Below are 102914 nucleotides of genomic sequence, written 5' to 3'. Positions count from 1 at the left end.
GTGTCTTTTTTTAGATTTGATTCAACTAGCTTATTTTCCGCATTAATGTCATTCGCGTGCAAATGGGAATAGATACGAATGTATTCTGTATCATACTGATTGTATTATTGTATAGTCGAAATTTTTATTTTAAATATTATTAGCATTCGAAGCGGGGACGCTTTAATTATTTTTTTTATTGAAACTTTGTATTTTTGACCAACATTGTCATCATTATCATTGTCGTCGTCATCATTATAATCATCATCATCATCATGATCTCAAATTTCGGGGCCCTGGCCAGCATTAGCTTCGGGCTCCGAAATCCCTTGATCCGGCAAACTTGGAAACAGAGCGAAAAAGACGAGGGACCCTTGTCTTTGTCACGCTGTTTCCAAGTTTGCACCATGAGCCAACCAGCCCAACTTCACGCCTTGTTGCCCTTAATCCGGCCCTGGCTACCAGGTCGTTTCCCAGGTATTTCAATAACACGCATGTTTATTGAAGGTTGAGGAATCCCGTGCTCTCCATTACGCCCTCATGTCGATTTTTGTGTTGAACACCAAAGATTTACACCAAACAACTCCAAACCTGAGTAAAAAATTTAATAAAAAAAGAAACCAGCAAAGCAGGAAATTTACTTAAATTATACTAATTATGTCCTTGGTGTCTGCGAGCGCACATCGGGCGTCCCGGAGGTCTTTGGTCACACAGGAAGCTTCGGGTGCTACTTGCCCCGCGGGATACCGTCCAGCGACATTTAGCGGCTCAACGTAATGCTCGTCTTCACCCTCTCGCTCTGGGTGAGATTGGTGGGGGAGCGAGGGTTTCACGACGTACTAATCTTCCTCACATAAGTTTTCTTATTTGAATAGGATACGTATGTAACAAAATAATAAACTTAAAAAAAAAACATTCATTTGCATCCCGAGCCTATGTTTAAGTTGGAAGCGATCCCCAAACACACTTCTATTCTGGGATAGACGTCTAGACATATAGGTATAATTTAGCAATATCTCACAGTTCAAAACCTGTCCCACGACGTAAACATCGCACGAAAAATATTTGTATTTTTCTGAAATTTTGTGTAGTCTTTAAGGTCATCTGTAGCCTACGTTTTCCATCTAGACAAAAAAAAAAGTTGTTTTTAGGGAGTTCATTGTAACGCCTTCTGCCTTGAAATACATATCGACCAGGAAAACCGGCGGAACTTACACATTGCTGCTGCACCGTTTTCGAGTCGCCGAAGGGGTGCAACGCCAAGCGACCGGGTCGCTCGAGATCAGATCTCAGAATCACAACTCTCAACTCTGTTTCCCTCGCTTTTAATTCACGCCTTCTACTCCACGACCTGCCAAGCACAGCAGACAACGCAGCTGTGGTTCGCGTCTGGTAACCCACGGGGCGGAGTTTCTCGAGCGACAATTCAACCAATGCGCAAAAATTCCTCTCCGGAAAGTTATATGCGCACACAGATGAACACAGACAAATACCGGGCGCTTGCCCTGTATTTTACGGTTATACCGATAACTTCTTTTTGATAGCGTAATACGTTGCTATTTACGCAAGTATTTTCAGTTGAAAGCATCACCCTGACACTCAGGGTCGCGCCCAATATTTCTTGCACATTTAACCCAGTTAAGAAAATACGCCGCTTCCAGCCGTGTTAATTACGTGATGTATGACGTGTGGGTATTTATTATGACCCCTTTCAGCAACGTTTTTAAAAATAAAAACCTACACGACTGCAACTTTATCCAACTGGCGGACCCTCATTTTGCTTTATCACTCGACCCTGGCACGGAAAAGGGAGCACGTGTTTTTTGTTTTTTTTCTTTTTCGTTTTGAGCCCACGTTCGCGTTACTTGAATTATGTCAAGGAATTGTGTCATTTTAGTTCGATAGCGTGAGATCCTGGCAAAATCAAAACAATACAAAGCAAAACACAACTAACTTCCGTGAGCAAACATCTGCTAGGATTAACCTGTTACGCATTCGATGATCTCTCGTGTGATGAATTGCACCGTGTCGGTTACTAAATCAGACCTCAACTGTGGACTTGACTGCTTGTTTCGCCGTGGAACGGGTTTTTTGAGGTGAAAACGGCTTTGAGATTTCTTCACGCGCATCCCAGCCAGTTGACATGCAGCTATAATAAGTTTGACAGCCGTGTGAAAGCAATGTGTGAGTTCATCCGGTTTTAATTGTAAGATTACTTTTTTTTTGTGACATAACACATTGTGTCAAGATGAGTATGAAAATGTTGTCATATATGACATGACCTAAAAGCGTTTTATGTAAGTTTTCCTTCGCATTCCAAAGTATTTGGTAAGCCTAAACTGGATGTGCAGCACAAATTCTCGTGATTTTGTTAAGAAAACAAAACTCTGGAAAACGTTTATTTATTTATTTTTTTGCATCCAAGTACGCCACTTATTGTACATGCCATAAGCTTAAAAGCAACCCTGAAAGGGGAGGGTTAATTTTGTTACATATTTCCCTAACTTAGTCCGAAACCACGCTTCTTAGGTTTATTCCGCAATTTAATTGTTCAGCAATACATTTTTGAATAATTTTATGCAAAAGAAAGCTCTGCACGTCTGCACGAAAACTCATTCTGACGTAACGCAAATGGGGTAGCGATGGCGAATTCGTTTATGCTTTGCTTTTTTTCTATTACGGGTTCCTACGCATGCGCAATGCCTTTTCACTCGATGAAAGCGATATGTATGCCAAGCCTAAAAGCTTTTGGAAATGTGTACCGACAAGAAATGAAAGACGTTCACAAATCTCTGCAACGCGAAATTAGAGCGCATCTCTTGAGGAGGAGGAGGGGAGGGTACGGAGTACTGACAGAAGGGTATGCCCCTCCTCCCTCGTACCCTCCTCTCCTCCTCCGGCGTACCCTCCCATCCTCCGTCCCCTCACCCCTCCCCCTCCTCCTCCCACAGTTTCCCCGCTACATTTAGCTGAATAATTGACGCCACATGACCTCAACAATAATTCAGTTTCCCCGTAAATTAGCGGAGAAAATGACGTCACATGACTTGGTGTCCCGTCATCTATGAACAAATTCAGTTTTTCCGCTACATTTAGCGGGAAAACTGACGTGACGTGTCCTCAACACCGATTTTCTCCCCAAATTTACCGGGGAAATTTAGTTTCTTCGCTAGATTTCGTGAACAAATTCAGTTCCTACACTAGATTAAGCGGGAGAATTGACGTCACGTGACCTCAACACGAATTCAATTGCCCGAGTTCGGCGGGAAATTTTCCCGCTAAATCTTGAGGAGGAACTGACTTTACCCATTAAATCTAGCGGAGACAGTAAATTTGGCGGGGAATTTAATTGATGTTGAGGTCACGTGACTTTGATTTTCCCGCTACAGTTAGCGCGGCTACGCCAACGCCGACGCCGACGCCGCGAAACACGAAAACGGGCGCCTATGAGCTGCGCTTTAAAAAGAAGCGCAACAGTAGCGTGGTTCCAAAGCGAAGTTGCTCTGGTTATACATGTGATCCAAGTGAAATTGCCAACACGTTTTCTCAGCATTTCAAGTCATGTTTTTTATCGGCATGAGTCCGTGACGGTAAAAAGACGTGCCATGGAACAGCAGTTTTTTTTATTTTATTTTATGCTAATTGACGAACCAGAAATCAGAGAAAGCATTCGTGATATAAAATCAAAGCTGTCTGGAGGTGCAGATGGAATTCCCAGTTTTATTGTGAAAAGGTGCACTGAGCTGCTGACTGTTGGCTTATTTCACATGTTTTATTCATTTTTACATTTAGAAATATTTCCTTCTAGCTGGAAACGCTCTGTTGTTCTGATTCATAAGTTAGGAGATCCTAGCATTGTAAGCACCGATCACCCCGTTTCATTATAGTGCAGTTTTTCCAAAGTTTTTGCAGTGATAATGCACAGTTACAGCAATGCCCAGCACAGTCTGTACAGTAACTGTACATATAAAATGAACCATGAGCAACATGGATAGTTGAAGGGCAAATTGGTTGAAACCAATCTATGCAATTGGTTTAGATTATGCAGTGTCGTTGGATCGCGACCGGGAGCAAGTCGACGTAATATACTTTTATATGACGAAGGCATTCAACAAAGTTAATCACAATTCATTTCTGAGCAAATGAGATAGTTATATGGTTTGTGCATGACTTACTGCCATTGGTGCAAAAGTTATCTTTTATGCCGTATAAATTATGTTATTGTGTCAGTATCCGTCTCCGACTATTTTTATCGCCTTCTGGAGTACCTCAAGAAAGTAGCCAGGGTCCACTTTTATTTGTCTTAATTGTGAATGACATTGCACTTTGTACGAAAAATTCTGAAGTGCTCTTGTGTGCGGATGACATCAAAATGTTTCGACATGTACAAAGTCACTCCGATTGCGTGCTTCTTAAGGAAGACAAGTCTGAAATTTCAAAGCGCTGTTCAAAATATTATGCTTTGCTAAATGAACAAAAAAAAATAAAAAAGCGAACAAACAAACAATATCTCTAACTGGACAGTACAATTCACTTGTATTTCCTTACAAAATATGTAGCAGCGTTATCATCCAGATGTAAATCATTCGCTATCTTATAGTCATTTTTATTTCATAATTTAATTTTAATTATCATGTTTTAACTATCTGTAATGCCTCTTTTAGAAACCTTGGGGTGATATCTTGTTTAAAAGAAAATTTTCTTCGCATGTCTGTCTTCTGCGTTTATTTTGTTGCCTAGTGCGCACGAAGCAGGAGTATGCTTCTTTTGTAGGGAATTGCAATGATCTAATTGCATTATGCTCTATTGGGCATGTTAAAAAAACACTTCAAAGGCATAATTTACTACAAATATTTTGACCGCATTTTTTACTTAAAAAGACAACAACTTAGGTTGTGTATTTTGTTTGATAGAAGACGATTACGTGATTTTATGTTTTCACATAATGTTGTGAACGGTGCTGTTACTCGCCACTTTTGACGAGTCAACTGCACCCTTGCGGTCCCATCGAATTTAGCCCTTTATAGACCTTTGCAAAATTGCCTTCTGTGCGCTGCCATCTTTGTCTGCTGGGCTGTGGAAGGCCTTCTGTGCATACGCAGTTGCTCTGTTGTGCGACATATCAGACGCTGCGCATGCGTCCATAGCTCAGTGACGCAGCAATGTTTGCCCATGTGATAAGCAACGGAAAGGTCACCAACACGTCACCAATAGAAAGAACGCAAATTGAATTCAACAAGCTATATCAATCTGTTGTAGACATCTTTAGCCTTCTGAATATTTTTCGATATACGCTTGGGTTATTTATTTGTACGTCGTCATTGACTTGTTTTGTTGCCTGCATTTATTCTTGATGAAGTGCGGTGTACCACCATTTAGGCCCTGTGTCTTTTTTGGGCACCCTCAAAAAAAAAAAAGATTAATATTAATATGACCATATGTAAATTAATTGATTTATAAAACTTAAAAACAGGCGTATGCAATGCGTTCTCTTGTTTGTTTTGCAAGAACGAAAGCTAGAATTTTGAATTTTTAAAGTATAAAAATAGAAGTGGTCAGGGCATTTGAGCCGATAAATTCCTGTAAAACACAGTTGTAACTGAGATCGTCCCCCGAACGCATTCGCATAATGGTTGTATATCATGTCAATTTCAGACTTGATTCATATTTTTATTTGTCTTAACACCTTGTACACCTTGCTAGTATTTTTATTATATTTCTGATCGGAAACACTTTCCTTGAAAGATGTTGACGCGCTATGTGGTTTCTTGTGATCCTAATTATTTCTTATTACATTTTCAGTTTCTCTCGCAATGATTGCATTGGTGGCATGCCTCCTTTCCGCAGCATCTGCATCTCAGGCCAACATGCGTCCAAACATAATTTTTTTTATTCATCGATGATCTGGTTCGTGTCAAACGCGTTCACAGTGCAACTGTGGGCAAAGAAAATGACCTCTTGGGGACAAATCGCTTTGGAAATTCAAAAGTGATGTCTACTGTGTCAAGTAAATGTTACCTTCGAGCATACCTATTGCGATATTAGGAACTGATATCGACTGGGATCACTAGTAGTTTAGTAGCTGCGTTGAAAATGTATTGTGTTTGTTCATTTTCCCGTCTTCCATTCGCTCCCTGGGTTTACTATGGCAGTCTTGAAGGGTAACTCCGCTCCATACTTTCGATTATGGGATTATGACTGTTTGTAGCGCAGTCAGCGTCCCTGAATTACAGGGTGTAATTTTTTCTCGTTATCGTGCGTAGTTTTAAAGATATCTATGCCTTAAAGTTTTGTAGGGGCGCGGCCGACAAAACCGAAACTAGCCGCTCGAGGCCCTGGCAACACTGGAAATGAGCCGCTATGTGGACGTGACGTCAGGATCGTTCTCGTTCAACGAGTACGCAGGCCAAGCTGCACCTATCTCTGTTGCGCTAGCCGTCTAAAGAAAGCAGGTGAGCTGATTTTGTTTTAATACTGTATACGTGGTAGATATCCAGCGTATGTAGCAAGCGTTAGTGCGTATACCCAAAAGCTAGCGATTGAAAAACGAGTGAACTCGTTCGGTGCCGTACTCGGCGTTCAAGGCTTTCCAAAGCCCACTCGTCGAACAGCATTCACCCACACCTTCTCCGATTTCCGGTTCGTTGGAAATTTGTGAAAAAAGCACCTCCGGGTTCCGCAGCGGGTTGCTTGAGCAGCCCACAGTGCTAGAAGTTGTACTCGGCATCTTTCGAGGAAAAGCTGGGCAGTCTTGGGCGCCCCGAAGTTGCTCGCTAAAGCGAGTCTTGGAGTCCTCACAGGCAAAGAAAGAATAGGCTATACCGAAGCTACACGGGCTACAGATAAAAGCAGCGGCAAATCACGGCAATCACAAGCCGAAGTAGCGGTGGTATCGGCTCAAAGGAGCGCACTTTACACTGCTCGACCGCGCAACGGGTGCGCCCGTCAAGACCGGAGGAAGAAAGAGAGAACGATCCTGACGTCACGGCCCAACGTTGCTTTAGCGATCGGCAACCCGCTGGCCGCCCGTTAAGGAGCAGCGGCTCGCGGCGGGTCGCATTTTTATTATCGGCATTAGTTGAGAATGCGGCGTCCCTTTGACGTAATATTTTGGCTGGGGTCGTATTTTGTGTCACTACAGCGATACCAGTAATTTATTTCATTTTGAGTTTTGGCCGGAGTTGCCCTTCAAGCAAGCTCACCTGCATCTTGGTTTTGGTTTCATTAACAACTTCATATGGCAGTGCGCAACACTGAAACTTGCACAAATTATATCCATATGAAAGGTTTCACGTCTCATTTATTTATTTATTTCAAAACTCTCAAGGCTAATGGCATTGCAGAGGGGAGTGGAACGTACAAAAATAGAATTATACAAGCGTACACTAAAAGGAAAACCCAAAAAAAGACAAGGCATGGCGCTGTGCAACATATTGGTACCGCAATATATCGAAGATAGCCTACCTAAAGTCCAGAGCAAATTGGATGAAAATAAGGAGTGGACTAACTTTCGGTGTGCAATCAAGAAAAGTAAAAAGAAACGAGGCTATTTTAAGATTATGTGTCCCTGCCGAACTTGTTATCGCGGTGGGGGGTAATGAAGCAAATATGACTGCACTTCCCAGTCAGCAGTGTTTGTGTAAATCCCGCCATAGTTAACTATTCGCGACTCCAGCAAAACGGACGCCGCCAAGCGGGAAAACCGGGAACCAGTCTGTCCAGGTCGCTCCGCGCCCCGCCGCGTCTCTGATGGCTTTCGCGGACACGTGCTGTCGGCGCGGGGGCGAGCAATGTAATTTGACGAAGCTCCGAAAATTTCTTAAGTTTGCCTGAGTGTTCATTAGTGTGGTGAAGCCTCAGTAGATTGTTTCTTTCCATCATGTGTTTGAAAGCCCGTTTACTCCACAACACACGGTCGCGTGCTTTCAATTTTTTGGATAAGGAGGAATCACGGAAAAACGTTTTGATTTCTCGTCTTTCTCTAATCTTATTCAAAGTGACGACTGCTTGGTAACTGATAAGTGGTTTCTTTATAAAGATGTAGAACAGTGGACTGAGGTCGACAGACGAAGTGTTTCACTGGAGGGAACACCAATGTTGCAGCCAAGTGAATGGAAAGGTTCGATAGCTGCTTTCCTTGAGTTTGGTTGTGCTCGATTAGCTTCAAGTTAATTTAGCCACTAACGCCGGCCGGTGCGTTGGCTATTCATCTTGGCGGCTTTTCGCCGAAAAAGACCACATTGAAGGAGTTGGGCTAATTTCGCAATTACTTGATTCAGAAAACCTGCTCGCTGCATATGATTAATGAGGGAAATTATCTGCTTTCAAAAGGTGGGGGACGCGTCTCCCAAAGTTAGAAGCTGTCACGCCATTAGGATCTATCGCGCCTCCAATATTTATATTATAACCCCTGTCGAAGCCAGCAGCAATATACGTCTACATTGCTGAGGTTGACCGGCCACAAAAAATACTCATTTTATCCGTTCAGGATTCGAAGTCAAGTTAAATGCAGAGAGATCTGAGTGAATCTCCGATGAAGACTCTCCTCAGATTGTCCGCATTCGTCTCCGTTCTACCGGCTAGAATCATTTGGCTAAGTTTAAGTAGTACCTATCTGTCTGTCAAATATACTTTTATTCAGCAGTTCACCTAATAGTTAGTTAACTAAGCTCATATTTCAACCCGAAGAATATGCTCATATCGCTTTAGTGGGACCACAGTACGTAATATAATACATAATCCGCATATTCGTCAAAATGACTTCTCGATTGCTACTAAAACCTGAATTGAAATAAGAGTATCAGCTGCTTAGTGAAGCGCCAGCGAGTTGACATGCTCCTTGGCTCAAGAAGCGCTTAATTGATTAATTTTCGTAATTTTCCTGCAGCCTGTGTTCTTGACCGAGCACACGACTGGAGCTGTTTCTTGAAACGCGGACAGGCACAAAAGCTCAATTTCGCGGACAGAAAAGTCGCATGGTCGAGGCATGCGAGTTAGCTAAAAATTACATTTGGTGGAACAATTTTGTAGCCCTCGCCGCTTTCCTTAGCTGATCAAAACTGATTCGAGTCTATTACCGTTTCTCCGGAGCGCATAGTTTCGGTTTTGATCGAAATCTCCGAAACGAAAGTTTGACATGAAAAGAACAAAAAACACCGGCAAAACAAAACTATGCTCGGAAAGTTTATGCGCACCGGCTACACTTAACTGTCTCAGTTCAAATACCCATAAAATTGAGCATTCAACAAAAGAAAATTTGTTAAATTGAATGCGCCACCCATTCAGGCGGCGCGGCCGAGGCGACGCGACCTGGACTCAGCCGCCATGTTTGTTTGGTGGTGGCGCCCCCTATAGGTCGCTGGAGTCGCGAATACCCGATCTCACCTCAAGAAAAATGAAAGACGTTTACAACACCCTGTAACGCCGAATTAAAGCGCAGCTCTTGAGGAGGAGGAGGGGAGGGTATGCCTCTTCTCCTCCCTCGTCCTCCTTCCTGTTCCACCTGCCTCTTTCTCCTCTTCGTCCCGCCTCCTCCATCCTCCTCCCCCTTCTCCCCTTCCTCCCTCCTCCCTCCCACTCGGTGCGTTATGGCTACCATTATGGTGGCAGTCGCCGTCGGCGTAACCGTAACGCGTCGGCGAAACGCTTTCTCGTGACGTCTTGCCGTCGTCGTTGCCATCGCTGTAACGCTTTTTCGTGACGCGTCGTCGTCGCTATCGGCGTAACGCTTTTTCGTTTTTCGTGACGCGTCGGCCTCGCCATCGGCATAACGCTTTTTCGTGACGCGTCACGAAAAACCGTTACGCCGACGCTATACGCGACGCCGAGGTGTCACGAAACAGCGTTACGCCGACGCGCTACGCGACGCCGAGGCGTCACCAAAAAACTTTATGCCGAAGCGTTACGGTTACACCGACCGCGACGACGAAGGCGACGGCGACGCCGCTCAAGCCGGAAACGGGCGCCTAAGAACTGCGCTCTAAAATGCAAGTTTTGCGCATTGTTCATATGCGGCGCGAAGAATTTTATGAGATTTGCTTGTTGGAGAAAGCAGCAATGCTTTTAACGTTTGGAACGTGCACGTCTTGATAAAATCACATATATTTAATCTTAAATTCCCCACACATATCTTAATTATCCACATAAAGGAGGAAATTTGTCATGCTCCGTGAGGGTCATGACTAAGTTCCTCCATTTTTACTATGGTTTTTGAGGTGAAAAGGGAATAGACGCTTTTATGCCGAAGTCATCACTGATCCGAACACTATGATTACTAGGAGTGGGCTATCTTTCGGTGTTTAGATAAAATAGCAAGCGAAGCCAAAGTAGGAGTGAATTACCTTTTTGGGGGTCGGACATCTCTGGAAATTTAAGGTAGAAGGAGATATAAAGAAGTGATTTGGCTGGATTCTTGCGAGAGAAGTGGGAAAGCGGTTCCAGTCTAAGGAGGCTTTTGGGAATCACCGGCTGATGGAATGCGTTAGTATTGCATATTGGCATGCCTGCTTTATAAGACTAACCGAGACGCGATAAAACATAGAAGGGTAATGTTAAAATATGCGAACTGAGTGATTGATTATTATAAAAAATCTTATGAACGAGACACAACTTGCATTTAGTCGTGTTAAGATTCAATTGCCATAATTCGCACTAACGGGGAATATACCCAATATCGACCTAATGCTGGCAAACATCAAAGGCATCATTAATAGAGTCATGTATCGTTGATGTGGGCATCTACGTCCCCCCCTCCACCCCCCCCCCCCCGGCCGGCCCCCTGCTCTCCAACGAAAAAAAAAACAACAAAAAACCCATACTGTGTGTTGTTTACACTAACGACTCAAATATTCATGTATTTACCTAGTGTAATCTCCAATGTATCATCTTTCTAATGGGTTATCCAGACTAACGGGTTATATGTTTACGAGACCCTGACCGTACCCACCTCGCTGCCCCTCCGATGTCTCCACCGTACGCAGGGCTGGGACGACGTAAGCTTCCACGGGTCCCCCCAGATCCCGACGCCCAACATGGACGTCCTCGCCGCAGACGGCATCATCCTGAACAACTACTACGTCCAACCGGCCTGCACGCCTTCCAGGGCGGCGCTCATGACCGGACTCTACCCCATCCACACCGGTACACTAGAAAGCGCTGGCCGGGCAGATTCGTGCGTAGATTCAGCTATATCCTCGTGTTCCTACACTGGTGTCTCCACACGTAGTCTCGATGCAGTGTGGAGGCTTGCAATAGAAGTCATCGCACCCTGTCAGGATCGGGCGACTCTAAAGGAGCAGTTTTACTTCTGACACGCCATACAAAAGACGCGGAGTTTATCTGTGGATATAATGAGCAAATTATGCGAGGGCACCCATAGGGCATGTTCGAATTAAGCCGGTTTGCTTCACGCATGTGTAAAACGGCCATCAGATCGTTTTTGTTTGACCAGTATGACGTCATACGAGGAAGAAACAAGCTTCAGACATTGTCTGCAAAGTGCCTTTTGTATGATGTCCTGATCATTGTCTGTTTATATAATACCTGATAGGTTGTTGCCCTTTGTGTCGAAACTGTTTTTTTAGTCGGAGCCGAAGACATGCGCAAGGAGCGGGGGACAACATACGCGTATATCCTTCGCGTGTCACGCACTACAATCACGAGCAGAAAGTAATTGCTACGCAGGCTTTTGCGTCACTGCAAGCACTGGTCATACGCGATATTGCACTAAACCGGATTAGGACGAAACTATTCTTGGGAGTGACGAAACGCAGAGAAAATCGCAGCAGCCTCCCATTATGCGTCGGCTTTCGGAGAATATTTCGCTTGATTTTGTTCTCCGGACAAAATTGCAGCATTTTTTGTACAAAATAACTTCACCGAAGCTCGCCCAAATGTTTTGAACTCGCGAAGCATTACCCACAGCATCGTTGGGCGAAGATCTGTTTTTATATTTTATTATTAGGGAGTTGCACGATCAACACGGTAACTAACGTTTAAATCGGCGACCATCTTGATTTCTTCTTCGAGGGAAGCTTTAGAACCCTCGAGAGAAATCGTGGCTAGAATAGAACACTCACACGTAGTCGTCCATTCTATATCCAGATGTCAGGCGAGGCAGCTCGATAACTAGATTTGTATGTCGCCTTCTTCGTCTATGCACGAAACGATTTTGCCTCACCTAAGAGCAGATTTGTACGCAACGAGTTACAAGTAACTGATTACTTGTAATCATTTACATGTAATAGTAAATTTTTAACACTTCAATTATTTTTTGGCGGTAACGTTCGTTTTAATTAGATTATTATTGTTCTGTAATTAATTATCAGTAATCAATTATATGTTTTCGAAAGACCTAACATTTTTTAGTTTAGTTTTTTTACGTAAAACAATTTTATGTGTGCCCATGGGCAACTCGTCTATGTTGCAGTAACATTAGGCACTTTTTTGACCCATAAACAAGTAAAAAGAGTGCCTTGTTTCCTTTGTACGGGTTGCTACGATTCGTGTTTGCAGCGGCATAGATGACTGTGTTCTGCACCGACTTACCAAAACAAAGGTGCCCCCCCCCCCCTTTCCATCTGGAAAAGGCCCAGCAGCCATGACGCGGTTTATTTACTCTTCTCTCCCTCTCTCTCTACTTCTATGTTTATCTCTGTTACTGAAGGAAGTGGCGAATTATTTTAGCAATAGCTTATTTTGTCCTCAATGCGCCCGCGAAAGCGGTCACGGGCTGTATCTGGACGAGAACTTCGAACGACAACTGCAGTTCAAACTTAACAGGGAGTAAATGACAAAAAGAAACAAAATGCAACTACCTTGGACAAATGTATGCATTTCTGTTTTCGTAATAATATATATATATATATATATATATACAGGGTGCGGCCGTAAAAACTTTCACATTTGGCACGCCTAGCAAAAATCGAATTTCAAACATACATACCTGAAATTGGGCACACGAACGCCGTTTATTCCAAAGTTTTTTGCCTATTTTTTTCAAACGTCAACTCGGGAGTAGCGAATTATTAGAAAGATAACAAAAATGGCAGACGTGCATTTCCTATGGCGTATACCCGCCCGTTCGCCGTCTGCTATCTGGTTCGCGACGCCGCTCCCAGGTGGCGCACTGAACGCAAAAACGCGGGAAACGCCGCACGAAAGGCAGTTGTCGGGTGAGATAATCGGGATAAAAAGTGATTTGCACGAAATATATGAACGATTGTTGAAATTACCTGTTTCAAGTCAAGTTTTGAGAGATCGTCATGCAAGCAAGAAGACACCGTGATGCGACGAGATCATTTATTTACAGCCTGGAATAGCAAGTGGTGCTGCTACCGTTGCAGTCAAGTTCGTTTTGAGTTATCATTTCATTCTGATTTTACAGGGCCGCTCTAACACAAAGTAATTTTTTTTCATACAGCTTGGGTATAATTAACACACATGTCGCAAGATATATTTGTAAAAAAAAAGAAATCATATTAATTGGAGCAATATTTACGGCGCTGGTGTCATATCGGTTGGCCGGTAATAAAATGGCTGGTATTTGAGAGATATAGTCGTCTTTTTGCTGGTTTCCCATTGGTACCTCTATCAGCAGCCTCTACTTTGCTCTCCGCGTGCGGCAAGCAGCACGAGAGAAAGTAAGAGGGAAACTAATAGTTTAAGTTCCGTCAGAAAGTGGAAGTTGAGCGTTCATTCACCTCTTCTGTCACGGCGATTTGAAATAATGTCGATGCTGCAGCGGCCCTTTGAACGACTAGGGTTCGGCCGATTAGATGTGCCCGCCGTTTACAGACACGCAAAGCCGAAGTCGATCTTCGTACGCCAAGAAAGCACTTTCGCGCATCCCATCGCCGATCTCGAAGAACGCGCCCTCAATTTTTTCTTTCAGGTCTTCGATGCTGGGTATCCTCTTCTTGTAGAAAAATCATTTTATAAATCCCCATACGAAAAAGTTGCACATATTTAAATCGGGGGATCGTGGAGGCCAGTCCATATAATCTGATCCCCGACCCATCCACCGCCGAGGGAACGGGTTATTGAGCCATGCCCTCACACTCTTTGAGTAATGGGGAGCCGCACCTTCCTGCATGAATACGCACTTTTCTTTTATCATGTGGTACCTGTCAAGCTCAGGGAGAATTTCCGTTTTCAGCATCTTTAAGTAGGCATCTGCGTTAACGGTGCCATCGAAAAAAAGGGGCCCACTATGCCTTCACGCCAAATCCCACCCACACTGTCACCCTCGGTGAATGGAGATGCCGTTCGTCCACGGCATGAGGGTTATCACGAGCCCATATCCTGCTGTTCTAGCAGTTCACACGTCCATCTAGGTGAAAGTTTGCTTCGTCACTAAATAAAAGAAATTACAGGTTTTTTTCATAACAACTCTGCCTTGCAAAATTCTAAACGTCGGACGTTGTCGCCGTCGTTCAGGGCTTGAACAACTTGCATCTTGTACGGGCGCAAATTATTTTTCCGCAGAATCCGTCGTACGCTTTTTTCCGAAATTCTAAACAACCTGGCTGCTCGTCTTGTTGACAATTGCGGGTCGCCTCTCGAAGACAGCAAGCACTGCTTCAATGAGCTCCTCATTTTTCAGCAGGCTCTCACGTTCACTGACTGAATTCTTTTTTTTAAAGTCTTCTCCACTCACAAAACGATCCGCCCAAGTCAAAATAGTCGGGCGTGAAGGCGGGCGTTTATGAAATGCAGTGCGAAATTTTAGTTGTGCAGTGGCCAACGTTTCGCTTTTATCGTGTTTAGAGTTGTATTTCCGAAGGAATAAGTGCACCACAAAGGAGGCGTCAAGCTGTTGGTGGGTCACTGAAAATAAGAATAAACATAAACAAAGGTTTGTAAGCACTGTCGGTCACAACCATGAATCATTACTGTTTGGAAGGCCATCGATGTCCTAGGCAGGGAGGGATCGACCGCAACCATAAAGATGGTCGAGAACCCAGTCGAGGCTCCACCCAAGAGTAAGACCGAGTCAGCGCTTGTCGAAGATCAGCTACGTCTCAAGAACCTCCATGGGGAGTAGAGACCTCCGCCACTGAGATGACAACAGTTCAAGATTTCCCTTCGTACAGTCGGCCATATCATTCGCTCCTAACGTTTCTGCGCGTACTTGAAACGTTCCCGTTAGTGTGTTGAAGCGCATCTTCTAGTTTACTTTTATTTTATATTAAAAAAGAAACGGAAAAAACTTAGAACTACAATATGATTACAGTTTCGTGAATACTCGGCGAGGTTATCATTTCTGATTTCAAAATTGTTTCCGTGGGAAGTATTTTTCTTAACCACATGGGACCATTTGTTCCTACTTTCCACTTGGGGCCATTTCTTCCGGGACCATTTGTTTCCGGGGACATTTATCCCGGGGATATTAGGTTTTTAAAAGACGCTGTGTTGGCTACAAACATGATGTCAAAATTGTCGCCGGAAAAGCCTCAGGAAATTTCGAAGCTTGTTTACACCATACCTGTGTTTGCTTCGATTGCGTCCGCAGATATAGTTTGTATGACCAGTGTGAAACGACAGCCAAACAAGGAACAAACACACTTCAGACAGTGTCTGCGGATTGTGTTTTGGCTGATTCATCAGCAGTGTCACCTCGGCTCAGCTGGCTGCAACACATGCAGTCATTGTCCCCCCCCCCCCCCCCGCTTCTTTTAGAGCGCAGCTCTTAGGCGCCCGTTTCCGGCTTGAGCGGCGTCGGCGTCGGTGTCGCCGTCGGCGTAACCAAGTTCTTCCCAAGGTCACGTGACCCCCCAACGTCACGTTACCCCTCCCAAGGTCACCTCAAGGTCACGTGACCCCCAAGGTGACCCCCACGTGACCCCCAAGGTCACGTAACCCCCGAGGTCACGTGGCCCCCCTCCCCGAGGTCACGTGACCCCCCCTCCGCCCCGAGGTCACGTGACCCCTCCCTCAAGGTCAGGTGACCCCCCAGAGCATATTAAAGAATGAGGGGAGGAGGAGGAGGGGGTCTACCCTCCCCTCAGTACCCTTCCCTCCTCCTACTCAAGAGCTGCGCTCCGATTCGGCGTTACAGGGAGTTGTAAACGGCTTTCACTTTTTTTGCTTGAACGAATATTTAAACTGTGCCACTTTTCATCGCCCTCCTTGAACGAGAAAAATGAGGGAATTTAAGGGGGAACAGCTGTTACACCGTTGCGCTAAGCTAATTGGGTCGTTATAAAGCAGGCTAGATTCGAGGAGCAAGTGCTGTCATAATGTTCTGGTGGAAAGTTTGTCGTTTGTTATCTCGCAGGTAGGTTCATCCTTCATCGAGTACTCGAGTTGGGTTCCTCCAATTTTATTATTACTCAAGGGCACGATTACTGTCGCACATGCCTGCGATCTGCGCTCTGCGCTCTAAACTGCGCTCTAAAAATTGCGATTAAAAAAGAAATGCAATCGAAAAGCACATTTCGTTATATGTAATAAAAAAACGTGATATTTATAGTAATTTGCAGCTCAAGTAACGCTGGGTGTGGCTCAGCATGTTCACACTTCTTTCTTCGCAATCCGTTCTACGGTATTCGTATCGGTGAACGCCGCTGTCTTCCCGGTTGTGGAGCGACAATAATATGCACGGATCTTCGCCAATCCAAGTCCAGGTACTTTAAACTTGCAGTGCATATACTTGTGCTTCAAATACTGCCAACCATCTCTTCTTCCAGGCATGCAGCACAGGAGGTCACAATCATGCCCCAGCATTTCAAGAACCTCGAATACGAGACTCACATGATTGGCAAGGTGATCACTCAAGCTATACGAAAAGAAACTGAAGGAGAAAAGGAGATGAAAGCGTGTGGTGACGTCTAAACCCCGAGCTCTGATTGAGAGGATAGTGGGTATGCTCAAGAAATAACTGTCTTTGTCTCAACCCACGGTGTCTCTCCAACAACTTGAGCGAAAATGACAGTCGTCTGCTCTTCGTGCAGGGTCTAACAATTTAACGCCTACCGCCGAAAGTCAGCGTCTCGCGTTCGAACGTCAGACTCTGCGCGAGCAGCAGATGACATTCTTTTTCGCTATCATTGGAGAAAGACAGTGGCTAAAGACAAAAGCAGCTATCCCTTGCCTCTACCCACTACTCTCACAATCAGTGCTCAGCCCTCTGACCTAACCACACGCTCTCATCTCCTTCTCACCTTCAGTTTTTCTCCGCATACATATCTTTATATTTGTTCTTATAAGTTTCCACGTTGTATATACCTAGTTGTATTGTAGGTGTCCTTATACCTTCCGTTCCTCGTGACTCTACTATGAAAGCATTTGTTGTTTATACTTTTTTAAAGCTGTAGCTTTATAGGATGACAATGCAGTTAATTCAAAGGGGCAGACGAGCTGGACAAGAACGACAAAAATAATCCAAAGGAGGACAAATGACAAACTCAAATTTCCAGACACAGCTTATAGGCCCAACCGCGCTCAAGGTAATGTCCTCAAGGCCATGTCCCCATGGTCGCGTACTCGAGGCCAGGTAAGGGCCGTGGCTGAAGTGCGAGGTCCCGCAATCAGGGTGACGTAAGCGACGGTCGCGTAAGCTCGTAACAGTCCGTAGCTGAGGCTGACGTCACCCAACGTCCTTGACGTCGTTCTCGACGTCATCCCAGAAGTCGCCTTTGAGGTGGTTCTAATGGTCGTTCTCGACGTCATCTTTGACGTCGTCCTAGACGGTGTCTTAGAGTTCGTCCTAGACGGTGTCTTAGAGGTCGTCCTCCTAGACGCTAACCTGGACGTCCACCTCGACGTCGATCTTGAGGTCGTTCTTGAGGTAGTACTCAACGCCGCCCTCGACAAAGTCCTATAGGTCGTCGTCCACGTCGTTCTCGACGTCGTCCGCGACGAGGTCTGCGACGTCGTCCTTGACGTCGTCTTCGACGTGTGCATGGCATATTACAACCATTTCATCACCGTAGCACTTCCCTTCCTAACTGTTTTCACTAACTACGTTCCTGTAAAGCTACCATCTTTTTTCGCCCATACTTCGTAAATAACGAACGCGTGGCGCAAGTTCGTCCGCTTCTTTTGCAGAGGGTTGCAGTGACGTCAGAAAGAAGCCGGGCTCGGATTGGCTCTGATTGGCTCTGGTCGAAGAATAGTGGGTAGACCTCGAAGCCCTACCCACTATCCTTCAATCAGAGCCAATTAGAGCTCGGCGTCCTTTTGATGTCCATGGCCAAAAGTGCATCGTCACGACGCTCGTACGCTCGTCGTCTTTGCGGGTTTGCTCTCCCCGGCCAATACAATCACGCACATAGAAAAGCGTAGGATTGCGGCGAGTTAACTCTGCCTGACTGGTTTACTGAGCGACTGCAACAGCGCAAAATGGCGATGACGATGTGCTTTTGGTGCTGTCTGATTGGTTCTGTCGTAGCATGGCGCCGGTTGCGGTCGGACACGACAGTGAAACGCAGTTTATACCTTGTCTCATCCTACGATGGACTAAAAGCCAAAGCCACGGGCCGCCAGGTCCAATCACGTTCCACGCTACACTATGACATGCCTATCATTGATTAGGGGTGGACTAATAATGCTCCGAACCCAAAAAAAACGCTGCATCATTTCTATAGCTTCGACACTGTAAACAGCTTCTTTTTTGCGATGTAAAATTGTTGAGTCACTGAGTGCTATTTCGATTCGAACCACTGTCCACCGATTTCCATCAGTAATCCGAGACGCGGACACTGATACGTGCATCAAAGCGCAATACGCAATTTCTAAGTGGCTCGTGAATGGATGTGGCAGTCCGTAGCTTTTGCCTTTAGTCCATCGTAGGGTGAGACAAAGTATAGTCCGCTGATGGCGTTAAAATGTACGCATCACGACACTGTTAGCGGCGGTTTTCATCCATTTTAGAGCGCAGCTCTTAGGCGCCCGTTTCCGGCTTGAGCGGTGACGGCGACGGCGTAAGCGCGATTTGCTTTAGGAGACGTTTCCCATATTGACGTCACACGTGACGTCACGAAGGTCATTCGTGAAGGTCACGACTTTCGCAGGAAGGTCACGACCTTCACGTGACCTTCACGATTGACATCACGAGTGACGTCACGAGCAAGGGGGAGGGAGGGAAAGGAGGAGGGGGAGGAGGAGAGGAGATTGAGAGGAGGAGGAGGGAGGAGGAGAATGGAGGAGGGGATGAGCAGAGGGCAAAGAGGAGGAGGAGGGGCATACCCTCCTCTCCGTGCCCTCCTCTCCTCCTCAAAAGCTGCGCCCTAATTCGGCATTACAGGGAACTGTAAACGTCTTTCATATTTTTCTCTCGCCGCTAAAGGATTGGAATTAAAACTAGTATAGTGGCGGAAAGTGCTCAGGCGGCGTACGAGCGTAAGTGGTAAAGTTTAAAGTGGCTATATAATGATTTACGGCTGAGAAGAATGAATTTAGATTGGGTCTTTACATAAGAGCATTTCATTTAGTGGACCAAAAGAAGGAAGGTGGAATGTCAAAAGCCCCCTTTTTGGAAAAAAAAATTTGAAAACAAAGGGGCTATTTCATACCTCCTTTCCTTCGAAAACTCTCCGGCTTTTCATTGTGACAGAGCAACGCCACCTATATGAGAAAACCCTAGTGCTGTATTTTTCTGTACTGCTAAAGGTCACCATAGGCCAGAGGTTGGACGCGACTTCAGCCTCATCGTTTTGGCTAGAAGTCGTGCTCTCACTGACTGGACGCGATTCCTAGCGTAACGGTGACGCCATAGTGTGTCCTATCTCTGACCTACAATGGCCTTCTCTAGTGACGCAGGAAAGTTCAGCACTTAGGCTGAATTATCTAGGAGGTGTTGGATATATCCGCGGTATCCAAAGCACGTCATCCGGTCCCAAGGCACGTCACAAAAAACCCGGCCTCACTATATTCCGGTCACACCTATAGGTTAACAGTGGAGGGAGCTACGCGCTTGCCGGACCAATCAGCCACCTCCCTTTTATCACGTGACCCCATTCTCTGCGTGTGGGTATGCGCGAGGAACCGTGATTCCGTGGCAAAAGATATAAGTGGGGCTGGCTCAACGAGTAGGTAGCTTCCTCAGCACTAATCGGTAGGGGGGGGGGGGGGGGGGGGGGGTTATCAACTGTATTTCAATCTTTAGCGAAGGGCTATTTTTCTGGGGGCGAGTGGCGACGTACGGGTAAAGAAACGAGGGTCCGAGCAAGAAGGGAGGTCCTGCTTTCCCTCCTCTTGAACTGTTTGGTAACGTTGCATGATTTGTAAGTTGAGGAAGAAAGCTAAGAAGGAAAAAGTTGAATAATCTTTTCACGGCCTCTTCAATGCCCCCAAGTATACCCTTTCGAAGTAAATTAAAAAGAAAGCGCCGAGGTCATGTTTACGCTAGCAATGTCGGGCACTGTGCAAATAGATGACATGGTACTTGCGAATTGTTTGTCCAACGACGTATTTGCAATCTCGACATGGTATACAATACAAATTTAGGGTGGGGCAAGGGGATCCGATGCTGTAAAACAATCCGAAAAAATCGGCACCTACACATAGAAAGATCAAACTTTCAAAGAAAGCGCATTGAGCACGTAAATGTTTCCAAATAAATTTTAAAACGTAGTTCTTTTCTCCTGTAAACATAAGACCAACAAATTTGTCTAAGTCAGCGTCGGGCGCGTTTTCTGCACAAACGGTTCGCTGCACGATTTCCCGAGGGCATAATGTTCCATGGGCGGTTAGATTTTCAATGGCGGAGTTGAGGCCTGCGCGATCCAATAACTCCAAGAGGGAGCGCAGCACCATGGCTTGCCTTCCATCGTCACCGGAGAGGTGAGCCCAGTCTTTCAAGGTGGATGGCCAGTCAGTAGCCGGGGCGGCACCGACGGTGGCCACTGAACGTCCATGCAGTCCGACGCAGTGCCAGGGGGAATGTGGAAGTTCGGGTATGGAGTCCGGTTCGTTGACCTCGGGAATTGGGTAGGTGTTGGTTTTTGTTTTCGCAGCCCAATTCGAAGATATGCATCAAGGATGAGGATTCCGTTTAATCATCATCATCTCCCCCCCCCCCCCCCTTCACCGTTGACCATCATCTTTTCGGAAGTGGCCAATCTGGCCCGCACACTCTAATGTGTTTGTTCCCCTGGCTTTAACTAAAACTCACCCAACAAGTGTAGGATTCATTGACCAGCGCGAAAGGATGGAGTACTATATGATTAAACAAAATAAAGCGTGGATTACGGTAAAATTAAATGGCAATCGGAAGTTAAACATCGGCACAACCCATATATCGACGGCAAATGACACCCACAGTGAAACAAATCCTTCTATGACACTAAAAAGTATATTGGCTGAGTCTTTCAAAATGAACTGATGGTGGTTCTTGGCGATTTCAACTACTAGAAGAAACAGCAAAGTGACATGACTGAGGAAACTGCTCAAGAAACTCTACCTCGCAATATTCAATGTGGAACCTCAATGTAAAGGAAAAATTACATGGACTTGAAACAACCGACATTCAACAATCGACTATACTCTGATAAACAATGGGGCGCACGGAGGCAATATAGAGATAGACTCCACGCATATTGACGAGGAGGAAACAAACAGCTTTGCAAGCGGCTATAGCAGAAAACTACTGCAATTGAAAACAACCCAAAGACAGAAGAAAAAAGTGGAGGAAGTTGCAAAGGAAAACCACTGAAAACTACGAGCCTAATATTAAAGAAAAAAGATTTGTATGAAAACTAGAAAAAAGCGGGAAGAAAGCTGTAATGATGAACTAACTAATATAACAATAAATACGGCAACTGAAAAAAAAACAAAAAACATGAGCCATTTTACGTTGGGAAGGTGGATGACCAGCGAAGTTGTTTATTACAGGATACGGACCCGCCCCGGGGAGCCGGAGGAAACTAGACACGCGCGACGGGACCACCACCCCGGGAGAGCGGATGGAAAGGAAACAAGGCACGCAAGCGGAGGCTTGGAACGACGACAAAGAGAGGGCGGTGTGAGCATAAACGTGGCCGACGCGGGTCGCACAGCGGCAAATTTTTGAGAAACCTTGATTATCTACCTGAGTGTCTGGTCCTCTTGAAAATGGTGCTTATTCATAACTAATCTACCCAATAGGGAGTATTCACTGGCGGCCATAGCTGTGTGCGCGAATACTGAGCGCGTGCTGATGCCGAATTTCCAGAGTCCTTTTGCAACGTGCATTCCGCACCATCAACATTGCCGGACTTAGAAGCCTATTGATGTGAGCTCGTTATGAGCATGCGCTCTAAACAGCACCCACAAATATGGCGTCCAGTGAATACGCCCTATAGGCCCATTGCTAAATTACCGAAGCATCAAGGAGAATGCAGGGAACGGTGTTCGACGCGCCGCACGTGCCGGCGTTTCCAGCATTAACTGTTCTAAAGCAAAAACCTAAAACAAAAGGCGTCTTGCACGCGCGTTCGTCAACGCTTTATTTTGGTTATTTACTTCAGATTTTTATATGGGGAAGGCGTGCGCCTGCAGCGCCGGCGTCTGCACCAGGAACTGTTTTTTTTTAATCAAAGGCCATTTCGATCTGGATGAGCATCGTACCGGCGTGCGGTCGTGTATCACTACTGCGTGGTGCACGTTAAAGACCCCAGGCTAGCGGTTGTGCCGCACTGGCTAAATTGCTCATCTACAGCTGGGAGACTCGTCGCCCCTGTGAGGCAGACCAAGTTCTAGGCTGTATAAACACACACACAACCCAATTTTTTTTTTAATCAAAGGCCTAAAACAAACGGCATCTTGCAAGCGCGTACGTCAACGCTTTATTTTGGTTATTTACTTCAGATTTTGATATGGGGAAGGCGTGCGCCTGCAGCGCCGGCGTCTGCAGCAGGAACTGTTTTTTTTTAATCAAAGGCCATTTCGATCTGGATGAACATCGTACCGGCGTGCGGTCGTGTATCACTACTGCGTGGTGCACGTTAAAGACCCCAGGCTAGCGGTTGTGCCGCACTGGCTAAATTGCTCATCTACAGCTGGGAGACTCGTCGCCCCTGTGAGGCAGACCAAGTTCTAGGCTGTATAAACACACACACAACCCAATTTTTTTTTTAATCAAAGGCCTAAAACAAACGGCATCTTGCAAGCGCGTACGTCAACGCTTTATTTTGGTTATTTACTTCAGATTTTGATATGGGGAAGGCGTGCGCCTGCAGCGCCGGCGTCTGCAGCAGGAACTGTTTTTTTTTAATCAAAGGCCATTTCGATCTGGATGAGCATCGTACCGGCGTGCGGTCGTGTATCACTACTGCGTGGTGCACGTTAAAGACCCCAGGCTAGCGGTTGTGCCGCACTGGCTAAATTGCTCATCTACAGCTGGGAGACTCGTCGCCCCTGTGAGGCAGACCAAGTTCTAGGCTGTATAAACACACACACAACCCAATTTTTTTTTTAATCAAAGGCCTAAAACAAACGGCATCTTGCAAGCGCGTACGTCAACGCTTTATTTTGGTTATTTACTTCAGATTTTGATATGGGGAAGGCGTGCGCCTGCAGCGCCGGCGTCTGCAGCAGGAACTGTTTTTTTTTTAATCAAAGGCCATTTCGATCTGGATGAGCATCGTACCGGCGTGCAGTCGTGTATCACTACTGCGTGATGCACGTTAAAGACCCCAGGCTAGCGGTTGTGCCGCACTGGCTAAATTGCTCATCTACAGCTGGGAGACTCGTCGCCCCTGTGAGGCAGACCAAGTTCTAGGCTGTATAAACACACACACAACCCAATTTTTTTTTTAATCAAAGGCCTAAAACAAACGGCATCTTGCAAGCGCGTACGTCAACGCTTTATTTTGGTTATTTACTTCAGATTTTGATATGGGGAAGGCGTGCACCTGCAGCGCCGGCGTCTGCAGCAGGAACTGTTTTTTTTTTAATCAAAGGCCATTTCGATCTGGATGAGCATCGTACCGGCGTGCGGTCGTGTATCACTACTGCGTGGTGCACGTTAAAGACCCCAGGCTAGCGGTTGTGCCGCACTGGCTAAATTGCTCATCTACAGCTGGGAGACTCGTCGCCCCTGTGAGGCAGACCAAGTTCTAGGCTGTATAAACACACACACAACCCAATTTTTTTTTAATCAAAGGCCTAAAACAAACGGCATCTTGCAAGCGCGTACGTCAACGCTTTATTTTGGTTATTTACTTCAGATTTTGATATGGGGAAGGCGTGCGCCTGCAGCGCCGGCGTCTGCAGCAGGAACTGTTTTTTTTTAATCAAAGGCCATTTCGATCTGGATGAGCATCGTACCGGCGTGCGGTCGTGTATCACTACTGCGTGGTGCACGTTAAAGACCCCAGGCTAGCGGTTGTGCCGCACTGGCTAAATTGCTCATCTACAGCTGGGAGACTCGTCGCCCCTGTGAGGCAGACCAAGTTCTAGGCTGTATAAACACACACACAACCCAATTTTTTTTTTAATCAAAGGCCTAAAACAAACGGCATCTTGCAAGCGCGTGCGTCCACGCTTTATTTTGGTTATTTACTTCAGATTTTGATATGGGGAAGGCGTGCGCCTGCAGCGCCGGCGTCTGCAGCAGGAACTGTTTTTTTTTTAATCAAAGGCCATTTCGATCTGGATGAGCATCGTACCGGCGTGCAGTCGTGTATCACTACTGCGTGATGCACGTTAAAGACCCCAGGCTAGCGGTTGTGCCGCACTGGCTAAATTGCTCATCTACAGCTGGGAGACTCGTCGCCCCTGTGAGGCAGACCAAGTTCTAGGCTGTATAAACACACACACAACCCAATTTTTTTTTTAATCAAAGGCCTAAAACAAACGGCATCTTGCAAGCGCGTACGTCAACGCTTTATTTTGGTTATTTACTTCAGATTTTGATATGGGGAAGGCGTGCGCCTGCAGCGCCGGCGTCTGCAGCAGGAACTGTTTTTTTTTAATCAAAGGCCATTTCGATCTGGATGAGCATCGTACCGGCGTGCGGTCGTGTATCACTACTGCGTGGTGCACGTTAAAGACCCCAGGCTAGCGGTTGTGCCGCACTGGCTAAATTGCTCATCTACAGCTGGGAGACTCGTCGCCCCTGTGAGGCAGACCAAGTTCTAGGCTGTATAAACACACACACAACCCAATTTTTTTTTTAATCAAAGGCCTAAAACAAACGGCATCTTGCAAGCGCGTACGTCAACGCTTTATTTTGGTTATTTACTTCAGATTTTGATATGGGGAAGGCGTGCGCCTGCAGCGCCGGCGTCTGCAGCAGGAACTGTTTTTTTTTAATCAAAGGCCATTTCGATCTGGATGAGCATCGTACCGGCGTGCGGTCGTGTATCACTACTGCGTGGTGCACGTTAAAGACCCCAGGCTAGCGGTTGTGCCGCACTGGCTAAATTGCTCATCTACAGCTGGGAGACTCGTCGCCCCTGTGAGGCAGACCAAGTTCTAGGCTGTATAAACACACACACAACCCAATTTTTTTTTTAATCAAAGGCCTAAACCAAACGGCATCTTGCAAGCGCGTACGTCAACGCTTTATTTTGGTTATTTACTTCAGATTTTGATATGGGGAAGGCGTGCGCCTGCAGCGCCGGCGTCTGCAGCAGGAACTGTTTTTTTTTAATCAAAGGCCATTTCGATCTGGATGAGCATCGTACCGGCGTGCGGTCGTGTATCACTACTGCGTGGTGCACGTTAAAGACCCCAGGCTAGCGGTTGTGCCGCACTGGCTAAATTGCTCATCTACAGCTGGGAGACTCGTCGCCCCTGTGAGGCAGACCAAGTTCTAGGCTGTATAAACACACACACAACCCAATTTTTTTTTTAATCAAAGGCCTAAAACAAACGGCATCTTGCAAGCGCGTACGTCAACGCTTTATTTTGGTTATTTACTTCAGATTTTGATATGGGGAAGGCGTGCGCCTGCAGCGCCGGCGTCTGCAGCAGGAACTGTTTTTTTTTAATCAAAGGCCATTTCGATCTGGATGAGCATCGTACCGGCGTGCGGTCGTGTATCACTACTGCGTGATGCACGTTAAAGACCCCAGGCTAGCGGTTGTGCCGCACTGGCTAAATTGCTCATCTACAGCTGGGAGACTCGTCGCCCCTGTGAGGCAGACCAAGTTCTAGGCTGTATAAACACACACACAACCCAATTTTTTTTTTAATCAAAGGCCTAAAACAAACGGCATCTTGCAAGCGCGTACGTCAACGCTTTATTTTGGTTATTTACTTCAGATTTTGATATGGGGAAGGCGTGCGCCTGCAGCGCCGGCGTCTGCAGCAGGAACTGTTTTTTTTTAATCAAAGGCCATTTCGATCTGGATGAGCATCGTACCGGCGTGCGGTCGTGTATCACTACTGCGTGATGCACGTTAAAGACCCCAGGCTAGCGGTTGTGCCGCACTGGCTAAATTGCTCATCTACAGCTGGGAGACTCGTCGCCCCTGTGAGGCAGACCAAGTTCTAGGCTGTATAAACACACACACAACCCAATTTTTTTTTTAATCAAAGGCCTAAAACAAACGGCATCTTGCAAGCGCGTACGTCAACGCTTTATTTTGGTTATTTACTTCAGATTTTGATATGGGGAAGGCGTGCGCCTGCAGCGCCGGCGTCTGCAGCAGGAACTGTTTTTTTTTAATCAAAGGCCATTTCGATCTGGATGAGCATCGTACCGGCGTGCAGTCGTGTATCACTACTGCGTGATGCACGTTAAAGACCCCAGGCTTGCGGTTGTGCCGCACTGGCTAAATTGCTCATCTACAGCTGGGAGACTCGTCGCCCCTGCGAGGCAGACCAAGTTCTAGGCTGTATAAACACACACACAACCCAATTTTTTTTTAATCAAAGGCCTAAAACAAACGGCATCTTGCAAGCGCGTACGTCAACGCTTTATTTTGGTTATTTACTTCAGATTTTGATATGGGGAAGGCGTGCGCCTGCAGCGCCGGCGTCTGCAGCAGGAACTGTTTTTTTTTAATCAAAGGCCATTTCGATCTGGATGAGCATCGTACCGGCGTGCGGTCGTGTATCACTACTGCGTGGTGCACGTTAAAGACCCCAGGCTAGCGGTTGTGCCGCACTGGCTAAATTGCTCATCTACAGCTGGGAGACTCGTCGCCCCTGTGAGGCAGACCAAGTTCTAGGCTGTATAAACACACACACAACCCAATTAGTTTTTAATCAAAGGCCTAAAACAAACGGCATCTTGCAAGCGCGTACGTCAACGCTTTATTTTGGTTATTTACTTCAGATTTTGATATGGGGAAGGCGTGCGCCTGCAGCGCCGGCGTCTGCAGCAGGAACTGTTTTTTTTTAATCAAAGGCCATTTCGATCTGGATGAGCATCGTACCGGCGTGCAGTCGTGTATCACTACTGCGTGATGCACGTTAAAGACCCCAGGCTTGCGGTTGTGCCGCACTGGCTTAATTGCTCATCTACAGCTGGGAGACTCGTCGCCCCTGCGAGGCAGACCAAGTTCTAGGCTGTATAAACACACACACAACCCAATTTTTTTTTAATCAAAGGCCTAAAACAAACGGCATCTTGCAAGCGCGTACGTCAACGCTTTATTTTGGTTATTTACTTCAGATTTTGATATGGGGAAGGCGTGCGCCTGCAGCGCCGGCGTCTGCAGCAGGAACTGTTTTTTTTTAATCAAAGGCCATTTCGATCTGGATGAGCATCGTACCGGCGTGCAGTCGTGTATCACTACTGCGTGATGCACGTTAAAGACCCCAGGCTTGCGGTTGTGCCGCACTGGCTTAATTGCTCATCTACAGCTGGGAGACTCGTCGCCCCTGCGAGGCAGACCAAGTTCTAGGCTGTATAAACACACACACAACCCAATTTTTTTTTAATCAAAGGCCTAAAACAAACGGCATCTTGCAAGCGCGTACGTCAACGCTTTATTTTGGTTATTTACTTCAGATTTTGATATGGGGAAGGCGTGCGCCTGCAGCGCCGGCGTCTGCAGCAGGAACTGTTTTTTTTTAATCAAAGGCCATTTCGATCTGGATGAGCATCGTACCGGCGTGCGGTCGTGTATCACTACTGCGTGGTGCACGTTAAAGACCCCAGGCTAGCGGTTGTGCCGCACTGGCTAAATTGCTCATCTACAGCTGGGAGACTCGTCGCCCCTGTGAGGCAGACCAAGTTCTAGGCTGTATAAACACACACACAACCCAATTTTTTTTTTTAATCAAAGGCCTAAAACAAACGGCATCTTGCAAGCGCGTACGTCAACGCTTTATTTTGGTTATTTACTTCAGATTTTGATATGGGGAAGGCGTGCGCCTGCAGCGCCGGCGTCTGCAGCAGGAACTGTTTTTTTTTAATCAAAGGCCATTTCGATCTGGATGAGCATCGTACCGGCGTGCGGTCGTGTATCACTACTGCGTGGTGCACGTTAAAGACCCCAGGCTAGCGGTTGTGCCGCACTGGCTAAATTGCTCATCTACAGCTGGGAGACTCGTCGCCCCTGTGAGGCAGACCAAGTTCTAGGCTGTATAAACACACACACAACCCAATTTTTTTTTTAATCAAAGGCCTAAAACAAACGGCATCTTGCAAGCGCGTACGTCAACGCTTTATTTTGGTTATTTACTTCAGATTTTGATATGGGGAAGGCGTGCGCCTGCAGCGCCGGCGTCTGCAGCAGGAACTGTTTTTTTTTAATCAAAGGCCATTTCGATCTGGATGAGCATCGTACCGGCGTGCGGTCGTGTATCACTACTGCGTGGTGCACGTTAAAGACCCCAGGCTAGCGGTTGTGCCGCACTGGCTAAATTGCTCATCTACAGCTGGGAGACTCGTCGCCCCTGTGAGGCAGACCAAGTTCTAGGCTGTATAAACACACACACAACCCAATTTTTTTTTTAATCAAAGGCCTAAAACAAACGGCATCTTGCAAGCGCGTGCGTCCACGCTTTATTTTGGTTATTTACTTCAGATTTTGATATGGGGAAGGCGTGCGCCTGCAGCGCCGGCGTCTGCAGCAGGAACTGTTTTTTTTTTAATCAAAGGCCATTTCGATCTGGATGAGCATCGTACCGGCGTGCAGTCGTGTATCACTACTGCGTGATGCACGTTAAAGACCCCAGGCTAGCGGTTGTGCCGCACTGGCTAAATTGCTCATCTACAGCTGGGAGACTCGTCGCCCCTGTGAGGCAGACCAAGTTCTAGGCTGTATAAACACACACACAACCCAATTTTTTTTTTAATCAAAGGCCTAAAACAAACGGCATCTTGCAAGCGCGTACGTCAACGCTTTATTTTGGTTATTTACTTCAGATTTTGATATGGGGAAGGCGTGCGCCTGCAGCGCCGGCGTCTGCAGCAGGAACTGTTTTTTTTTAATCAAAGGCCATTTCGATCTGGATGAGCATCGTACCGGCGTGCGGTCGTGTATCACTACTGCGTGATGCACGTTAAAGACCCCAGGCTAGCGGTTGTGCCGCACTGGCTAAATTGCTCATCTACAGCTGGGAGACTCGTCGCCCCTGTGAGGCAGACCAAGTTCTAGGCTGTATAAACACACACACAACCCAATTTTTTTTTTAATCAAAGGCCTAAAACAAACGGCATCTTGCAAGCGCGTGCGTCCACGCTTTATTTTGGTTATTTACTTCAGATTTTGATATGGGGAAGGCGTGCGCCTGCAGCGCCGGCGTCTGCAGCAGGAACTGTTTTTTTTTTAATCAAAGGCCATTTCGATCTGGATGAGCATCGTACCGGCGTGCAGTCGTGTATCACTACTGCGTGATGCACGTTAAAGACCCCAGGCTAGCGGTTGTGCCGCACTGGCTAAATTGCTCATCTACAGCTGGGAGACTCGTCGCCCCTGTGAGGCAGACCAAGTTCTAGGCTGTATAAACACACACACAACCCAATTTTTTTTTTAATCAAAGGCCTAAAACAAACGGCATCTTGCAAGCGCGTACGTCAACGCTTTATTTTGGTTATTTACTTCAGATTTTGATATGGGGAAGGCGTGCGCCTGCAGCGCCGGCGTCTGCAGCAGGAACTGTTTTTTTTTAATCAAAGGCCATTTCGATCTGGATGAGCATCGTACCGGCGTGCGGTCGTGTATCACTACTGCGTGATGCACGTTAAAGACCCCAGGCTAGCGGTTGTGCCGCACTGGCTAAATTGCTCATCTACAGCTGGGAGACTCGTCGCCCCTGTGAGGCAGACCAAGTTCTAGGCTGTATAAACACACACACAACCCAATTTTTTTTTTAATCAAAGGCCTAAAACAAACGGCATCTTGCAAGCGCGTACGTCAACGCTTTATTTTGGTTATTTACTTCAGATTTTGATATGGGGAAGGCGTGCGCCTGCAGCGCCGGCGTCTGCAGCAGGAACTGTTTTTTTTTAATCAAAGGCCATTTCGATCTGGATGAGCATCGTACCGGCGTGCAGTCGTGTATCACTACTGCGTGATGCACGTTAAAGACCCCAGGCTTGCGGTTGTGCCGCACTGGCTAAATTGCTCATCTACAGCTGGGAGACTCGTCGCCCCTGCGAGGCAGACCAAGTTCTAGGCTGTATAAACACACACACAACCCAATTTTTTTTTAATCAAAGGCCTAAAACAAACGGCATCTTGCAAGCGCGTACGTCAACGCTTTATTTTGGTTATTTACTTCAGATTTTGATATGGGGAAGGCGTGCGCCTGCAGCGCCGGCGTCTGCAGCAGGAACTGTTTTTTTTTAATCAAAGGCCATTTCGATCTGGATGAGCATCGTACCGGCGTGCAGTCGTGTATCACTACTGCGTGATGCATGTTAAAGACCCCAGGCTTGCGGTTGTGCCGCACTGGCTAAATTGCTCATCTACAGCTGGGAGACTCGTCGCCCCTGCGAGGCAGACCAAGTTCTAGGCTGTATAAACACACACACAACCCAATTTTTTTTTTAATCAAAGGCCTAAAACAAACGGCATCTTGCAAGCGCGTACGTCAACGCTTTATTTTGGTTATTTACTTCAGATTTTGATATGGGGAAGGCGTGCGCCTGCAGCGCCGGCGTCTGCAGCAGGAACTGTTTTTTTTTAATCAAAGGCCATTTCGATCTGGATGAGCATCGTACCGGCGTGCGGTCGTGTATCACTACTGCGTGATGCACGTTAAAGACCCCAGGCTAGCGGTTGTGCCGCACTGGCTAAATTGCTCATCTACAGCTGGGAGACTCGTCGCCCCTGTGAGGCAGACCAAGTTCTAGGCTGTATAAACACACACACAACCCAATTTTTTTTTTAATCAAAGGCCTAAAACAAACGGCATCTTGCAAGCGCGTACGTCAACGCTTTATTTTGGTTATTTACTTCAGATTTTGATATGGGGAAGGCGTGCGCCTGCAGCGCCGGCGTCTGCAGCAGGAACTGTTTTTTTTTAATCAAAGGCCATTTCGATCTGGATGAGCATCGTACCGGCGTGCGGTCGTGTATCACTACTGCGTGATGCACGTTAAAGACCCCAGGCTAGCGGTTGTGCCGCACTGGCTAAATTGCTCATCTACAGCTGGGAGACTCGTCGCCCCTGTGAGGCAGACCAAGTTCTAGGCTGTATAAACACACACACAACCCAATTTTTTTTTTAATCAAAGGCCTAAAACAAACGGCATCTTGCAAGCGCGTACGTCAACGCTTTATTTTGGTTATTTACTTCAGATTTTGATATGGGGAAGGCGTGCGCCTGCAGCGCCGGCGTCTGCAGCAGGAACTGTTTTTTTTTAATCAAAGGCCATTTCGATCTGGATGAGCATCGTACCGGCGTGCAGTCGTGTATCACTACTGCGTGATGCACGTTAAAGACCCCAGGCTTGCGGTTGTGCCGCACTGGCTAAATTGCTCATCTACAGCTGGGAGACTCGTCGCCCCTGCGAGGCAGACCAAGTTCTAGGCTGTATAAACACACACACAACCCAATTTTTTTTTAATCAAAGGCCTAAAACAAACGGCATCTTGCAAGCGCGTACGTCAACGCTTTATTTTGGTTATTTACTTCAGATTTTGATATGGGGAAGGCGTGCGCCTGCAGCGCCGGCGTCTGCAGCAGGAACTGTTTTTTTTTAATCAAAGGCCATTTCGATCTGGATGAGCATCGTACCGGCGTGCGGTCGTGTATCACTACTGCGTGGTGCACGTTAAAGACCCCAGGCTAGCGGTTGTGCCGCACTGGCTAAATTGCTCATCTACAGCTGGGAGACTCGTCGCCCCTGTGAGGCAGACCAAGTTCTAGGCTGTATAAACACACACACAACCCAATTAGTTTTTAATCAAAGGCCTAAAACAAACGGCATCTTGCAAGCGCGTACGTCAACGCTTTATTTTGGTTATTTACTTCAGATTTTGATATGGGGAAGGCGTGCGCCTGCAGCGCCGGCGTCTGCAGCAGGAACTGTTTTTTTTTAATCAAAGGCCATTTCGATCTGGATGAGCATCGTACCGGCGTGCAGTCGTGTATCACTACTGCGTGATGCACGTTAAAGACCCCAGGCTTGCGGTTGTGCCGCACTGGCTTAATTGCTCATCTACAGCTGGGAGACTCGTCGCCCCTGCGAGGCAGACCAAGTTCTAGGCTGTATAAACACACACACAACCCAATTTTTTTTAATCAAAGGCCTAAAACAAACGGCATCTTGCAAGCGCGTACGTCAACGCTTTATTTTGGTTATTTACTTCAGATTTTGATATGGGGAAGGCGTGCGCCTGCAGCGCCGGCGTCTGCAGCAGGAACTGTTTTTTTTTAATCAAAGGCCATTTCGATCTGGATGAGCATCGTACCGGCGTGCAGTCGTGTATCACTACTGCGTGATGCACGTTAAAGACCCCAGGCTTGCGGTTGTGCCGCACTGGCTTAATTGCTCATCTACAGCTGGGAGACTCGTCGCCCCTGCGAGGCAGACCAAGTTCTAGGCTGTATAAACACACACACAACCCAATTTTTTTTTAATCAAAGGCCTAAAACAAACGGCATCTTGCAAGCGCGTACGTCAACGCTTTATTTTGGTTATTTACTTCAGATTTTGATATGGGGAAGGCGTGCGCCTGCAGCGCCGGCGTCTGCAGCAGGAACTGTTTTTTTTAATCAAAGGCCATTTCGATCTGGATGAGCATCGTACCGGCGTGCAGTCGTGTATCACTACTGCGTGATGCACGTTAAAGACCCCAGGCTTGCGGTTGTGCCGCACTGGCTTAATTGCTCATCTACAGCTGGGAGACTCGTCGCCCCTGCGAGGCAGACCAAGTTCTAGGCTGTATAAACACACACACAACCCAATTTTTTTTTAATCAAAGGCCTAAAACAAACGGCATCTTGCAAGCGCGTACGTCAACGCTTTATTTTGGTTATTTACTTCAGATTTTGATATGGGGAAGGCGTGCGCCTGCAGCGCCGGCGTCTGCAGCAGGAACTGTTTTTTTTTAATCAAAGGCCATTTCGATCTGGATGAGCATCGTACCGGCGTGCAGTCGTGTATCACTACTGCGTGATGCACGTTAAAGACCCCAGGCTTGCGGTTGTGCCGCACTGGCTTAATTGCTCATCTACAGCTGGGAGACTCGTCGCCCCTGCGAGGCAGACCAAGTTCTAGGCTGTATAAACACACACACAACCCAATTTTTTTTTAATCAAAGGCCTAAAACAAACGGCATCTTGCAAGCGCGTACGTCAACGCTTTATTTTGGTTATTTACTTCAGATTTTGATATGGGGAAGGCGTGCGCCTGCAGCGCCGGCGTCTGCAGCAGGAACTGTTTTTTTTAATCAAAGGCCATTTCGATCTGGATGAGCATCGTACCGGCGTGCAGTCGTGTATCACTACTGCGTGATGCACGTTAAAGACCCCAGGCTTGCGGTTGTGCCGCACTGGCTTAATTGCTCATCTACAGCTGGGAGACTCGTCGCCCCTGCGAGGCAGACCAAGTTCTAGGCTGTGTAAACACACACACAACCCAATTTTTTTTTAATCAAAGGCCTAAAACAAACGGCATCTTGCAAGCGCGTACGTCAACGCTTTATTTTGGTTATTTACTTCAGATTTTGATATGGGGAAGGCGTGCGCCTGCAGCGCCGGCGTCTGCAGCAGGAACTGTTTTTTTTTAATCAAAGGCCATTTCGATCTGGATGAGCATCGTACCGGCGTGCAGTCGTGTATCACTACTGCGTGATGCACGTTAAAGACCCCAGGCTTGCGGTTGTGCCGCACTGGCTTAATTGCTCATCTACAGCTGGGAGACTCGTCGCCCCTGCGAGGCAGACCAAGTTCTAGGCTGTATAAACACACACACAACCCAATTTTTTTTTAATCAAAGGCCTAAAACAAACGGCATCTTGCAAGCGCGTACGTCAACGCTTTATTTTGGTTATTTACTTCAGATTTTGATATGGGGAAGGCGTGCGCCTGCAGCGCCGGCGTCTGCAGCAGGAACTGTTTTTTTTAATCAAAGGCCATTTCGATCTGGATGAGCATCGTACCGGCGTGCGGTCGTGTATCACTACTGCGTGATGCACGTTAAAGACCCCAGGCTAGCGGTTGTGCCGCACTGGCTAAATTGCTCATCTACAGCTGGGAGACTCGTCGCCCCTGTGAGGCAGACCAAGTTCTAGGCTGTATAAACACACACACAACCCAATTTTTTTTTTAATCAAAGGCCTAAAACAAACGGCATCTTGCAAGCGCGTACGTCAACGCTTTATTTTGGTTATTTACTTCAGATTTTGATATGGGGAAGGCGTGCGCCTGCAGCGCCGGCGTCTGCAGCAGGAACTGTTTTTTTTTAATCAAAGGCCATTTCGATCTGGATGAGCATCGTACCGGCGTGCAGTCGTGTATCACTACTGCGTGATGCACGTTAAAGACCCCAGGCTTGCGGTTGTGCCGCACTGGCTAAATTGCTCATCTACAGCTGGGAGACTCGTCGCCCCTGCGAGGCAGACCAAGTTCTAGGCTGTATAAACACATACACAACCCAATTTTTTTTTAATCAAAGGCCTAAAACAAACGGCATCTTGCAAGCGCGTACGTCAACGCTTTATTTTGGTTATTTACTTCAGATTTTGATATGGGGAAGGCGTGCGCCTGCAGCGCCGGCGTCTGCAGCAGGAACTGTTTTTTTTTAATCAAAGGCCATTTCGATCTGGATGAGCATCGTACCGGCGTGCGGTCGTGTATCACTACTGCGTGATGCACGTTAAAGACCCCAGGCTAGCGGTTGTGCCGCACTGGCTAAATTGCTCATCTACAGCTGGGAGACTCGTCGCCCCTGTGAGGCAGACCAAGTTCTAGGCTGTATAAACACACACACAACCCAATTTTTTTTTTAATCAAAGGCCTAAAACAAACGGCATCTTGCAAGCGCGTGCGTCAACGCTTTATTTTGGTTATTTACTTCAGATTTTGATATGGGGAAGGCGTGCGCCTGCAGCGCCGGCGTCTGCAGCAGGAACTGTTTTTTTTTTAATCAAAGGCCATTTCGATCTGGATGAGCATCGTACCGGCGTGCAGTCGTGTATCACTACTGCGTGATGCACGTTAAAGACCCCAGGCTAGCGGTTGTGCCGCACTGGCTAAATTGCTCATCTACAGCTGGGAGACTCGTCGCCCCTGTGAGGCAGACCAAGTTCTAGGCTGTATAAACACACACACAACCCAATTTTTTTTTTTAATCAAAGGCCTAAAACAAACGGCATCTTGCAAGCGCGTACGTCAACGCTTTATTTTGGTTATTTACTTCAGATTTTGATATGGGGAAGGCGTGCGCCTGCAGCGCCGGCGTCTGCAGCAGGAACTGTTTTTTTTTAATCAAAGGCCATTTCGATCTGGATGAGCATCGTACCGGCGTGCAGTCGTGTATCACTACTGCGTGATGCACGTTAAAGACCCCAGGCTTGCGGTTGTGCCGCACTGGCTAAATTGCTCATCTACAGCTGGGAGACTCGTCGCCCCTGCGAGGCAGACCAAGTTCTAGGCTGTATAAACACACACACAACCCAATTTTTTTTTAATCAAAGGCCTAAAACAAACGGCATCTTGCAAGCGCGTACGTCAACGCTTTATTTTGGTTATTTACTTCAGATTTTGATATGGGGAAGGCGTGCGCCTGCAGCGCCGGCGTCTGCAGCAGGAACTGTTTTTTTTTAATCAAAGGCCATTTCGATCTGGATGAGCATCGTACCGGCGTGCAGTCGTGTATCACTACTGCGTGATGCACGTTAAAGACCCCAGGCTTGCGGTTGTGCCGCACTGGCTAAATTGCTCATCTACAGCTGGGAGACTCGTCGCCCCTGCGAGGCAGACCAAGTTCTAGGCTGTATAAACACACACACAACCCAATTTTTTTTTAATCAAAGGCCTAAAACAAACGGCATCTTGCAAGCGCGTACGTCAACGCTTTATTTTGGTTATTTACTTCAGATTTTGATATGGGGAAGGCGTGCGCCTGCAGCGCCGGCGTCTGCAGCAGGAACTGTTTTTTTTTAATCAAAGGCCATTTCGATCTGGATGAGCATCGTACCGGCGTGCGGTCGTGTATCACTACTGCGTGGTGCACGTTAAAGACCCCAGGCTAGCGGTTGTGCCGCACTGGCTTAATTGCTCATCTACAGCTGGGAGACTCGTCGCCCCTGCGAGGCAGACCAAGTTCTAGGCTGTATAAACACACACACAACCCAATTTTTTTTTAATCAAAGGCCTAAAACAAACGGCATCTTGCAAGCGCGTACGTCGACGCTTTATTTTGGTTATTTACTTCAGATTTTGATATGGGGAAGGCGTGCGCCTGCAGCGCCGGCGTCTGCAGCAGGAACTGTTTTTTTTAATCAAAGGCCATTTCGATCTGGATGAGCATCGTACCGGCGTGCGGTCGTGTATCACTACTGCGTGATGCACGTTAAAGACCCCAGGCTTGCGGTTGTGCCGCACTGGCTTAATTGCTCATCTACAGCTGGGAGACTCGTCGCCCCTGCGAGGCAGACCAAGTTCTAGGCTGTATAAACACACACACAACCCAATTTTTTTTTAATCAAAGGCCTAAAACAAACGGCATCTTGCAAGCGCGTACGTCAACGCTTTATTTTGGTTATTTACTTCAGATTTTGATATTGGGAAGGCGTGCGCCTGCAGCGCCGGCGTCTGCAGCAGGAACTGTTTTTTTTTAATCAAAGGCCATTTCGATCTGGATGAGCATCGTACCGGCGTGCAGTCGTGTATCACTACTGCGTGATGCACGTTAAAGACCCCAGGCTTGCGGTTGTGCCGCACTGGCTAAATTGCTCATCTACAGCTGGGAGACTCGTCGCCCCTGCGAGGCAGACCAAGTTCTAGGCTGTATAAACACACACACAACCCAATTTTTTTTTTAATCAAAGGCCTAAAACAAACGGCATCTTGCAAGCGCGTGCGTCAACGCTTTATTTTGGTTATTTACTTCAGATTTTGATATGAGGAAGGCGTGCGCCTGCAGCGCCGGCGTCTGCAGCAGGAACTGTTTTTTTTAATCAAAGGCCATTTCGATCTGGATGAGCATCGTACCGGCGTGCAGTCGTGTATCACTACTGCGTGATGCACGTTAAAGACCCCAGGCTTGCGGTTGTGCCGCACTGGCTTAATTGCTCATCTACAGCTGGGAGACTCGTCGCCCCTGCGAGGCAGACCAAGTTCTAGGCTGTATAAACACACACACAACCCAATTTTTTTTTAATCAAAGGCCTAAAACAAACGGCATCTTGCAAGCGCGTACGTCGACGCTTTATTTTGGTTATTTACTTCAGATTTTGATATGGGGAAGGCGTGCGCCTGCAGCGCCGGCGTCTGCAGCAGGAACTGTTTTTTTTTAATCAAAGGCCATTTCGATCTGGATGAGCATCGTACCGGCGTGCAGTCGTGTATCACTACTGCGTGATGCACGTTAAAGACCCCAGGCTTGCGGTTGTGCCGCACTGGCTAAATTGCTCATCTACAGCTGGGAGACTCGTCGCCCCTGCGAGGCAGACCAAGTTCTAGGCTGTATAAACACACACACAACCCAATTTTTTTTTTAATCAAAGGCCTAAAACAAACGGCATCTTGCAAGCGCGTGCGTCAACGCTTTATTTTGGTTATTTACTTCAGATTTTGATATGAGGAAGGCGTGCGCCTGCAGCGCCGGCGTCTGCAGCAGGAACTGTTTTTTTTTAATCAAAGGCCATTTCGATCTGGATGAGCATCGTACCGGCGTGCAGTCGTGTATCACTACTGCGTGATGCACGTTAAAGACCCCAGGCTTGCGGTTGTGCCGCACTGGCTTAATTGCTCATCTACAGCTGGTTGACTCGTCGCCCCTGCGAGGCAGACCAAGTTCTAGGCTGTATAAACACACACACAACCCAATTTTTTTTTAATCAAAGGCCTAAAACAAACGGCATCTTGCAAGCGCGTACGTCAACGCTTTATTTTGGTTATTTACTTCAGATTTTGATATGGGGAAGGCGTGCGCCTGCAGCGCCGGCGTCTGCAGCAGGAACTGTTTTTTTTTAATCAAAGGCCATTTCGATCTGGATGAGCATCGTACCGGCGTGCAGTCGTGTATCACTACTGCGTGATGCACGTTAAAGACCCCAGGCTTGCGGTTGTGCCGCACTGGCTTAATTGCTCATCTACAGCTGGGAGACTCGTCGCCCCTGCGAGGCAGACCAAGTTCTAGGCTGTATAAACACACACACAACCCAATTTTTTTTTAATCAAAGGCCTAAAACAAACGGCATCTTGCAAGCGCGTACGTCAACGCTTTATTTTGGTTATTTACTTCAGATTTTGATATGGGGAAGGCGTGCGCCTGCAGCGCCGGCGTCTGCAGCAGGAACTGTTTTTTTTAATCAAAGGCCATTTCGATCTGGATGAGCATCGTACCGGCGTGCGGTCGTGTATCACTACTGCGTGATGCACGTTAAAGACCCCAGGCTAGCGGTTGTGCCGCACTGGCTAAATTGCTCATCTACAGCTGGGAGACTCGTCGCCCCTGTGAGGCAGACCAAGTTCTAGGCTGTATAAACACACACACAACCCAATTTTTTTTTAATCAAAGGCCTAAAACAAACGGCATCTTGCAAGCGCGTACGTCAACGCTTTATTTTGGTTATTTACTTCAGATTTTGATATGGGGAAGGCGTGCGCCTGCAGCGCCGGCGTCTGCAGCAGGAACTGTTTTTTTTTAATCAAAGGCCATTTCGATCTGGATGAGCATCGTACCGGCGTGCAGTCGTGTATCACTACTGCGTGATGCACGTTAAAGACCCCAGGCTTGCGGTTGTGCCGCACTGGCTAAATTGCTCATCTACAGCTGGGAGACTCGTCGCCCCTGCGAGGCAGACCAAGTTCTAGGCTGTATAAACACATACACAACCCAATTTTTTTTTAATCAAAGGCCTAAAACAAACGGCATCTTGCAAGCGCGTACGTCAACGCTTTATTTTGGTTATTTACTTCAGATTTTGATATGGGGAAGGCGTGCGCCTGCAGCGCCGGCGTCTGCAGCAGGAACTGTTTTTTTTTAATCAAAGGCCATTTCGATCTGGATGAGCATCGTACCGGCGTGCGGTCGTGTATCACTACTGCGTGGTGCACGTTAAAGACCCCAGGCTAGCGGTTGTGCCGCACTGGCTAAATTGCTCATCTACAGCTGGGAGACTCGTCGCCCCTGTGAGGCAGACCAAGTTCTAGGCTGTATAAACACACACACAACCCAATTTTTTTTTAATCAAAGGCCTAAAACAAACGGCATCTTGCAAGCGCGTACGTCGACGCTTTATTTTGGTTATTTACTTTAGATTTTGATATGGGGAAGGCGTGCGCCTGCAGCGCCGGCGTCTGCAGCAGGAACTGTTTTTTTTTAATCAAAGGCCATTTCGATCTGGATGAGCATCGTACCGGCGTGCAGTCGTGTATCACTACTGCGTGATGCACGTTAAAGACCCCAGGCTTGCGGTTGTGCCGCACTGGCTTAATTGCTCATCTACAGCTGGGAGACTCGTCGCCCCTGCGAGGCAGACCAAGTTCTAGGCTGTATAAACACACACACAACCCAATTTTTTTTTAATCAAAGGCCTAAAACAAACGGCATCTTGCAAGCGCGTACGTCAACGCTTTATTTTGGTTATTTACTTCAGATTTTGATATGGGGAAGGCGTGCGCCTGCAGCGCCGGCGTCTGCACCAGGAACTGTTTTTTTTTAATCAAAGGCCATTTCGATCTGGATGAGCATCGTACCGGCGTGCGGTCGTGTATCACTACTGCGTGGTGCACGTTAAAGACCCCAGGCTAGCGGTTGTGCCGCACTGGCTAAATTGCTCATCTACAGCTGGGAGACTCGTCGCCCCTGTGAGGCAGACCAAGTTCTAGGCTGTATAAACACACACACAACCCAATTTTTTTTTAATCAAAGGCCTAAAACAAACGGCATCTTGCAAGCGCGTACGTCAACGCTTTATTTTGGTTATTTACTTCAGATTTTGATATGGGGAAGGCGTGCGCCTGCAGCGCCGGCGTCTGCAGCAGGAACTGTTTATTTTTAATCAAAGGCCATTTCGATCTGGATGAGCATCGTACCGGCGTGCAGTCGTGTATCACTACTGCGTGATGCACGTTAAAGACCCCAGGCTTGCGGTTGTGCCGCACTGGCTAAATTGCTCATCTACAGCTGGGAGACTCGTCGCCCCTGCGAGGCAGACCAAGTTCTAGGCTGTATAAACACACACAAAACCCAATTTTTTTTTAATCAAAGGCCTAAAACAAACGGCATCTTGCAAGCGCGTACGTCAACGCTTTATTTTGGTTATTTACTTAAGATTTTGATATGAGGAAGGCGTGCGCCTGCAGCGCCGGCGTCTGCAGCAGGAACTGTTTTTTTTTAATCAAAGGCCATTTCGATCTGGATGAGCATCGTACCGGCGTGCGGTCGTGTATCACTACTGCGTGATGCACGTTAAAGACCCCAGGCTAGCGGTTGTGCCGCACTGGCTAAATTGCTCATCTACAGCTGGGAGACTCGTCGCCCCTGTGAGGCAGACCAAGTTCTAGGCTGTATAAACACACACACAACCCAATTTTTTTTTAATCAAAGGCCTAAAACAAACGGCATCTTGCAAGCGCGTACGTCAACGCTTTATTTTGGTTATTTACTTCAGATTTTGATATGGGGAAGGCGTGCGCCTGCAGCGCCGGCGTCTGCAGCAGGAACTGTTTTTTTTTAATCAAAGGCCATTTCGATCTGGATGAGCATCGTACCGGCGTGCAGTCGTGTATCACTACTGCGTGATGCACGTTGAAGACCCCAGGCTAGCGGTTTTGCCGCACTGGCTAAATTGCTCATCTACAGCTGGGAGACTCGTCGCCCCTGCGAGGCAGACCAAGTTCTAGGCTGTATAAACACACACACAACCCAATTTTTTTTTAATCAAAGGCCTAAAACAAACGGCATCTTGCAAGCGCGTACGTCAACGCTTTATTTTGGTTATTTACTTCAGATTTTGATATGAGGAAGGCGTGCGCCTGCAGCGCCGGCGTCTGCAGCAGGAACTGTTTTTTTTTAATCAAAGGCCATTTCGATCTGGATGAGCATCGTACCGGCGTGCAGTCGTGTATCACTACTGCGTGATGCACGTTAAAGACCCCAGGCTTGCGGTTGTGCCGCACTGGCTAAATTGCTCATCTACAGCTGGGAGACTCGTCGCCCCTGCGAGGCAGACCAAGTTCTAGGCTGTATAAACACACACACAACCCAATTTTTTTTTAATCAAAGGCCTAAAACAAACGGCATCTTGCAAGCGCGTACGTCAACGCTTTATTTTGGTTATTTACTTCAGATTTTGATATGGGGAAGGCGTGCGCCTGCAGCGCCGGCGTCTGCAGCAGGAACTGTTTTTTTAATCAAAGGCCTAAAACAAACGGCATCTTGCAAGCGCGTACGTCAACGCTTTATTTTGGTTATTTACTTCAGATTTTTATATAAGGAAGGCTTGCGCCTGCAGCGCCGGCGTCTGCAGCAGGAACTGTTTTTTTAATCAAAGGCCTTAAAACAAACGGCATCTTGCAAGCGCGTACGTCAACGCTTTATTTTGGTTATTTATTTCGAATCATTTATACGGGGAAGGCGTGCGCGTGCGGCGGTGCGAGCGTAGAGTTCTTGATGGCGCACTTTAAAAATTCACAGAACCTTAGCCACAAACAGCTTCGTTTTAAAATTAGGCACGACCAGAAAAGAAAGGCAGCAAAATTGAAGTCTTTGATTTGATACAGCGGGAACTGATGCCATCGGGAAGAAACGAGGGATCAACAGGCAGCACAGGTGGGAACAACAAAAGGGCCATCCCCAAGAACAATTAGACTACCTCTGAAAACGCTTTGACGAACAAAAAGCGTGAGTAAAGGCACTCTAGTCAGTTACATGTTAAGTAAAGTTGGCGAGGGAAAGGAAACCTGGGGAGGAGAAAGGAGACGGAACGCCCGAGAGAAGAGGAGTAGGTTTCCTCCTTTCCAGCATTCCGTCTGTTTCCTTTTACCAGCCTTCCTTTCCATCGCCAACTTTTCTTAACCTGGAATTGAACATAGTGGCCAAAAAAATTGAGCAGTTGTCGAGAAAAACAGACGACATACTAAAAATGGGAAAAACTGTGGTGAGAAAGTCTGGAGGCAAATAAATTCTAGGCAGACGTGTGCAGACGATGATCACTAAAAGACGCCTAAGATGCAGAAGAGTGGCAACAAGTTTGAAGAAAAGGGTGAAATAAAAAAATGTCGGACTAAGTATTTCTTGCAGCTACAACAAAAACTGAAGCGAACCCTGGAAGAGACATGAATTCAGCAGGGGAAAAAATGGAGCAAAAATGGAGAAAAATAAAGCACAAAGGCATTTTATAATAAACACTATTAGATGGAACTAAAAAAAAAAAAAAAAAACGGCTGAAGAACAAAAAGGCAACTGGAACGGGTGACATTACGAATGAGTTCCTAAATGCACTTAAAGAAGAGGCCGTGGACGATCTCAGAGTATGCTTTAATGTAATCTTGTAAACAAAAGAGACCAAAATCTTGGTAACTAGCGAAGGTAAAGCTGCTGTATAAAAGAAAACAAGCGGATCCGGAATATCTCTGGAACCTACCGCCCAAGAGCAATATTCAGCAACGTCTGCAAACTATTCACAAGCATACCCAACCACAGGCACCACATAAAAAAGGATGGGAAAAGTTATAGAGAAGCGAACTCGACGAAAGCGGTATGGAGCTTCTTTAAAGCCTGTACGAAGCGTGCGAGACATGGTACGCACTGGGCCAATGCAAATTAGAACCAGTCCCAATAAGTATCGGACTAAGGCAGGGCTGCTCATTATCTCCGACGTTGTTTTATGTGTGCATAAATTACCTTCTTCGCCGGCTGGAAGAGGAGAGAGCAGGGCTGCGCCTGAGCACTATCACCAAAGATGGGAAAGAGGAGTACACGCGCATCCCATGCCTGGCCTTGGCAGACAATGCGGTACACATCTCCGAATCTCCAGCCGATATGCAATGCATGCTGAACATCTGCACCGAAGTGGCAGTAAAAGACAACCCAAAATTTAGCACAGAAAGAACACAATGGATGAGTGACAACACAGATCTGGACTACGATTTTTGCCTACGAACCTGAATAATACAAAAACAACAACTTACAACTATGTTGGCGCAACCATTCCTAGCAGTGAAGTATGTCTGGCACAACAGGGGAAAAGTATAATTTTGAATCGAGCAAATTAAAGGGGATGGCATAGCTAAAAGGAAATCGTGCAAAAAGGACTCAGTCTGTATAGTACTATGGAAATCCCTCGCAGTCCCAGCCGTGATATAAGTCAATGACGTATTGGCCTACAGCAACGCAGAAACAAAATGTTTTGATCGTCACCCATAGGAAACAGGGAAATGACTGCTGGGGGGAAGCAGCTGCACAGAAAATGGGGTGGTTACCGGAGAGATGGGATGATCCTCGTACACGATCAGAGAGGCCAGGTCCAAGTTTTTGCACGTGGGCAGACAGGAGATCCTCTGTCAGGAGGACTATGCCCGGAGGACGTATTGCCAGATCCGGTATCGGGGGACCAAGACGGGCTGGGTGCGAAGAATGAGGGCCATAGAGTGTAAACTCAGTGTGTGTACGGCGAGATAGCAGGTATCGTCTGAGGGAGAGTGGACGAAGACAGCACGAACAGAGGTTACGCAGTCCACAATAGAGGAATAGAGAAGAGCAGTACTCGAGAAATAGACGCTTTCACTATACAGGAAACACAAGAGCGAGCCAGAACCAAGTCACCAATACCGGAGAAACAGATCTAGCGTGCTGCTCTTCCAGGCTAGAACGGGCTCCCTCTTAACCCAGAGACACAAATTCAAACTCATCGGAGACGACCCTACCAGTAAACTTCGCGGCCAGCATGAAGTGACTCTCGAACACATCTTGAGATGGTGCAGCCGCATCGAGCATGCCGGACAAAGTGCCTTGCAGTGCAGTATCGAGTAGGTTCTGGGCTCCGGAGACGAGGGCAACGGAGATCAGACGAACAACGCTTCGATAAGTCACGGACGGAGGCAACAAAGCGCCGCCTGGTAATGTGGCACAGACCATGTCGCACCTCGAAACCTCTGCACTAAACTATTCTCAGTGCACAGCACAGCTTACGATTTTATTTACTCTACCGGAGGCATCCTCACTAGTGCCCCCTCCGACTTTGAAAGGATTTTGGTCCCTCTGGATGAGTGACTGACTCAGCAGACAACAGAGTGCCTCGTCTGGTAGCTGCGCCCATCGGGATGGCGCCAGAAGTTGATAGTGTCGCTAACTTGGCCGTCTGCGCCTCACATTGACTATGACAAGTTTGTTTATCTAATTTTTTATAGGAAGAGCCTGAAAATTTCGTACGGTGAAACTGATCTGCTCAGCGCACATTCTGTCAATCTTCGAGATTTCTATTTGCAGGCGCCGATTTTTCCGGCTAATTTTACAGCGTCGGATGCGCTTCTGCCACCGTATATTACGTGTAGGCACGAACATAAACGCGTTCTTCTCGTTTAACGAGGAAATAAGTTGCTACTCTTGCGAAGGTTATTTATATGAACAAGGTAAAACACAAAAAAGTAGAAAAAAACCCCACTAGGTTTAGATACATACTGTAGCCACTTATCCACATAATGAGCGAACTGATCTACACAGTTATCATGGAGTGGCACAAGATTTTGGAAGCTCTCCTCAAAGGAGGTTACCGTTTGCGTTTTTTGTCATTCTGTCACGTGTTCAACAATACCGTCAGTTGTAACAGAAGCTCTTCCTTGATCAACCGAGCTTAAAACTAAGATACCTTCATATCATGGCTTCAAGTACATTCCCTGCATAAAAAACTTGAAATCACCTAAATAAATAATATACAATATAGTGTGAATAAATGTCTTTGTTAATGAAAAACTGTATTCAAAACCGTGACCATATACCAGCTTAATCTTTAGCATGTTCAATTAGGTTTAGTAATAAGTTTATGCAATATACGAGTTAATGTATTATGAAGAAAATATTTTAACAATTTCATGCGCAAAATGTAGCTAAAATTGCGAAGTGACGCACCGTCTTATCTTGAAGCACGGTCAATGAAATATAATAGTACTTTTATACAATCTATGATATAATATATATTGCAGAAAAGCATATCATTAAATCGCACTGACCGAGCTAAAGATGAAGGGGGTCTGTCATCTCATGATGTTATGTATCTTCAGTGGCGTACCAACTTGTTTTTGAGTGAGGGCACAAACCAGGCCTCTCGCCCCCTCCCCCCGGCCCCCCCCCCCCCCCCCCCCCGGCCCGCTTTAGGGCTACACTTCGCATTCCTTGGGGTGCCGCCTGCCACTGTTTGCCCTGCCCAGTGGCAGCTGTTTCAGGGGGGGGGGGGGGGGGGGGGACGCAAGTCTTGCACCCCCCCCCCCCCCCTCTGAGAACCTTGCCCCGCGGTTGGTACGCCCATATGTATCTTAATATAGTTTATTAATATATTATACCCAAACACATATCTCCAATATCACTCCATTGCCGTGACGTCGCTGTTCGCACTTCGCACGCATTGGCGCTTTATCCCACGCAAAACTGGTTTCTGCGCACGTGCGGGGAACACACCTACTGCGGCCAAACGCGGGCATGATTATAAACATCGTGTTCAAGTAAACAAGGTAATGTAATTGAAACATTTACAAAAAACATTTATGTAAAAAGGTTGACTGGAAGCTGTTAGCCAACCTGTTAATTCTTAGCTCGCTCATTGGAATTGAATGGTACGTTTCTGCTCCTAGTGGAACCTGGGAGACCACAAGCTAACTTACACGCCCACCTACAGAGGATTCGACAGCTTCTACGGATACTACAGTGCCATGGAGGACTATTACAACCACGCTCTGTTTTGGGTAAGTTGCGAACAGATAAGGGGATTTCGATTAGCTGGATAAAAAGAAAAAAAAATCGACGACTATCTTTACGACGGTAGCCGTGATTAGGGAATTTTTCTTGAGCCTTCCGATAACGCCAATCACAATATCCGAAAATGATGCGGTGCATGAATAAAGGCGTCGGCGGAGTATCCGGCGATCGTTATTATAGTCATTGGATCGATCTTCTGAAACTCCCTATGGACGAGGCTTTGCAGCGAATTCCGCATCTGTTTTGTGTACTACGTCATGACCGGCTTGGCTAAAGGGGAAATTTAATCGCAACAATATATCGAGATTTTCTTTTTCAAAATTTAGCAGATAATTTTATTTATTTATTTTTATCTAGAATACTTCGGATTCCCATTGAGAGCCTTAGCAGGATTAAAGTGGAATGTTAAAGTATACAAAAAATAAGGGCAAGCACACAAGGGCTGCCTAAATAAATACACAGAAAAAGCAACGTGTACAGAAAAGTGATCTAGTGATACCACCTTTAATAGAATCAGTAGAGGTTTAATTTAAAATATTGTCACGACTTCAAAATTTGGAGAACTAAATTTATGTATTGACCGAGGGTAAGAAAAAAAAACTTATTGTAAAACATTTCCTTTAAGTCTGTACTGCTGGATAGAATGAGTGTCGTTTGACTGTGACGTCTCAGTGTTACATGGTGTCATGTCAAAAGACGTAGCAATTTGTTTCGCTAACCTTAGCGGATATATTTCTCCAGCAGTTTGGGGGAAACGGTTTTTCCTTCAAACTTAACGGGAAACGACACCGTCGTTACATTGTAAAGTCCCATTGTCACTCGACGTCCGAATCTTACCCCTCGATTTAGCATAAAAGTTTCTCCGCTAATTTTAGCGGGAAATGTAGTGTAGCGTGACGTCATTTGTCCATGTGGCGTGATGGTGTCACGTGCCAGCCGTGTCACACGAACACCGCTCGCTAAGTTTGGTGTGACAGAAACGCGCTAAATTTAGACACGGTAGTGTAATTTTAAGCAACAGTGGGCAGCGTCGGGAATGTTGCTGCAGTTCACTTTCAGGAGACGGGAAGGAGCAGAGAATTTTTTCGATAATGATTTTAACCGGAGACTGTAACAGAAGGAGGATTTTTTTTTTTTCCTTTTACAGTGGAAGGGTTAAAAACATTCTGGTAAACTTCCAGCCGTTCCACAGCGCACTGACCATAATTTCGTAAATGTTTTCGGATATGCTTTAACAAAACCGTCGACCCTCCTCTCCCCTCCCAAAAAAATGTCTGTCGCTTTGTTCATTTATCAACTTTTTCACCAAATTTAGAAACGAAATCGACATCACGTGACCTGACGTCGCGTGACCTAAACATGAATATAGTTTAACCACCAAGTTTAGCGGCGAAATCTACATCACGTGACCTATGGGTTGGGTTGCGTGTTTTCAGATAAATCCGAAAAAAAAAAACACTCGCCGGTAAAGTTTTCGTCGATTCGGATTTATCCGAAGAACTCAGAAGTTCGAAATCACACACACAGACAAGAAAGACTTCTGAGGACAACTAAGCAGTTCTTACGAGTTGTGAATGGGAAGGCATGAACGTCGTTGTTCCGCTCCCTTAGTTCATCTGCGGCGTACCGGCGTGGACGGCCACGCTTCGCTAATGCCGAGGTGGCGGCCGATGGCCGATGGCGTGGCCGCGCCGCGCTGAGCTCGGTCGTGCAGCCCCTCCGGAGTTTGCCCGTGCGGGCTCTGCTGGCTCGGCGGCCGGGCCGCTGCGCCGCCATGGAGAGGGCTTTGCTGGTGACATTTCTTAGAACTACGTCGCGCTAGAGCCAATGCGAGCCTCGTTTTTTTGTTACTATGACGCGCGCCAGCCAATGGGAGCCTATCCATCAGATCGCTGCTGCAGACGACAGGCTTCGCTTCGCTTCATTGGGACAGGGGAGTTTAGGTGCCGCTTGGCGCGGCTTTAAAAGCTGATAATGCCGGTTCGCTGCATGGGACCGTAAATGTTTTCGCATTAAAAACAAAAGAGACGCTGCTTTACAAACATACCTCGAAGAGCACAGGATCAATGGTTCTGAGGAGATGCCTCTTCAGTTTCCTTTGAAATCTCGAACTACTGAGAAAAAGGGTTTGCCTGTCAGCCCGTCTAGCTTCCTTTAGGACAACAGGCCATGGTACCCACACTTTATTTATTATGTTTTTAATTTTAAAAATTATGAACGCAGTGAAATAAATTCCGAATTTTAGAGAATCGCCGATCTAATAAAAGTAATGTTCGATAAACCCCGAATTTTAAGCGAAAATTAAAGTTCGAAAAACACCCTCCGGAATTCCGAAAACACAGAATCTTGCATATAGGTCAATTCAGTTTTCTTGCAAAATTTGATAAAAAAAGCGATTCGTTTTTTTTTTTCGTTTTTTTTTTTTGCCAATATTTAACGAGAGGGAAACATTGATCTCACGTAACGTAAACATCAATTCAGGTTCCCCACAAAATTTGGCGCAAGAATGGTTAAACATATAGGTTTCCCTTTAGTCTTTAAACGACAGTTCATTGTCTTCTAAACCAATTGAAACGATCGCTACTTAGCTACAGCATTACGTGCATCTTAAATTTTCGGAGTTAAAAGTTGGTGCCAATTTCTCCTTTTTCTTCAGGACAATCGAACGGGTCTCGATTTTTGGCTAAACACCGAGCCGTTGAGGAACGTAAGCGGAATTTACTCCTCTCACCTGTACACAGAAAGAGCGAAATCGCTCATCAAGAACCGCGATGCTTCGAAGGTAATAGGACTCGCTATCTCTCTTGCGCACCTGTGATCAAAGCAAAGAAACAAAGCGGATACATATTGTGACTTTGCCCGAGACTGGGGTTTAACAACAGCAAACACAAACACATCTACGTGTACATGCCGTACATTTGTGAAATCCGAATCCCGCTTAAGACAGAAAAGAAATAGAAATAAAGTAAATCAAATTTATTTTGGCGAAGTCAGATTTATTTCACCTAAATCAGATTTTTTAGATTTAAATTAGTGTATACCCATGAACGGTGTGCTTCTTAATCACAAGGAGTGTTCTTATACCTGACAGATTGATGAAGCAATCCGTCCGATCACTAAAAACAAATTCGGAGGAAGGAACGTCTGTTCGCTGCAAACGTCTTGAGCATATAATACATTCATCTGTAATTAAACACTTGACTTCTAATAATACTCTTGTTCCTAGCTAGCATGGTTTTCAAAGAGGCCTTTCATGTAAATGTTAACGTTTTGAACCGGCAACTGATTTATACCCCAGCATTCACTCATCTTCCTGAACTGACGCAGTTCTTATCGATCTTTCAAAGTCATTTGTTTGTGTCCCTCGCAGACGTTTTATAAAACACATTACAATGTCTTAAAATTAACAAAAGTGTAATTACAGGGATTCGAGATTTTCTGAACAATCGAAATCAAACGCTTATCACCTGTGTCATCGGCTGACCCCCCTAGATGTTAAATCGGGAGTTCCCCAAGGATCTATGTTTGGCGCACATTTGTTTTCAGTGTATGTAAACGACCTTCCAAATTACCTTTCATAAAAAATAAATCGCCTATTTACCGAAGTTTCTGTTGTTTACCGCCACATATCAGATAATGATGGCTGTCTTGCTCTTCAAAGTTGCTTCGATAGCCTACTTTTATGGTGTGATACATGACAAATGCAAATAAATGTAGTAAAAACAAGAAAACTACGATATTTACTAATCGTCTTACAAGGCTTCATTACAATTACAAGACTATAAATTCAAATTTAGAAAAAGTAAGTTCATACAAATACTGAGGCGGTCCATATAGAATACGGTACTAAGAGGGCAGATCCAACTATAATTTTATTTTTATTACGAGAGCATTTGTACATGGAAACGGTCCAAACTAAACTACTTGCGTACACCACTCTCAACAGGCCAAGGTTGGAATATAGAACTATTCTTTGAAACTTGCATCAAAAATACCTTATCGGCAGTATTGCATCAGTATAAAGCAGGGTAATTAATTGGGTTCATACTAAAATATGGTCTCCTGTAAGTGTCAGACAGCTTGAAGGTTTCAATGGTTTATGGCTGCTCAATCACAGGAGGTACCTCGCCACGATGTCCCATTCTCATAAAATGTTTTATAGCTCATTCTAATTTTGTCAAGCTAACATTCTACCACACACGAGCAATTCCCCTCGTCATGATCACCCTGACAATGTTAACATTCCATTTTATAAAACTAATTTCTTTAAATTTCCTCTTCGTTCTTGTCACGATTGACTCGAATGACTTGACAAATAAATCATCTTCATGCCACTGCTTCGTGATTCTTAATGACCCTCCACTTATCAACATGTCTCTCGCTCGCTTAGAAACAGCGTTTCTGATTCGTTTAAAGCATTAACTGTCCCATGGAGCGAGCCGACGTCACAAGCTTTGAAGTCGCGCCAAACGGCACCTAAACTGCCCGATTCCAAAGGAGCGGAGTGACATTTCGGCTTCGGTCCCATTGGCTGGCGCGCGTCATAGTTTCAAGAAACGAGGCTCCCATTTGGCGCTACACGTCAGTTTCAACGACCGCCACCTTATGGCGCTGCGTGCCCGCGCCGCCAGCGCGCCGGTACAAGGAATCGGCTGACGCGCTTGCGCCGACCGCCGGGGCGCGGGAATGGAATCGGCCGTGCCGCCGCTGCGGAGGGCGGCGGCACGGCCGATGTCAGTGCAATCGGCCACTTGACCAGGACACGCGTAAGAACGACATTCATGCTTTCGCATTCACAACTCATAGGAAGGGCTTAGGTGTACCTCGAGCCCTTTTTGTCTCTGCGTGGGTGATTGTTGGGACTATTGTCTGTGGATTTGTCATCGATATTTGTATTGGTGTCATTCAGTCCACTATTTCTTTCTCTTTTGTATAGATAGTATTTATACAATTATACATGTGTTTTATATGATCCCCTTCCCCTATATAATGCCCCATTGGAGCAATTAGGGGTAATGAAATCATCATCATCATCATCATTTATTTTCCTTGAGGGCCCGTGGGGCATTATACAAGGGGGTGGCAATAAAACAAAAACAAATAGAACAGTAAACACAATTATAACACTGTAAGCTAGCTAGGTAGGTTAGATAAAGAGAGGGTAATGGCTTCAACAAATTTAGTAGTATCATTAATACAAACGATGTTATGAGGTAGTGAATTCCAATCCTCGATGGCCAATGGTAGTGTGGAAGTCTGGTGAGAAACAGTTGATGATCGAATTGGACGTAATTTACATAAATGATCTAGACGCGGGAAAATACGATGGGGAGGTGATAGCAGTGATTCTTTAAGGTGGCTATTGTGATAGAAAATTCGATGGAGGAGAGAAAGGCGTGATACTCGCGGCGAAGGGAAAGTGAATGAAGGTTAGCTGATTGGCGTAATCCTGATATGCTGGTATATGGTGAGTAGTTGTTATAAATAAAACGAAGGGCTCTGTTTTGGACGGATTCTAGATTATTTGCAAGGTAGGACTGCCATGGGGACCATATAGATGAGGCGTATTCTAATTTCGATCTTATAAGAGTAGTATACGCTAGTCGTTTTACGGAGGGTGTAGCAAGTTTAAGGTTACGGCGCAAGTATCCGAGAGAACGGTTAGTATCAGAAATAACAGAAGTTATGTGACTAGTCCATGATAGGTCAGAGGTGAGATGAACACCCAGGTACTTATAAGATGAGCATGCTATTACTTGAGTGTTAGAGAGGTAATACGAAAATGGTGTGACACGCGAACTGCGGGAAATTGATAGGGATCTACATTTATTGAAGTTTAATGTCATCTGCCATTTTTCACACCAATGGATTACAGACTCTAGATCTTCCTGGAGAGCATGATGATCATGGTTTGAAAGAATGGGTCGGTAAATGACACAATCGTCGGCGAACAGCCGCACAGAAGAAGCGATATTAAGGTGGAGATCATTAATATAGATTAGGAACAGAAGGGGGCCCAGTACGGTTCCCTGGGGGACACCTGACGTTACGGTAGAGGTGGGAGATTTTACGTTGTTAACGGAGGAATATTGCTTACGGTTAATTAGGAATTCAGAAATCCACTTAATAACAGTGGGATAAATATTAATATCGTTAAGCTTTGTTAAAAGACGTTGGTGGGGTACTTTATCAAATGCTTTGGAGAAGTCAATGAAAATGGCGTCGGTCTGAATATTCAAATCAAAGCTTGAGTAAATATCAGTAAGGAAGGCGGTTAGCTGGGTTTCACAAGAGTAAGATTTACGAAATCCGTGCTGATGTTTAAAAAGAAGGTTATGAGAGTCAAGAAAGTTTATTATATTTGAGTAAAGTATATGCTCCATGAGCTTAGATGGAACACTCGTGAGAGAGATGGGACGGTAATTACTTATTAGTTGGCGATCACCAGTTTTGTGGACAGGTATTACGTTCGCTATTTTCCAGTCACGTGGAATTATGGAAAGCGTGAGCGATTGTGAGAAAATGTCACAGAGAAAAACAGAAGAAATATGTTTAGTGTTTATTAATACCTTCGAATTAATTTGGTCATCTCCAGAGCTCGAGGAAACCTTTAGGTTTTCTATTGCTTTCAATACACCTGCGTGGTCAATTATGATAGGATTCATCTGGGGGTGAGTTAATGGGCATGAGTCGGGAACGTTTAGCAAGTCTTCTTTAGCAAAGATTGATGTGAAGAAATTGTTGAGGTAAAGAGCGCTATCTTCGTCTGAAAGTGGGATGCCGTTGTCGTTAATGAACTGCAATGGAAGAGACAGAGCTGGGTTGACCACTTTCCAGAACTTTTTGGGTTTATTTGTTAAAATGTTGGGGAGGTCGTGAGTATAAAACTTAATTTTAGCATCAGCAATGGCGGTTTTGTATGTTCTAGCACACGCATGATATGCATCCCACGAGGCTGCATTGTTGACAGATTTCGCTCGTTTATAAAGTCGCTTTTTCTTGTTAGCATGACTATGCACCGCTTTGTTATACCATGGGTGACAGTTATCTGATATGATGCGGGTCAATGGGATGAAGCGCTCAACTAAGTGGGATAGCTTATTTTTATAGAGCGTCCAATTTTCATTGACGGTTCTTTCCTCGAGATTAACAGAGAATGATTGGTAAAAGTCTTCGAGAAAAAGGTAGGAAATAAAGAAAAAGGTAGGAAAAAAGCAGCTTGATATATTTTCAAGCAGTGAAATATTTTTATTTGCTTTTTATTTTGCGTCCTAATTTTCTTGCAATATGACAATACTTTTCTAGTCTTACTTTTTCTCGCGTTCTCATTTACTTGCGATAGGATGTTACGTAACCGACGAACGAAGGGAATGGTTGAAAGAGTAAAGCTCAACGTTTCGTCGGCCTATGCACGACCACTGTTCTGTGCTCGTTTTCAGCCTGATATAAATCTTTTTTGCTTTACGATTTCTTTATTTAAAATATAAAATAATACACATAAACAGCATCAAACAGACAAACGGTAAATAAGACATTGTTTTCATTATTTTTCCGAAAACAAATTTGATCTTAATAAATATTGTAAAACCGATTCGATTTAAATCACGATATAAATCCCCACTTGAATCACAATTTAAATCGTCTCGATTTTGATTCATCACTCTGGGGTAAAGTCATCATGTTTAACCTCCGCCAGCTGACTTGCACCCTCGTTTTATTGTTCTGACTCGCATCCGTTCACTATTTTAGAGCGATAGCTGTACATGGCAACCCTCAACGGACTTTCCTTGCTCGTGTTGCTCTGACGGCATGACGTCGACATGTCAAGCGACGCCTTCATGTCACGCGACGTTACGGTGCCACATGACGTTAGTGTCACGTGGCGTCATGTTGTGAGTGCGGCTTAAAAGTGTGCCAATTATTTATTTATTTAATAATATTTGTCCCGGGTGTGTCTCGCGTCGTGCGCTCCTTCCAGCCCTTCTACCTCTACCTTGCATACCAATCTGTGCACTGTGGAAATGAGGAGGACCTTCTTCAAGCACCACAAGAGAACATAGACAAGTTTCCCAACATCGGTGAAAGGAACCGGACAATATTTGCAGGTAAGGGATGTCGCTAAATTAAAGATGAACGTAACTGTGATCATACGAATTTAGGCTAGCTCTATAGCCATAATGTAAACAGGTTGTTTGGTTTTACTTCGAATCTGTTTATTAAAAAAAACCTCTGAAAGATACTCTATAATGCGGTCCGCGTGGGTGAGTTACACGGCCAGGGGGAGAAAATATAAAGAGACAAATCGTCACAAGTCGAATAATTAACTAAAGTTTTGTTCATTGCCCTTTTAATCCGTTAAAATAAACATGTGTTTCCGATTAAAAAATTCCTTAGCGTCATCGAAAACCACTGTCTTAGTTTATTTTAAAAAGACTTAAAGCCCGTGGGGTTCGCGGAGGTGCGCTAAAATCACCACTCATGCTACAAGCACAGGGATTTCGGCGCGAAAACGCGGAGAACGATGTTAAAATGCGCCTTTTCGGACTGCTTGCCTTGCGCCTGTTGAGGGAGTGGTAACTTTATCGCGCTTCCGCGCTTCCATCGTGCTTCAAGCAGTTAAAAATATTGAACGATTTAGTAACCTTCGGGGAATCGGTGGCCGAGGGATAGCGCTCGGCAGTCGAAGAATGCGAACGCGCGATGGCTCGCTCTGATAGCGAGGTGATAACGGCCGACGCCGGCCGTGGTGACAGGCCTTTTTGCATCCCTGCCGACTATCGGATCGTGCTGCCGACGTTGCCGGCTGGAGACAATGAAAAAAACCAAGTCTACCTTCACTGCGATGTAAACGCCAGGCCTAAAAGGATCGTCGACTTCAAGGAGCCTATGGAAAAAGCGGACCTTCGTAAGGATATAGCAGGGCTAAGTGTGTACCAAATGGACACGTGTGGCTCTGTAGCCTAAAGAGTGCGGCAGCGAAAGAACGACTTCTACAGCTTGGCCGGCTCACGGTGAAGAGAAAGCTGTGCGTCCCCCTAGACCCCAACGGCAGAAAGTTTGGGCCAAGTTACATTGGGTCCCGTCCGACGTATCCAACGACACTCTCTGGAAGGCACTGGAAGAGTACGGCACAGTTCACGAGGTGACCAAAGAGAAGTGGCGAGTGGAAGGCTTCGAAGACATCGAGTCGACCACCAGGATCGCTGAGCTGACACTCAAGGAAGGCAAGCCGCTGGAGAACGTACCTCATCAGCCAAGTCTTCAGGGGGGCACAATGCTCGTTGTCGCACCCGGGCGGGCACCGCTTTGCCTGCGGTGCCGAAGGCAAGGGCATATACGACGCGATTGCCGCGTGTACCTCGGTGCGGGCAATGCCGTGGCTTTGGTCATGTGGACCAAGGCTGCGCACGCACGTACGCGAGTGCTGTAGTCAGCCGAGCGAGCGAAGAGGGATGCGACCTCATCATGGATGAGGCGAAAGCAGAGGAGGCCACAACATTGCCGACGCCGTTTGAAAGGGCACAGCGGGACAAGGCGACAGTCGAAGGACATGACAACAAGAGGGCGGAGGCGACAGTTCGGGACGAGAAGCGCACGGAGACAGCTCCTGAAGCCAACAAAAAAGGGAGGCAGGCGACAACGCCTGCCTCCCTTTTTCGCTACGTCAGCAAACTAAAAGGTCGCTACGTCAGCAAACTGCGGTCCTCGTCGCTGGCCCGCGACGGGGGTCTGTCGCAGTGAGTAGCGACCCTGGTACGATATGATGCAAAGGGTAATCGCAGGAAGCTGGGTCTGACGCAAAAAAAAAACGCACAACTAACGTCTGGTCTGCGCGTAGAACGTCAGGGGACTTGCGGCACGCCGCCGACAGTGTCAGCTGAGTCGACTTCTCCTAGAGAGGGACCTAGACGTTTTGGCGGTTCGGGAGACAAAGGTCGAGAGTGAATGTCAGACCGAGTTTCTGGTGAAACTGTTTACGTCGAGGTACAATGTCTGCGTCAGCCATGCTGTAGGTAGATCTGGAGGATGTTGTCTGTCCTTGAGGAGAGCTGCTGGGCTCATCGAAGAGAACGTTGTATCGTGTGATTCGGGAAGGCTTGTTCTCTGCGATTTTGTTTTCCTAAATCAAAAATGGAGGGTTATGTGCATTTATGCGCCAAACGTGGAGAGTGAGCGACGCGCCTTTTTTGAATATATTGACAGATTTGTAATCAGTGACAGTTTTACGATATTGCTGGGAGACTTTAATTGTGCCAGAAGACAGGACCAATCAAAGACGAAATAGTGATAGGTCTAGGGAAGTTTTAAATCAGTTGATTCAAAATAAGGGGCTCGAAGACCTGGCACCCTGCATAACACCGGGACATTGGGTCCTTTTAACGCACCACCAAGTCATGCCAGGCTTGACAGGGTATATGTTTCAGCGGATTTAGTACCCCAGTGTAACGACTTCGCGGTCAGTCATGTCTCGTTTAGCGATCACAGTTCGGTGAGTTTTACCTTGAGTCAGCGTAAGAAACAAACTAGCTTTTCGTGGGAGTTGTGGAAGTTAAACTGAAAGCTTCTCGAGGACCAAGAATTAATACGGAAAATCGAAAGTAGGCTGGGCAGACTAGAAGGTGTTTCGGAAAATAACATATGTGAGGAGTGGAAACTATTTAAACAGCAAGTTAAGATTGATGCGATTGAACGAGCAACTAATATAACGCGGGAAGAGCGAAGGGTAGAGAACGGTCTTCGACAGGATTTACAAAGGCTTTATGTAGAGGAGGAGAGAACGCCAAGAGCTTTCAAAGACGACATAAGCGCTATCAAGGCTAAGCATGAGAAAATAGATGAAGAGAGACATAAAGGGGCGATCGTTCGTGCCCGTGCGAGGAAATTGATTGTCAAGGAAACGCCCACAAATCGGGCACTTGCGTTGGAAAAAAGTATGCCAGCGGGAACCGGATTGAAGAAATAGAGTACAGAACTGCAATAACTCAAGATCAGGACAGTATTCAGCATGCTTTTGTTGAGTATTATACACATTTGTTTGAAAAGAAAATACCAAAAGAAAAGGGGCTTGATACAGAATTTTTGCCAAGTCAGCCGAAGCTAGATAGTGGTACTACGACGTTTTTAGAAGATCCGATTAGTTAATCAGAGGTCGAGAAAGCGATAGATGACCTAACCCCCGAATTCATAGATGTAACTTAACTTGAAGCCGCGCCTCGACTTGCTGAAGATCGCCTCAAGACCCGCCTTGACTTGAACGCGCTCAAGTTGGCTTTTTCATTTCATAGACCCACCGGCGCACTTCCTTCGTCTAGTCCGGTTGTAGTCACGGCCAGTCGCGGGACTCCACCTCTGGGAGCGAGAGTATCGTGCTCTTTTACACTTAAAATTTGTTGTATATTTGAAAAACAAATTATTTAGTAAAGTTTTTTTTTTTTTGTTACACTTGTTCAGCACTCAGAAATTGCCAAATCTATCATCATAAATGTTTTAAAAACGAAAGTTGCACGCGCATTTTAGACAAAACGATGTTTTCATCTGGCAACGTTCGCACCGCGCGAGCGTAGGTGGGACTCGCGAGCGTGCTTCAAGCCGATCGCCGTCGTCGCTCTCATCTTTTCTGTTTGAGATTTCCCCAACCTCTCAATGGCAACTAACAAAAAATCCGCGCCGCGCTTTACTCTCGATGAGAAGCATATTCTAATTGGGCTTGTGCAGAAGCATAAAACTGTATTAGAATGTAAAAAAAACCGACATTTCGTCAGCAACTCTGAAGGCGGAAACGTGGGAGCGACTCAGCACTGAGTATAACTGCATGCCTGGGGTCAGTCCACGAGACTCTAAACAGCTAAAAAAATGTTGGGGAAATCTCAAACAGAAGTGGAAAGAAGAAGAATCAGAACAGAAGCGAAAAATTCACAAGACAGGTGAGTAACCAAGTTACTTTGAGCAATCGAAGCACTTCAACGAGTGCGATTCGCGGATCTCGCTATTGCAGCCTTTTATACTGCCTTTTCGCCAGCTTGTGTCATTTCGTATTGTCAGAGGTTCCCCATCAATATTTATGTTGAGAGGTTAGATCAACGAGTATAGCAAGACCGTAACATACACACAGTGTGACGAGCGCAGTTGAGTTTTTGATTGTCTCCATAGCTATGTCTGCTCAGTTTTATCTGAATCTTCTACAAATAACACGTTGTGGAGTTTTTGGGGAACGATTGTTTTGTCTGTGCAGTGGCATAACTTTATTGTCGTGACGATTCAGTCGCTGTCTTTATGTTTTTACATAACAAGTAAACATGCTAGTATTCCCTTACTTTGTCTTTGTATGGAATTAGGTGCGCGTTATCCGTGATTTTATCCAGTGCCTTGACATATATAAAACTGCCATTAGAAGGGGGATGCCCCCCTGCCCCCGTGAGTGCCATCTCACTGCTTGTCGGGGCATTGGCGGGGCACATGGCCGCGCGCTTCCCCAACGAGGACGACTGCGATGGGGCATCATACCTGCCCCCTGTCCAGAGCGAGCCGGTTTTGCGGCTGCTTCAGCCAATGATCGACGGCGAGGAAGAGCATTACAACTACATGGGTACAGTGTTACATGCATAATGCGTCTGTGCAAGTTGCAACACATTGGTACAGATTTGTGACCGTCAGTCTTGTATGTTCACGTGCGACTTAAGGCTCTGTTATACTCCGACGTAACGCGCGCGCAGGCGAACGCCGGCCGAAGTCGGCTACGTCACGTCAGTCACGCCGCGCGAGTCAAAAATTCGCCCTCTTTATACTCCGGCGTCCCCAGCGACTCCCGCGGCTGTGCGTCGGTGGGCCGCCGGCGTGGCGCATGCGCAGAATCTGACTACGAGGGCACGTTTCCTGTGAGAGTGCGCCACTTCCGGTTTCTTTTCGTTCCGAATAGCAGACGAAAATTCTGGCGCTTCTTGAGCGCCAAGTACGAGCGATGCCGTGGACGTACCTTGCACGACGAAAACTCGCGCTTGCACTGTTGGTGCACCGCCTGCGTAGGTGGTAAATGTTTATACGCCACATCTTTGACAAGCGCACGGTCTACGGTACTCAAGCTTCCCCGTGTCGTAGAAACACAGGTGAGGACGAATTCCCTCGATCAGCTTCTCGACCCCCGACCGAGTCCGATTCTTCGAACATGGCGCCACACGAAGTGCTCCCGTCGTCTGCTATTGCTCGTATTCGCCGCGCTTCCCGCGGGAGGGCTGCCGAGAGCCAGCGCGTGATGCATCCTGGTCCGTCGTCGCCGGCGCGGCCGGCGCGGAATACGGCATGCTCCATTTTGGCGTCGAGGTGGTTATGCTGCGTCGAACGCCGCCGGTCGCGTCGGTTACGCCAAGACGCCGGAGTATAGAGCGTCGGGTTTTCGCCGACGTGGCGTCGCTGTGACGCGCTCGCACGCGCGCACGCGTTACGTCGGAGTATAACAGAGCCTTTACGTGCAAGTTGTGTGCGGTGCATTCTGGGTACATCACCATCTTTGGGTCCCTGACAGCAGACAGTCGCGGCCGCGCCAGAACCAGTCACACTACGCCACAAATCTTTCTCTGGTTTCAAATACCCGAGAATTTTCAGCCCCAGTATGGAGTCGTGTGTAATGGTCGGCTGCCGCATCAAGTCACAGCCAAAGAATAAAAAAAAGGAGAGCAAGTTTGGGGACTCGTGTTGTTTTGTTTTTTTTTTTTTTTTTTTTTAAGACTGATTTCGAGGGTCTAAACAAACGAGTGCAAGGAAGAGTGGCCGCTCTCCGTGAGAAGGCAACGCGAATAGCTCGCGCAGATCAAACGGGGAAGACCTCGACAATTAGACATGAGGAAGAAACATAGAAAGGGGGGACGGACAACGAAGACTTCCAACTAGCAACAACATTTATTGACCCGAAGTTTGCATATATAGGTGAAGGAGGGGAGGGTGAAAGACGCTACACTGGAAAGTGGGAAAGCGATGGGAGAGAGTGTAGAGCCAGGGAAATGAGGGACGATCCCGTGGGGTAGACATCTAATCGCTCGGAGCCGCTGAAGCGAGGGACGTCAGCTCTGGCCCCAGGAAGTTTATCTCCCTCCTGGATAAGCCTATGGACGGGGATCCGAAGTTGCTGTGACTGTAGTGCATGGCGAAGGCCTCCATGATCTCTCGTCCGTATCTTGAGGCGTGACCTCCAATCCTGGTGGTCGAGGGAAGGTCGGCCGAACAGGGTTCGCTGCACTCAGAGGTGTGTTTGGCAATCGGGTGGTAACAAATCTCCGAAGTGTCGGAGGCGGCTTTCTTGATCTCGTTTGCATGTTCCCTCACCCGATCGTTTAGGCATCGGCCCGTCTGTCCGATGTATTTAGCACCGCAGGACATGGGAATCGAATACACGCACTCTTTGCAGCAGGTTACATAATTGGTCTGGTGCTTTTTCTGGCACGGGGGCGCTGGACCGGGGTTGTTGACCTTTCTACAAATAAAAGCTAATTTGAACTTGCAGGAAAATACAACGTTGGTGTTGAAGCCGAGCGCAATAGATTTCAGGCGATGTGAGGTGTTGTGTATGTAGGGGATGCACGCGAAGCGTGACTTAGGAGGGAGGGGTTTGGACTTCTGCCCCGCGACAAGTCTTTTGATTGTTGTTTCAATCAGGTCTCTCGGGTATCCTGCCTTTATGAGGCGACTAATCTGCTTGGATAGGCTGGGGGTGGAAAGGTGCTGACAGGATTTAACCTTTGCCGAAGCAACTAGATTTCGAACGATCCCATTTTTTACATTCCTTGAGTGTGAGCTGTTGAAAGGAAGAACGGGCTTAGAGGACCTCTGCTGGTGAGCCCAGCAGATACCTTTGCTAGTTGGGACCAACCTGAGATCCAGGAACTGTAAGCCCTCAGGGGAGGGGGCCTCTTTGGTGAACGTAAGCCCGTGTGAGTTCTTCTGGAACACGGTCTCTATGGCTGCAGAGTCGGAGATGGTGGAGTGTAGGATGAGATAATCGTCAACATAACGAAAAACCTTCGCATCGGGAAAATCTCGTTGAAGGTCCGCCTGAACTTTGGCGTCAACATGCACTACAGTCACAGCAACTTCGGATCCCCGTCCATAGGCTTATCCAGGAGGGAGATAAACTTCCTGGGGCCAGAGCTGACGTCCCTCGTTTCAGCGGCTCCGAGCGATTAGATGTCTACCCCACGGGATCGTCCCTCATTTCCCTGGCTCTATACTCTCTCCCATCGCTTTCCCACTTTCCAGTGTAGCGTCTTTCACCCTCCCCTCCTTCACCTATATATGCAAACTTCGGGTCAATAAATGTTGTTGCTAGTTGGAAGTCTTCGTTGTCCGTACCCCCTTTCTATGTTTCTTCCTCATGTCTAATTACCGTTACCAACACGCTCGTTTTGTACTTACCTCGACAAGTACCGAGTGTGTTCAAGGCACTTCGTTTCGCAATAGTGTCGGCATCGTTTGCTTTCGTCGGACATGAACGATAAGATTTCCACAAAACCTCGCCCGTCGCTGCTGGTTATCGTAACATGCGTCGGTTGCATTTGGTTTTGACAGACCGACCAACAGCGGTGTTGTGTCGCATCTTTTGGAATCAACAAGAAAAGAGCCGTATGAGAGCGGGATGGGAGTGTGATTCTTTTTGCCCGAACTGTGGCAACCAAAGGGTGGCAAAAAGAAACTCGTGAGTGGAGATTTGTTACAGGGCCGTTTTTCCGCTGCTCCTGAGATAAGCTCACATTCGAGTTTCTTGAACATGTTTCTTTGTTGCTATTCAAATTTCACCACAACTAGGCCTAAGGTATGAACCACATATTGCCGCACGCAGGGCTGAGAAAGCAACGCTCAGTCATGGACCTCTAGAAAGTTATCTTTTATTCTTGTTCCAGACGTAACTTCTATCATTTATTCCTGCTTTTGTTCTGCCTTAGACAGCGCCCGGCTTGCGTAAGCGATTACTCTCTCTGCTCCTTCTTGTCGCTGAACGAGTACCGCACCGAGGCTGGTATTGCTGGCGTCCGTGTGGATTTCTGTCTCCGCCGACTGATCAAAATGCCCGAGGATAGGGGGTGACTGGAGCTTTCGCTTGAGTTCGCCGAACGCTGAATCGGCGTCCGCACCTAAACTCTGTCTCCGGGCTGGAAGTGGACGTCGCGGCGACGAAGATTGTACCGGCGAGCGTCGACACGCTGTTGATCGTGGATTCGAAGGCGGGCTAGTTGGCGGGCCTCTTCGGCTCTCTGACTGACCACATGAGCATCATCGCATCCGTCATCCACTGGCTCATGGGGCAGCATCGCGTCCAGCATGGCCACTTTTCTGCCATGCACCAGCTCGAATGATGTAAACCCGGTTGTTTCTTGAACTGCAGTATTGTAGGCGAATGTGACGTAAGGTAATACCTCATCCCACGTCCTGTGTTCTACGTCGACGTACATGGAGATCATGTCGGCGATCGTCTTGTTGAGGTGCTCCGTTAGCCCGTTGGTCTGCGGATGGTATGCGGTGGTCCGGCGATGGCTGGTGTAACTGAGCCGAAGGATCTTTTACGTGTGCTGAGCCAAGAACGATGACCCTTGGTCCGTGACCGAGCGTTGCTTTCTAAGCCCTGCGCGCGACAATATGAGCAATTCTTCCAGACAAAGCGACCAAACTGGACCCCCTGTCACTCGTTTCATCGAGACCACATGCAAGCGACGCACGTCACGATGAGCTGCAGCGACGGGCGGCTGCCGAAGTTTTGTGCAAATCTTTCTGTTCATGTCCGACGAAAGCAAATGGGGCCCACACTTACCCGAGATGGAGTGCCTTGAGCACACTCGGTACTTGTCGACGTTTACGTCGAGGTATTTCCGGTTGACGCGTGCAAGCCATTTGCGGTGCCTTCTTACAGAGAGCGACCATACTTTCTCGCACTCGAGTGTTCAAACTCTAGAAGTCTTGAAGAAATGGGAGTCCCCAAGCTTGCTCTCTTCTTTTTTCTTCTTCAACTGCAACTTGCTTCGGCAGTCGATCATCACGCACAACACCATACTGGCGCTGAAAATTCTGGTGTCAACAAAACCAGAGAAAAGTGAGTTTTCATAGGTTATTTATGCTGTCCCGCAACATTCTCCGCAACCCGCTATGAGATCTGGGACTCTGCAGGCAAGGCTAGCGCCGCTCAGGTGCAGCTCTGGCGTCCTTGTTTCGGAGAGCGGAGGTGGGAAAATGGTTTACGAAAACTCTCTAAAGATTCGTGGTGTAGTGCGGCTGATCCTGGTGTGCCCACGCGACTGTCTGCTGTCGGGGACCCAAAGATGGTGATATACCCAGAATGCACCGCACACAACTTGCACGTAAGCCGCAAGTGAATAGTCCCTATACTTATAAAGCTATAAAATGTGTATCAAAACATTTGCACTTTCAAAATACACTTGAGCTGCAGACAAAGTCACGCTAGGAGAGGGCCATGGCATCTTTCCTAGTGTAATGTTACATAATAGCTTGACCAAATAGACTGCTTCCATAAAACCATGCATGCAACACTGCATGTTTTGGTTTAAATTCCTGTATTCACGAAGTCGGACATATATAAAGCGTGGACCATGTAAAGCCTGGTTCAGAGTTGCGTTCAAAGCGACTGGAATGACAGAACAGAGACTCACTGAGACAATTGTTTTCCACACTTTCAGTGTGACAACCAGTACAATTAGTAACATTATCAAGCCATCACAGGTTCTGGTTGCCTCGTCTCTGTCATTAGAGTAACTTTTGTTACTTTGGATGCAAGTGACTTGAACAATGAACAATAAGCAGAAAAATTAACACCAGAATAGAAACATGCAGTGGAGTGAAATATGGCTGATTGCCGTAATCAACGATTGAGCTCACTACATAATTTCTGGTATGTAAATTGTAAGCAACGTGCTGCATATAATCCTCAACCAGATATCTGCTCACCCTTTTCATTTCAGATGCCCACAATCGGCCTACAAGCCCAAGCCCCCTCGGCGAGCCGGAGGTCACGTGAGCAGCTTGCGCAAGCGCCAGTGCTGTAGACACGGGAGCAGCTCAAAGCAATGGGCACTCTCGAGCTCATGCCACCCAGCCGCCTGCAGCCGCTGCTAGGTACAGCGTTGATGGAACTGACGCCTCAAGCCGCGCCGCCACTAGGCTACCCAAAGGCAGGATGGCGGTCCTAGAGAGCAGCTTAGCTAAAGAAAATGAGGTAAGAGAGACCTTACTGCGAGAGGAGCACGCACTCCGCCTCCGTCTCATGAAGGAAGGCAATGACGACAAATTGCAAAAAGGGCAACGGAGCACAGCTTGGAAATGGAAGTAAAGCGAGCTAAAAAAGAACTCGTACTTCTGAAGCTCGAGCAGCTCAAGCAAGCTGAAAAATAAAGAGGCTGCTCAAATTTAACCTGGAACTTTAAAAGGTGGTTTGATTTCTTTCATAGAACTTGCAAGAGGAAAGCTAGGGCTATATCACATGACTCGCTCAGATGAAGGTAACATCAAATATATGTGAAAGGACCACCACAGAATTTCACACCATCATTGCTTAAAGGGGCACTAAGGAGGATTTTGTGATCGTCTGTTCTTGGTCAATACTGATTCTATCGGCCCTAAACCATTGTAAAATCCAAAAATTACAATCATGCAACACTGATTTCTTTATTAAAAACACGATGAAAGGTCGGGACACAACCCTTTCTGAGCGGATCTTTCCGCTCGGGCAAGGCTAACACCAGCAGCCGTGTGAGTGCGGCGATGATGGGCGCTCGTCGGCCAATTGCAAACCCCCTCTCCAGGAGAGGCGGCTTATTGGCCGACGAGTGCCCATCGTCACCGTGCTTACACTGCTGATGGGGTATGCCCCGCCTTTCCCGAGCAGAAAAATACGCTCAGTAAGAGGTGTGTCCTGGCCTTCCATCACGTTTTTAATAAGGAAATTGGCATCACGTGATTGTAATTTTTGGAATTTTAGGATGCTTAGGGCCCGCGGAAACCGTTAGGACCAAGAACAGACGATCGGAGAATCCCCTTTAGTGCCTCTTTAAGTCTTGAGCTTGCATGTGCAACAGAAATACTACTAAAGCCAGTACCCATGACCTAGGAGCAAGATGTCAGTCAATCCTTGAATGATCTGAAGAGGACTGAATTCACTCAGAAACAGTTCCCATACATACCCATGCCTTCTGGAACACTCGAAGGTAAATATGTTCCCAGCGTTACTTAAGGCCGGGGCTATGTCGCAGTGCACAGCGATTCGTCTAAGACTTTCCATACTGCCGAATGAGGAAGCTTCCGCCTCGGTTTTCTACGTGTTTATTTCTATTGTTGCCTTCACTTGAACGGTCATTTCAAAGAATTTAGATTTATCTTATAGGACCACTGCATTCCTCGACGTCAAAAAACCACTGGGTCGTCGTGGCAATTGATCATATGACGAGCCACGTCGAAAGATCCGCACTGCCAGCTGCCACTGCTCCGGAGGTTTCAGATTTTTGACTCAGCATTATTATGCCATAGAGCTCCACAACAATTGGTGAGCCACTGTGGTGTCTTAATTTTATCAACACATGTACAAGAACTTCTGCAGGCCTGTAATGTTGTTTACCGCACCATCACAGCTTCGGCCCAGTAAGCAAAAGGCCTAATTGAGCGGCTCAACCAAACGCACGTCGACATGTTTTCAACGCACATAAACTCAAACCAGACAAACTTTGAGAAATTTGTCCTATTTATAACATTACCCTACAACACCAGCGTTCTAACCATAACCAAAATTTCTTCATATATTTTTTTCTGTTTTGGAAGAGAAGTTTTGTGCTCCCTAGATACAGTCTTACCGTACTGGTTCGATTTTTTAAAGCACCAGTCAGTCTCAAACATAGCCTCACACGCTGAGGAATGTGTTACATTATGCACAGTCTACAATGTTGACAACACATAAATTTTCTGTGTGGAGAGTAAAATTGGAGCGCCATGTCAGGATGCTCAAAACGGCATGCTCTGGCAAGGTGCTGTTTGAGCCCTAGCCAGAGTGCGCTGTTTAGCAGGGATGTGGGTAATCACATATAACTTGCTCATAGATGAAATAGATACATTTTAACTTTTATTGCAGTGCTCCTTCAATGGATACGTATGTTTTGCAGCACAGTGGCAGTGGCACCAACACAGCTCAGTCTGATGTTGTTGCTTTGCTGCAGCAATGATGGAGCTGGAACTTATGCAAGCTGTGGTAGGAATGTAGGTAGGTAGCAGTGGTGGTTGGCAGTGATGTGACCAGGCCACCCAAAGGCCAAATGGTTAATGATGTTCCTAGAAAAGTCGCCAGGGGAAGAAGGTTGGCTCTCTCAGGGCAGGAGCATGCCCTCCATCTCTGCCTACTGCAGTGGCACCATGACAACAACCTGCAGAAATGAGCGAAGGCAATCAAAATTGAACACGCTGTGAACTTTCCCACTGTGTACCGCAAGGTCACTCGTCTTGTCGTACACAAAGTTGAGGCCGAAGTTTGCGGAGCACTTTAATTAGAACTCTCATTCCTTCGAGATGGGCAACCTTTGTAAAACGTGGCGAAGTTCATCGAAGAGCATTTGGAGTGCGTTGATGATGTAGCAAGTTTGTCCCTGCATCCCTGCGCAATACCAGAGCAATGTTTTGTAGATTTTCCCTAGGCGAGCTGTTCAATGCTCCAAATCACTCCGAAATACTTGCACACAGCAGCATATCTCCAGTGACGTGAATGTACTCATTACATTTTTTGAAGACTTGGTTAAATCGTGTATCCAACGATTTGTGCCACTCAAAACTAAAAAAAGTAACATTGTCAAACCTTGGATAACAAAAGAATTATTACATTTATCGCGACGGGTCGGCAGACTGCGGAGTGGAAAACGTTGCGCTGACCCAGTAAAGTCTGCTCAGTTTATTCAAGCTGAGGAGGAACTCCGACTAAAAACTAATTCCGCGAAGGACTTCTATTTCCGTGTTACCTTACAAAACTTAATAAAATGCAACCCTCGAAAATTCTGGAAATCTATTTTACCAGGCAGCACAACTTCAAACTCGTTTATAATTAACGACGTAACTACTATGGACGCGCTGACAATCGCTACAGCGTTTAATACGTACTTTCAGTCAGTATTTACAGTTGATAATTTCGAAGTTCCTCCTTTTACTCATGTTTCGCAGTCTGCGGTTGACGACATAGATGTGAACGTTTGGGGCGTACTAAACCTGATTTTGAAGTTAGACACAAAAAAAAGTCCTGGTCCTGATGACATTCCTAATTCATTTATTGTCAGGTACTCCCAACGGTGCAGTCGGTATCTCACGGTTATTTTTCAGAAATCACTGTCAACGGCCACAGTTCCCTCATCGTGGAAACTCGCAAAAATTATTCCCGTATACAAATCTGGCAACTTACAATCACTGTCAAACTATAGACCAATTTCTATAACGTCACATTCATGCAAATTATTGGAACATATAGTCTACAGGCATGTTATAGAGTTTCTCGATACTAACAATATTTTATGCGATTTCCAACATGGTTTTCGACGCGGTTATAGTACTATGACACAACTAACAGAGTTTGTTCATGATATTGGTCTGTCTCTTGACATCGGTAACCAAGTTGATGCGATATTTATAGATTTGTCAAAGGCTTTCGACACAGTTCCTCATTCTAAACTCCTACACAAGCTTAACCTAATTCTAAATAATCATCACCTTGTGAACTGGATATCCAGTTTTCTTTCTCAACGGTCTCACTTTGTCTACTTTAACTCATCCAAGTCTAGTACAGTTGACGTATCATCAGGCGTTCCACAAGGGTCAGTCCTTGGACCGCTACTTTTCTTGTTATACATCAATGATTTGCCACGCTGTATTTCCACTAAGGTCCGACTTTACGCTGACGACTGCTTACTATATCATGTGATAACTCCTCCGATTACCATATAACTCTTAACAATTCTTTCGTGAATTTTTGTACGTGGTGCAAAACCTGGCAAATGAACCTGAACTTTAGTAAAACGGTTTTTATGACCTTTTCTAGGCGTTCATCACCTTCTGTGTTTAATTATTCATTTGACGGGTTATGCCTAGAAAGAGTTTTTGAATATAAATATCTTGGCCTCCTTTTCACGCCTGATTTATCTTGGTCTAAGCACATTGATACGACATGTAACAAATCTCTTAAAAGACTTGGATACCTGCGGCGTACCTTACGTTTGGCACCACAAGCTTTTAACTTTTAAAACTTTGATTCGCCTAATCCTCGAATATGGTTCTATTATTTGGTTTCCCTACAAAGAGTCCGATATAAATAAGGTCGAATCAGTACAAAAGAAATCGGTACGTTTTATTTGTCGTCGGTATGACAGAAACTTTTCTCCTTCTTCTAATCTTTCCGTGTTAGGCCTAACCGCCGAATTCAGAAACCTCACTCAAACTACGCTCAAACTGAAGGGCCCCTCCACTTCCTCGAGGAAGGCGCGCGGGCCGGCGCTGGCCAATCGCGAGGACGGGTCCGCCGTCGCGATTGGCCAGCGGCGGCCCTCGCGCCTTCCTCGAGGAAGTGGAGGGGCCCTTCAGTTTGAGTGTAGTTTGAGTGAGGTTTCTGAATTCGGCGGTAAGACTTCTTTCTGAGCGTCGTGGTATCGAGCGCCTAAAGTCTCTGTATTTCATGGTTAACTCATCACGTTTTGACTCGTTACATAACTACATAAAGTTTCTCGAGCCAACTGCAACTAGGAGCCACCATGAATTAAACATTTTACCTTTTCATCCTCGTACTGATATGTTTAAATACAGTTTTTTTCCTCACACCATTGAACGCTGGAATTTATTACCAGGAAACATCCGATCACTCCAACCAGATGAATTTCTGTGTGCCGTTGACAGTGGTCCACAGTGATGTCCGACCGTCTGTGTTTAACTCCCACTCCTGCCATAGCCCCAGTGGGGCTGCAGTATGTATAAATAAATAAATAAATAAATAATCTACAGCGAATCGCATTTTCCAAGAAATGCCTTCACATTAACATGCGTCTGTCGTTGCAACGGCGCTGCTTATCATATGGTGCACGTGGAGATGCTTCACGTCACTCAAAGCTGGCTTACGCGCATGCCCAGTGCCTCCACTTGTGTGTGGACTAGTTTTTAAATAATTAGCTTTTTCTATAGGACAGTTTCCTAAAATGCTCTTTTATATATTTACAAGCCCTCGGCAACCTTACCGCCAAACAACTTCCCTTATTTTACCAATTTATTTGCATGAACGAGATTCTTTATTAAAGCGTGTTTTAGGTTTTCCAGACTCCAGAGGCACGGTACATGGCTCCGCTAATGGCACGATTGGATTCGTATTTCGGCTGTCACTTTCTTCCTCGTTCTGAAAGAGCAAAGAAGAGGAAAAGGACGTGCCTATTTTAGCTCGCAAATTTGTGGGAATCGGGCATTCGACTAATGTTTTTGGATATTGGAGTGTTTAGCAGGTATGGGTTAGGATAGCCACCTGCTTGAACAAAGTCAAACACCTTTTTGGCGTGCGTCTAATAAGTGAAGTTTTTCTCAATGATGATCTCCCGAGTCTGGATGCCCGTCAGGGTGTACTCCACGGCATCAACGGGGGGCAGGTGTACCGGTCGCCTGGCCCTCCTCCTGTTGTTGCGGACCCTGCGCCTGACTGGTGGAGGTGGAGGCGGTGGAGGCTGCGGCTCCCTCCTCAGGCATGCCAGGTTGTGCAGGGCAGCACAGGCAGTCACAATGCTGGCAGAACGACCAGGCTTATGTTGGAGCCGCATATCCAAGCAAGGGAAGCGCCGCTTCCAAACTCCAAACGCCCTTTCGACAGAGTTTCGCGTTTTTATGTGGGCCTTGTTGTACCTGGTTGAATGAGAAGCCATAAATAAGGTTACGTGATGTACATTTTCAACTTTACTTGCAATGTGCAGTTAGAAGGTTCACCCTATAAACAAGCATACAAGTCGTTGGAGGCCTGCAACTACTTCCTGCAGATAAACATTGTCGTTCCATCTCCCGCCCGAGCGAACTGGTGAGAGCTGAATGTGGTGTTCAACCGGAGAGTGAGATTAATGACAAGGAATGCTTTATAAGAATAATTGAAAATGAGCACATTGGTGAATAGATATGAATACACGAAAGGATAAAACATCGAGTTCGGGGACGGAAACAGGACTTCTTTTATTATAGTGGCCGTGTTTATGCGAATGCGATACTGGTGCTTGAATCGAGCTAGCGAATCAAATTGGTTCATGTAGATGCCCCGATTTGCTAGCCAGGCACATCGAATCGGAACTGATCTGCTTGGTGGGAGTGGATTGAGTGCTTGCGCGAGGAATCATGGGTATGTTTCATTGCATGTGAAGAGCAGTGATGTGATTGGTCGGAGTCATTTTGGAGTAGCTATTGGAGCAGCCAAAACTTCATTTTGGAGATGGAAAAAGAGCTTTTGGAGCATAACTGCACTCTTCATTTTCATTTATATCACTGCAAATGCGAGGAGGAGAGACGTCAAATATTAGGAGGAGAACAAACACTAGCTGTTTAGTTGCGTGTGGAGGCACCAGACACGGTAACAAGAGGACGACTGATGAAGGACAGTGCAAACTGCCGTGAATGATTATTTTATGTACAAAATCCCACTGAAGAAATGTTAAAATACAATCGTTTTGAGCACCTAGTCCACCAGAACAGACCACGAGACTTATTGCAAAACCAGTACTGTTAGTGCTTGGTGCAAAATCAAATCAAATAGTATGTTATTTGAGGCGATTATCGAAAGTCCTGACAACCCCCGCACGAGCCTACCCTAACGATCCGGCTCGGTAGCAAGGCCTGCAGCTGTTATATTTTCAGTATTATTTAAGTGAACTTAAGTTCTGGTGCAATGTTGGCGCAAATTCCTCACATTTTGGTCAAATGTAGCAGGGTAAGCACTTTGGCACAGTTTGGCGCAAATGGCGCAGCAATGAGATCAGTGCAAGAGTGGACGTAGATGACCAACATGGCGGCAGTCGCAACAGCAGCTGGCGAGAATGTCCCCACCGTTTTCAGCTTCTAGGAGACAGACGTTTCTTTGGCTGATAGGAGAAATAAATGTAAGTTCACTATGCTGACAACCCAACCAGGTGCACTTCTAGCAGTTGTAGGCGGAGCTCGTATTGTAAAGCCGGGGCCTCGCCGCTTATACGCCATATATCAAACTACCTGTAAACAGATTTGAATTAGAGTCACCACGACATTCGTGCTTCAATGCTGGATGGAAACCAATGCAAACAGTAGGTTGGTACACAGCATAGGGAGCACAGGTATCACGGTGACATGTGCTGGAAGGGTGTTTGAAGACTGCTTATACATCACAAACAAAGTCCGCATGATGAACGGTTTTCTATGCGACAATTAGCGAAACAAAACCAAGTCGCTGAAACCAGAGACACCAAGCACAGCAGCCGCTAGCAGCACCCTACGCCATTTTCGCTGCTTCAAAAAGCCAGGAGCTTTGAAATGACGTTAATTCAGGCCCGGCTTTTCTTTCCCACATCCTTGTACTAGAAGTGCACATGGGCGTACCAACCGGGGGGGGGGGGGGGGGGGGGGGGGGGGAGGGGGGGGGCAAGGCATGTGTTTTGCCCCCTCTGAAACAGCCGCCACTGGGCAGGGCAAACACTGGCTGGCAGCGCCCAAGGGAAACCAGACCCCCCCCCCCCACCCCCCGATCCTGGGGGGGGGGGGGGGGGGGGGGGGGGGGGGGGGAGGGGGGGTCTGGTTTGCCTTCCCACTCAAAAACAAGTTGTTACGCCATTGGAAGTGCACCAAAAGCACCACCGCCTCGGAGTGACGTACGAGACCTCAGTTGGGACATATAAATTGTAACACTGCTTAAAGGGAAGTTTCACAAAACACTGTTTCCTTCCAGTACGGTCAGTTTTCACAAATAAAAACCATTTGCTAGTGCGCTCTTGTCTCTCTACTTCCTCGTACTTGTGTAGCTTTCTTTTGGTGCTTTTTTAGGTGTTCCTTCCATTGTGTAGTTTTCAGACACGTAGGTGAATTGGTGAACCTCCTCAACGCTTTGTTCTATAGATGTGCACTGATTTAAGTGGTAGGCCCTCGCTTTATTCCCTTTTTAGAGATTCACTGCGGATGCATCCACCAGTCATCTTGGCTATTGACAAGCCCTCTGCTCCCATGTCGGCTCCTTTGAACTCCAAATAATAGTCTCTATGTTTGCAAAACCAGTGCTATTTTGTTTCCATCTACTCCCCAAAATGCATTTGATCATAGGAAGTGCTTGTGCAGACCAGACCAAGTGCTGAAGCACTTCTAGGATTTACTTGCCTGCCCCGTGGTGTGTCTGCTCTAACGGGCTGTGCAAGGGGAGTCATTAGAAAGTGGAAGCCTGCATAGCCCATGTCTCCCAGCAGATGCCCGGGCAGCCGGTGCTCCTCGTACATGACCCGCAGCCTCGAATTGTCAAAGATGCGGCTGTCGTGGACAGACCCGGGCCAGCTTGCCACGACATCAAAAAACTGAAGCTGCGGACCGGTGACAGCTTGCAAGTAGATTGAATAATACATAGAATCTGGTGGTGTTTCTCTGGTTGACATTTTGAGAATTCTTGACAAATATATTCGATCTGGAATAAATGTGCGCCAGCTACTGAGCGCAGAAAACTTTCATGGTTCCATGCTCTAGTTTTATTAAAATGGAGAGCGCACACCGCAAACAATTTGCAAACTAGAGATTCTATTCTAGCAGAAGCTGCAAATTCCTTATCATAGTACAGCCAATCAACTGAGCTATTTGCAGCTTGATAAACACCTGGGTGTACATTTTCGGACTTGGCGCTTGTGAACATGCACGCATCATTCGAATGTACGATTGCACAATCGTGCCAAGTACGCGCGAACACGTTTTCGTGGATAGCACATTCGCTCGGTTTTGATAAACTGAGAACCCACCTGGCCATTGATGGAAAACACTCCTTTGCGGTTGCGGTATACTTCCGCGTCGTCACCGCCGGGGCTGTTAATTCGCACGTGGGTACAGTCAATGCAGCCCGTAACGGCGGGGAGTCCGGCGATCTCGAAGAATTCGCGCATCACAGTGTTTAATTGGGAAGCGTCCGGAAAATGCACGAGTTCTTTGAACAGATGCCGTGCGATCAGGCGCGTTACGACTTTCTTTCATGAGCACGCACACGGCCTTGATACCCAAGTGTAATGACGCCGATAAGCTTCGTGGTGCTAGTAATTATAGACCAATTACCCTGGCCAACGTTGACTATAAAGTGCTAATGAAGGTTGTAGCCAGTAGATTCAAGCATGTCATATGAAAAATAGTAGGGCCGCACCAAACCTGTGGGATAGAGGGTCGTAGCATTGGCACAAACATACACACTACTCGAAGTGTTCGTGAGGTCTGTGACGCGGAATATCGGAAAGTAGCTATACTTCAGATAGATATTCAAAAAGCATTTGATCGGGTGTGCGACGTTGTTCTGTTTTCCATTTTACAACATGTGGGAGTTGAATCTGTGCTGCTTGAGGGGTAAGGATGGCATATGTAGTTAGTTAGTGCGGGGATTAACGTCCGCTCTTCAGTGCGGCAGGGATGTCCCTTTTCACCCTTGCTTTTCGCAATCTACATAGAGCCCTTTTTGCCGCTGTGTCATTCAATCTCAAAATATTAGGGGAATGTACACTACAGGAATGTGACATTAAAATATTGGCATACGCAGACGATGTTGCCATTTTTTGTTCGGACCCTCAAAGTGTGTTACAAGCTGTTGAATTGACCAAAAGGTTTTGTGAGGTCACTGCCTGCGCGGTGAATTGGTCAAAGTGCGTGGGGTTATGGCATGGTGAGTGGGCGGCAGCTCCAGTTGTTTTTGGGAATGTTCAATGGTCACGGACGCCATCAAAGTACCTATGTGTTCCTCTGGAACATTACCGTGAGCCCACAGATTACTGGCGAGAAGAAATAGCTAAACTTAAGGCCACTGCCGAGAGCTGGGTACGGAGAGATCTATCCATTTTTGCCAGAACGACTGTGTGCAATGTGTTTCTTCTGTCCAAACTGTGGTATGTCCTCCAAGTGCTGCAGTGTTCGAGAATCAACATTTACCGGATTCACCGTGTATTTGCAGTGTTTATTTGGTTGTCCCAATGGAAGCGAACTCGCCGTACCAACCTTTTTTTTTAAGCCCAAAGCGGCGGGTGTCGGACTGTGCCACGTGTTTGTTCGACAACTCGTCTCACGCTTTATGTTTATCCGAGACCAGCGTGATGTCTTTCTTCGAACCGTTATTCAGACTAGGTTGTTTGACGTTTTACCGGGATTTGTTATTTCGTCCTGCCGGGCACGGTGCGGACCGCAGTCGGGTTTTTTGCGCGAAGTTGTATCTGCCTGCCGTTTTCTGTTCGTTCGTTTCTCTATAAACTATTTGTCTGGTGTATCACGCAAAACTTTGACGCGTGACCTAGTGGCTATGTTGTTGCCCACGCATAGGCCCTGAGGCCCCGGGAGATGATGTGTTAAAGCGAGTCAAGAATGCCATGGTACCAGCGGCAATTAAAATTTTCTTTTTTAAATTACACAGCGAAACGTTGCCAGTAAAGACGTTTCTGGAGGCAAAAGGCATGACCCTCTACTGGTCGGTAAATTGTATTTTGTGCAAATAACCGGAAAGCATTGAGCATGTCTTTTTGGGCTGCTGGGATGTTTCTCTTTTCTGGGGCGTGCTTCAGCGCACCATAAAGAAAGAGCTCCCGCTGTCACCTCAAGGAATCCGGTTCTTAACAATAGAGCGTGAACCTGTGCCCTACGACATAATCATGGTCATGGGGCTCCACGGCATATCGAAGAGCAGAATAGCGGTGCGGCATGCTGATGTTGACGCACGCAACCCCCAAGAGTACTGCATTGAAACCATCAAATGGTTAAGAGAATGTTATAAAAAAAATAAATACTGATGTGGAATGGTTATCAGTTCTGGACGATTTGGCTGCGCTCGAAAACGTTTAAATTAACCATCGCAACGACCTTCAGCCAAGCCTGGCTGTTAGGCTTTTAACCCCTTCATGTTAAGCAATTTCTGAAAGTTGCAGTTTTCGGGGCACCTTATTTTTATCAATATGTATATCATCTGTAACCTGGCAATAAAAAAAAAAGAATCGGTGGCCGAGTTGGCTAAAGCGTCTCAGCTTGGAGTGTGGAACGAAAGCTTGCGCTGGGAACCTTCTGGGTTCGATCCCCATTGCCCCCTCCCGTTTAGATATGGATTAGTTTCGTATCGGCACGCGGTCGTGTAGTCGCTACTGTGTGATTCACATTAAAAGTCCCAGTTTAGCGGTTGTACTGCACTGGCAAAATTTCTCATCTACATCTAAGGGACCGGTCACCCGTTGAGCCGTGCCAACATAAAGGTGTTATATACAAACAAAGCAAGCCAATTTTGTATTGAGTAATTTTCGACGAACTATAGGTCTGCCTTATTTCTGGTTGTCTTTGTTTGTGTGCTGTTAACTACTAAAACACTAATTGGGTTAATTGTTCCACCAGTTTGAACAGCACAATTATTTTGAAGATTACGTGACATTAAAGTTTTGATTTTTATTTGTTCCTGCGTGTCAATACTTACTCCACGATATGGCCAAACGTGAAAGATGCCAACACATAACTACCGCATGAATCTGTTTTGAGTATAAGCTCTGATTTTTATTGTATATTAGTTTTAAATTATGATTGAATGCATAGATTGAAGCGTTCTTTTGTCTAATAACTTCCATAAAATAAAAATATAAACAAGGAATCGGTGGTCGAGTATCTTAGCGCACCGCAGCTCGTAGCACTTGGAGCGAAATTTGACGCCGTATAACCTACGATTCCTGAGTGCAATAGACTACTTCCAAAATCCCTGCATAGAACACTGCGCGCGTTGCATTATGGGACCTCTTTAGCAGCATAGAGGAGTGGCACGCTTTTGATATTAATTTCTCCGTTGACGAAGTAGTGCATCTCAGCCAGACATGTACGAAACACGTAACTAGCAACGAGTTTCTTTTCGCTAATTACTTTTTTTGGAACGAGTAACCTGTTTAGTTATTTTTTAGAAAATGAACGAGTAACGTAATTAGTTACCTTAAAGGCCAAATAACGAGTAACGGTATTTCTATACATTTGAGGATTAACGTGCACAAAACCGTTTAAGCAGCCTGGTTTTAGTTGTAATTTGAGCATGCGTCTGTTGCCACAAAGGCAGATGGGCAGCCCGAAGAACAACTAAACAGTATGACAGTATAGCAACGTTTATTGTTGAACACGTCAGTCGAACTCTACAGCTGAGAATGTTTTCAACCCGTCGAAGACAATAAGGTTCGTTGGTTTAACCTTCTAGAATCGTGTACAGACCGAATGTAAACCCTTAGGTTGCCAACATGGGAAGGCACAGAACCCATTGTCAAATTGAAACTTTAGAAGCAGAGAAAACAAAAGAGAGTGGAGAATCCCAGATTCACCAGTTCTTCCTGCAGTGAAGCACAACACCACCGTTCCCTGGAGCGCGTCAGAAGAACGACCCTTCAGCGTCCCCGGAGATGTATTCTCAATGAAGCGGGGAAACATAACCGATAAAAACTTCGAAACGCACGTACTGCTTAAGTGCAACGACTACTGAAAAAAAAAAACAATACACCATGAAATAAAAACAGTTATGTATCTGGTCCTCAAAGGATTGAAAGAAGTAACTGTTACTTTGAGGTACGATAACGCAATCCTTTGGAGAATCGGTAAGGAGTAACGCATTTAATTACTTTTGGGGGTGACGTGTACCTGTAGTATCTCAGCACTGCGTAAAAATAAAGTCAGCGCTCGCTTACATCGCACCCATTCATCTTTGCGAAAGCCCCCGCTGAAACATGGGCCTCCAGCGGGCATAAAGACCGCTCTAGGCTTAGCGACGAGTACGAGTACGGCCGGCAGCGTCCCATACCTTTTTGGCGTCCTGGTTAGCACTCCAGAGTGCAACATCACGCTCCCGGTTCACGGATAATTGAAGAAGCCCATTGAGGAGAAGGTGGCGCAAGAAAACCGACCCTGTATAATTCTTCTATGTACATTCGTAGTCCTTTTTAGATGCGAAATAACACACACACACACGCGCATACACACCCAAGCAAACAAACAAACAAACAAAGAGCGTTTTAGCGTTTTATTTGTATTGGCAGGCAACACTTGCAGTACTATTCATTTAAGGAAAGTCACATATTTGACAATGCAAGCACTGTATTTGGTCGTGACGGAATGTGAAGTAAGGATGGTAACTGGAAACCGAAACTGGGGCCAAGAGGCTTCCATGATGTTTTGCACGGCATTACGCCGCTAGGGTCGCTTCTATCTGGCAGGATGTCTATCTCCACCTTTGCCTGTTATGAATTGGAGGAGGATCGTACCGCCGTGCGGTCGTGTACCGCGTGATGCATTGATTAAATTCATCATCTACGGCCTAAACTAGCGCTGCCGACCTCAAGGGCAGACCGACCTTACGTTGTGTCAAGGCCTAGGCCGGCCGTGATAGAGCGTAAGATGGAAAGCGGCATTTCTTACGGATTTTGCTCTCACTTAAAAAGCGATGTAAGTTTTTCTACCCGCGTGAGAGTGGCTCCCCCCCCCCCCCCCCCCACTCCGTCCCCCCCCCCCCCCCCCCTTAGTCCTGCCTGAAGAACTGTACCGGCCATCTTGATTAAAACTGTGCACCAGTGTACTCATACGAGATAACCGCAGTGCGCCGATTGAAATAATTTTGGCTTACGATGTATATATATATATATATATATATATATATACGTTCTTGTTTTAATGAAATATTTCTATAAGGAAAGACGAAGAGGAAAAGGTGTTTATTTTGAATTCGTGCAGTAGGACCGCCTGAAGTCTTGTAAATCTAACTACTCATAATATTCCTCATTCCATTCTTGAGAGAACAGCCCAACACGGAGGTGTGTTTCCTTGGAAAAACAGGTGAGGTAGCAGCGAGCCTACCGAGCTGCGTTGGTAGGGAGAAACTAACCCTCATGTCAATTACGTCAGGAAAAGTGCCTTTTCACTTTAGCCCTACCGCGGCCGTATAAGCACGAACGTCAAACTTTTTTTTTGGAACGCACAGACATGGTGGATGCACTTGACGAGCCCATCGGAGAGGTGTTTCAAGCACTGGGCGACGCTGACATGCTGGGAAATACAATCATCGTACTCAGCTCCGACAACGGCGGGCTCCCGATTGGTGCCCACTCCAATCGGGGCTTCAACTTCCCTCTGCGTGGCGGAAAGGGAACCCTCTGGGAAGGAGGCTGCAGAGCGACGGGTTTCATCTGGAGTCCCCTGCTGAAGCGCAAGGGCGTCGTGTCGGACCAGATGATGCACGTCACCGACTGGCTTCCTACCCTCTACTCCGCAGCCGGTACGTTTCCGTGCAAGTTTCGGCACAGAATACATTATAGACGCTTTGAAGCAGCGGTGCACGGGCGCTGCCGTAACAGATCTTGAGTTTTTTTTGTTTCCTCTTATTACGTTTACTTCACTTCAGCAGTACCACGGTGGCAGGGCAGGTTATTGCCTTTTTGAAATAAACTGTGTCCTTCTACCCAGAATCGCCTTTTATGGAGGCTCGTCAGTGCCTACTTAAGTGGCTCGGCATCTGGCTAAGACGGGAGAGGGTCAGAAATGGCCGCTTTAACCTGGCACGTGTGCCAAGCGCCTATGCGGAGAGCAAGTCGTCTGCTTCTTGCGCAGGAATTGCGGAGACGTCAGAACGACGCCGAGCTCCGATTGGCCCTGATAGAAGAATAGTGGGCCGCCTTGGAGGTCTACCCACAATCCTTCAATCAGAACCAATCATAGCTCAGCGTCTTTCGGACGTCACCACAACCCATGCGAAAGAAGCAGATGAACTTGCGCTCCGCATACGGCTGGCACCTAAAGCCGTGGACACTCAGCTGAGACATCATTCAAAAGAGTCTGCCGACCCTGCCTGTAGTATGACTCGTTCTGTGTGGGCGAAAACACGACGACGATGCTCATGGTAGGACGATCGAATTTGTAGCTCTAAAAAGACTACGTTATTCTATGGTTATTTTTTGTTTATTGACCGAATCTTTCCCTGGTTTTTTAAGGATACGTCTCCTTTCTTCGCCGAATCAGGAGCCATGACTATGCCCAACGTGCCCACGTAATATGAGCCTCCCGAATCCACCACAGCCCAACCAGGATAAATCTGGATCTGCCGAACCACATAAGAAGCCTGAAGACTATCATGGTAGCGTCATGGATGACTTCGACACGAAGCTGGGTGGAAAACCCAAATGCCGAAAAAGAGACGACACGGCTCAAATTCATTTGAGGACACAATCATAACCCAACGGGGTTATAATCTCACAATCACTGTTAAGCCTACCGAACCAACCACAATCATCACCGACATGAGCCCTAATGTACTAAAACAAAAGCTGGAAAGCCTGGTCCCGGACAGTGTCATCTAGATTCGGCCAAACTATCGATTGAATCTTCTGGCCATCGATGCTAGAAATGTAGAATCCACCGAAGCACTCCTCCAAATAAAGAACCTGGGAACAGTTAAAGTTCAAACTTACGAGCCTCCTCCACCATCGGCATTTGTGGGTATTATTGGGGGAGTATCTGCAGACTTCGAAGATGCCGATCTCTTGGCAGCCATGCGAGAAAAAAAGCTCCAGTAATCCAGGTGAGAAGACTTAGAAAGTCGAAGGTTGTCAAACCGGTCTTCGAAATAAAATCCTCACTGAATATATCACTACGGGGCATACACGCTACAAAGTTCTTCCCCACCTTGAAAAACCAAAGCAATGTCCGAAGTGCAATCGCTTCGGACACATTGCAAGCACCTGTTTTAAGGAGCAGCGCTGCAGCCGTAGTGGCGGCGACCACGGAGTAAATGAGTGTGCAGCCGAGCAGCCTAATTGCATCAATTGTAAGAAGCGCCATGATGCGACATCAAAGGTTTGTGCCATCTACAAAGTAGAAGGACAAATCACCAACAACAAAAGCTTAAAAAATGTGAACTACACGTCCGCTAAATTTGCTATCGAAAACAACTAGGAGGACTGTGGAACTGGAAGAAACTGTACACCTCGAAAACGATCGCAAGGTTCAAGAGAAGATAATCAAGCAAGTATTCCAATCCAGAACGAGGATTATTTCCCTCCTTTGGAAAATTTTACAAGCAAAACTGCTTTAGACACCTCAGCAGCTCCCACAGAACAGTCTCGACGAAGCACTCTGCCTTCTAGCGCTTCAGCAGCTACCGCCACAAAAGGCCTTCAACAGGTCTGGCCCGGCCAACCCGAAAACAGAGCCACCTGCTGATACTGATGTAATATATATTAGAACACCTAAGCCCCAAAGCCTCCGAAGTGCGATTTGTACGTTAGCCATACAGCTACGTACCTATATCACGTCTCTCAATTTTTCATTCGCTCAAGCACTAGTCACAGTAATCGACATGATCTTGACATTTTCCAGCTCCTGGTCTAAGTAGTCTCGCCTTCATAAGGTCGGACTGCAATCGACAAAAAAAAATTATTTTCCCGCTGCGCAAGACGCAGTTTAATACCTAAGATTCTTCAGTGGAATGTTCATAGACCACGAAAACGGATAGGCGACTTACGTCAATACTTACAAAGGCAGAAAATTGAAGTACTTGCCCTCCAGGAGACAAACTGCAAACCACAATCGATTCGTCTATCGCCCTATGTTATCTACATTAGTACGCCTGGGACAGCCCTCACATCAACAGATCCTCCCAAGGCATCCTATATACGTACACGGAGCTCTACCTCAATTACAGGTGGACTTGTCGGACTTCTGCGATAACATCGCTGGATATGTCGGTTTGGCAATCAAAAAAGGTAACTCAGATCTCACTGTCGTCTCAGTCTACATTAGACCTAACGTTCACTCGGACCCATCTTCAATGTGTGCAATCCTCTCGCGATGCGCGCCATCCTCCCTGTTTCTTGGTGATTTTAACACCCACAATGAGACCTGGAGGGATAAGAAAACACCTCGCGGGCGACTGCTAGAGGATGTCGCAACTGCCCTTGGTCTTCACAGCTTGAACGACGGAGTAGCAACCCTCGTACGACCTGACGTGGAGAGAAGTGTACTTGACCTTAGCTTCACTACGGCCCCAGCACGAGCCTTGTGGTCAGCTGAAGCTGATAGCTGGGGCAGCGACCACCTACCGATCAATATTACTTCCCTAGGAAGAGGCCCCACCACGCACAAGACTTGCAAAGTTACTAACTGGGATGCGTATTGCGTGTTCTTTGCCGAAATATTGTCTCTAGGCAATATGAATTACACGACAGCCATCTCCAATGCGCTACCGTGATTATTCCTATATATCGGCCAACTCCTGACCTAACATACCTAAAGTTACGTGCCTCGCGATGTCAGGCACAGCGCCGAGCACTTAAAACACCAAAGCAAAAAAACATTCAGCGATATCAAAAGATAGACAGAGCATTCCGCAAGCACACCAAACGTTTACAAAGGCGACAATGACGGCAGCGTTGCGAGTCGCTTCGCTCTCCAGGTGGAGGAAAACAAGAGTGGCGCACGGCCCGTGTCCTTGCCGGGCACGCTGTTGCACGGTCACCTGCTCTCGGTTTTGTCATCGCCCAGAACATAACTGTGGCTAGAGCAGTAGAATTTTTTGCCGATGAATTCACCTCTTTCCCTGTTTCACCCCAAGGCAACGCCGCGCATAGCACCACTATTAACACTTTACCAACAACACCGGCTGCTAGCGACGCGGACTTCACTCTGAAGGAACGGGAACATGCTCTTCACCGCTCTGCTGGGAAACCCAGAGCTCCAGGGTCAGATGGAATCACCTTTCAGGCCTTGCGCAATTTAGATGCAACGGCCCTTCCGGACCTTTTGGAATATCTGAGTGACATCTGGGCGCTGGGCAGTTCTTCCACGCGCATGGCTTACATTTGAAGTAGTTCCTATTCACCAACCAGAGAAACCATCCAGTGACATCACCTCCTACAAGCCTATCTCCCCCACCTGCTGTCTCGGCAAGGTTCTGGAGCAAATGGTTCTGGGACGCCTTGACTGGCAGCTTGAGACATCTGGCGCTCTACCACATCAGCTATCAGGCTTCGGCCAACGGCGGTGCATAACAGACGCGATTGGTGACCTTGTGTCAGTCACGGAACAAACAAAGGCAACTGGCCAAGCAACCTCGGCAATATTCCTTGATATCAAAAAGGCCTTTGACTCTATCCCGCATGGAACCATTCTCGCTCAGCTAATCAGGCTTGGTGTTACTGGCCGAGCACTCGCATCCGTTCGCGCGTTCCTCACAGGGCGTATAATATGCGTTCGCTTAGAAGCTGTGCGCCGTTAGCAAGAGGAGGTAGCCCAGGGTGTTCCTCAGGGCAGCGTCATTAGCCCTTTTTTGTTCAATGCAGCAATGGCACCTCTGCCGAAGGCTTTTCAGCCCTTAAACACCCCTTCTTCAGTCATAAACATCGCGATTTACGCTGACGATGTTGCTTTCCGGGCTACTACCCCAACTAGCTCACATGACATGCAGCGAACACTACAGCTAGGCCTTGGCACTATAGCTGACGTAATATCTCAGCTTGATCTTACGCTTACGTTATCCGTCTCCAAAACAGTTGCTCTTCAGTACCACCCTACTGCCAGATCTTCGATTAACCGAACTTGCACGATCAATGGGACAAACGTGACAGGGGTTCGAACATACTCCCATCTAGGCTTCCTCCTAGATTATCGAGTCTCCTGGAAACTAGCAGTCAAGAGAACCATTATCAGATGTCGCCGACACCTCAAAGCTAACAATAGAATTATTGGCAACAGATAGGGGACCGTCAGGCAATGATGATGCAACTCTATAGAGGTCTTATTCTTTCAAGGTTGCTTGCTATACACACAGCCACTGGTGCACCTCGCCAATGCCCAGAGCTCAGAAGCTGAGACTCTCCAGAGGGTGGCAGTCCGTCTGTGCCTTGGATTGCCTAGATATTCACCAAACGTTCCAACATCATTGGAAGCGAGGGTAAACCTAGTCAAAAATCACGGTAGAAATGTGACACTCCGACAGATAGCGAGGCAAACTGCCTGCCGCTCAACTGCTCCTATTCTGAATTGCCTTCGCCAACGTCCGCTTTCTTTGCCTTAGTTCTCTGGCAACAGAGTGCATTGCCTTTATTTGTGTTCTGGACACCGACTACCCGGCACCGTAACCATATACCCCTTCATTGAACATAAATGAGATAGTTGCAACGCTCAAGAGCAAACGCAATACAGCACAGGTCATTGCCCGGGTCACTACATAGGATTATATAAAGACACTGTACCAGGCATGGATGAGAATATACACTGACGGCTCAGTTCTTCACAGCAGAAAGTCATCTGCCGCAGCGGTCTACCTACCTAACCTGAATGTGTCTCATGCCAGAAAGCTCAGCTCCCACGCCGCATCAACAACCGCTGAGCTGGTGGCCCTTAGGCTTGGGCTTGACGCCCTGGATAAACTTCCTTACTGGGAGAAAGCTTTGCTTCTTACCGACTCAATATTATGAGTCGGTAAGAAGCAACATCTCGGTAATCTTGATGATGCCTCTCAATATGCTTGATACATCGCACACCTTGCAAGAAACCTCCAAGCGAAGGGCTGGGAAATATTCCGATGGTTGCCCTCACATGTAGGGACTTTTTGGGTAATGAGACGGCCGACCGTCTTGCCGCTGCGGCACACCAGCTTGGAACTTATATTATAATGGTGCCGAAGATTCCAAAAGTCAAGCTGCTAATTCATCAAGCGATAACGCAGAATCATCCGGACCCACGGCTCGCTGACGGGAGACCACCCCAACGCGTCCCTTCGAAGCTACGACGTGCAAGCGCCTCCGTACTACTCCGGCTTCGCACTGGCTGTGCCTCTACTGCGTCTGCCATTCATCGAATTGACGCAACGATGAGTTAAAACTGCCCTACTTCTGTCAGTCTTGAGGACGTGGACCATCTCTTTTGAACCTGTCCGAATTACGCGTGCGAGAAAAAAATCTTCAACGAGCTACAGATCTCCGGAGGATCCCGCTCTACTACGCAAGATATTCTCCCCTCCCCCCCTTCCCCGGTTCCGTTCATGATGCCGCTAGAACATTACCTTACCTTATATTCCTGGAAGAAACCTGCCTATTGGACCGCTTGTAACAGTGCCGACAGTGCTGTGAATAGATATACAGTAGTGGACAAACATAATCAAGTAACTATAACCTCATCAAAGATGCCCTCCCTCTTCCTTCTTTACCTTTCTAAACATTTCTTTTGATTCCTCTTCCCTTATCCCTAACCTGGAACTGTCTTGCCTCCAATCAACGGTGTAACTAATAAGTTGGCTTCCTTTCTTTTCAGCACTTCTCTTTCTCTCTCTCTCTTTACTGTATAGCGCTCGTGTCCAAATGGCCTTACGGAAACTTTCTGCAGACGTGTTTGGAGCGTACAAATGTACGAATAAGACGCGCTTCGATCATACCTGAGGAGTCACCGCAGATAAGTCTGTCAGCGTATCGGTAGCGAACATCGAGCCCTTTGAACGATGTATGGGTAGTATGACTGCTGCCTTAGCGTTTCTGGAATTCTCACACCAAAAGACGAGTGCCAGCCGAACAATGACGCAAGGTTCGTCTCCTCGCTGATTGGACGCGGGTGCCAGCCGCGTGTGTTGCCGAGTGGATTCGGGTTACTCTGGCGGGTCATACGACGTGAGCAAACATACGCCAGTGACGCGCTCTATCTTGCGCATGCGCGAAACGAGAGAGAGAGAGAGAGAGAGTTATCTAGGCCTTCAGCGTTCTCGCCGAGTGCGCGCGCTCTTTTCCTGCTCTTTCTTTACTTCGGTGCGCTTTCTGGGTAGGGCCGTTCACGAGGAAGCCGCAGCGCGGCGTGAATCTACCATCTTGTCCCTTCCCTTATGTCTCCGTTCCTGAGTTACGACGGAGTTGCCGTGGCGTCAGATACGGCGGCGCAGTCAACGCACCTTGCTCGACGCCGCATCACATTCTGTGTTACCGCTGCCTTTGCCACGATAGTGGGGGAAAGGGACGATCGCTTTTAGAACACAAAATGTGCTATGTAGCCGGCATCTAAATACGGTTCCTGGCACCTAACCTTTCCGGTTGCGCACTTCTGTGACGAAACACAAGCACACAAAGCCTGCTTCAGCACTGAGCTCGCACTCCGGTCCTCGCTGATAGGACGTGAGCCCCGGCCGAACGCTTCCCCAAAACTGTAGCATACCTGCGCCCCGCGCTGGAATGGCACCCTGCACGAAATCCAGGACTACGGCGTCATTAAGGCCTTTCTCTAACATATCACTTGTTGTCTGTGTTACATTGGCTGCGCGCTAAATTTAGCTCAAGTAGATGCGACGTTACTCCCGAGGATCATGTAATCGAACAGAGCGGCGCTCTAATCATATCGGACGCTAAACGGGCGAGGTCCGAGATCTCAAGTCACTGCCTCTGTTTCCATGATCCGAAAAAGGGACGATTTTTTTTAGGCAGTAGGTCCGTTGCAAAAAGTTGACATCAGAACTGGCTGTCCGCGGAGCCGAAGGGAACGCCGGTCTCTGCAGCACCGGTGGTAGCAGATAGGGGATTACAGAGGAGACGAAGGGCATGCGACCGAAGGCAGGCGACCAAGTGTGATACCCTCTCTCTCCCTCTCTTTCTCTCACTATCTTTAGTGCCACGTGGTGGACTCCGCGGGGAGAGAGAGAGCGTACAGGACTTTGCGCTCTTTTGGAATGTTTTGCCAAAGACCAAAGGCGAAGCGGACCGCCCGACGTACCCTTACTCCCCCCCCCCCCCCCCCCCCCCCATTCCTAATCAAACGTTATACTTTTCAAAGAGCCGGTGTGCAATAAAAGCACGAATATACAAAGACGAATATCCATATATGATATATAATAAGGCACGTAGGTCAACACTCTTAGCGCGAACAAGTGAACCCTGAGTTTTTCTGCGTTTCTTTGAAGTTTGAGAACCAGATGAAGCATCACTGGTGGCCGCCATTTCTTGGACAAGAAGCGCGTGATTGGATCCGCATCGTCGCCCAGCGCTGACACAGATTGTGTGCCCAAGTAATGGCGGAATTGGATAATACACTACTTGCAAAACTCCCTGCATGCAACGCTGCACTCGGTGCATTATGGGACCTCTTTGGCCATGGAGAGGAGTGGAATGGTTTTGATTTCGATCGCCCCGTTGACGAAGTTGTGCATCCCAGCACTGCTTGAAGATAAAGTCGGCGCTCCCTTGCAACGCACCCATTCATCTTCGAGAGCCCCCGTTGAAACACGGACCTTCGGCGGCCATAAGGACCTGCCTAGACTTAGTGGGGAGTAGGGGCAAGGCCTGGCGGGTCATACCTTTCTGGAGGCCTAACTACAACTCCAGAGTGCACAATGACCCTCTGGTCACGGATCATTTAAGAAGCCTACGACATTGGGGCGATGGAACAAAATGATCGGCCCAGCATAATTATTTTTCCTTTCTTAACCTGCACATAAACTCTGTTATGTAGAAAGCCTCCCCCTCCCCCTCCCTCCCCCCCTCCAAAAAAAAAAAGTTAATAAGCATTCTATTCGCATTGGTAGGCAACACCATAAATTTAAGAAAGATCACATATTTCAAAATTCATGCGCAGTATTTGGTCGTGACGGGATGTCGTGAATTAGGGTTGGCAAATCTAAACCGAAACGGTGGCCAAGAGGTACCCAAGATGCTTTGCACGGCACTACGCCACGAGGATGGCTTTGATTTTGAAAGAGGTCTATCGCCGCAGCGTCCACTAGAAGACACACGCGTTTTAAAAGGGTTTATCGAAAGACTGTCATCAAAACAGCTCGTGTGGTGGAACGCGTTCATTTGGGGCATCAACCTGAGTGGCAATAGTTGTTATCCGCGAGTACCCTCCGGAGTTAAATTCAAAGAAGCACCTTTGTTGTGTTCGCGTTAAAGGGGCCGTGCAACGATGTTTACTAGAAATGTTTTTCCCATTAGACGAGCTCACTGGCACTAGCGAAACCCAACTACAGTCGCACGTAACGCCACTGACAAGAAACTCCTTTGTTGCAATGCAATTTTAAATAAGCGGTGCAACGATATTCAGTTGGAATGTTTTTCACTGTACACGAGCTTACTGGCACTAGTGGGACTCAAGGATACTCGCACGCAACGCCACTGGTCAAGAAACTCCTTTGTTGCGGTATCATTTGATGGACAAAAACGATTATATTCATTTAATCCCTTGTTTGCGAAACTTGATGAAGTAACGCGGGGATCGCAGTACACCCCAATGACGATATTTGAATGCGGTTCATAGATTGGACCCGATAATTGCGTGGGCACTCGATTTGGGCTCGTTATAATTACTAGCTCGAGAAGCATTCGGGTAGTGGCTCGTGTCCAATCGCTGTAACGACGACAATAGCCGAGCCATAACAATGTCTGGAACTCAGCGCGTGTCCTGTGCTTTGCCAACACCAGCGCGTGGCTATGATCAACATTGGCGGCATATAATCGGCTCCAGATCACGTGGCCGCCTGTTCTGGCTGCGAGTTGAGGGGGTGAACGCTGCCCGTTTTAGAGCGCAGCTCTTAGGGGCCCGTTTTCGGCTTGAGCGGCTTCGGCGTAACCGCGAGGTCACGTGAACACCCCACAAGGGAGGTCACGTAATCCCCCCCAGAGGTCACGTGACCCCCCGAGGTTACGTGGCCCCCCAAGGTCACGTGACCCCCCCCCGGTCATGTGGTCACGTGACCCCCTGAGGTCACGTGACCCCCCTGGGTCACCTGACTTCAAGGAGTCACCTATCCCTCAGTACGCTTCCACCCTCCTCCTCAAGAGCTGCGCTCTAATCCGGCGTTACAAGGAATTGTAAACGGCTTTCATTTTTTTCTTTAATTTTTTTTCTGGGACTTCTATTGCGTGAGGTGAAAAACGAACGCGTGTTTCATAGGTCATTAACGCCAGGGAGCCGTCTTAAGCGGTATTTGCGCAAAGTATGAAAATTGTTGCATCGCCCCTTTAAGGACAAAAGCAAGCGTTTTCTTTCTGTCTCCTTCGCAAAACTTGATGACGTAACTGGGGACGGTATTTGAATGCGGCTCAAAGACTGGACCCGAGCATTGCGTGAGCACTAGATTTGGGCTCGTGGTAACAAAATAGCTCGATTAGCATTTGAGTAGTAGCCCGTATCCATTCGTTGCAATGCCGACAATAGCCGAATCATAACAATGTCTGGAACTCAGCTCGTGTCATGTGCTTTGGCAACCCCAGCGCGTGACTATAATCAACATTGGCGGCATATAATCGGCTCCAGCCCACGTGGCTGCTTGTTAATTTTTTCTGCGACTTCGATTGCGTGTGGTGAATAACAATCGCCTGTTTCGTAGGTCATTGACGTCGGGGATTCGTTCTAAGCGGTGGTTAGCGAAATACAAAAATCATTGCATCGTCCCTTTAAGGGTGCCGCGCAGTGTGCGCTAAAACATTGCCATTGAGTATTATATTTATTAGGCGTTACACGAAGGCAGTTAGGTAAAATAATGCGATGGCCGAAATTGTCGTTTCAGACATCGCTTTTTAAGATGTCGCGGATGGAAAAGGATAGAAAAACGTAAAACTTAGATTAAAGGCTTAATCTGGGAACGTCTGCCAGAAACAAAATAAAGAGTGAGCGTCAAGAAAGCAGCAGCGAGCGTCGAAGTGTCGGCGTGACAGCCGGGAGAGAGCCTCTCGGCTGTCACGAGCGCGAGTGCCTCTCAGCGAGGCCACGCTGGCCTCGTTATTTTCTACACGCGGTATCTCGAACATTCGTCCTTGAGTGCTCGAGCTTCCATTCGGCGTAAAAGTAAACGCGAATATTGTATGCATACAGCAATTTATATGGTCTCTGACGGAGTAAGAACGGCATGGCGTCTCTTTCAGTGTCCGGCCTCCTGCACAGGCTCGTCGCCATTCGCCGTGCTTTGACTGCGCGTTCATGCTCGAGACTCATGGGGCAACGAAGCTTTATTGAAAATGGGAAGCTCGGGCTGGAGGCGGGAGAGCTTAAGGACCTCCCTGCAGTTCTTAACCTGTCGGTGACAATGATTGATAGCATTTTGTTGCGTTGCTTTTTTTAAAACAGGGTGACAGCTGGTATATAGATATTTCGATTGTGACTCATTCGAAGGATTATATTTTTTGAAAATTACGAAAAATATGCAATGTGCTGAACCGGCAGGAGAACAGTTAAAAATCTTTGAAAAATGCAAGAGTTCTTAAAGGGTAACTGCAAAGAAAAAAAGTTTTTTTTAAATAGCCTAATTGGGACAAGCATGTCAAAAAACAATTTTTCCGCGAGAAAAAACATTTTTTACAGCAATATTTATTCGTGAGACTCATTTTAGTTTGCGGCTATTTCGTCTGTTTTAAATCGCGCGCCACGAAGTTGTGATTATGTGACGTCAATCCCAAAAGGTTCTCATTGGCTAAGAGTTTGATTGACAGCTTAGATCCGGTTGTTAAACCTTTGTTATATGTTGCAATTTCCTTTTGAGCGGCATATTTTTACGTTTAAAGAATAACCCATGTGATGAGAGTTATTATTCTTTACAAAAGGTTTACAAGACGGGCACTTCCGTTTGAATTCATACAAACAAAAGCTTCGCCATTCTTTCATGGCCGCCGAAGCCTCTGCTCCCGCCTGTCTCGCCTACCTCGACTAATCGTTTCGCCGAAGTGATCAGTGTTTCGTCGTTTCGTGCTGACCCAGGTGCTTGAGTGAGACTTCTTGAAGTGAAGTAGTGTGTGTTTAGCAGCTGTCGCAGGTGTTAGTGATAGAAAGCGACGCGGGGTTTCGGCTTTCATAGCGCGGTTCTTTCGTTTTCCTCTTTGCTTGCTTAGCGTGCTTTTTTTTTTTTTTTTTTTTTGCTTGTTTGCGCGTGCAAATGCTGACTTTTTGGAGATGTCAGATGCGTGATCCCGACAATGAGCCTTCCAGCAGCCATGTCGCCCCGAAAGGAATGCTATTTGGCTGGAGGCAATCGGGCGTTCGCGCAGCGACCAACGTGTCTAGTTACGTTCTCGTCATATCGCTCTGGAGGCCGTCGAGATTCGCCCCGTGTGCACCTAACGTCCGCGACTAGACAGAAAATAAAAAAGCACTATGTCCACTACGTAAAAATGGTCTCAGTTCATGCATCTGTAGGCAGGTACGAAATCGTGCCCAAATTTATTCACACCGCACGATGCAACACGTCGCTGTACAAACGCAGTCCAACACGAAGCATAAAAACGGCAGATTTAGGACAACAATTCGGAGTCCATTGTTCAATTAAAACACTTGAAAACGGCCGCAGCTTTTTACTCACGGTATGCGTCGGGAAACTTCCACATTTTGAAACAGAACGAGGCAGATTTACTTTTAAAAACGCTCCCAGCGTCCTGCCGGACCAGTTTGACTGGATCAGCTGACGACGACGGGACTTAACTGGTTGAACGTCAACCCCACAACCAATTTGCGCTCCGTGTTAGCACCGCATTACACACACCACGAACGTTTCAGCTCTGTCGCATCGCCGTGTTGCACCAAACAGAACGAGATCGCCGAAACCAACGCAGCGCTGTCGTGAACCTTGGCTTGTGGCTGCGCACTCGTGGCTGTGACTCCCTTCACTTTCAAAGCGCGCACGACGATTACGAACGATACTTTCCGTCTTCCGGGAACATCACAGGGGCACTTCTCCGGTGACGTCTTCGCTACATATGCTCGCAAACCGCGTTAAACCAAAACAATACCGACAATACTGCGGTACCGCGGCCTGGCGTAGTTGCCAGATCTTGCCGGAAGTCGAGACGCTGCGTCGGTTCAACTCCGCAACGCAAGGAGAGTGAGGGGCGGGGCGTACTCCTCTTCCGCGGGGGTCGAAAGAGCGGGAGTTTCAAATGTGGAGAGGTTCTGACTCTACTAAATTACGTCCTGTGGCGTAAATATTGATTTAAAAAATCATTTTTTTTCGCGGAACATTTGTTTGGTGACATGCTTGTCCCAATTAGGCTGTTTAAAAAAAAACTTTTTTTTCTTTGCAGTTACCCTTTAAAGTGACTCATAAAAATATTGAAACTTAAAGGTTGCGATCTCTGTAACGAATTCAATGTATTTGTAAAAACATGTTACACTAGCTGGGTCGTGCTGACAGAGATCAGGAGGAGTAGAATGTGTTGTGAAGGGGGGAAATGATGTAGGTCTGCATAAAAGGTCACGTGACCTCGCGATATCAAACGACTGTATTGCCAGATGGCTTCATGGTGTCGCGTCACGTCGCAATCACGTGACCTCAGGATGTCACGTGACGCTATATTACGTGATGTCATGTCGCCTCACTAACGTGACACTATGATTTCATGTTACGTGACGCTGCCATTGACATCAGGGTGTCTAGCACGCCACGTCTTCATGTGACGCCACTGTGGGTGTTTCGTGAGTTAAGATGTCACATAATGTCACAGTCCTTCATTATGGTTTTTAAGACGGCTCTTTATTACTATTTTCGAGTGGAATTCGGCTAATAAAACACATTTTGTGTTACTGTACTTACCCAGTTGTCCATTCACGGGAGGAAATCCCCTATCGCTGGGAAAGCTGGACGGCACCGATATGTGGGCACCCTTGTCCCTCGGATACGCGTCCCCGCGCTACGAGATCCTGTACAACATCGATCCGATCAACAACAATTCGGGTCTTCGTTGTACCAACTACAAGCTGGTCCTCGGTATAACCGAAGACGGGCAGCACGACCCGCGATTCCTGACCACAGGAGGCTCGCGTCCCTATGACGACCTGGACCTCCTGATGGTCCAGTCCACAGCGGCCAGGGTTCTGAGGGACCTTCGCAACAAGGGAGACCTCCAGTTTCCCGACAAGTGGCGGGAGAAGGCGACGCTCGACTGCGGCTACAAGGTGCCCAAGAACTTCGTGTCCCTGGCTCCACCGTACTTGTTTGACCTGGCCAGCGACCCCTGCGAGATCAACAACATTGCCAGTTCGCAGGCAGGGGTGAGCGTTTGTTGAACGGAGAGTTGTTTACATGCATGTATGGTGCCTGAAACATGTCTCCGACTGGTGTGTTTACCGCGTCCAGAAACGTGGTCTCTTGATTTCCGCCTGGTGACGCCATAGAAGTTCCACGCTGTCGTCCGTCGCGATCCTGGCGGTGTCACAGCACCGGAGGTGAATGTTGCAGACGCTTGTTCTGGCTGCAGGTCGCTCTACAGTTTGAATCCACGGAAGCTTCGACAGTCAGCAGTTGGGACGCTGCGACGACAGCGACACTCGCGTTTGCTTGTGCTTTTTGCCGGAACTTTTACCGCCACCTACCAGGATCGCGACATCCGACAACGTGACACTCCGACTTTTTTGACGTCATTTGTTGCCACTTGGGGACCTCTTTTGATGCATGGGCGGAATGGGACGGTAAACACACCAGTCGGAGACGCGTTCTAAAAGGACGCTGTACAAACCCGCGTCTGCCCACACCAGGGGTGGCAGGGGCGGATCCAGGTTTTGTTTAAGGGGGGGGATCCAGCAAGGACCCGGGAAAGGGGGGGGGAGGGGGGGGGGGATAGACCCATCATTCGACCGCGGAAGCCGGGCATCACTCCCTGCTCTCTCTCCACCCCCCCCCCCTCTCCTCCTACTTCCCTCACCCATTAAATGCTTATTGGCTGGGGAAAGTGCTACAGGCGCCGACACAGATTGACCGCAATTATGTTGTGATAAATTGTATCAAACCTTTGCCTTTTTTGAGAGAGGAACAATGAATATTTGCGTTTTATTAAAAACATTACGGGATTAATGGAAACAATGTACAGTTCTGTTATGGTACTGCTGTCGTACTTCAGTCGTACATCACGCATGCACTAAACATCCGACGCTGATGCTTTCTGATGAACGCCAGACAAATCGCTTTGGTGTCTATCAGAATGTCTTGATGGACATGCATTAGAGCAAGTCCAGTGAAACGTTCTTCTGTCATTGTGCTTCGCGTGTAGGACTTGACTCTTCGTAGAGCAGAAAAACTCCGCTCTGCCTCGGCGCTTGAAATGGGAAGCGTGCATCCAATTATTAATAGCTGACGAATGTTCGGGAACACGTCGCCGTCGGTGCTGCACAAGGTATCACGAAGATCCTCAGGAACGCTGTGCAGAGTCTGAGTCCTCCAGAATCTACACCACTCCTGGAGCTCGTGCCGCAGCGATGACGGAGACGGGAGATCCTCTTCCCAGAACAGAAGCTCTTCGTGAAGAGACCGCTCTAGAGTGTCCGGGCCATCACTCAATATGTACGATGGTAGTAAGCAAAATATTGCCTTGCTTACCCTTTCCTCCTGAGCAAATCGCGTATCCATCTCTTGGAGCATGTGGTCAATAAAAGGAACTGCCGTGTTGGTTCTGTAATGCTATTCTGGAGATGAGGACGGATTGTTCGAATGGTGAGCTTGAGGAGCAACTACTCTTGGAGTTTGAATTTTGGTCCCAACAAGATCTGCCAGCTTGACGGAGTCGTTGAACCACGATTTAAACTCTTGCTCGACTTTACACCGCAACGCCCGAAGTCTAGAGATGGTAGAATCAATCATACCATACGCGTCGATGACGTCCCGATCCCGTTTCTGAAGCTTCGTGGCAAGGGGCTTCACGACCTCCAAGGCATTTTTTACAATCATAGAAGATACGATCGTATCCGATGTTTTCAGATTGACGAGTAGGCCGGCCGCCCTCATCTTGGTGTCGCGGTCCCAGGACCACTGCTCGGCGGGCGGAAGGTCACGTGAGTCATCGGTGCTAGCTTCGATGTCAGTTCGCGCGTAAACATGGCGGTGTTGGTCGGGCACAGTCATAGCTTTTAAGCAGAGGTACACGTAGTGGTACAGGTTATAAAACGTATCCAGTGCTGTGTGTCGTTCTGCCCATCTTGTGCGACACAAACCGCAAAGCCTCCTCTTCGCTTGTTCTGAACCGTATGCCTCTAGCACTCGTTCCAAGAAACGTTGCCTCTTCGGAGACATGTCAAAGAAGAAAAATATCTCATTGATGACGTCAACGGTGAGGCGCACTTGCGGAATCTTGCAAGCTGTTGCGATGCTTAGGTTTAACCTGTGATTGCTGCAGTGAGTGTAGAGAGCTTTTGGGGACGCCTCTTTGATTCTAGCTTGGACACCAACCCGGGACGATGACATCGCTGCCGCTCCATCATACGACTGTCCCCTTGCTTTTGTAATGTCCACGTTGCAAGCAGCCAAGCTTCGGATGATTGCGGAAGCCAGTGATGCCCCCGTGGTTCTCTCCATGTGCACGAAGTCAATCACGCTTTCCTTTATATGAACTCGCTGGTTCTCAAAGACGAGATAACGTAAACAGACACACAAAATTTCTTGGTTCGAGTGCCGGTCGGTAACCTCGTCAGCGATTATTGAAAACACTCGCGACTCGCCAGCTATCTTTTCAGCAATCGATGCTTGGATGTGAGTTTTTATGACATCAATCAGGTCATTCTGGGTTGTTTTTGATGTGCCCTTCGCATTTCGTGCTGCTGTATCGAGGTGCGTCCTCAAGCGCGAGTCATGCTCGGCTATTAAGTTGACAATGGCAATAAAATTGCCTCGGTTGGTTGACGCATTCGTCTCGTCGTCGCGATGGCCACGAAGAAGGATATTTTGTCGTCCGCAAAGTAGAACAGCCTTCACAAGCACCTCAAGGATGCACAAGTTCTTTTCATACAGCTCCTTGTTTTTGTTAGAGATCATGACAGGAATAGTGGCATCTGGCCTGTCCAAACTTGACCTTAGCGTCATAGCCTGAGCCATCGCATCGCTGTGGTAGCGAAGGCGTTGATGGCAGTCAAGAAAGCCATCTTTGCCACCGGCCTTGGACAAGTTATTTAGTGGCTTGCTGACTAAAAGACCCGCTTTGGCGACACGTGGATCTCGGGGAGAGAAGAGTACACAATATTTGCATAGCCCGCCACGCACGTGGGGGCTGTACACTAGCCATCGGTATTTTTCCAGCCACGAGTGCTGAAATGTCAAAGTTTTTTCTCTTTTCGCTGTTCCTTTTGTAACAGTTTGCTTTACAAATGCGCTGTAGTTCAAAGGAGGCACGAAGTGGTTTGAGATGTAGTGGAGCTTTTCAGTGCCTTCCAGCGTTACCAAGGGCACGCTCCCATCTGCAATAAAACCACAGTCTACGGATGTTTCCTTACTTGATGGAACTACCTCCGTGCGTTCTCGTTTCGGTGGTTCCGGCCAAAGCTGTTCTTCGGACTGGTCCGGTGTGTCGGGCCCTGTCTCCGAAGTCGCCAGACGGCTGGTTGAGGCACTCGATAGTTGGGAATCCTCACAATTGCCGACACTTAGCGCAAAATAAGACGTCACTTTACGCTGCATCACTGGAGCTGGATACACTCAAACAAGACTATCCGAAAATACGCATTATTGGAAGAGATACACCGTGGACGCGAGGACCCATTGCTTTTTGTACGGCAGCTGTGTCTGAAGGCTGGAGTCTGGACGTGTGCAGAGACGGAGACTTTTTACAGCTTTTTAGAATGGACCTTTTCGAGTAACTAACGCCGTCTGGGGAGCTGTCTACGAACTGTTGGGCCTCAGATCTCCCTTGCGGAGACGAGTCAAAGCGCCAACCCCCGGTCACAGTCCGAGTTTCGCGGCGCTGACAATAGCGTCGCCACTGTCAGTGGCGCTGTGTATAGCGTCGCCACCGACAGCCGCGTTTGGGTGGTGGGGGGCTCTCATTAATATAAAAATACAAATATAAAGCTTTGTTTGCTAACAGTAATTTCAACAAAACGTCTTCACCGCGCCATGAAAATCAATTGTAATCTATTTGATATAATTATTTCTGTTTGTTCCGTTTTCGTTCTGAAACCAAAACTCTAAACTGACCCGCTCGCCTCGCCGGCGCCCTGGGCCTTGGAAGGCGCCGCTGCTCCCCTCGCCCAAATTTGAAACTTCGTAACGGCGGACGGCCTTGTCGCGTGGTTTTGTTTACCCAAGGGTCGTGCAAGCGTGCTGGCACGACCCTTGGGTAAGAAACCATAGTTGCGGTCGCGTAAGCTGAGAAACGGACCGTCGTCTTTTTCACTGGTGTCCGGAGAGCTTAGCTGGCTGGCTAAAAAAAAAGGGGGGGGGGGGGGAAGGTCCGGACCCCAGGACCCCCCCCCCCCCCCCCCCTGGATCCGCCCCTGGGTGGGCACTGCGCTTGTGTAGGAAACGTATTTGTGTGAGGTGAATCGTTTACTGGTGCCCCATGCCGACAGCAGCGCAACCACAGCGGCGTCGAGTGGGAGCCACGTGTTGGTGTATTCGCGGCGAGAAGTTTCGGTGTCACCATCTAGCGGAATCCCTGCACAACCCAAAGTGAGGACTCTTCCGAAGCTCCCGACGCCGCTGCCGCTTCTCAGATCCGAATACGCTTTCTTTCAACCTCGCTGTCTAGCTAGTAACTTCATTTTGTCATTTTTGTTTTTATAACGTGCTTTTGCATTCATGGCGGAAGATTACACACTTTTCGTCTGGCAGGCGTTCATTTCAGGCTTGAGTGATGCTAACTTAAAACTTTTTTTTTTTTTGTGCAAAGCACGATGAAGAAGCTAATTTTTATTTTACTAATGTTTTGAATTTAAGTTTCTTTTAAACGTTATTTCACAGTTTTGGGAGAGTTCCTCGTCCCACTTCTTTGAAAACAATCAACGGCATCACTCTTGTCCTGTTTTCCTCCCTTGTGACAAAAGGACTAGTTCCCTGTCCCGATTTTGCATCTTTAAAAAATCAGTTGCCGTCAGGCACCGATACACATCTTGGACTTTACCAAGCTTAACAAAAAAACGAAACAGCACCACGTTTATTATATTGGTGATAACATAAAATACGTGAATGCTCCCATCACATATAGTGTGAATGACAATGAACCTTTACAGAGTTAATGCGAAAAAAAATTTGCATTCTGAAGAGACGCGCAATTTAAAATGCCAACGTGAATTGAAAAACACACAAGGACACACACACACACACGAAAAACAAAAGAACATACAGTTCGCCATTTCGGCTTCTTTTAATCTTGATCCTGTTGCACAGTAAAGGATACTTACAGCCAGACAAAAACATATTTTAACACCCATCACATTTATTGACATCAACTCATAAACGCGCAAATCATTCCGTTAAAAAAACCGCATCTCCACGTGGTGAATGGTGTTGATTGGGGCGAAGCTCTGGTGGTGCTTGTCTGCGTAGACGCTGAGCCGCAGCATGCCGAGCCTTTCGTTCGTTTTCATCCATGTCGCGCTGCGGTCAAATGCTCAAATGCGTATATAACCACGTTCCATACCACACATTCTCTTTCTGACATGGATGAAAATGAATGAAAGGCTCGGCATGCTGCGGCTCAGCGTCTACGCAGACGAGCACCACCAAGAGCTTCGCCCCAATCAATATCATTCACCACGTGAAAATGCGATCTTTTTTTTGTTTTTTTTTTTTTTTTTTTTTTGCTTTTTTTGCTTTACACGAGCACGGGAGCACATGCTCACGTGCTCGTGAGCACGTGCGTCGGACGGACATAAGGACATGGCTATCCCTAAGGAGCTTTGCCCCTAAAAAAAAGCTACTGTAACAACACAACGGCCGGGGACTTTTCAGGCCATTTTTCCATCTATGAAAACCCATTTTCGCCTCAACCAAAAAGCACGTTTTACGCATTGTTCATACGTGACACGAAGTAGTTCTTACGAGATTTGGTTGTCGGAGGGAAAACCGATGCTTTTTGCGTGTACGTCTTGATAAGATAACATTTATCTCATCCAAAATTCGCGTACACATATCTTAATTATCAACATGAAGGGGGAAATTAGCAATGCCCAGCGAGGAGCAGGACTTTTTTTACTACGGTTCTTGAAGTGAAAACCAGCATAGTAGTGTTGAAAGTGTTCAGAAGATTGGGTGGGGGGGGGGGGGGGGGTGGTTAGGGAATAACATTGTTTACTGGAAATGCCTGATTTTCATGTACCCCTCTCTGTTCTTACATCCCTGCCCCATCATATAAGCACAAGACAATACAGGTCGCAAGTCATAACCTGCCCTCGTTTGTTTTTTTTTTTTTTTTTTTTTTTTTTTTGTCAATAAAAATATTTAATTCGAAAAACATTATCGCAAGGATTTTCTTCTTTATAGGAAAGGGCTGATGTATTTGGGGATATGCCTGAATTTTGGGGTGGGTGAAGGATTAATAAAAGGGTCGAGCCCCCCTCCCCTCCCCCTGTAACACACACACAAACACACATTGACCGCCTGTGTTCGATCCCCGAGGCGCGAGTACCGTTTAAACTTAATGCGCCCCGCAATGCTAATATTTTTTTTTAAATAAGACAGATACACATGATTGAAACTATTGTAATTCCAAAACCAGAACCACTAATGTTTCATAGGCTCGTCAAAGCTGCCAACACGCCAGTGTCCCAACACAAAGTTGGCAGCTTCTAAATTACTGCGTTCAAAGTTTCCCGCGATAAAAGCACGCCACACGCGGAGTGCAGGTAAAGAAAATCCAACACAGTTCATAGGCTTCGTACCTCCGGTACAGCGTCCGCGCCTCCACACGATATCCGCGCTCACGCACTAGGAGGGCCACTTGAATGTAAAACATAGAACACAGAAAACAAGCATCGGAAACACCAGCTCGGAGCACGTGGAGCGAAAGCTCGCGCTGCAGAACCCAGGGATCCTGGGTTCGAGCCCCACCCCTGCCCGTTTCGATCTGGATGAGCATCGTACCGGCGTGCGGTCGTGTATCACTACTGCGTGATGCACGTTAAAGACCCCAGGCTAGCGGCTGTACCGCACTGGCTAAATTTCTCATCTACAGCTGGGAGACTCGTCGCCCCTGTGAGGCAGACCAAGTTCTAGGCTGTATAAACACACACACAACCCAATTTTTTTTTTTTTTCAAGCATCGGAACAAAGACCAAGTAAAAGGCGGACTTACACGTAAAAACACAGTATAAAATAAACAAGCGTCGGAGCAAAGCGCAATAGGAGAAGAGAGAAGTTAATCTCCCTTCGTTTTAATGCCGGAGCAAACCGAGATTTCGCACTTCAAAGGAGTACGCGCGAATGAACGTGGAAGGCAGCAGGGTTGGCCACCTGCTAAACAACGCTCCTCGAACTGTAAGAAAACAATAACTGGTCACCTTTCTGCGGCGTGCGAGTCAGTGAATAATGAGCCGCCCCCGCTCCCAGATCTCAGTCTGTGCGCAAACGTGCCTTCTCCATGCCATCGTAAAAAAAAAAAAAGAGAAAAAAAGACGACGATAAGGAGCCGTGCATGGCTGTTTCTTTCTTTGCCGCTCCCTTCGTTTCTTTGCTTTGTGCTTGGTTTTCTTGTTTCGATCTCGTGTAACACCAGTGAAGCCCGTCGCCCGCGCGTCCGTGAGAGGCGCCACCGCCCCCCTGCCCCCTCTGGTCTTCGCTCTGACACTTGTTTTTTGTATTGCATTTTTCACGCGGGCTAGCAGGTTCCCGCTCATTTTATTTCTGAGCAACTGACTCGCTGACTAGCTCGGTTTAGATAAACGTAACCCCTCCCCCCCCTCCACAATAAAAAAAAAAAAGAACCGGGCCCATTCCATTCCCATTCCATTCCGGGCAATAGGCATCTAATTCCATTCCCATTCCACTCCCCTCAACGTTGCCGCCGTTCCATTCCCATTCCATGCCGGGGTCGCGAATATGTGGAATGATTCCGGAATCATTCCAACTCTGGAGTGGCAACTCCGCAACACTAGTATGCATGGGTACATCAAGATGGCGCTGCAACTGCTTACGTATGCGTTTGCGTTCCGCTGAATTAAAAGCGCAGGTTTAACGCGCTCCGCAGCGTTGCTGAGCGCGTCTTGACGGCGAGCTTCCACAGTTCTTTTGCAACGTGCATTCCGCACCATCAAGAGTGGCGGTCTTAGCAGCCTATTGATATGAGCTCGTTCTGAGCATGCGCTATAAACAGCACTTACAAATATGGTGTCCAGTGTATACTCCCTATACTTCCTTTCAGCGTAAGTCCAGACGCAGCCAATGCTAAAAGTGCGAGCTGCACGCTTTCAGCGTCTCTGCCAAGCACGTGCCTACGTGCGGTGCACGCGCTGTTCAGGTCCACATGCTCGCGCTCGTGGCATCGTCTGCGGCTGGACGTAAGCTGAAACGAAGTCTAAAGCCTGGTTCAGACAGTTGCGTTTGCCCGCGTTTGACTGCGTTGCGGCTGCGAGAAACCAGGACATCTCTGCTGCTTCTATCGAGTGCCAAGATGGTTCCTTGAATTGGATTCCACGCTTCACACGAAGCACGGTTGTGCCTGTGACTCGCTCTCGGTTCTTGACGCAACGCCGTCATACGCACTCAAACGCAAGTGTCTGAACCGGCCTTTAAGGCTGCGGTCCCACAGCCATCTTGAACAAGGCGTTAGTTCAACCAATAGATGGCGACACGCACCCGTGGGGTGTAAAGCCCCTCGATATGTTTTCGTTTGTCTTTGCAAGTAGCGCCAAATGCGCGAGCGCACGTGGCCCAGGTCTCGAGCGGCCCTTGGAAGCAAATGGCGGCGCAGCACTGAAATGTGCAGCCCTTGGAAGCGAATGGCGGCGGAGCACCCGCTCGTGGCGCGTGTCTTGCGCATTTCCACAACAATGGTTGGCGGTACTTGTGAAAACACCTTTATCAAGGGGCTTTAGTGGGGTGTAGAGTGCCTTCATACACACGCGCGCTTTTGCTTGAGCGGTGACATCTCAGCCATTTTTCCGCCCAGTCGTTTTTTTATGCATTTTGAAGTGCGCGCAATCCGGTGTCAGTCAGCTCGAGCGCGTAGCTTTGGCTAACGCATAGACGCCATTTTACCGCCCAAGTCACGCACCGAGCGCTCGAGAGCGTCACGCGCTGACACATCCAGGGCAACAATGGATGTCTTCACCCTGAGACAGACAGACATGTAGGCACCCTAGTGGGGTGGCCGAAACATTGGTTCACAGTGGGATGGCTCGAGCACCATCACGTTCCCCTCGTGGCCTTGCTCGCGCCGCTGCCAGCTGTACTCAGCTAGCTCAAGTAGCGTGGCCAGGCAAACGGATGTATGCGAGAATGTCAGGCTAGGAGATGCGTTTCGGCGGTTGTAACGGGATTTCGCAATAAATCTTACCAAGAAAGAATCAAATGTTGATTGACGTGTCAATATTCTATCAATGAAAATTTCCTCTGCAGGAATGCACGCTCAGTAGACTCAATCTTCCAAGACACCAGTGGAAGCGGACGTCAAGTAAACTGCTTCGCGATTTACGGTACTTACCTCACCATTTTAATGACGACTAAAAAAATGTCACGAAATATTATGTTTCACGGGGTCCGGAAGATGTTGTCAAGGTTCCCAGAAAACAAACGCCGTTGCAATATTTTCGGAAGTAACGACACACATAATGTTGTAAGTACAGCTTAGGAGGAATATGATTAAAACCATCAGAAGAAATAGGAAGACGTTTATTTGCAATGAAGATGCTATGAATGAACGGCGTTCAGCGACGGCAATTTATGAGCGTTCGGGAATTTATAAGTTGACGTGATTGCTAACTATGGACATGCGGACAATGAAGACCAGTTTTGTCGGGAGATGGTGTTGCAGTGATGACCTCATATCGGACGACTCATGGCAGACGAACAAGCAAGTTTCTTCTCAGCAAATGGTAAGTGTCCAGTGTCAAGCACAACACGTGGCTACCGACGTTGTCGACGTTTCGAACACTTACCGCTTTCGACAAAATTCCTGGCACATGGGCTAACTTTGCGGAAAGACTCGAGGTCTTCCTCGAGTCCAACGCCATCATGAACAGTAACAGAAAACGATCCACTATTCAGTCGGTGTGTGGCGAAACGTATCCACATCTGCGGAGTCATGGGCGATGCGTACTGTAAGTGGCTGGAAGTTTACACGATGCCTGCCACGTCGTCCAAACACGTCACAGAAGTTCTACGGTCTCTTTTACCTATTTTTGCCCTACCGAAAATAGTTTTCTCTGATAACGCGCCAAATCTTGCTTTAAATAAAATAAACAAGTTTTTGAAGAAAACAAACCGGCATCAGGCATCACATTAGTGCACCAAACCATCCTGCAACCAACGGGCAAGCAGAACAGATGGTGTGCGAAACGAAAAAAAGCCCTTTTGAAGCTTACGGAAGAAGCAGTTCAATGAAAAATCGCCAGGCTCCTTTTTCTTATCTTTCGCCTCATACTCCTTTGCGGTTTAAGTATGCTTCAAGAA

General features: G+C 47.1%; 2 protein-coding genes across 2 annotated transcripts; one reads left to right on the top strand and one right to left on the bottom strand.

Moving 5' to 3' along the window:
* Positions 1–11009: 11009 nt before the first annotated feature.
* On the top strand, positions 11010–92614 carry LOC115314898 (arylsulfatase B-like). Its single transcript, XM_042289024.1, has 8 exons — positions 11010–11149; positions 16668–16743; positions 46276–46386; positions 49056–49181; positions 54378–54504; positions 78585–78878; positions 82878–82880; positions 92163–92614. Exons 1-8 carry the CDS (start codon positions 11010–11012, stop codon positions 92612–92614), a joined length of 1329 nt encoding a protein of 442 aa, XP_042144958.1.
* A 1387-nt stretch (positions 92615–94001) lies between these two features.
* On the bottom strand, positions 94002–95408 carry LOC120836836 (52 kDa repressor of the inhibitor of the protein kinase-like). The gene has a single exon (XM_040205917.1). It carries the CDS (start codon positions 95406–95408, stop codon positions 94002–94004), a length of 1407 nt encoding a protein of 468 aa, XP_040061851.1.
* Positions 95409–102914: the final 7506 nt, after the last annotated feature.

Source organism: Ixodes scapularis, unplaced genomic scaffold, assembly GCF_016920785.2.
Source record: "Ixodes scapularis isolate PalLabHiFi unplaced genomic scaffold, ASM1692078v2 PGA_scaffold11__112_contigs__length_91849675, whole genome shotgun sequence".
NCBI classification, from domain to species: Eukaryota; Metazoa; Arthropoda; class Arachnida; order Ixodida; family Ixodidae; genus Ixodes; species Ixodes scapularis.
Note: the sequence above shows the minus strand (reverse complement) of the source record. Positions and strands in the feature narration are given on the sequence as shown.

What these genes read in the sequence shown, in the direction of transcription:
- LOC115314898 (XM_042289024.1), top strand. Translation starts at nt 11,010, where the DNA reads ATGGACGTCCTCGCCGCAGACGGCATCATCCTGAACAACTACTACGTC. An exon ending in AGCGCTGGCCGGGCAGATTC is followed by an intron (nt 11,150 to 16,667) that starts GTGCGTAGATTC and finishes CTCTTCTTCCAG; the next exon opens with GCATGCAGCACAGGAGGTCA. An exon ending in AGACTCACATGATTGGCAAG is followed by an intron (nt 16,744 to 46,275) that starts GTGATCACTCAA and finishes TTCTGCTCCTAG; the next exon opens with TGGAACCTGGGAGACCACAA.
- LOC120836836 (XM_040205917.1), bottom strand. Translation starts at nt 95,408, where the DNA reads ATGGCTCAGGCTATGACGCTAAGGTCAAGTTTGGACAGGCCAGATGCC.